At 41.9% G+C, this 144,179-nt stretch overlaps 1 protein-coding gene and 1 pseudogene across 3 annotated transcripts; one reads left to right on the top strand and one right to left on the bottom strand.

Annotated features, from left to right (window-relative positions):
- Nucleotides 1-20,593: 20,593 nt before the first annotated feature.
- LOC131906014 (peptidyl-prolyl cis-trans isomerase A-like) lies at nt 20,594-21,090 on the top strand (annotated as a pseudogene).
- Nucleotides 21,091-36,928: 15,838 nt separating this feature from the next.
- On the bottom strand, nt 36,929-120,640 carry Mitf (melanocyte inducing transcription factor). Of its 3 annotated transcripts, none has more exons than XM_059258270.1 (9): nt 120,395-120,640; nt 64,183-64,410; nt 63,077-63,160; nt 61,020-61,115; nt 54,169-54,286; nt 51,920-51,976; nt 48,063-48,138; nt 44,419-44,566; nt 36,929-40,451 (listed from the first exon to the last, which is right to left on the bottom strand). In XM_059258270.1, the coding sequence occupies exons 1-9, from the start codon at nt 120,590-120,592 to the stop codon at nt 40,050-40,052; spliced, it is 1,407 nt and encodes a 468-aa protein (XP_059114253.1). In that variant the 5' UTR covers nt 120,593-120,640; the 3' UTR covers nt 36,929-40,049. The 3 variants fall into 3 exon arrangements, with proteins under 3 accessions (XP_059114253.1, XP_059114252.1, XP_059114254.1); XM_059258269.1 differs by having other exon boundaries at nt 51,920-51,994; nt 120,395-120,637; XM_059258271.1 differs by lacking the exon at nt 120,395-120,640 and having other exon boundaries at nt 51,920-51,994; nt 63,112-63,160; nt 64,183-64,265.
- Between the last annotated feature and the right edge of the window lie 23,539 nt (nt 120,641-144,179).

The following is a 144,179-nucleotide window of genomic DNA, read 5'->3' as shown; positions in this document are numbered from 1 at the left end:
TGTTCTGATTTATGCTTTAAAATAAACATAAGTTTGAAAAAAGCAATGTGTTCTGGTCTCCAGAAAAGAAATACCAAATACTTGCTAAGAGAGAGCAGTGACTGGTTCCAGTTAATTCCTTCCTACTTGGTATGTGCACAGGACTCCAACCACCAAGAATTGGAGGTTTGGATTCTCTTTTCCCACCTCTCCATACCTGGGCCTGGTGTAACCTTCTGTGGCCAGCAGACTATGGTGGGGGTGATACTACCAATTCAGGTAAAGAACCCAGCTGCTCTGGCCTTTGGTCTTCATGTGGCCTTCATGGGCTCTGCATTCACAGTGAGCCAGATGCCCAGCTCTGAAAAAGTTAGGCCAGAATACAAAATGATGAGACACCATATGGAGAGAGACCACACTGTGAAGGGGAGAGCTGCAATTGTGGTCAAGTAACGTCTTCAAATAGCTTCTAGCCCAGACCACCCTATGAGTGACAGAACTTCCCAGATGAAATAATCAGCATTCTTGATGTGCACAGTGTGAGTGAGAACAAGTCAGCACCATGTTCAGTCACTTTCAGAGCTATTCTTTACTCAATAATAGATAACGTAAATGGAGAGAAAAGAAAAGGGCATGGGCCCAGCTTTCTCAGAATAATACTCAAAATTAAAATACCTGGTTGAACAGATAAGTATAGTTCTAAGCCCTCATCAAATCCAGCCCTTGACTGATCCATTTACAACACAACTCTCAAACCACAGGCTCACAAAACATCACGAGAAAGGGAGCAGAAAGATTCTAAGAGCCAGAGACACAGGCGGTCTGCTGGGAGGTTGTATCTCCTAGAAATGACAAGGAAGCTACACCCATGATACCTCAATGATATTGCTGCCCAAACAAGACCTGAACAGTGACAACACCAGTGGTCATGCTAATGTGGAAGGGAGAAATCTCATAGGGTCCCACCAGTACGCAAAGAACTATAGGCAACTAATGATTGCAGTGAGAGGGAGAATTAATTTTCCCAGGGTGCTTCTTACTTGATTATCCAATACCAAGTGGTCAATTCCCAAATAATAGACAAATATGCAACTGTAGCTTAAGTTTCTCTGTGTCCCACCTGGTCCGCAGCCGCTCAGACCCAAGTAAACACACAGAGGCTTATATTAATTAACACTGCTTGGCCATTAGCTCAGGCTAACTACTGACTAGCTCTTACACTTAAACTCAGCCCATTTGTGTTAATCTATATGTCATCACATATTCCATGCTTTACCTGTGTGCCATTACATGCTACTCCCTGGACAGTAGACTGGTGTCTCCTGACTCAGCCTTCCTCTTCCCGGAATTCTCCTTGTCTGCTTATCCTGCCTATACTTCTTGCCTGGCTACTGGCCAATCAGCATTTTATTAAACAAGTATACAAAAGCATTATCCCACAGTATGCAACACTAAATGAACACATCAGGTTACATTTATATATTTACACACACTCACTTAAAGGGGACAATGGTTTGAGAAGTGAGAAGGATATCAGAGGGGTCAAAGGAAGGAATGACAGGAGGAAATGATATATTTATATTTTAATAAAAAAATTGTAGCAATAGCAATAAAGATACCAACCTGATTGAAGTAGTGAATATCCATCAGCTCCAGATTAGTATTCCTCTTTAAAGAAGTTTCTAAAGAAAGATCTTCTCTTCGGGAATCCTATGGGGAAGCAAAAAAAAAAAAAAAAAATGCCAGGCCACACAGCTCAGAAGATGTGAGTCTAGAAGTAAAAATTCTGATCTAGCTCTGCCCTGAGAAGGTGCTGGGAATGTGGTGTACATTCTGGACTTCTACTGTGTCACTGGTAGAGCAAGAAAGGCTGGTAACAAAAACAATAGGTGCAGGAGAAGTTAATAAGGGTCATTTGGCTTAGATTTACAGGTTCAACGAGCCATACACACAAATACTAAAACATGAGATCTATGCATCTTGTCATATATAATCAGAGAACAATACTTGAGAATGTAAAATCATTACATTTTATGCATATTTAAATTTGTGCTTCATTAAGTGAGCACATTCATTGCCTCTTATATAATATTGTGGGATGGTCTGTATGTCAAATGTGTTGCTGATTGGTCAATAAATAAATCACTGATTGGCCAGTGGCCAGGCAGGAAGTATAGGCAAGACTAAGAGAGAGGAGAATTGAGAGAACAGGAAGCTGGATGAGAGAGACACTGCCAGCCACCACCATGACAAGCCGCATGTGAAGATGCCGGTAAGCCACGAGCCATGTGGCAAGGTATAGATTTATAGAAATGGATTAATTTAAGCTGTAAGAACAGCTAGCAAGAAGCCTGCCACGGCCATACAGTTTGTAACCAATATAAGTCTCTGTGTTTACTTGGTCGGGTCTGAGCAGCTGTGGGACTGGCGGGTGAGAGAAATTTGTCCTGACTGTGGGCCAGGCAGGAAAACTCTAGCTACACTTCATTATGTATGTTTACTAAGAATTTTAATTCGAAAATGTCCAAGTGTAAGAAATATATTTTTGCAGCCAATTTTAGCATTTACTTTTTATTTTTTGCATTTAGGTTGTTGTGAACTTCCTAATGTGGGTGCTGGAAACTGATCCCAGGTCCTGTGCAAGAGCAGCAAGTGCTCATAACCACTGAACCATCTCTCCAGGCCAAGTTTAGCATGTTTTTGCTAGTACTGTCTTTGCAAGTCACAGTAGATGGGAATTAACCTGGAGCTTTTTCTTGACAAAATAATCATGGGTATTGTCTTTAGCTTTGTTCGGACATCCAGCTAAACTGAGATTTCTGGTATTGAACAGATTAACAATTCACTCTACAAGGGTATGAAGAGGAACTGGCCGTGGATCTTTACAGGGTCCCCTTTCATGGGATACCTGCCAAGTGAATCACCTGCTGCCTAGTTGTTCAGCTGACAACCAGAGGTACCCTCAATGCAGGATGCTTCTTTACAGTGACACCTCTTAGAGGCTTTGCTGATCCATATCTGTTACAGCTGTCGTACCACCATTCAGGCATTGGAAACTGATGCTGTTACCTCATAAGCCTGAGGCAGCCCCTGGTTCTTCAGATGGAGGTAGACATCCAAGGCAGCACTACAACATAAAACAAGCTCAAAGTTCCTGGACAGGTAGAGTGCAATGCCAAGAGAGAAGTCCTCTGCTCCTAAGTTAAGGGAAGCTAGAATGAAAAGCTGAGACAGAGGAGGGTGGCAGAGGGAGAGCACAAGGCCAGTGGCAATACTTAGGGCAATGGACAGGGCAAAGGCCACTTTCAGCAGGTAGACAATTATCTAAATGGCTCTGTGACAAGAGATGCCTGTAAATTCTAATCTCTGGGCATAGGCTTGATCCAAGCCAGTGTGGTGCAGAGCTGGAGAGCCTGTTGAGAGTAAATTAACCACCTTCTGGTATAAAAGAGTTAAATTTTCACTTAAAATAAATGCCAGAGACTGGGGATCAAGCTCAGTCTCAGCCTGCATGCTGAAGACACTTGGTCCATCTCCAGCATCATCAGAAAGAATAAAGAAAAAGATGCAGAAACAACAAAATTTGAAGAAATCACAAAAGTTGACTGGCACCTAGGTTTCTATAATATATGTATAATAATACTTTTATTAAGTATAATTTGTATTTTTTCTACCAGGTTTTTATGGTACTAAGTCATCTTTTTGAGAAATCAAGACACCTTTCTGAACTGTTGAAGCCCATCAAGGGAAAATAGTTTGTAGTGGGAAATGAGAGTAACTGTCAGAACAGCTTAGCAATCCTGGAGGTATTAATAAGCTCGGCCACATGTAAAGCTAACTTAGATGCCACAGGCAGCCCTCAGACCCATGTTTACCTTCTTCTCTTTTGCATGGACACATGCGGAACAGAACACAGGAAAATACAAATAGCATTGACTCCCAGATGTGTAAAGAACTTAGCCTTTCCTCCTCTTCGGCAAAAGAAAAGAAAAGAAGAAAGAAGATGCTTTTAGCACTGTAGGAAATTAAGTACCCAAGAGAAGAAAGAAAAATGGTAGTAAATATATAAAATCTATGCAAATTAAATCAGGATGACACCATTATCATCTGTCAAACTGGCAAATTAAAAAAAATTAATTCCCAATGAAGGCAAAATAAAGACACTTTCATTCTACAAGACTAAAAGAATTTGTCACCAGCAGATACTTACTAAAGAATATATTAAGGAGTATTCTTTCAGCAGGAGGAAGATGATTCCAGATGAAAGAACACAGATGCAACAAAGGCAGGAAGAACAAAAAAAGGTAAATATGTGGATGTGTCAGGATGGATATTAAATGTACAAGACAATAATGTTATTGTCTTACTGGCTTTGGCTTTTGTAAAATGTGCAATTGAAAGCCATGCATATTATTCATTATTAGGAGGTAAACAGCATTAAATGGCTAGCAAGAAAGTTCATAAAGAGGTTAAAGAGATTAGGCTTCCATAAGTCAAAGATGAATTCATAAGCATGTGAATGCCAAAACAAGAGAAGAAAAAGTTTCACACTCCGGGAGGGAAATGCAAAAAAAAAAAAAAAAAAACTTCTCTTTAACCTTCCAAAGAAAGCAGAATGGACAGTTAGAGTACATACTATAGTAATAATTACATTTGCTGTAAATGCCCTACATGCTTTATTTTAAAGACAAAGATTCACCAACTGTATTTAAAGAAAAAGAAAAACAAAACCACAGTATTTGCTGAAATACAAAGTGCTGAAAGTAAACCGTTTTGCAAAGAGGAAAAAATGCATAAATAATCGAGAAGCTGTAAAATACCAATGCGTATTTAAACTCCAAAACATCACTGCGATTAAAGACACAAATTTAAATGGGGAATGTTTAGCTCATTATGAAAATGCAATTATCTTAAATCTGTATGTATGCAGTAACTGTATGTTAAAATACAGGAAGTAAAAATGGACAGAATTTTAAAGATAAACAGAAAACCCTGTAACGACTGTAGGAAAGCTGGTATATCCTTCTGTGTTACTAGCAGATCAAATGAACAAAAGTATAAAAATGTGGAGTATTTGAACTACACCACTGGCAGACCCTAGTTAAATCAGTATGTAGAATGCTCAGTCAAACTAGAGAACACATACGTTCTTTGCACACAAAAGAATAACCACGGCTGGGTGGTGGTGGCACATACCTTTATTCCCAGCACCCAGGAGGCAGAGAAAGGAGAGTTTGAGGCTAACCTGGTCTACAGAGCAAGTTCCAGGACAGCCAGGGCTACACAGAGAAACCCTGACTTGAAAAACCAAATAGTAATAATAGTAATAACAACAACCACCACCACAGGGAATACCAATCCATAAAGAGAACGTTCCCAAAGCTCTTAAAGGTAAGAACCACAGAGAAAAATATGTCCTCTGAGTAACAGCAATAAAATTTGAAAAATAAATGTAAGTGGAGATTCCCATACAATCATTATTTAAGGAATATATTTAGCTACCTCCACATCTACCTATGATTATACTCTTTTCAAAACCAACTTCAAAAGCTTGGGGCTGGAAATATGGCTCAACAGGTAAAGACTTGCCATAGAAGCATGTGGACCTGAGTTTGGAGCCCCAGAATCCACATAAACCTGGACACAGTTACACCTATCTGTAACCCCAATGCCCTGTGGCAAGATGGGAGTGGACACAGAAGAACCTCTTAAAGCCCAAAGGCCAGCTAGACTGAGGTACAAAATACTGAACAGGAGACCTGTCTCAAAAAAGGTAGAAGATGGCACCGAGGTTGCCTTCTGACCTTGACAAGTTCACCAAGGGAGGGGAAAAGGAAAGAGAGAGATTTTTTTTAAGTACATAAGTTGGATAAAAATTGATATTGATGAAAGACTATTCTAACAGTGTGTGGGAAAGAAGTGAAAGTGATTGGATGGATGACTCTCCTCTGTCTATATGTGTTTTCACAGGTTTTTAAAAAGTACTTCTTACTTTTTCTAAATTCAATAGGATTGCCTTTTCACTTGGAGACCATAAAATTAGTATAAGCAAATTCTCATGAACTTTCATTTTTCATTTCATTATTTTTTTATGTTCTCACCCAGTAGTTTCTGTACTCACATAAGGGTCTTAGGCAGTTTGATCTTTCTAAAAAGGTACAAATCCTTTGTTCAAGTACTTTCTTTTCTTATGTCAACTGATACTCCCAAAATCTACCAACATATCTGTGTAAGTACATATATATGAATATATACATATTTATATTTGAAAATATCTGTCAACACAAGATGAACAGTGACATAATTGTCTACATATCAGGGGCTGGTTAGATCAACTTCTAGGATGAAAGGGAAGAAGGAAGTGGCTCAGATATGCAGATAAACTCCAAGTCTTTAGTAAAAGGTCTTCGGCTACAAGTTATGTAATACGGAAGGCAGAAATATATCTTTTAATTTTAATATATTTACTCTTTCTAAATTAATTAAAAATTAACTTTTCATTAAGTAACCATAGCCAGTTATTATAAATAATTCTTGCTTCCTTAAATACCAATCAAATGAGTTGGACCAATGTAAGCTGGTCTATATACAGAGCAATGGTCTGGAGCAATACAAGATGGACAAGAGGCTAGAGACATCATCATGAATCTGAAACCCTGGACTCCTCCACATCCAATGGTGGTCATGCATCTTCTCAATGCTGACTATTCTTTTCCTTTGTGTTCCCATCCTTCAGGCTCTCAAGTTGCAAGTTACTCTAAAGAGAAAGAAGTGAAGAACTCAGGTTGCACACCTAATCCTTGACTATCAGAGGACACCAGACTTGAATCACAATCCCAAGAGAAGTAGGTATAAGGAGATATCACTGATTTCTCAAAATAAAATCAAGACGTTCTCTAGAAGGTAGAAAGTATGTTTCTGAACCTCTACTTTGTGGGTTTCCTTCTGAGTAAGGAAGTGTGGGTTCCATACATGCACATAGGTCTGTAGAATCTTTAGTACACAAGAAAACTTCCCTTCCATATTCCCTTTAGACCCTTGGTTCCATGAAAGCAACCATTGTGTCCATTGTCTCTGTCCCCTGCCCTTGTCTCTTCCCACTTCCTCTCATGTAGGCCTCAAATTCACTACGTAGTCCTTTAAGGTTAACCTTGAAATTTCTGATCCTGATTTCTGGGATTATAGGCCTGCACTAACATGCCTGGTTAATATAGTGCTAAGGATTGAATCCAGGACACTGAGCATGCCAGGCAAGCACTCTAACCACTGAGCTACATTTCCAGCCCAATTTCTCTTTCATTTCTGTATTTCCAGCACCTAATAGGAATATCTTGTACCCACAAGGCATACAATAAATAGTGGCAAAGGGGAATGTTTAAAATGTAATTCCACAGAGAAAATGAGTGAGAAACAGAGATTGGGGGTGGTGGTGGTGGGAACCTTTCAAGTACCTGTAGTTTCTTTTTAATTATAGAAAGGGATAAAGAAAATTAATCATTGCAATGAGTTATTTGGGTCTATAAAATCGCTTACTTAAGGACTTTGTGGTGTCATTGTTAGAAGGGCTATGCCTCACCCCACCCTGACCCATCCCATTGTGTGTGTATCCACAGAGACAGCCAGGCAGAAAAACCTCATTGTCCAATGGAACAGACTAGCTTCAGCGGAGAACCCCCTCCTCGGCCTGCATACGCAGCAGCTCAGCTTCTCCAGGGCCTGGGGAAATAATGACTTGTGGACAGATAAATAGTGCAGGGTTATTTGGTCATCGCGCCGGGGCGCCAACTCTTTAGAAGTCTGCACTGACAGCAGAAACATTGTTGAGGGTCTAAATAATTTGAATGCTATTAGGAGGGAGACTCTGGTACGCGGAGAGCAGCGACGACGGCAGGGTGGCAGGGAGCTGACCCTGGAACAGAATTTTGTGGGCTGAGACGATTGTCAAAGCAAACAATGGGGATATTGTCCCGCTGTTATTGTGTAACGCTGTCATTTATGGATGAAATGGAATTTCAAACCAAATAAACAGACTTGAATTTGTTAACTAATACAGTAAGCGGAGAACAGTCTGTTGTGTGAGAAGAGGCATGAGACTGTTTTCAATACTCCTGCTATTTGCTAAACAGAAATATGTTTATATTTGGCAGGAAGCCTCGCCTTTGTTTTGTTTTGTTTTATTTTATTTTTTGGCTAGCGTTTTGACAATGGCCTTCTTTCTTTAATCCTCAGCACAGATAGAAGATGTGAGTGGAATATTGTCAGTATGTATCATTAAACAGTGATGGTTATAGTTCCAGAAGTTCAAAAGGGAACTGCATTTTAGAAGCCAGGAAAAGCCTCTGTAAAAGTGACAGTGAGTTTATTCTTGTCTTTCAAACCCTGATGCCCCTCTCACCATAGACTCTGTGGCCATGTAAGGTGGTGATACTAACCACAACATACTGACTGCTTCTCCATCATCAGTCATCTGTGATGTCATGACAAAGCATTGGGTATCGGGAACATTTATTAAAAAGTACCCACTTGTCTCCAAAGTATAAGAAGTAGGCTAATTCCTCGGTGAGCATGGCCAGGCCAGTGACAGATGACTGTCATTTATGGGATTCTTGGATTGGCCTTCTACATTGGGGCAAAGGGCAAAGGACATACCTTATATGTCACTGCTGGGGACAGTGTAGTCCCACAGCAGGTAATAAGTACATATATGGGTTTTTTTTTTTAAGTCCACATTCAATTCTTCTACAGGGAAGGTCTCATTCTCTCTCAGGGCTACATTTGTCAAGATAAAACAAAGTCTGAGATCAAAGGAAGCATGGCGTTTCTTTACAGTGATGTGGCAAGGGGACACATCTGCTGCTGTCCTCATTTCAGCAGGACATGAAGAGAGAATATTCTAGAGTGAAAAGTAAGGGCTGTGGCAGCCTTTCATGGACAAGCATTCCACAAAGGTGGGATTTCTAGAAGCTGCTGTGTACGTGTGATTACTCTTGGCAGGCTGCAAGAGGACAAGCAAGCCATCTGGGACTTCTTCAAGGAAGGCTTAGGGCAGAGATTTCCTGTGTCCGTTCATCTCCAAGACCTTGTGGCATCCACTGAGGTGCAATTTTTCCGGCCAAAGTGCCTTGATCGCCCTTTCAGAGAAGTCGATGGGCAGTTATTGTCGCCCAGATAATGCATGTTCTTTCTCTCTTGCCTTGTAACTCCTCTTAGAAAAATGTAAAATAAATGAGTAAAATAAAATTTCAAATGAAAATTCTACTATCGCCCCAAAGTTCTAAATGACATAAAAACACGAGAGAGAAAACTCCATGAAAATTCATTTAAGGCAAGTAAACACATATCTTTCTAGTCTAGATTTACTTAATCCTAGGCTTGTTCTTGGGACAAAGATCTGTGGATTTCCCACAGAAATGTGGGTGATTTTGTTGACAGACATCACCACAAAGATTCCAGTACATGCCTTTATAGGTGGCATTATATGTACCTTATCCCTCCCCCCCCCCAAAAAAAAATCCTTCTGAAAATTCACAACTTTCCTATCGACTCTGCCCTTATTTACTAATGTACGAAACCTCCATCTGGGCAGGCAGCGTGAGTGACCATGGGACATTTTAAGTAGAAATTAAATAGACCTTTGGCTTTATGCCCAGGAAAAAAAAAATGTCAGTCCTTATACAGAAAAGCAGGCAAGAGATAAAAATGATTCCATTCTATCTATAATCCAATCTTCTTATGGCTTTAGTACAAGTTTCTTCTCAGCTAACAGAAGTCCCTGCAGAAGGTTTAAACAATCTCAACAATTTCATTATGTGAGCGCAGCTAAATTCAATAATGTAAAAGGGCCCAGAGAGGCTTCCCATATGCTCCATCCCATAGCCTTTCCTTCCAGGGGAAGGCAGAGAACTTGGCTCCCTAGAAACTGAATCTACTCCAATTGCCTGGAGCACAAATCTTGCTTTGTTGACATCAACCGAGCTCTCCTGAGGACACACAAAGAAGAGAGGGAGCCATTAGAATTTCTCGTGACTCTGCTCCGAGCCAAATCCAACCTCCCTGAAGTGAATGAAAATGCTTGTTACATGGCCCAAGAAGCTATTTTGTCCATTTGAAAATTAATTAGACCGTAGCGCCACGAACAATCCAAAGACGCTGCCCCAGTGTTCTTAGATGGATGACCCTGGATGCGCTCCCAATATTAACAAGTTTACCCTGCAGCAAAAACATGGCCCTTTGGCTGAGCTGGGGCTATGCTCCTAATGCTTTCCTGAATGGTAGCCAATCCCAGGCACAGCCTCAGTGGAGGGAAAGTTTGGAAGGATTGTTAAAACTTTCCCAAGCAATGGAAATAGAAGATGCTAGAAAGGAAAGCCTTTTTCTTTAAGATTTATTTGTATTTATATGTGTATGTACAGGGGGACGGGGTGGGGGGGTATGTGCATGGGAGGGTAGGTACCTGAGGAGGCCAGAGACACTAGATTCCTGAAGCTGGAGTTACAGGAGGTCATGAATCCTGTGACATGGGTGCTGAGAACTGAACTTGGGACCTGAGCAAGAGCAGTATATAGTCTTCAAGCTGAGCTCTATCTCTAGGCCCAGGAAAGCTTTTTTTTTTTTTTTTTTCTAAGTCACTAGTTAAGTTCATCATTTTCTATCAGGCTCTAGAGAAAACGGTAAAATCTATAATAACGTATGTCACTATCCATTTTGATTAGAGCTCCCCAAGGGCTCAGGTGGTTTGGCTTCTTGTACTCTTAGTGGGTTGACGGAGCTACAAGGTTCGCCAGGAAGCATCAAGCCACGTGGGTGGAAACCATTTTCCTAGGTCTGAGCCTGAGGTGATTATGCTCGTGGAGAACCTTGGGCTTGAGGGGTTGCATTCATAAAGAAGCTAATAACTACTTGGAAAATGAATCTGTGCACTGTTACTTTTAAGAAGAGGCTTACTAAGTATATATGCTGATATAACTAATGCTCGGTTAACTGCAGTGTTGAGGTGAGAGCAGAGATAATGGGACTTGGGATGTGTTAGGTGGGAAATCAAATTCCAGAAACTACCAAGAAACAGAGAAATGTCAGAAAGCGTGGCCAACTTTCCAGGAAGTGTATTTTCAGTCCACCAAGATCACTCTCCCCATTACAGTTAATTACAGAAAGACAGATTTCTGGCTCTGATTGAAGCAGTTCATTGGGGGCTGGTAATCAATTATATTCTCTCTCCCCTTGGTTCTATAGCTCAAGTTCTGGGCATCCCCTTTCCTTCAGGGGCAGCCATGGAGCTTATGCACTGTAGACAGATAAACACAAACATTAGTGAGGCTGCAGAGGACAGAGAGGAATAGGTGCTGAGTGACAGACAAGAGTTCCTACCTCTTCCCTTCCTGTCTCCCTCCTCCCCTCACTCCTTTCCTTTCTTTGCTTTTTCCTTTCAAATTGGAAACAACAAAACCCCACCATCTCCTAAGAAAAGTATATACACGGCACACACACACACACACATACACACACACCACATAAATTTGCAAAAAGACATAACACGTAACCATAACAATAAATTCCCTTCTCCCCCACCTCTCCAATAGGGATTCATATCATTTACATACAGAGTCATCTTCATATACAAGCCCTTTCTGGCTTCCCTGATATAACTAATTGGCTTTAGACAGCTCTGCCTGTCTTTTCTAATTTAGGGTTTTCTGTGCCTTTATATGATCTTAACAGAGAACAACCGTTATACCCCCCATCCCTTCCTCCCCTCAAAGAAACTTCTATAAGTTCGGGTTTTTAAAACTAACACAGTCAGAAATCACTGGGTGATGTGGAGCATGGATGTCAGAATGGGTGGCTCTGGAAAAAGGACCTGAAATGGACCCCCCCAACTTGCCCCCTTTCCACTGCGCTGTAGAAACTGATGCAGACTTACCTTGGGCTTTATAAATCTAGGTAAAAAGGGAATGCCTTCAGCTGAGGGAGAGAATTCACATGACTGCCTTTTGTGGCATCATTAAAGCTTGTCCAAGAAGGAATACATTCCAAGTGATAAGAGAGCACCACCTCTTCCCAGGTTATCTGAAACCCACAGGTCACTCTCACTTGCAAGGAGACAGGGTTCTGAGGCCCCAGCTGCTTCTTCAGTATATACTTTGGAGCTACCATTCCAGATATGTTGAGAGTCCCCCCCCCTCCTTTTTGTTTTAATAAACTCCATCTTTATGAGACTCACTCCAAGTCCTGTCCGCATGATTTTTTTTTTTTTGAGTATTGTCACCTTCTGCTCAGACAACTACTGCTTTCACCAAACACTGAACAGGCACCCAAACAAAGTCTAGCTTCTGTATTTCTTTGTAAGAGAAGGAATCACCAAAGGCATACCTGGAAGTTTTCACAGAGGGCCCAGGCAGCAGCTCTGTAACAAGCATGGGAAGTTAAACAGAAAAGCCTTGATGGATAAATAAGCAAATCTGGGTCCTCGCAGGCAAGTTTAAGTCATGAGCAGAAATCAAGAACAAATCAAGGTAAGAAGAAGAAGAAGAAGATATGTTTTATACAGCACTTTAAAGTTTGCAAAGAACACTGATACTTTACCTTGTCACTGTTGAACCTTACAACAGATTCCCAGGGAGGCAATTTGTTGTTATTGTGCCCAAACTACAAAAAAGGAAATGATCATCCAAGAGGGTTTTCCTAGAATTGTTGTTGAGGATGCACACTGAAGAAGCAGAAGCTTGAGGTGAAATATGATTCCCACTTTAATATTTTCAAATTTTAGTTGTGTGTGTGTGTGTGTGTGTGTGTGTGTGTGTGTGTGTGCATGTGCATGCATGCTCGTGCAGGCTTACATGTGCCATGATGTGTCTGTGGAGGTCAGAGACTCAGTGTTTGCGTTCCACCTTGCTGATGAAGGATCTCTCTTGTGCTTCACGGTGCACACTCCACACTAGATAGCCCATGAGCTTCTGTGCCATTCTCCTGTACCCTCCTGTCATCTCGCCACAGGACTGCTGGGATTGCAGATGTGTATCACCATATACAGCTTTTCCACATGGGTTCTGGAGCACACACCCAGGTCATCAGGCTCATGTGGCAACCAGCGTTGTTTGAGCTGTCTCTCCAGCCCCCGAGTCCCACTTTCAGTTGGCTGCGTAGAATGGGACAAGTTGACCTTGTGTCTGCCCCCATTTACTTATCTGTAAGACAGCACTACTCGGTGCTGTCGAAGCTCCCAACTGATAAAATCTTGTGTCCTAGCGCTACCCCATGCATTGTGGAATCTCTTTCATGGGTGGGAGAGAAGAGTAAATGATGGTAAAATAGCTCAGGGCTGTACATAGTAACTAGATGTTCTTTTCAAAAAAATGTGTCTCTTACTTACTGGCTCCACTAGCCAGATATTTTATTATTGTGACAAGTAGTTGAGAGAAGTGGTTTAATGGAGGGGAGACTTGTTTGTGCGCACGACTTCAGTGATTTAGGTCCCTAGTTTGCTGGCTCCATGTTTCTGAGCTGTGGTAAAGCAGAACATCATGGTGGAAAGCCACTGAAGAACCAAGCTGCTCTGCAAACAGCTTTCAGAAGGCTGAGAGAATTTCAGGATGAAGAGGCCAGGGAAAAGATCCATCACTCCAGGGCACAACCCCAGTGGCCTACTCCTCCAACCTGGCCCTTCCCTACTTCCTGTATCCCTGTCTTAGCTAGGGTTTCTATTGTTGGGAAGGGACACCATGACCATGGCAACTCCTACAAAGGAAAATATTTAATTAGGGCTGACTTACAGGTCAGAGGTTTGGTCCATTATCATCATGGAGGGACATAGTGGTGTGCAGGCAGACATGGTGCTGGAGAAGGAGCTGAGAGTGCTGTATCTTGACCCACAGGCAGCAGAAAGAAAAACTGTGTTACACTGGCCAGACTTAAATTTGTAAGACCTCAACACCCACCTCCACAATGACACACTTCCTCCCAAACAGCCACATCTACTCCAACAAGGCCACACCTCCTAATAGTGCTACTTCCTATGGTCCAAGCGTTCACATACATGAGTCTATGGGAGCCATCCTTTTCCAAAACACCACCGTCTCTCAATAATGCCGTCATACTGTGAATCCACCAATGAGTTAATCCACTGATGAAGGCAGAGGCCTGGTAAACCAATATCTTCTCAGTAGCACCACAACATGGAGCTCAATCCTTGAACACATGAGCCTTTAGAGGACATCTCATATGCAAATCACATCGATGGCTGTCCCTTTATTCAGTGGCAGCTCCACTGGGGCAGACTGCTTATCCTGTTCACCATGATGACCCTAGAACCAAGAATGGTGCCCAGCACGACACAGGGGCTCGGAATTATTCACGAATGAATGACTCTGTCAGTGAGGGAGATTCATAGTAATCTTTTTGAGGGGAACAGAAAGGAAGGGTCCAGAACAGAAGCATCAGCTTTTCCTTCTAAGCGTGCCCCCCAAACTGGCACATTAAAGAAACACTGATAACACGTCAGTGCAGGCTCTGGCATGAGACGTCTTCAAGAGCAGAGTAAAACACTCCACTGAAGCTCAGGTCAGGCAGGTGAGAAGTGGGGATTGGGTAGCAAATGCGTTTGTGGGCCAGCCCACCAGGGATACAAACTCTGTGCCATTTTCCTCTATTCTCCTCAGTCCTTGGTTGCACCCCAGCTCATCCTCAGTTTTCCAGATTTCATAGATTAGAAGCAATCCTGCACATACCTAGCAACTTAGAAGCCTCAATGAACTCAACACCTCTTGAGTTCTATCTGTTTTTCCTCAGCCCTTGTGACCTTAAATGTCCCTCAAAGAACCCCTGTAAATGGACTAAGACGTGAATTAAAGAACTAGATTGAACTGAGGAAGGAGAATGAAAGTGTCCTTTAAATACCAGTAGGCATCGCCTTGGGCATAACAAAGGAGTTAAAACATAATTAAGATCTGAAGGCTGATTACAGGAATGTGTGCGATTATTTTTATTATTTTCTCCCTTTCTATCTTTGTGATGGGATGTGATCAACCTCTGCTGTGCTCCGTTGCTTAGTAGCAGACAGTCAGAGTTTTAATTATATGCTAACATAAGCTAAGGAACAGAAAGCTGCCTTATGTCTAATACGTATACATCAAGAAAGACATGTGACAGCATCGCAATTGCTTTGGTGGCTGATAAAGCGTGCTTCCAGTAGGGTTGTCATCAAAGGATCAGGAACGGAGAGGGAGAGTATTATTAACAAGGCTGCTACTCTATTTATATGTCCTCCATTGTTTGTGAGTTCTTGTTAGAAGCTAGAAATGAATTTTTATCTGCTACTAATTTCATCAGTCCTTTTTTTTTTTAAGTCTAGGGGAATTAAAAAAATACTTTTATCAATTCCACTACCAACTCTTTCCCTCCAAATACAGTTCTTTTTATTCCATCAAATTTGCAATTTCTAAAATATTATATCTTGCAATAAAAAGAAATTAAAGAATTAGTTCATTCCTTCTTCTAGCATTCAGTAGAGATGTGTTCTGAGAGCAAACCCCAGGGGACACCTCTGTCCTCATTGAGAATATATGTTAAGGGCAAGGAAAGGTGATCGAGCAATAAACCAATGAAAAGATGAGCACAGGCTGTAATCAGGGTTGTGAGAAACATGGAGTATATTGTACAAGATTAGGGTCATTGAAAATGATAGAACATTCACAGTCACTTAATCACTTTAAGCCAGGGCTAATCTATCACAGTAGAGCCATTTCTTTCATTGACATCTCTTTGAATTAATCAATGCCCTGTTTTGTTGGTTAAATCAATTTCTTATGCTTGACCACTGCTATGTTGAATATTGATTTTTATTTTAAAAAAGTGTATTTCTGACTTTCATATGAAAGAGGGTCAGATCTAGGCTCTTCAGAATAGATAAGGAAGCTGAATGAATTGGCTGTGGCTGCATCTTTATTGTTCGATGTTTTCAATAGATGGTTTTCACCTTGTGGTCCTAGATGACAACATGGGCTTCAGTCATTCCATCTGCACAAAAGACAACGGCAGGAAGAGGGTCATACCTTCTCCTCCCAGAGACACTCTTATTTCTGCATAGCAATCATTTATTCCATGTCTATAAAGGTAGCCTTCACTCTGGATAGCCATACACACACCTGGAGAAACAGCAGAAATGTGTTACTAAAGAAAAGGGGCACACAGTTACGGAAAAGTCAGTCATGTGTATTGCCACCCAGGTAATGTGATTCCGTAACTGGTACAGAGAAAGATAAAGTATCTCTCAAGAGGTATCCATTGAGATGACCTTAAAGAATGCAAGAATGGTTAAATGTAAGAGCATTTGCTGTATAATCATGAGGACTTGAGTTTGGATCCCCATCATCTACATTAAAAAGAAAAAGAAGCAGGCATGGTTATGTGTATCTGTAATCCCAGTGTTGGAAGAAGGAGGGCAGAGAGACAGAGGATTGTTAGGACTTGACTGTTAGCCTAGGTGAAAATCAACACAGAAGCTTGGTTCATTGGGGGATCCTGTCTCAAAGGAATATAATTGAGAGGGATAGAGATCACCAGGAGACCTCATCTGGCCTCTGTATGGGAGCATGGGTATGCACATGTGCACACATGGGATGCACATCCACTACACAGATATACACATGTGTATGTGCATCTTTATACACATGAAAGAATACAAGGGAGTTTCCTCTATGCACTAGAGAAAGAGCCAGAAGTACGGTACTTATTGCAAACTGTATGCCCACAGCATGGCTCTAGCTTACCTATAATATTATGTAGGCTGCTATTAAGTTCTGTCTGGGATGATGATCTGTGGTCTTCCTAATTTTTTGTTCTCCCACCCTCAAAGCACATTATATCATGGCAATTTTTGAGTTATAAAAAAAATCAACTGTCATCTTATTTTGAACATGAGGGGCAACGATAGAGAGCATATTAAGTAGTAACTTGGTATTTGGCATTTTATTTAGGTGTACAGATATACGTGGAGTTTATAGCTAGGAAGAGGTAGCCAAACCAAATAAATGTCTCCGAGAATGGTATAAATAACATGCCAGGTTCAAACAAAAGCACTTACAAATTAGGGTATTAAATCACAACCCACATTACAATAACGTGATTTGGTTTGGTGTTCACCAGAACAGAGCTGATCGTATGGAACTAATGTGATGTTTTGTGTGAATGTCACATTAGTTATGCATTTGTTACATGATTTTCATGGGTGCCAGAATGTAATTCATTGGAATAAACAGAAGAGTCTAGTGGCATTGAGCCTAATGCTATAAAGGGGAATTTGCCTTCATTAAACCCTCTCATACAGTAATTAAGGTGACATTATATCCAGCACATTTTCTTAATGAATATCTTACACTGACATCAAATGAAAAAGGAATCAGTAATACTGTTTATTTCTGCAAATTTCATGTGAACAAAGATCACTGAAGTGCATGGTTTTGTCTAAACACATCATACAGTGGCAACATGCCCTACTGCCGAAGATGAGGCAATGTGCTTGGATACCAGAGTAAAGGCATTTCAAAGCTTTGCCTTGAGTCTCCTGACTACAGAAGGCAGGGGATGGCACAGAGGCCATTCTTTACTGTGCATCTGGAAGGAGAAACTCCAATTACATAGATGCCTTCTCTGAACTAACCAGATTTCCCATAATCTTGCATGTATCTAGCTATGAGCCTAAGACCTAGTCTGTGGGAGCCAAGAACTAGGTCTGTTTAGAAGAAGTGGAATGTGAACATCAGTTTTATCTCTATAACCCTAGACATCTAACACAACACTTGCTCTGTGTGTGTGTGTGTGTGTGTGTGTGTGTGTGTGTGGAGAGAGAGAGAGAGAGAGAGAGAGAGAGAGAGAGAGAGAGAGAGAGAGAGAGGAGATTTAATATAAACAAATGCAATTCTTATTTGCAACAAGTTCTGTTTACTAAGTTGCTCCTGGAGTGTCTCTCAATGGATTTAATCAAAAGTATGATATATAATAAAATATAAAACAACACAATCAGAGTTGCTCATGAAGAAATCAATGCCACATAGTGTTCTATTGGAAATGCCCAACTTATTCCTGAAAACTGTCACAAACACTAAATATATGTAGTCAATAAGGTTTGCAATACACGTATATAAAATGTGCAATAATAACGTTGCTTGTTTTCTTTTTCTACATCAAGAATAGAAATATGCACTAAGGAAATTAAAACCTAACCTTTTAACTAGGGGTTCTCATCTTTTTCCTAGGGTAGGTGTATGTTTCAGGGGAGACTATAGAGAGTAGATAATGGGGGACAAAAGGCACCTGGCCCTCAACATTGACCTCTCTGATCTTTGTTATATCTCATGTAAGAGAATGAAGATTGTCTTTCTTCTCTGCAAAGTCTTTCCTTGATTGGTTGTTTCTTTTGTTCTTTGATTCCAGATATTTCTAAAGGGATAGTTAGGCTCTCTAAAGCTCCATCCCAAATACATTCTATTCTCTAAATTCCCACTGTCTCTCCACGAATCTGAGGTCCTTCTGGCAGGACTTGCCTGTGTTGCACTGAACAACTTCACCACAGCCTTGGTTCTGAACATATAATATTAACATTTGGCACTGTGCATGAATCATGAAATACCAGCAAACGTTGCTTGAAACCTCTTAGCTCAGATTTTAGGCTATTTTTTTGTGCTATGAATTTCAGTGGTTTTACATAGATATAAAATTATCTGTTCTTACAGAAACATAGTACTTTAATTATAGAAAACAAAGATTTTTAATATTTTGCTACTGTTACATAAGCATCAAATTAGTAAATCTTCGGGTTGCATTATGCTAGAATGTTTGGTTTGAAAAATTGCTACTTGGGATGCTGACAAGTTTCATAACAAATGATCAGTGAAATTTGGCTTTGATTAGAACAATTTCTGAAATGGTTCTAAACATACTATATTTGTTTGTTCATTTGTTTTTGGAGATGGGATCTCTCTACATAGCCTCAGTTACCCCGGAATTTACTTTGTAGACCAGGTTGGCCTAGACCTCACAGAGATCCACCTGTTTCTGCCTCCCAAGTGCTGGGATTAAAGGCATGCACCACTATGCCTGGTTCGTACTGTATTTTTGTGAAGCAACATTCTCAGCCTTGATGATTGTAAAGTCAAAATTTCAAGCAACTAAAAAATAAGGATCATAGTCTTGGTGCTATTGCAACATCAAATATCCAGCCAAGATTTAATTCTTTTTGTAAAAGTAAACAACATTGTCTAGTTGTGGGTCTCTGTATTAATTCCCACCTATTGCAAGAAGACACTTTTCTGATGAGGGTTGAGGCACTGATCTGTGTGTTTAACAACATGTCCCCAGGAGTCACTTTGTTGCTATGTTCATTTAGCAGAATAATAGTAGTAGGTTTTCCTTAGGCCCATGACCTCTCTAGTTTCAGGTTCTTGTCCTTATTAACAGTGCCAGGAATGGCTGCTATATTGTGGAATATTAGTTGAAGATGTGTTACATTTGTTTATGCTGTGGAATATTTGTTTACTGATGCAAAGATGTGTTGCATTCTTTTATGTTGCATTTGTTTAACTCTGTAAAGCTGTGTTGCTTTGCCTATCTAAAACATCTGATTGGTCTAATAAAAAGCTGGCCAATAGCTAGGCAGGAGAGAGAAATAGGCAGGACTGCCAGGCAGAGAGAATAAATAGAAGAAGAGAGAAGAGGGAAGAGTGAGAAAGGAGGAGAGAGGATGCCATGGGCTGGCTACCCAGCCATACAGCCAAAAACAGAGTAAGAAGGAAAGAAAGGTATATAGAGTAGAGAAAGGTAAAAGCCCAGAGGCTAAAGGTAGATAGAGTGATTTAAGAAAAACTGGCTAGAAATAAGCCAAACTAAACTGGGCATTCATAAGTAAGAATAAGTCTCTATGTATTTATTTGGGAGCTGGGTGGCAGGCCCCCAAAGAGTAAAGAGTGTAAAAAAAAACAAAAACAAAAACAAAAACAAAAAAAAAACCTATACTGCTAGCTCATGGAGTAGACCTTAAACTCCAATCAAAAAGTGTTTTGTGGCAGGTGGTGGTGATGCATGCCTTTAATCCTAGCACTCGGGAGTCAGAGGCAGGCACATCTCTGTGAGTTCAAGGCCAGCCTGGGCTACAGAGTGAGTTCCAGGAAAGGTGCAAAGCTACACAGAGAAACCTTGTCTTAAAAAAACAAAAACAAACAAACAAACAAACAAAAAAAGCGTTTTGTTACTCCCTTAACACTTGTGCCACTAGTAGGTTTATCTTGCAGACAGGTCAATGCTGCAGTTCATAAAGGGTTTATAGTTAGATGAGGCTGATGATTACTTTTCTTCTTCAGTATCATATATAATACTTTTCAGCACTATAAATGCTAGTCAGTAGGGATGAAGCTTCTAGTTGGGTACTAGTTTGATTTCTCCATATCTAAAGACATAAGGATGTGTTTTCTTCAGATCTTAGCAGGATGTTATAGAAGTGACCAATATTATTAGCAATAGCATGTGATGTTTGAGGGGGTCTATGTGACCCCTTTTGCCAATGACTCAAAAAGATGCAACCAGGCTTTGCAGACACCACTGTGCCCTGTCACCACCTACTATAGCTATGGTCAACCCCACTGTGTTCTTCGACACATTGTGAGGCCCTGGGCCCTGTCTTCTTTGAGCTGTTTGCAGACAAATTTCCAGAAACAGGAGAAAACTTTCATGCTCTGAGCACTGGAGAGAAAGGATTTGTGTGTAAGGGTTTCTCCTTTCCCAGAATCATTCCAGGATTTATGTAGCAGGGTAGTGACTTCACATGCCGTAATGGCACTGGTGGCAGGTTCATCTATGGGGAGAAATTTGAAGATGAGAACTTCATCCTGAAGCATACAGGTCCTGGTACTGTGTCCACCGCAAATGCTGGACCAAACACAAATGGTTCCTTTTTTTTTTTTTTTTTTTGTCTGCACTGCTAAAATAGAGTGGCTGGATGGCAAACATGTGGTCTGTGGGAAAGTATAAGAAGGCGTGAGCATCATGGAAGCCATGGAGTGTTTGGGGTCTAGAAATGGCAAGACCACCAAGAAGGTCACCATTTCAGACAGTGGACAACTGTAATTCTTTTAACTTGCGGGCATCTTATCCACCAGACCATTCCTTCTGCGGCTCAGGGGAGCACCCCCACCCCATCTGCTCACAATACCCTGTAATCTCTGCTCTCACTGAAATTCTTTGGGTTTCCATATTTTCCTCATTCCACTCCAAGTCTAGCTGGATTGCAGAGTTAAGTTTACAATTCCGAATAAAAACTAAATAAGAAAAAAAACAAACAAACAAACATGCAAACCCATACCTGGTACTATGGTCTTATTTTATAACATATGATATCTGTCTCCCCCATTATATACTAACTCCATTTAAATTCCTTTTATGTATTTATTATTGGTGAAATTATTAAGGCCACTCCACGTAGTTAAAAGGAGATTTATTTAATGGCGTAACTTACAAGTTAAGGGATAGGTAGGTCGCGGGGTCTGGGGAAGGTGTATCACAGTCCAGCGGTCTTCTCTGGAGCTCTGCTTGGCCCACCTCCACTGTTCAGGGTCCCGGAACAGAGAGAGCGCTGGCCCATCCAGATCTCAGGTCTCCGGGCGCCTCCCTTGGCCCCGACTTGTAGGCGTGACAGTTGCCGAAGTCTCAATGGGGGTTGGAACTTCCAGATCAAAGCTGGAATGGCTACCCACTACAATTTATATATTTTAGGAATCCTCTACAGTAGTAGGTTTCCATAAGGCCTTTCTTGGCCTTTAGTGTTAATCATCCATATTCCCTCTTTAAATCTGACCTTCTCTTCTCCTCCCCATTCAATCTTTCAATTTTAGTTTCCAATTTATAACCCTGTGTTCCCCCTTGCGCATGTTTAGTAGGTGAATATGTACATGTGGGTGTGCATGCACATATATGCACACCCATGTAGAAGCAATAAGTCAACCTTGGGTTTGTTCCTCAGGAGCCATTCCTCTTGATTTCTCCTTGACCTGTAGTTTGCTGATCATGCTAGGCTGGACTGAGCTGGGAGGACCAGGGATCAACCTGTTTCTGCCCTTCCTGAACTGAGAATATAGATGTGAGCTGTCATGCCCAAAGTTTTTCAACATGTGTTCTGTGGATCCTTGTACTTACGTGGCAAGCCTTTTACAGATCCCTCTAGCCCACAACTAACATTTTTTTGGAGAATGAAGCTGAGTTCAGAAAGATCAATTATTTTCTCCAGGTTCTGCAGTGAATGAGACATCTTTTACCCACAAACTACGTTTCTTCTAGGTATGGGAACTCAAACAGTGAAGGCAAAAAAATCAACCAACATTAAAATCTGAAGCTCTCATCATGAGGGTTTCTTACCTGTGTGAAAACGCATGGACTCCAAATAGAGTCACACTTTTTTTAAGGGTTTATACTAACCAGTTTGGGGGTTTTATAGACTAATAATCTGCCAACATCTGCATAAACAACAACAGGGCCCTAGCCTGTAAATAAAAGAATGGATATTTTCTCAATTAGGAAAAATAAGTATATTATCTCAGAGTAACACACAGTCTGTTAACTCAGTGTCGTTAGTATTATGGGAAGCTCAAGGAAACTGTTCTTATATTTTTCATTTTACAGTAAATATGTGAATGCCACAATTTGGGCTATCATTATCATTCAGAACGTTATTTGAGAATAGTGTCTTAGTTGCCTTCAACAAATTCTTTCTATTCAATTTTGGCAGATGTGTGTGTATGAATGTGTATGTGAGTGTTTGCACATGGGTGAGCATACAAGCGTGTATTCAGAACAGAACAAGGCTTCAGTACCTATGGCTAATGTACACCCGAATTGACGGCTTATCCGATACTATTATTGACTACATTTAACTGAAGTAGCTTAGTCTAATGTTCCCAGCTACATACCGTGATCTAACCATCACATAACTGGGACCAAATCATTGATGGAAGTTTAGTTCTTTCGTGACAGCGGCAGCAGTAGCAAAGACAAAAGCAAGGATGCTCCAAGTCAAGTTCAGGAAACAGGACTTCGTTATGAGGCCACAAGACAGTTCATCTTCTACTCTTTACAAATGAGTGAATGAACTGTCTTACTGAACTTACACCCCAGGAAACCTGAGTGAAATAGTATTTTCCCCTGCCTCTGATATGATAGAAATTTTCTCTCCTTTCCGCTGACCAGAGCACAAACATTCCTAGCAGTCCCCACCCGAAGTCTGGTGTCCATCCCTCCCATTGTGTCCCCTTCTACTCAAACTCCAGTGGGTTTTTTTGTTTGTTTGATCGTTGGTTTGTTTTTCAATACTGGGAATTGAATCTCAGGCTTCACCCATGCCACACAAACACTTATCCACTGAGCTATGTCCCAGGCAGTTTTTAACATTTTTCTTTTGAAACAGGTCCTATGTAAATTGTCCAGGCTGTCCTTGAACTCATTCTGTATTTCTGTCTGGCCTTCAACTTGACTTCTCCTGCTGCAGTCCGCTGAGAAGTAGAGAGGACAGCCTTGCACCACCAGACATGGTCCCAACCATTCTTTTCCTGCCTTCTCTTTTTGTGTGCATATGTCAATGTATGGGTGTGGTGTGTACATATATCATGATTGTTTTCCTGTCTATTCGGAGGTCAGAAGTTGATGTCAGATGACTTCCTCAATCAATGTTATTTTCTGAGACAGAGTCTCTCACGGAACCCAGAGATGGACATTTTAGGCTAAATGTAACGGCCAGTGAATCTTTCAATAAGCCTCTTTGTGCCTCCCCTTCACTGAGATTATAGAAGACTGTTACGGGCCCAACTTTCCCGTGAGTACTGGGGATCTGAACTCGGGTCCTCATCCTTGCATAGCAGACTGTCCACTGAATTATCTACTCAGCTCTAAATACTTGTTTTCAATGCAGCTTCCTCCCTGGCTGTACCCTGTATGGGCTGTGTCCAACCTGAAGTCTAGAGGCATTCTTTTCTCCACCTTAAAATGTCTGCCTTCTAGCCTAGAACAACTTCTGTCTTGTTTCTCTGTACTTCCTTGGTCCATTTTTAAAGTTAAGATTTGACTGATAAAACCTAAGATTCATGATCTGAAATGTACACTTCAGCAGATGTTATAGATCTAATATATAATATGTATAATTTGACCACCCTAATTCCAAAACATTCTTATGTATAGCCTCTATCACTCTCCCAGCTTTTCTTCCTACTTTCTTGTCTCAACTCATACCTTGTATACTCTGAAATGTGATTCACTGTATTCTAACCCTACTTCTTGGTGTATAAGGATTAATATTCAGCAATCTCTCCCATACACCTGTTCTAGATAACCTGACAATATGTGTATGTCACCCCAGTTGTGGCCCCCAATAGCATCACCACCTTTGCCCCTCTTTGGGAAGAGTCCTCCCGTGACTACATTCTACAAATACAGACCAAGCAATCCAGAGTTCACACCTCACTCATATTCCTGGTGACTTCCCACTGCCTTAAGTCTCTCAAGACCAGACACGAGACAATGAAGGCCAAGCCCTGATGTTGATCCTGAGGAGACTCCACAAACTAGCCAGTCCTAAGCATGATTAGTTTGCCTCTCCTGTTCCTCCTGAGGAGCCATAGTAAGGGGTCCCTAGCTCCCATGTGATGCTTCCCCATGTGGTTCCTATAGAAGTGAGTGTCCTTCCTTGATACTATAGTAAACTATGCTTTCAATAACAATTCTCCACTCACGTCTTACAATGTTTCAAGTTTTCTAATAGACTATACTTTAAAACACTCTAGCCGGGCGGTGGTGGCCCATGCCTTTAATCCCAGCACTTGGGAGGCAGAGGCAGGTGGATCTCTGTAAGTTCGAGGCCAGCCTGGGCTACAGAGTGAGTTCCAGGACAGGCTCCAAAGCTACACAGAGAAACCCTGTCTCGAAAAACAAAAACAAAAACAAAAACAACAAAAAATTTTAGACTTAGATTGTAGCTCAGGGGTAGATCAGTTACTGAGCATATGCAAGGTCTTGGGTTTCATTCTTGGTACTACACACACACACACACACACACACACACACACACACACACACACAAGCTGGGTATGGTGGTGTAGGCCTATAATCCCAATACTGAAAAGGGAGTCATGAGTTCAAGTTCAACACGTTTACACAGTCAATTATGGATGAGCTTGAGCTACATAACAAGATCCTTTTCAAACAAATAAACAAACAATGACTTGATTCAACTACCACAAAACCAGGAGATATTACCATGAAATATCAGACAGTCTGGGCTCTACAGGAACACTCCTGTGTGACTTTAGGGATGTTAATTAAATTCTCAGGTCCAAATTTTTTTAAACTGACCATTCATTAATATTTTATAACATAGACCTCATTTTTATAAACAGTCTTACACCCTACTGCTGGTGGGAACGGAGCAGCCCCAACTCACTTCCCTTCACCAAGCTCTGTCCCATAACATCATTCAACAGAAAGTACAGCCACTTTCTTTAGTCTTTGGGGGGTGCTTGAGATTGAACTCAGGGACTCATACATAATAAACATTTTCGCTACCCTAGCCTTCTTGCAACTTTTTATTTTAAGATGGGGAATCATCAAATTGTCCAGTCTGGCCTGAACTTATCTTCTTGATTATTGGGGCTCATAGGCCTACCTCACCAATTCTGGCTTAGTGTTTTAATATAAAATATTTGTATTATTTACTTCAGCTTTTATAAAACTGTATATACTATGTTGTAAATCAGTGGAATGGCTATTTCTAATCTCTCTGCACATTTTGATATTCTATTAAGAATACAGCAGTCATCCAATTCACGTTAATTCAATTTCTACACATAGCACTTACCATTGACTGAGTATTAACTGAGAACTTACTATGTGTGAGGTTCTTTATTAAATCAGGGACAGGAAGATGAAAAGGAAGTGAGTGGGTGCACTGGACTGTCCTGGAACACGGGGAAGTCACTGGACCCTCCTGTATTTATAGGCTTCCTGTAGGAATGTGTTACTTAGGAAGGGTGAATTGTTCAAGTGTGGTACTCATTGGAGCTGGAGTAGAGAGACAAGCCACCTACCTGTAATTCTGACACTGGGCTAAATGACACACCTCAGTAGCAGCTCATCCCATGGGCAAGTTGATGCACAAGCAGGCAGAACCTACCACTGGGTGCTGTTTACACCAAAGAAACAGAAGCTACAAAATGAGTTTCATTTTCCAAAACAACCCTGGTCTGTAAGCTCTGGCTACCGAGGACTGGCTGTCAGTCTCTCTCTGTGTCTCGGTCTCTCTCCCTGCCCTTCTCCTTCCCTTCCCCCTCCCTCTCTCTGTCTCTGTAGTGCCTGTGGTCAGAAGCTCACTCTGTGTGCTGAGCGAGCACTCTATCACTAAACCACCAGGAGCTCCAGAACTTTCTTTGTTGAATTGTGAAGGCCCGACTCAAAGGAAGACACTTTAGTAAGGTATCAGTGGAGCCATCAAGGGCAGTGGCTTTAGGAGAGGATGAAGTGGAGATGGCATTTTTGCCACCCTGAGGTAATTTTCAATCAGAAAGATTTGGAGAAAATGGACGTAGAGAAAACACTGCAGAGGCATCATGAAGCAGCCCTATCTATCCTCAGAGGATCCTTCTTGCACACTGTGCTTCTGTACAGATAGTCAGCTTCTAGGTGCAAGAAGGCTCTGATTATAGCAAGATACCGTATACTCCAGACACCCAGAATGCAGAGGGAAATAGTCATCAGAGTCCTCGTTTACCATAGCAAATCTCGGCACTGACAGTAACGCTCTGTCCCCACTTCAGTCCTCCTGGTATAATTTCTGTATTGTACTACGTATAGACATATAACTCTCTATTGTCAACAGCTTCTCACTTCAACCTAGGTGTGATTAAAGAAAACCTTCAGCATCCAACAAAAGAAATAAATATTAAATACTATCATCAGTCTTTTATAATAATCCAAACAAACAGATAGCATCTGCCTGCCGGCTTCACCCATCACAGGCAGCTACGTGTCCCAGGATTTTTGTTCCCCACTATTACAAAGGAACAGCTACATCTCACAAGCTTTGTTTAGGAAACATATCCAGTCCATAGACAGCTTTTAAATTCTAATTCAACTATTCTTATCTGAGCTACAAAGGAAAATTTAATTTATTTTTTGCTTAAGCAGAAAAAAACTCATTAATTTCGATTACTGGCTCACAGGGGTGGCAGAAAATAGAGCAAATTATGAATTAATATCATTGACAAAAAAAGATAAAGAGGTAAAACAGAAAAAGAAGAAAAAGAAACCTTATTCTCACGTGTAAAGAGACTAGTTTGTTTGTATAATGTGGTTAAACTGTCATAACAAAATATCTCAAGTCCACATCTTACTCAGAATCACTTCTGTCTTGGTCACTTACACAGCAGTCCAGAGGCGACCAGTATGACACTTTGGCAATATTCAACTGAGGGTGCTTTTTTTTCTCCATCTCAGGAGGCTATCGTTGCTTTTAACTCACTAGGGGTAAGAAAAGGGAAGGTGCTCAGATCCCACCGTGCAGAATTTAATGGGAAGGACACACACATTGCAAGGAGGTGGGAAATATGGCACCCAACAGCACTGCTATGTGCTCAGCTCAGGTCCAGGGCAGTTCAGCATTAAATGGGACGAGAGTAACTTACTGAGGGACGATTGTTAACCCACTCTGCATACAAACTCTTAAAACTATAGTCCACATGCCAAATCTAGCTCATTACCCTGAACAGCCTGTGAGTAAGAGAGACCATTTGCAGCTTATTTGGTCCTCTGGATTCCCTACAACATAAAATGTTGTGTCTTCTAGAACATAAATCCATTCTTTTCATTTGTAGATATGTGTTCCCCAAATTATATTCCATTATTAGCAATAAAACTAACTTTATAATACTTTAATATTCACCAACAAAGCAACCTATGGAGATCTGTTCTACTATTGTGTGAGCAGCAGCGTGTATCCTGCTTTTGCCTCTTCACTTCCAAAGACTTAACAAAAAAGGTCAGTCAACTATGGCCGTCATCTGAGATGGACCAAGCTAATGGAATCTGTCTAAAGTATCTGTTATAGTTCAACAATAAAGATGCCTCCCGGAGGCACAAGGTTTGACGGTTTGATGACTAGATCTTATATTTTTGGTTGTGAGCCTAGCCTTTAACGGCTGAGCCATCTCTCCAGCCCTGATGACTAGATCTTATGGCTCTAACTTCATCAATGCGTTAGATGGTAAACAGTTAGGTGGTAGTGCCTGGCTGCAGGAAGTGGGCCACTGGAGACACATCGCTAAAGAGTACCTCTTGTGCTTGCCTCTACATTGCTGTCTGTGTGTCCCTCTGCTTCCTAGCTGCCATGAAGTGAGCACCTTTGCTCCTATACCCTCGCTGCCATGCTGCTCTGTCTTCCCACTGGCCCACAGCAAGGAGCTAGCCAACTCCTCTGGAAACAGGAGCCCAAATAAATCTTCCCTCTTTTAACTGTGCCTGCCCCCAGGCATTTTGCCACAGCAATGGAAAGAAACTTAACATTAAATAAAGAATGGCTCACAAGTCAATCAGCAACTGGGATTCCATCACCTTAATGAGATTTGTCCTGTGTTGCTGTTTATTGACTAACTGATCAGTCGGTCTATTGATTGGTGTGTGTGTGTGTGTGTGTGTGTGTGTGTGTGTGTGTGTGTGTGTGTATGACACAGAGCACATGTAGTGCTCAGGGGATACCTTGCAGGAGTCAGCTCTCTCCTATAATGTGGGTTCCAGGGACTAAATTCGGGTTATCAGACTTGGCTGCATGTACCTTTACCTGGGGGATCATCTCCTCAGCCATGTATTTCTAATTATATTCACACTTCTTTAGCCAGGTAGCTTCTACTAGCCAAAGTCCACTAGATGAACAGGACACTAGAGGAGAAAACAGTTCCTATCTAGCTGAAACCAGAGCACTAAGGCTTAGACAGTGTACAAAAAGGAGAGTATTTAGACAATTCCATGTGGTATGTTCTCCTTGTCCAAGACATAGTTCTAATAACCGGTAATGACCTAATTGATCTAATATATAACAGCATGGAAGCAGCAAGGTCAAAATGACCCTAAGGAGAGAAAGACGGCTGCTCTCCAGGACCTCTTAACACAGGACTAAGACCTTTTATGAAACCTCTGGGGCCCTCAGGACACCATTGTATCACAGCTCTGTATCATAACAACCTTAAACATGATGCTGAACCATCAACTCCTGGCAAAAGCGGGCGCACCACATTCTATTTTCAGAGGCAGAGAGAACGAGACTTAAGAGAGAACCATCAGGGGCGGGGAGCTGGTCTTGCTGCGTAAGGATGGACTGCAGTTTGGAGCCTTAGCAGCCACAGAGAAGGCAGGAGGGTGTACCATTCTGCCTGCAGTCTATCCATGCACTCAGGAGGCAGAAACGAAATCCTCTTGGTGAGTTGGCCAGCTGGATTAACTGCAATCAGGGAGCTCTGGGTTCAGTGAGAGACCATGCTTCAGTAAAATAAAGTGGAGACAATTGAGAGACACCCTAAGTGAACTTCATAGCCTCACATGTACCTGTATATATGTGCATACACATGCAAACATACATAAACATATGCACACAGAACACACACACATAGAAGACACACACACACACACACACACACACAGAGAGAGAGAGAGAGAGAGAGAGAGAGAGAGAGAGAGAGAGAGAGAGAGAGAGAGATCAAAAACAAATTTGTGTCCATTTGAAGATAAATTCAATGGCCTGTAAGTTAATTTGTATGGAACACTCATTCTCCCAAGAACTCATGTAAATGAGATGTGATGACAGACTGCATGTAAACAGCTATCTCCACAGCCCTAGCAAACAGATTCTTTTACCCTCATACTTTCATCTATTTTTAAAAAATAAGACTCCGCTCCTATTGACAATATTGTGGGAAAACTTGTCAGCCCTTGTCCCCTAATCACACATATGAATATTTTATATCCAATGACAAGAAGCCATTTGAACTTGGCTTAAGAAAACAAAAAACAAAAAAACAAAGAAAGAAAAGGCATTGACGGAAAAAAAAAAAAAACCCAAACAATGGCATGTGAAGAAAATGCAAATGGCGGGTTTCTTCCAGGAGGTGGCAAGGACCACTTCTCTGAGCATGTAAAAGAGTGTCTGAAAGGACAAGCGAGAGGGACGCTTCTTTGCTTCTCCTTGTGGCCATCAGACTTCTAGACCGAATACCGAGAGAACCAGTTAAGTCCGGGAGGTTCTACCATTGCCTCAGTCTCTGAGGTTTCACTCTGACAAACCATGGTAGAGAGGGTGTGCAGGAGAAACTTGTTTTTAAGCCATACAGGAAACTGTATTAATAACAGAAAGAGACTATGATAAGATACCGCCTGCAAAGATTATGGCCCCAGTGACCTTCTTCCTCCAAACAAGCCCTGCTTTCCACAGCTCTACCAACTCCCAAATGTCTGTTCAGATTTGGGATTATATCATTCATTAAAGTAGATCACTCATGGCCTAATAGTCTCTAGAGACATCATCATAGCCACCCAGAGGTATGCTTTACTACCCTCCTAGGCATTTCTCAATCAAACTGACAATCAGGATTAACTGTCATATGCCTCCTCGGGAGACAGGATCCACCCATTCAATGCACACATACAAAGAGCCTTTCTGTTTCCTATCCCCTGGCAATAATAAGTGGCCCAGGGTTAGGCATACTTGTCTATTTGCACTAGTGATGCCAAGAGATGAGAAAGATATCTCATACTCCTGTTGATAACCACAAAGGTGCGTTTGGGGGCCACCAGCCACTGAGTGACTTCCTGGGAGTCTCTGTAAGAAGACAGTTGTTAGTGGAGAACAGAACTGAGTAGAGGAGGGAGCAGGAGGGAGGGCTCAACCAGCTTCATGATGCTGCCATTCAGCTCACCTCCGAGGAGTCTGACCCTGCTGTTCTTGTACAAACCATCTTTTCTGGTGTAAGACAAACAGAGTTTGGTTTCTGCTACATGCAACTGGATTCATTCTGAGGAGCCAGGGAGCCCTGGAAATGACCTAGGGAAGAGTCCATGTGAATTCAGAGGCATGTCCTTGGGGAGTCCTCTGAGTATCTCACTGATGAGCTTCATTTATAAGGTCTCTATAGAGGACAATGTGTGTGTGTGTGTGTGTGTGTGTGTGTGTGTGTGTGTGTGTGTATGTGTGTGAAGGTAGAGAATATAGCCATGGTGATTTAATACTTTCTACTTTTGCATTTCCATCACCCTGTAGTTGAAGGCAGGCAAAGGCAAAACTTCCAAACAGAAACATCTGGGAGGAGCATTGTATTGGTTAAGGTATTGTCATACCTACCCAGAATCCCTTTCTCCCCTTCTGAAAGCATTATGGTGCTCTGTGTCTGGGACAACAATCTCTTATCATTTAGTTACTGCTGAATGAACCTAGCAGGGTGGACACATGACTCAGATCTAAGCAGTTAGTGTGGCCATCTGTGGGCAATGAAGAACACATCCAAAGAGCTGTGATCAGAATGAATACAGAGACTTTGGCATACTAACTGGGAAAGGGATGCTGCATCTACCCTCTACTCTGAAACTGCCAAAGGTGGCTTCGCAGATATGACCCATCTGTGAGAGAGGGGCAGAGTCAAGACAGAGACTGGCAGACCAAATGCTTTCCTTGAGCATCTGAATTGAGGCCACTGTGAAGCTGCATTTATCATTTGTACTGGTTAGATTTTTTTTTTTTTTGTCAAATTGACGTGTTAGGGGTCATCTCAAAAGAGGGGTATCAAGGAGGAAATGCCTTCCTTAGATTGGCCTGTAGGCGAGTATGTAGGGGTATTTTCTTGATTAATGACTGATGTGGGAGAAGCCAGTGCACGGTGGGTGGTGCCACCCCTGGCCAGGTGGTCTTAAGACCAGGTTGGTATAAGAAAGCAGGCTGAGTAAGCTAGTCAGTAGATTTCCTCTATGGTTGCTGCTTGAATTCCTGTCTTGAGTTCCTGCCCTGACTTCCCTCAGTGATAGACTGTAACCTGTGACAGGAAATAAATCCTTCCCTCCCCAAGTTACTTTTGATCTTGGTCTTTATTATTACAGCAATTGAAAACTAACTAAGACACCATCTGACTTCTTTGTAAAAATCTACTTTATTACTTGAGCAAAGGTCTTTCATCCACTGTTAACTTCCTAGCAAAGCACAGGGATTCAGAAAAATATTTTTTAATACACTAAATGAAAGAAATATCTGAATATCCTAATAAGGACTGGAAAAGTTACTTGAACATGTTTTCCTTGATTTTGTTTTGTTTCTTTTTTGAACTCTCACTATGCATCCGTGGCTGGCAAAGAATTTGCGATATAGACGAGGGTGGTATCAAACTCACAGAGATCTGCCTGCCTCTGTCCCCAGAAAGCTGGAATTGTCAAGGGCATGCACCACCAAACCTAAATTCCTTAAGTTTTTAAAAATTCTAGAAAAGATGTTATGTAGTACAATATACTGCATCTATACGATGATGGCTGTAGTTTTGTGAGTTGGCCAACATCCAGTTAACTAGTGAACTTTGGAGATATAATCTAGTTTATCTGGTTGCTGTGTTGGTGTTTTAAAGAAGTATCATTGGAAAATCACAATCCTCAATACTATAAATTCTTTCTATGTCCTTCTACCAAGAACAAGTGACCAAAGCCACAAACCAATTATCCCGTAGCCGAGATCTCTACCGTACGCCTCTGCTATTATTTGTATATTTAAAATGGTAAGAGAAACACACAAGAAATAATTTTGTTGTTGTTGTTGTTGTTGTTGTTGTTACCACTCCTAGAGAAGACGTTGCCTTGGGTTTGTGCTCAAGTAAAATCGCTATTCACAGAAAATGAAAACATTCATTTTTAAATTAGTATTTTTAAGCGGCAATAGTTGTTCAACCAGCATTCTGTTATATCATTGGAGATGAAGATCAAGGTGCATTTGTTCTTTTAGAAGTAATCAATGACAAGGGTTTCTACCGGCAGGATCACAAGCAAATGTTAAGCACACTTTCCTTAAGCAAACAGTAGAAATCCTCTTCACCACCACTACACAATCTCTATCCAATTCATGCAACTCACCATACTATTCTTTGGAGCCATTAACAGGTATCTCTGTCTGGCTCTCTATCTCTAGCTCCCTCTCCCCACTGGCCAACTGGGAGACATCGAATACTATTCCGGGTCTTGAAAACTCTCAAGGCACGTTAACATATTTTAGAATGTGAGAAGTCTTGCAGTTAGAGATAATCTGCTCAAATTTGCTTAACCCAGCATTTCCCAAAGTTAACTTTCTCAAGATTAACTATAGCGTTTCACACCCCTTCCATACAACCCCACCTCCAGACCCCCATCCCTCAAAGCAACTTTGGGAACAGCTTGCAGAACTAGCTCCATAAAGCAAAGTTTGGGAACTCTACTTTAGTGGTTTCTATCCCCACAGATTTTGCTGTCTGAATAATATATAAGGAGTTTTGAGTGACAATTGCACCCATTTGAATATATCTTCAACTGACTCCAAAATTAGAAGTTTAAAATGCAAATTTTCAGAAAGCAAACTGTCTTTCCCATTTAGACATGTTGCTGAAATGTATTTGATTTTGTATAGGCTCTTATCACTTACCACCATATCTGCTATAGGTTACAGGATCAAAAGACTGATAAATATTGAACACAAATATGATTAGTTATGTTTAAATTTTATGCACATAGAGATCCCTGACAATCTTAATATGATGACTACATCTTTGATTTTGTTTGTTTTTTGGTATGTGCCTCTTAGGACAATTGGGATAATGGAGATCTCTTTATTTATCCTCTGTGGAAGATGTGTATTGTGCACCTGTGTTAGTATGGGGGAAGACATGAAGCTCTTTCTATTGAGTCTCAGATATGGCAGCGGAGAATCTTCAAACATACTAGAAGTCCAACTTCACATCACATCTCTTAAATGAACTTCTTTACTTAGCTGCTTGGCTATGCATTAAATCTTGGCATACACAGAACAATAAAAACAGGGCAACTTACAAGGTATATCTCTGTTGGCCAGATTATGAAGATTAGTTTCTTAGCTGGTGTTCAAAGAAGTCATTGAATATAAGCACAATCAAAACATAAAACCCTGAAAACTATTTTAATATCAACAGGAAATGGAACAGACAGGGTGTAGTCAAGACACCACTTTCTGCTACATAACATCAGCCCACATCACAAGGGATTACTCCATTTAATTCTCTAAGGAATGTGATAGAGTCTGGCTCTGAGAAAGACTTATTATCAGAAAATAATATAATTATTCTCCTGGCCAAAGTGTACCTGCAGAGTACACAAGTTTGATGCAATTTAAAATTTAGGTCACTGGTATCGAGGATATGTTGAAATGGGATTGAATTGGTTTTCTTTTTTTCTTTTCTTTTTTAAAATAGATTCTTTTCTCACATAAAAATACATCCTGATTATAGTTTCTCCTCCTTCTACTCCCCCAAGTTCCTCCCCACCTCTTCTCCTATCCAATCCACTCCCTTTCTGCCTCTTCTGTCTCTTATTAGTATAGAACAGACTTCTAAGAGAAAACAACATAACAAAATAAAATGTAAGATAAAACAAAAATCACAGTTGGACAAGACAAACCAACAGAAGGAAAAGAGCCTAAGAGAAGGCACAAGAATCAGAGACCTGCTCATTCACACACTCAGGAGTCCCATAGAAACACTAACCTGGAAACCATAATATATACACAGAGGACCTGGTGTGGCCCTGTGCAGGACCTGTCTGTGCTACTTCAGTCTCTGTGAGTCCATATAAGCTTTGCTCAGGCTGATTTAGGGGGCCTTGAGATTCTTACTAATTCTCTAGTATATTCTGACACTAGCTCCTGGAGAAAGCAAGGTCTCTCCCCTCAAAGCAGCCTATGTCTGTCTCCTGCTGCCTTGTCCATTCACACAGTTCTCATCACTGCTAGAGGCTGAACCAAGAGCTGTGTTTGCTAAGTGTGGCAATGCCTCTCAGCTTCATACAAATCTTAGTTAGACCTCTGTTAGCATTCACTTTTCCTCCAAATGTGGTATGTATGCCACTGCCTCCACACAGAGTGATTTTAGATAACTTGGATACATTGTTCATGTTAATAAAAAAGTGATTAATATAATAGAAATAAATCTGTCATTTACTGAATATTCCCTTGTAGTGTCAAGCAAAAAAACAAATATATTAACTTGACTGGTCATAAGAACACTGTGTGCTGGATCTTACTATCTCCATTGGACAGAATGGGGACACTAGGAAGATAAATAACTTGCTCAAAATCATGTAGTAAGAAAAAGCCAAAAATTCAAAGACAAGAAGTTTTTCCACTTTTCCATTTTGTGGACACAGAATGCACAGGCTGGCTTTGAACTTGAAAGACTGCTTGATGCAGCTTTCTGAATATCTGGGAACCCAGGCATGTATTATAGTGCTCAGATGGACAACTTTTTAACTGAATTGCCTAAGTAAAATTTTAAGGAAGATAGGTCTGTGGATATAAAATACAGTCATCTAATGGCTGGGGAAGGATATAGCACAGTTGTTAGAGCACTTACCTAGTATACAAAAAGCCCAAGGTCCAATCCCTGTACCACATCAACTGGGTACAGTAGCAACTGTCTGTAATCTTAGCATTCAGAAGGTGGAGGTAGGAAGATCAGAAGTTCAAGGTCATTCTTGGCTACATAACAAGTGTGAGGCTAGCCTGAACTTCACATTCCATCTCAAAAAAATAAATAAAATAAAATAAATGCAATAAAATAAAGCCATTCAAATTGTATGCAAATGTCTGGAGAACTGGTAATGGTACTGGAATGTGTGTGTGTGTGTGTGTGTGTGTGTGTGTGTGTGTGTCTGCCTGTCTATGTGTGTATAACTCAAGATTAAGACTACATGAGCTCTCAAGATGACAGTCAACAGGCAGAAACTCAGGTCAAGTACAGCTGTCACCCCTCCAGAGGTGAACAGCCCTGACTTTCAACTTACCTGTTTCTCATTTTGCTCCGAAAATTGTCTTGATCAGGTGGGATCTTCCTAATTTTGCACATTTTTTAGACATACAGTCATATTTCTATGGAAATATAAATAATTCAAATAATTCTGAGAAGAAAGGCCTCAATTACTGTATATTACAATTTGAGGGAAAAAAAACACTTAAACTTAAGAAAGAAGCTGACAGTTGGATCCTAAGCATTACAGCAAGTTTCTGGTGTCTTCTCCTGAGGTTTAAACAGATACTTTCTTTTAAGGGCAGAAGTTTAAGGTCTGGCTGGGGAATAAAGACCCGTTCTGTCTGACACTTCCCAATTGAAATCTAACATTTATCAAATGATTCATAAGTACTGTATTTTGTAAAAAGGAGCTGGCGGGCTGGGTATATTAAGCATTCATTATTATAAATTTGTATTTTAAAAACCCAGGATCTTTTCAGTAAATATGCAAAGGTTTCTCTGACAATTTCTCTCCTTTTTAATAAAGCCACCGCTCACTGAAATATTTTACATAAACCCCTTATATCTAAAGTGAATTCCTGGCATCTGGGAGTTCAAAGTCTCCCCAAATTCAGAATGGGGGAAATGCTACATAATTACATCCCATTGGAGAGTAAGTCATAAAGTAATCAAAAATGTTTCGAACCAAAAAAGTACCACCTTGGAGTGACATTTAAACTAAACAAAGCGCTGTTAGCAATTACATTTTCCTAGTAATTTCTTCTTCATGAGATGAGAGAAAAAGTGTGCTGCCATTGCTTTGAGAAAGTATACGTCAGTCAAAACGGGCACTAACCAGACACAACTGGCCAACAAGATGTGAAAAACCAAATGCTTTAATGAGGCTATGAAGAACAACAGTTCAATTATTTCATTGGATACATTAATATCAATCATAATATACAGTGCTGTGGACATACAGAAAGGATTGCCACACCCAACAGCAGGGGCTGTTATTGACATTACAGTAGCAAGTGTCCGCAAGAGACAGTCGTTTGTTGTCGTTGTCAAGAAGTTGGGTTGCTGTTTATACTGTTATCAACTTCTCCCCAGTGCATTTTTCAAAAATATTAATAAGTGCATTCCTTTGTGCTTTGTATCTTTCAATGTCCTGTGTATTTCATTTGTTCTTATTGCTTTATTGTTTATAAACAACCAGACTGAACTGTGTCATGATCTGGGTATGACCAGATTGGTTGAGTAGTTTTTTTTTTGTTGTTGTTGTTGGTTTTTTGGCAAAGTTAGAAGGTTTGGTATTTCCATTATGTTACCCAGAGGAAGGTAGATAATTTTGGTATATTGAGCACTCCAAATGGAGGTACAACCCTGAGTCACAATTCTGCACCCAGGGGTGGGGGAGTGGCATGGATCTCTCTTTCCTTAAGAACAGTGAGCAAAAATACTGCCTCTTAGCTTAACCGGTCCCTGAAAGAATCCACATTCTCGCTGGCACAAAAGAAATAAATAAAACCACCCCCCGTGGCAGCCTCCGAATTGCTTGCCTGCCTCTCCCAGCGGCTGTGTCTTCTGACGAAGGCGCTAGGGAAGGCCGTGATGACAAGCCCACGAGGTTACAAATCAGGGGAGCGGTGCAATATGCCATACTTTCTCCCAACAAAGCTTTCTAGAAAGTCGCTCTGCCTTGGCCATAGTCATTCAGCCGTGGGTTAGTCAACCTTGTGAAACCTTGTTCAATTATTTAAAACGAAAAAAAAAAATGTCAGAATCAACTAAGAAAAACTAGAATCATAGCATTGCGATCTTCAATTTCTGCATCCAGCCCTCCCTCCCCCCGCCACAAATATGAAGAGAAAAACAGACAATGCTATGATTGTATTGGTGAACACTATGGTACAATTATCTGTTCATGCACATTTGCATTTCTATTCTAGGAAAAGTCACACACTTAAGGAGGTTGAAAGAATGGGAACTTATTTTCCCTACCCCCTTAAGTAATAAAGCTACAAGACTGGATAGCATCATCAGTGTTTCCAAGGATTTGCATTACCCAACATGCATGGGAACCGCACACTTGACAATTCTCACCAAAGCCATCCATTCATCCATCTGACAATCACTCCTCCTGGATCTCTCCATCACCCATCACCAATTCACATTTGACGTTTAAACACTTTAAAAAAAAAGAAGAAGAAGAAGAAGAAGAAGAAGAAGAAAAAAACCTTCCTGAAAAAGGTTTTCTGATGAAAGAATTTGGCACTGTCAGTAAAATATATTTCATATTAAAAATATCTGAAGGGAAATTGGAAGCTCTTAGAATGTCTACAGAGGCACCATGCTACATCTTCTCTCTTCACTCCAGATACCATCTTGAAACTTTCTTACTTTACAGATCAGTCAGTGCTGGTCCAAAAAAGACTGCGGAGATATTTAAGGCACTTCATTCTGAAAGGATATGCTTTATGCCACTCACTATCCAATCATAGGTTGCTACTGAGAAATTCCATTCAGCAGCCTGGCATGTAACACTATATATCATCTGTATAAAACATATAGACTTGATACGTGTAACTCTACAGTTATTGCATAGGGCTACGCAAGTAGGTAATGCACAGAAACTAATTTTACAATGTTGCCACTTCGTTTAAACATTGTTATCAAGTAATTTGCCAATACAGTATTTCCCTCTTTAAAAAGAATCCAGCCAGTTTACTGAAATAAATCTCAATTTAAATGACCACTGTGGGCATAGTAAATGCTATGGTTATCAGTCTTCAAGAATATAGTTATTTTCATATCCTAGAAATGCATATGTAAGTATTTTTTTCTAGAAAGCCTGGTTTTTAACCTATTAATACTATATCTTAAATGTGTTGAAAAACAGTTTCAAGTGATACTGGAATATACAAAATATTTGCAAAGCTCTCTTTGAACACAAGACTTGCGTAAAAGTAGTCTTTCATGGTGTACAAAGAATGCCGAGAACTGTCAGTGAGTTGTAAAAATATCGAAAACTCACCATTTCAAGATGCATATTCTTACAAATTAATACAAACATTGAAAAAAATGATGATAATAAAGAATCTATACCATCAAAATGACTAAAACATAATTTAAAAATAAAAATAGTAAAGCCAATTAGAAATGCGCCCAGTTCGGCTGTCTTTATCAAAAGCAAAAATGAAAAAGAAAAATGAAGCAAACTTCCGGTGCTCCTTGATATTTTTCTCAGAGAGGACATTCATTTTCATTTCAAAATAAAACACATCTTATGAAAAATTGAATCACACTTATTTATGAGGAAAACTGTAACTGCGCCCAATAAAAGCCAGAAAGGTTAGGTCCTATGTTTCATGCCTTGGTCTAATATCTCTCTTCAGTTTGGGATAGCATAAGTTACATTTTCTAACCAGACAATCCTCATGAAAATGACCGATATATTTGTGTTTATGTAATGCATCTTCTTTTGAGTAGTTTTCAGTACAAAGATAACTGCTGCTGGGAGGACCCTGTGTCTTTAAGGCAGTACCAGGGAATCAATGCATTTATGACATGGAGAGGGCTTGGATGCCTTTTCCAGTTTTTTTCATCATCATCAGCTTCGTTTTCTTCTTTTGGTTTCTTTACATTCATTGTAATTAAACTTTACATGTTAGTTTCCAAGGAGGTCACAGACAGACAAAGCTCACACCAAGTTTAGTTTTCCCCTGAATGAAAACGGACAGACACTTCTCTGAAGCAAATGTCCCCTTGCTCAGAAAGCTCACACTTCGAGAAATCAGTTCACAGATACTGCACGCTGATGGTACAATACTTTGGAGGCCTTTGTAGTTGTAAAATAGAATATACAAGTCTGGCTCACAAAATTCTAAAAATAAAATATATCCTGGGCTACTGATAAAGCATGAAAAATTCATATTAAAGGAAAATTATCAAGAAAACCTCTTCAGGTAAGTTATGGAGTCTACTGAAGAGAGGAAGCAGTTTGCGCTGAGGCAGAGCAGGGTGGGCTCGCTAACACGCATGCTCCGTTTCTTCTGCACTCATACTGCTCCTCCGGCTGCTCGTTTTAGAAGCTCCTGGGGACACCGACGACAGCAGCGGGTCGGTGACGCCAACCGGCGAGAGGGCATCGTCCATCAGGATGTCTTCCAAGTTGGAGCCCATCTTCCTGGGGATGCTATAGGCCGGGCTGCTCTCCGGCATGGTGCCAAGGTTGTTGGTGAAGGTGATGGTACCGTCCGTGAGATCCAGGGTCGTTGTACACGTCAGGTCTGCCTGGTGCTGGACAAGTTCCTGGCTGCAGTTCTCAAGAACCGGCTCTTGCTTGATGATGCGGTTCACCAGATCAGGCGAGCAGAGACCAGTGGATGGGATAAGGGAAAGTCCATGTGCTCTAGCCTGCATCTCAAGCTCCTGCAGAAAGGTCAAAGTCGGACAGTTAAGTAGGCGCATGTGCACGGCCAACTTCCACTGCACAGAAGCTGTGCAGGTGGGTGTTATACGCAGTTGTCCAAACCCATGGAATATGCGTTACCGTGAGTGTCTCTACCCAAGGCTTTGGAGGGTAAGGAGGAGCCAGCTCTAACGAAGGGGCCACTGTGGTGCCCATGTTGATGATCAGAGGGACCGCATGGTCAGGTGATGTGTGGAGCTGTCTGGGGTTTGCATTCTACTGTACGATACGGCTCCTGAGACTGCTTTTAATAACTGAAGTCTATTTTCTATTTTTAAAAAATCAGAACCTGGAGACAACTTGTTATAAATTGTTAAAGTCTGATGCTTTTAAAAAACAAATTCTGCACTTCCCGAAATAGAGGACAGGTGGCATTTGTTGTATAGAAAATATCCTTTTAGATGGTATTATGTATTTTATTATGAATTACAAATAGAATCACTCTCTTGAAGATATTAAGGATTAAAACATGGCTATGTACCCAGGTCAGACTGGCCATAGTCCAAAAAACAAAACCAAACCCACCTACAGCAAATGCTGGCAAAGGTGTAGGGAGACAGGAATCCTTACACATTGCTGGTGGGAAAGTAACTGATGGAGCTGCTGTAGCAGTCGATGTGGAGAACTAAAACAGAACTACCCCATGGCCCGCACCACACCCTCGGGCACATTCCTGAAGGACTATGTGTTGTCAGCATAACACAGAGATACTTGCGCTGCTCACAATGGTCAAGATGCAGTCAGCCTAGGTGTTCACCAGAAGATGAACTGCTAAAGAAAATGTGACACACCTACACAATAGAGCTTTATTCGGCTCTGAAGAAACACCGAAATCATTTTTGGGAAAATGAATGCACCTGGAGATCACTGAGAGAAATAAAATAAGCCAGACTGTGTTTTCTCTCAAGGATAGAATCTAGGTTTCTTAAAGTTTATATGTATGCGTAAGACACTGGGTAAAAGGGGCACTCCAGGGTAGGAAAAACAGAGCCAATGGAAGGCGACTGGGTGGAACAAGAGAGGGTAACGGGTATGGTCTACGAGTCACATGTATGAAAATGTTACAAGGAAACTCATCTTTTTGTACAAGTCAGATATGTTAATAAAGGAATAAAATGAGAACTAACAGAAATATAATACCGAGTAAATAGTAATACAAGGGCATATGAACTGCTTGGGAGATAGCTTAAGATTTTAAGGAAAATGGTGGCACTCTCTCAACAACTACCCAAATCCCAGACAGTAGCCTGATTTAGCATGAGGGTGCTACACACTTTTCAGTGCCCAGTTTTAGCGTAAGTGTGCCACAAACTTTTCAATTCCCATTTTCAGTGTGAGTGTGCGCCATCATTTTCAGTCCCCAGTTTCAGGGCAAGTGTGCTACCCACATTTCAGTCCTCAGTTTCAGCAGTTCCCACTTTCAGGGTGAGCCTGCACATACACACTTTTTGGTTGCCTCACGGCACTTCCACATAGGTTTCTGGAGAGGCTGTAGTGAGTGACAAGGACGTCATGAGCACTGACATGGAATGGGAGGCAAGGGTGGTTTACCATCTAACCCAAGGTTTCCATGAATTGTACAGTCTCTAGAAGCACTATGTATTAGTAACCACCAGAGTTAGGGGTGGGGTCCTAAAAAATCAAACAACATGCTTGTTTTTCTGTTATCTGCATTTCCTTCAAACTGTTACCAAGCTGTGAAGATGTAAGTACTCAACTGTTTGGGTGTAACAGAAACAGCAGCTATTTCCTCTGGGTTCTGGTTACTAAGACACCACTGGTGCCATGAAGTAAACACTCTCCATGTTCCACACAAGCCACCAGAGCTTGGTGAAATCTAACCCATCTCACCCTGGCAAAGGGAAACCTTTATTTTTGAATTCTGTGGGAAAGTTCTCATCTATAACATGACTGATCTCTTATAATGAGCTGTGCTTTCTTACAATGGGCTGAACCTTGCTTCTAAATCCGTACACTGAAGTCCTAACTCTAGTTCCCCAAACTGTGCGAAGATTGGCACACAGGATCTTCGGAGAGGAAGTTAAGATAAAATGAAGCCAATCCTGCTGGCAAGGTTGGTCTCTGACATCCTCCAAAACAGTGAGCAAGCTAATGCCTGCTACTTAACCTCCCCTGCTCAGTGGCCTTTTGCACAGTGGCACTAGCTGACTGACACACTATATAAGTCTGTGACTTCTCAGACCTCATTTCAAGATGCTTTCAATCCATGCTCCCCTCTTACATATTCCTAGAATGAACAGCAGGAACCCCCAATTCTTCTTCCACATGTGAATGCTGTCCTATATTTGTAACAAAATAAAGTGGAGATGGGAAGTGTGTCCTTTGAATTCATGAGAGGAAAGGGACTTTGCACATGACATGGCCTCTCAACTTGGCCCACATGTGTGGGGAAAGCTATGGTTGGTCTGTGTTAAAACTGTCGGATCTGTGAGCTCCTACTCTGGAAACAGTATGAATGAGGGACGCTTGAGTATGAGATGCCACAAGAGTGTCTGCCTGCTCCTTCAGACCAGCTCTGGAAACAAGCCTCTCCAGGCATCATGCTGAAGCCCTGGGCTATCTAAGAAAACAATTCTCCTGATAATAAGGCCCCTGCTCTTTCTTCCATGAAGATTTCTGCATGTATCACTTGGAGTCAAAATGAAGGGAAGGCCCCAGGCCTTGGCCGAACAAACCCAGGCCCTTGAAACTCTACACTGGCATGAAGAACAGGAGTGCAGCTTTTCAAAAAACAAGCAAATAAATTACCTCAGGGAGAAGCAAACATCATACTGTACTCTTTTGTTGTTTAACTAAAAGTGTTTATCAACAGATTAAAACAGTTACTTCAGTTTCCAAATGAGGTGTTAAATCTCATGCAGAGCTCTGAGGCTTTGTGGTACTGTAGAGCTTGCCTAATTAATGATTTTCCCTATGACAAGTAAAAGCGGTAAAGCCAGCCTCACTATCAGCAGGAGAAGGCTGAGACGACATTGCCATGGAATTGCCAAGGTCCATATTTCACAACATTCATATTTAATATGAATATGCAAGTTTGGAACCTGAACACAAAACAAAACTGAGCTTCTCTTTGGGAAAACTTACTATATTTTAATAATTTAACAAGGGAGTATCATAAGCTACCTTTATAAATAGGTACCTAAGCACCAGGTATGTAAATACCTAAGACCGTTTTATAGAAGAGATGCAAAGTTAAACAAATAACAAATTAGAGGAGGGAAGGCGGGAGAAAGATGTTCAAATTACATCTAGCCTCTGTTTAGCCTTCTGGATTATAAAGGCCAGCCCTAGGGGAGTGCTACCTTCTGCCTCCTGGCTCTGTGACTGAGGATCAGCATATGTGTTATCTTGAGGGGAAATGTGAAGTGTTGGGGAGTCCTGGAAGATGGGTGTTCAATGTTCATGATGTCCACAATCAAGCAGAATGCAATGCAGATTCATTTACACTGAACACCATCCAGGAATACTAACTACTGGCTGGGTGAAGCTTGTCTGATACCTAGACAGCACATCATAACCTTCTTGGCCTTAGGAAGCGTATACACGTTTCTAATGATGCTTGGGGGCCACGGTAAGATGAAAAATCCCCAACAAAACTCAGAACACTGTGGAAGACAAGACAATTAGGCTGTAACTCAGAGGACTGCTACAAAAAGCCCTGGACCTGGGTGGAGCTCAGCCTTGTGGAAAAGAGCCTGCAGGCAACTCGAATTTGCCACTCTGCACATGCCCAAGAGCGACTGTGAAAGTGGCATTAGCATTAATTTTGAAATTTTGAGTTACCAATAATGTTTTACCAGTAGGTAAATTCACAAATATTAAGACTGTGTCTCCAGCTCCTTCAGGGCTCACTACATTCTCCTTCCTCTTGTCCGGAAATTACTTTACATAGCACAGGGCAGGTACCTGTACTCTGAGCAGCAGGTGCCGGTTAGCATGTTCCAGCTTCTTCTGTCGGTTTTCAAGGTCCTTTGCACGTTGCTGTTCCCGTTGCAACTTTCGGATGTAGTCCACAGAGGCCTTTAGAATGGTTCCCTTGTTCCACCGCATGTCCCTGTGATGAGGCGAGGACAATGGACCCTTTTAGGAATTGGGGTTCAAAGAAAATCAGCAATGTCTATCTGGAATCATAATTGTACATAAGTAATGGCTAGTACTCATTAAGTGCTCACCACTGACTGGCCACTGGCCACCCATCTGGTGTGTATCATCTTACTTTCTCCAGATGTATTCCTTTTATAAGGTGGACACATTGTGCAGATGTTGAAACCAGTACAGTACAATCCCATCTAGATCACATACGTCTCACTAGGTGAAATCGGTTATTTAATTCATGTGTGCTGTGTGGGTTACCAAATCTTATTTGTAAACTGTCTTCAACAGTAGCATATATCTGAAACCAAAAAGATTTACTCACTGGGACATGATAAGAACAAGTCCTGTGAGATCCCACCACTTGTCCGTGGTGTGAAAACATCACTCTTGGATTTTTGGTTTATTTGTTTTGTTTTTCAAGACAGGATTTTTCTGTGTAGCCTTGGCTGTCCTAGGACTTGCTCTGTAGACCAGGCTGGCCTCCAACTCACAGAGATCCTTCTGCCTCTGCCTTCTGAGTAATGGGATTAAAGGCATGCGCCACCACTGCCTGGCTCACTCTTGAATTTTCATCATAATTATCATGGGCTGTCTGTCAACTAACCTTTCTCTGTACCCATTTTCTCATCTGAAAAATGATGACACTACATGTGTATGAGTAAGCAGCCTTGTAAGTGCATAAGTGGAATCAAAGGAGATGCTTTGTATGAACTTGAGAATACTAGTCAGTACTGGAACAGGGGCTGTCTCAGCACAGTAACTGCACGCCATGGTTTGATACCCAGTGAGATGCTGCCCTGGAATCCCAATCTCAACAGCTGCCAACAGGTGTGGCTTTCAGTTCATCACTGCAGCTCAGTGTACTCGTGTAAGAAAATCATCATCAGTGAAATGTGGACAAAAGCCACGCTGCTTAGATCTTTGTCAACTCAACATGAGCTAGGGTTGTCTGGGAAGAGGAAATGTCAACTGAGAAAATGCCTCCATCAGATTGGCCTGCAGACAACAAGTTTGTGGGGGCATTTCTTGATTAGTGATGGATGTGGGAGGGCCCAGACAATTGTGGGCTATGACATTCCCATGAAGGTGGTCCTCGAAAATGTAAGAAAACAGGTCGAGCAAGTTAAGTAGAGCAAGCCAGTATGCAGCGTTTCTGCATGCCTCTGCCTCAGTTCCTGCTTCCAGATTTCTCCCTAGAGTTCCTTCAGTAATGGACTATGATTGGAACAGGAAATCTGAACAAAACCCTTCCTTTCCAAGATGCTTTTGGTTCAGTGTTTTACCGCAGCAATGAAAAGAAACTAGGACAAAGTCACTCTAAAAAATCTTAGAGTTCCCCGGAAAAAACAACGAAGACTGAACTCTATTTATTATGGAAGTAATCTTTCCAGTCTTTCCTTGTAGATAGCCTTCAACACAGTGATGACAATGAGGATGATAAAAGGAAAATCTAGTTGATGTAAATAGAACCATCAACCCCATGACCTACAGCTACTAAGAGCAGATCAGAAGCATCACATGGAGTAGATGAGTGACAGGCCATTAAAACAAGCCACCTAGTAACTGATCCTTACATGGGTTGGCTGAGGAAAAAAAAAAACAAAAAACAGGCTTTCTCCAAAGAGGATAGCCACAGCTCCCAGAAGTCCCTAGGGTAGGTCTCCAGTGTCTGAACACCAAAAATGGCAATCCAGAGGTGTCCCAAGATACCCAGAGTGAACACAGGGACCAATTCTCAAGGCTAAAAATCAAAGCATCAAAAGCTGCAGCAGCCAGCAGAAACACAACTGTAATGGATGCTGCCTGATACAGGCCACAAAGGTGAAAAGTCAGAGCCAGGTTTTTCAAGCCAAGCCACTCAGTTCTCAAGAAGTATATCTATCAGTTATCCTTATGAGTCTCAATCAATTATGTTTCTTGGCTTAAAAGGATTCAAATATTGGGTTTTGGGTAATTAAAGGAATCCTTTTCCATGTACAAGTATATATGTTTCCCAAATATATAAAATCAACCAAAGTTTACTTGTTTGAGGGGAGGAGAGGGCATGTGCTGGGACACTAATCAGGCAAAGTCTGTCTCTATTTCAGTTCCAAGGCATACTCTAGAAACTTGGTTTCGGAAAACCACTATCCATGTTACAGTCTGTTTTATCTGAAGACAGTGTCTACCATGCAAGCTCCCTATCGGCTCAGGATACAAACATGTAAGCATTCTACTACAATGGAGGAGACATGCAAATCCAAGCTTACACCAGGGCCCCATAATTTCATAATCTGTTACTGAAGGGATTTGCACGCTTACAATTTAAAAAGAATATGCTAAAAAATGGAAAGCTGATAAAGAACAGGAAATGGGAATTCAATTTCAACTATCATGCAAGACTGACTATAGGAAATGAAGGTCACAGCCTTTAGGAGGATAAATTTGTGCTGCACAACTGAGAATCTGCATGCTTCCAGTTTGAAAATGCCTCTCCTTGAAGCCTGGGAAAGCAAAGTGTTAGAAGACAGAAACTGCGCACATTCATCAAAACCACCTCACAATAGGTAACGGTTTTACTTTATTTTGCTACAAATTCCCCGACAATAATGTGAATCGTGAATTTAATAAGCCTTGCATGAATAATGCTTGATTGCGTCTTTACTTTTTATTAGATAGCTAAAAGGTCATATTCAAAGGCTAATTTCATAGAATGCCTGTGGGGGCCATTAAAATATATACCTCCCCCAGCCCTTTACCTCAAATGGGCCAATTTCTAATGGATAAAAATTGTATATTTGTTGACCAGTGTGCTGACATGGCAGATAACGGGGTAGGAAAGACTTGAAAATTATCTGTTAACTGTTATCTCCCAGAGAGGAGGCGGGGGAAGACCGAAGGCTGAACTACAGATCAGCTGACTTGTAGTTCATAAGAGGATTAACCATTGCTTTTTTACCCTAAATCGGTAAAACACACAAAGAATATGCAAGTTTTCATAAAAAAAAAACAAAAAAACAATTGACCTTTTGTCTTTCCAGTATCTTTGAACATGACATTTCCAGTATCTGCACACCAGTGCCCATTTAGAGATGCTACACAGTGGAGGTTCATACACGGCACACACCTTGCCTGAACAGCTACTGGGATCTTGTATGCATGACCATTAAAGATGGCTCCTCACCCCAACCCCCATGCCCCAGGTTCAAAATTTTCTGCCGAGTTCTCAGATTCCCATACGTCCCATTCCTCACATTCAAAGCTAACTGTCTCAGCTCCGATATCCCTTTGTACAATTCAGTTCATTTCTCTAGAAATTTTAGTTTGGGGAAATAAACCAAAAGAAATGCTTAGAAAAGGAAGCAGAGGGCAAGGGGAGAGTTCTTTAATTTCTCTAAGAGCGCATTTTGCAACATGGGAGAAAAACGGAAAGGTGTGAAAATAAATGATGCAGATTAACATGCAATTGTACTCACGGATCATTTGACTTGGGAATCAAAGTACCTAGTTCTTTAATGCGGTCATTTATGTTAAATCTTCTTCTTCGTTCAACTTCAAGGAAAGAGCATGGGAAAGGGCCATTAGTAGCAGCGGCACACACACGTTCAGCACATCTCATTAAAGGCATGTGCACACTGACTGCACCAGTCAGGACGATGTAAACTCGAACCCACTTCCCCTGTGCGTATCTTACTTTTGGGTACCAGAGGTAATGAACTTCAAGAGGAAACGAGAGCCTTCAGAGTGCTCTCATTTATAAAGCTCTTAGATATGCAGTTTCCCACTCAACTCTGTAATAACCCTGAAAATCTGGGCTGCATCCTCAGCTACACGTCAAAATTGGACAGATCTGCATTGTACTTGTTTAACTAAAGAGAGAGCAAATTTTTACTGCCAAAATGTGCACAGATCTGTAATGACACAATTAAAAATACAGCAACACCAATTTACCATAAGTTGGGCAGCACACACCTGCTCTTGCACAGCAGCAGAATTACTTTTAATGGTGAAATTTGAATTTTACATAATTTTTACTGATCACAATCTATCACTCGGATTTTGGTTTCCCTTTAGCATTTAAAATAGCAAAATGTTTGTTTTTGCTCATGAGATATACAAAAACTCCTCCTCTAGCCCAGGACTGACAAAAATAAATACACAGGTTACATATGTAATTTTAGCTTCCTTAGTGGCCATGTTAAACTAGTAAAAAAAAAAATCAATTAACTCTAATATTTCAATAAATCCATTCTCTATAAGCCATCATCATTTTGGCAGGTAACAAATACTAAAAAATTAAATTAGAAGGTGCTCATTCTTTTCTTCACACTAAGCTTTTGAAATTAAAATATTTTACACTTCAGCCAATTATTTTTGTGTGGTGCCGGGGATCAATCCCAGGGCTTTGTACGTGCTAGGCAAGTGTTTTACCAACCCAGCTCCCAGGCCAGTGCAGCCCAATTTGAACTAACCATAATTCAGATGCTCAGACATTAAATGGAAAGTAACTACCATACTGGACAATACGCATCATTTTGCTACACTGTGCATCCCGAGAGCATCCCCATCCTGTAATCTGTGTGCACCAGGACCATCACTCTCAGAGGTCAATGACCTTGTAAGATAATAAAGGTTTTTAATTTTACCTAATCTAGCAAATAAATCCCAAGTAAGTTTTAAGCAGAGGGAGGGATTCTGCAAAATCCTAAGTGAGGTCATGTCAACCCTTAACCCCACCCCACCCCATCACTTCCCATTTTATCCAAGGAAAAGTCAAGTCCTTGAGGTATCCTACAAGGATGCGGTGGGCCCTGCCCTGCTGATAGCGCTTTTTGCTCCTCCTCCAGTGTGGTAGCATCTTCCTTGACAACTCATCTGTGTTCTTTCTGCTTTGTTCCCACTGACTCTGCTACTCGCACATCCAAGCCAGACATGCATTAGCCACACTCCGTGTGTTAATCCCTTTGCCTAGCACACTCTTTCTCCAGATCCCTAAAGAGCCATTTCCTCCTGTAAGTAGCAACTCAAATTTACCTATACGAGTTCCGAGGTTAGCCTATTCAAAATGACCCACTATCCCCATGCCTATGATGATACTGTATTCACTGGGCTCTGTTTCATCTTCTCAGAGAACTCTGAATCCAGTACTTTTTATTCATCTATTAATTTTCACTGTTGTATTCCAAGTACCCACACGAGCCTGGCACATAAGCAGAACAAAAGCATCTTCACAGTAGGGTCACACTAAAACATTCTGTACCTGCCTTTTTTCACTCCCCTGCACACCTCTGGGCTCTTCCATATCAACATTTGGAGATGCCACATTTACCTTTCATGTAGGAATTTCCTCTTCAGCTATTTATTATAATAGTGATACAACTTTATAAAACTTCTCTTAAAACACCCTACAGCGTATTCAGGTAAAGGTTAAAGAAACCCTTAATATTCCCCGGCATCTACATGCCTGGCACAACTATCACAGACAGGCTGGTTTCTAGATCTTGTCCTCTGTTCCCACACATCCAGTAGGCGCATCCCTCCTGTGTGCTTCCTTTCATAATGGGGCGTGATATCTATCACTAGCCCTCTTGTTCCTCTCAGTAATTAGTATGTGGCACCTGACAGCTGACTTGAATGTGCCTACTGGTAGGGAACCTGTTTGTCCATTTCACTCCTATAGACAAGTTCCTTGTATCAAACTGGCACTCAATAACTTGAAATGGCTGAAAGAATGACTGAATATATTAAGGCATTCATGTGCACATTTCAGCAAGTATTTTCATAAGCTAAGTCCTAGAAAGAGAGGGCTGAGTCAAGGTCAACAGGACCCTGAGCATTAATTCCCGGGAGTTAGACAAGACTTCAAAACTGTTTTACAGTGCTCCAGCTTGGAGCTGATCCCACTTGCAATTTACTGACAACCTGGAACAAGAAGGCCCTGGTGGGGACTTGAACACAAATACTACTTTTGACAGAATCCAACTTCATTGCCTAGGTCTCAGTTATGGGTCCTTCAGATACCACATCATTATTTTATTTCTAGGGGGTTTTAAGCAAAGGATTGTCTTTGGAGTAAAATTATATGGAATCTGGGGGAAATTTTTAAGCTGTGAGCTCAGCTCTTCTGTTTAAAAATGACAAAACCTTCTGAAACTGAACTCAAAAATGAGGAAAGCAGCAGTGATGTGCGTAGGTTCACAGGGCTGGGGCTTCACCAGGGCATTTCTCAGCACTCAGAACAGAGAAGTAAACCCTGTGTGCACAGGAGGACCACATAACGTGTTCCCAGGACAACGGATTTGAGAAAGTTAGCAACAACACAAAAACACATTGGGGAATAGCTAAGAGCAGACTCACAGTGTAGAATAAATACAGTGTGGCAGTATTGAAGAAACTAACATCAGGCCCTTAGCACAGACTGTTCAACTAAAAATAAATAAACAGCAAGCAGCAGCAAAATATGGACACTATGCCATGACGTATTAAAACATGCAAAGCAATGCTTTTCATTCTCTGTGTGTGCCCCTAACTTCATAGGGAAAAGTTGGGGAAAACAAGCAATACTTATATCTGGTGATTCGAGCACAGTGCTGCTCTTTTTTTCTTTTTTCTTCTAAATCAAAAGCAAGGTTCCTATTTATGACTCATGTTCTCAAAAATCAATTTAGGCGAAAAAGTAAATGGAGAATCCCCATGCTACTTCCCACCTCTAAACCCAATTTTATTTTCACTATATGGTCTCTGTTAACTGTGTAGCTTAGACATAAAGTTTTCCCAGGACAAGGCTTCAGAATTTAATGAAGAGTAAACCTGATACAGAAAAATATTCTACTGTTACATAATATTAGGAGAAAAAGATAAACATCATAAATTCGGGGACTACTTCACCCACTATTCCTGTCGCATGTGTTTCTTTCCTTTTCTTTTGTCTTCTGTTTTTAACTTTGAAATCTCATTGGAAAAAGTGATCCCCAAATCCCCTTTTGCTAATAAGTTTCAGTGTGAGCAGTACTTATAATTGGGTAGTTAGAGATCAAGACTCACTTTATAAATACACACACACACACACACACACACACACACACACACACACACACACCTACTACCACAAATAAAAGTAGAAATTCTATGTGAGTGTGTGTGTGTATGAATACACACATACATATAAAAATAATGTTTGATATAAAATAAAATCTCGTTGAAATATTCTCAATGCACCTTTAACAACTGCAGAAATTAACTCTCCTCTGAAATTAATGGAAGCAACTTTTTGATACATGAAGAACACTGACTTTAAGGTCAAATGCCACGGACGTAAAGAAAGCAAACTTACTCAAGTTATGATTGTCCTTTTTTTGCCTCTCTTTAGCCAATGCTCTTGCTTCAGACTCTGTGGGGAAAATACACGCTGTGCACGTGAATGAAGTCATTAGAATCTGGAACTGTTTGAGGGACATAGCAATGTCAATCATAAAGCATCTCTTCTGAACATTTGAAGCTTATCTTGTTGGACTCTAATGAAAACGACACTTTTCAAATTATAACTTCTATTTCCTCTAATGCTACATATACCAAATCTCTGCAAAGCTCAGTTTCTACAACTAGATGAAGTAAGTGCACAGCAAGCCACAGCAACCAAGTCTACATTTCAGTACTAAAAAGAATAAAAGCGATAGAAACTATTTGATGCCATATCACTTTTAAGATTTACTTATTTTCATTTTATGTGCATAAGTGTTTGCCTGTGTATATCACGTGTGTACAATGCCCAAGGAAGCCAGTAGAGAGCATCAGATCCTCTGAGACTTGAATAACAAATGGTTGTGAGCCACCATGTGGGTGCTCTTAAACAGGGAGCCATCTCTCCAGCCCTTGAGAGCATATTCTAGGATTAGGAATTATTTTCGGGACAAGTAACTTTTCAGTGCTTTTACGACTTTGTAACACGATGACATAAAAACTGAGGTGATGTTTCTGAATCTGTTCTCCGTGGCCTCTGACTAGATCATGAGAATGATGTGAAGCCAGGTTCTATCAGAATCTACTAGAAGAGAATCATGTCATGATTCTTAGGAGTCACTACGTATGCTCTACTTGTTTATCTATGGAAACATAAGTCAGGAAGGGTAGATGCATTTGGTGACAACTCCATTTAAAAAGTTGTATTTGAATAGCAACTTATGTGATATTTTGGTGTCAAGATTTTTTTTTTGCCTTGAAAGGAACAAATAAAACTATCAAATTGTGCTGTTTATTGATTCTAAGATTTACTATACCAAGTTAGTTTTCTTTCAAAAGTGACATTTGAAATAGTATGCTAAAGATGTAGCGCTTTACCACAAAATAGCAAGACTTAGAGCTTCTGAGGCAAATTTATTCACCACATTATACTGCATGTATACAGCATAAATGTAAACACCCATGCCACCCTGCATTATAACAGAGTCCAAGAGAGGCTGCACAGAATGTAGATTAATTAATATTACATCACTTAATTATATTACAGCCTTCTTGGTCTATGCAAAGCCACTCTGTGAAGTTCATACCACAATAAGTCACCCTGTGACCTGTTTTCCAGAACATACTCTGGTCATCATGAAACTCCTAATTGCATATGCATGTACACATATGTATGTAGACAGAATTAAAATTAGAATCTCCTAAATTCAGATGGCCAATCCAAATCATTCTCTCTCTTTTTCTCACATAGAAAGATAAAAAGGTTTTACTTTCCATGGCTCCTCAACGATTTTTTTTTATGGTTTTGCTCTCGGAAAGTTTTTGTTTATTAATAAATTACCTTTAAACCCCAATGAATACTTTCTTAAAAATGTTTTCCTTCTGTTAAAATTTTCTGAAATAGTGTTTGCAGTAATGCCTTTGGACAGGACAGGAATCTTTACAACAAATCCATATGCCATATTCTCACCCCGCCCCCAATTCTGCAAGAGGCAAAGAACTAAATAATAAAAAGGGATTTGGGGCAAGGACCATAAAATTCACCATGGTAGAATGCCAGTTCTAATACAGTTTCTGTCATGTTTTATTGGTCAAATGTCTTCCCTAAAGCATCAAACAAAGTGGCAAAATAGGTAATTTCACACTTGCCTCAAGAGCAAACATTCTGATGGCTCCATTTTATGATTTATTTCAACTTCTATAATAAATCTCTTGCACATGATACAGTAAAAAGAGCGGGAGGCATCTAAAGATGTGAGAAATAAATTCTTCACTGGATTCCAAATGTGGGCTTGAATGGAAAATTCAAAACAGATTCCTCCAACTCACATCTTCAGGGGCTTGGCAAGCAAAATATACAGTGGGTAGGGAGGAGGCACTTTATGGGGGTTAGTACTGACCATCACCCCCAACCCAAAGGGCATGGCAGTCATGGACAAAGGCACTCAGCAAACACTGGAAACTGGCCTTCTAACATCTTAATACTGCATGTTAAATCACTGCACAACGTCTCAGGGACCACACACCAGCGGGCCAGGAAACATTGCTATTACACTGATAATGCTGTCCAATGAGGCACAAAGCAGAGTATCATGGTAAGAAGCATACATGCTAGGTACATACCTGTGAGCTCCCTTTTTATGTTGGGGAGGTTGGCTGGACAAGAGTTGCTGATGGTCAGGCCCGGGGGTGGCAGGCCCTGGTTGCTGTACAGATCAATCAAGTTTCCAGAGACAGGTAACTAGACACAAGCAAACAAACAAAAAGCAATGAGCTGCTGAATGACTGCTGAATTTTTCCAATTAAACTCATGCCCTATTCCAGGCTTTGTATAAAGGACACTCTTTGCTATAAAGTGCTGTGTCTTAAAAACAGGAAAGTATGCACATTGACACAGAATTATACAATCTGTATATACAGGGAGAAGAAAGGATGGCCTCGCACTGAGTGCTGTCTGGTGGGCACATTCTAAGCACAGAGGCAAGTGTTACCTGCTACCAAAAGCGGCAGATGTCACATTGGCGCCGGCTATTCCTGTGAAAAAGGATTCTGTGCGCGACTTCCATCAAAGTACGTTTTGTTCCTCCCATCTTTCATGTCTCTCTACTTTTCACTCTTTCTTTTATAAAGAAAAGCAACTGGCAAATGCTTCCTTTTTGTAAAGTGATGTCTATGGCAAAAGAAAGAGCTGGCTTCCTTGAGGTTGAAATTATTCAAAGAACCACAAGAGGGAGCCCAAAGACTTTAATAAAGAATGTACATGGCTAAGGAAAGTTTTAGCCATGCTAGCTTAGAAAAGGTGTACCCATACCAGCTTAACTATGAGTGGTATTGTCTCCTCAGGTTCTCCTGGGATGTTGCAAAGTAGCAAATTCATTTTCATTTTTTGTTGACAATGATGTCCCAGTTGGACAGGGATTTCCTCATAGCTAGTTGGAGACTATGTTTTCCTGTGCCCTGGAAAACTTCCTACACATTAGCTGTGTCGTCACAGACCCTTAGCATTTCCAGATGATTTCAAAGGATTCCTTGATAACTGCATTGGCAACACTTGGCCAATTAGCCTCTCCCTTACTTGATCATATGCTCTCTGCTATACGTTAGACAAGTAATTAAAACATGGAGGGACCCATTATACAGGATGAACTACCTTTACTTGAGAAGCTTGAAAAGAGATTAGGAATTTTTTTTACCTTTTTATAATTTTATAATGTTTAAGTGCACATTTATCTTGGGTACAACATCCAGAGACAAACACAGATTTTATTTATGTTTCATTTATATCTTATACATATATACAAATTTTTTAGTTCCACAGCTTTCTTTACTGTGACCTATCTCATCCACTCAGGTATTGGATTCTACTTAAGGCATCAGGCTGACACTAAAAAAGTTTTGGATCGGGGGCCAAGAATTGCCTGAGTTGGTGAAGATGCTTGCCCAGCCTGACAACCTAAGTTCAATCCCTGGAACCCACACGACTGAAGAAGAGAACTGACTTCCAAACTGACCTCTGACCTCCACACGTGTACTCTAGTCATACTCACCAACATACACTACATGAACATATGGATGGATGGATGGATGGATGGATGGATGGATGGATGGGTGGATGGATGGAAAACCAAATTTTTTAAAAAGTGTTTTGGATCTGAGGGTTGGGAGATGGCTCAATGGAGAAAATGTTGCTGTTCAAGCATGAAGACCCAAGTTTGCAGTCCCAATGCCCACATAAAATCTAGGCATACGTCTTTCACCCCGGGCTGAAGTGGGAATGGAAAGAGAAGACTCCCCGAAGCTTACCAGCAGCCAGCCAGTCTAGAGCCTCAATGTCTCAAAAAACTAAGGTAGGGTAGCTAAGGAAGGCTTCTGATGTTGGTCTCTGGCCTCCATACAGGCCTGAGCTAAAGCCCCGGCTAAAGAGATAGGGCTGGAGGGCACTGTACATAAAGCAAGCTACTGTCTGATAGGTGTGCCAGTGAGACTGTGGTCAGCCGTCAGGCGGGACAGGCAGGGCAGGCCTAGAAGGCAGCACTTACAGATCTGCATAAACATGATATACACACCCACACCCTGCACACGTGCCAATGAACAGCATCATGCTAATTTAAAATGTCCTTGGGCCACATTTCAAGGCCCTCCAGCCAAGGCTCTGATAAAAGGTGACTCTGATTATTAGCAGTCATAGCTCTGAGTGGTTCCATTGAGAAACAGGTCACCTCAGGGTCAACTATGCTCTTTGTGTGTTTGGTTTAGTTCTTGTCCAACTTAACACAAAGTGGGAGGCATTTAGCATGTTTGCAGAGAGCACTGTAAAAGGCCAGAAAGATGAAACCGACAAAGCTACTAGAAACTGAAGGCTAAAATCATCTCCAAGGCCAAATGGTTCTGGGGATGGGGGACTTAACATCTGAACATTAATAAACCAAGTCAAGTTTTGAGGAACTTATGTCTGAGCATTAATAAACCAAGAACACAATTTAAAGATTAGAAACAATGAGCTGAAAGATTCATCCAGTGGCTCTAGAAATAGAAACCGTGTGTGCATGATGTCCTCACACGCACACTGGATAACAAACATGCACTGAGGTTATGACGAGCATGAGTTAGGAACAAAGGAAAGACAGGCGTTAGGTAAAACTGGTTCAAAAACAGGCATGGGGGCTCATATCTGTGATGCAGCCTTTGAGAAGTTAAGGAGGGAGGATCAGGAGTTCAAGGCTAGCAGGGGCTACACGAGATCCTGTTTCAAAAAAAAAACAATCAAAACCAAATAAACTAACTGAAAGCAAGCCTCTAGGCCATCAGAGATTGATGAAAAGGGGAAGGGAAGAGAGAGAAAAGAGGGAAGGGGAAGGAAGGAATGAACAGGAAAAGAGAAGAGAAAAAACACAGGAATGGAAAGGAGGGGAAGAAAAAGGAGGTGAGAAAAAAAAACAAAATTCTGTAGTTCACTTTCTGGGGTAGAAAGATTCCCCTCCTAAATGGAGTTAAGTCAAAACTGGGTCAAAATAACAGTCCTGGACTAAGAGAGGAAGAGACGAATGTTTATTTGGCTGGTCAGCATCTTTCCTGGGCTTTCTACAAAGAGCGTTCACCTGCTGGACAAGATTTCACTTCCACACACAAGGGAAGTGTGGCCCCAGAGAGTCATGGTCTGACCAGCGCACGTGAGGACAAGGTGAAGCTGCTGCTGCCTTTGCTTCTGCCCTGGTCTGAACGGAGCGCACTGGCGCCTCTCACCACCAAAATGAATATTTTCCCAAGCAAGTGATCGCTGTCAAATGTTATTGTTTTTCTCTGTGGATGGGCCCCATCTCTATCTCTGAATATCAATTGTGCAGTTAACACATGAAAACAGACTTTTATTCTTTGTTTGCGAGAGCACAAGAGGGCCTTGTGCCCTTGGAACAGTTATTTCTAGACCTCAGTTCCCTCAGGATAGCTCCCTCTCTAAGCGTTCCTTCCACTTTTTTAAAGAAGTCGTTAACTTGAAACAAAGCATCTCAAAGAATCAAATGAGCAGGAAAAAAATGCCCATACTGCTAATCATTTACATTAACCTTAACTCTGGTGGGAAAAAGTTAAAATGGAGTAGGTTGCAGTTGTTTATTTATTCGACTTAGACAACTGAACCCAAGAGGATGAAGAACCAGTGGTGGTCCCCACTATGACTGGGAGCCTGTTTGTGTTAGGCTACTTCTTGTGGATGAAATTTTAAAGTTCTCACATCAATGCAAAAATCTCAATTGATGCACCATTTTACAGACAAGGAAACTGAGGCAGAGAAGTCAAATGCCTCACTCAACAGTGTATGTAACCCAACCCAAGGGCTCGGGTTACAGCTCAGTGTAGGACAACTTGTACAGCATGCATGAGGTCTGGGGTTTGACACCTAGGATGGCAAAAAAATAAAAGCCAGCCTACATTCAGAGTCTGTTTCTAACATCTCCATAAGGTGGTCTTTCTCCTTGCAGAGAGTTATGTCAGGGCAAGACACCCTCGAGGTGACACTGTGCCTGTTCTAGCCTGTGACACAGAAGAGAAGTGAATATGGCAATACGGCCACTGAATCCTGAGGGCAGCTTCAGGACACTATCCCCTGGCTGGGTATGAATTCACCACTTCCTGTGGAAGATTGCTCTCTGGCCACTTTACGCCTCAACTGTCCAGTTCCACTTACAGAGAGGCATGGTTACCTCTTCCAGGTCATGAGCTCAAGGACAGAAACCTTCCCTTTGCAGCTCCTATACCTTGCCCAGGATGCATTATTGTTGAACTGAGAATTGAACCTAAGGCCTTATACATCCTAGGCAAGTGCTCTACCACTAGGTATGACCAGGTCCCCTGGACACATGTAGATAGATGCTGTCAACTTTGGGAAAAGTTCTCAGGAACAAGACTCAGTGTCTGCTGTGGAATAATCCTTCTGTACACTGTGAATATGTATTACTCTCGTTGGTTAATAAAGAAGCTGAATGACCTATAGCAAGGCAGGATAAAGTTAGGCAGGACAACCAAACTGAGGACGCTGGGATGAAGAGGGGTGGAGTAAGAGAGTTGTAGGCAGATGCAAAGAGAACAAGATGGGCACACCGTGCTGAGAAAGGGTACCAAGCCACGTGGCAAAGCATTGATAAGAAATATGAGTTAATTTAAGTGTAGGAGTTAGCTAGTAATACGACTGAGCTATCGACCAAGCATTTGTAATTAATATTGAGTCTATGTGTCTGTTATTTGGGAGCAGATGGATGGGATGGGAAAATTCCACCTACAAGTGTCAATGTAGATAGAGAAGGCACTGTATGTGTTCTATTCTATAGAAGTGGATAGAGTCATAATTAACTGTCTTTAGAAGAACTGGCAAGTACAGTTTAGCTGCAAGCAAGCTGGGACCAGTGCTAATGTACAATTCACTGTGAGGTGCACCATGATTGTTAAGTAAAGTTTTTCTAACAAGGAGTTTGGCACCTTGTTGAGCCTTAAGGAACATCAGCTGACCAAACCAACACTATCAAAAGTATTTGATCTTGCAACTAACAAATTACAAGTAATAATTTAGACAATAGAGTTGAATGCAGCTTCTATTTCCAAAGCTAAATGCTAATTATACTTTATCAGGTAAGAAGGAAAATGAGTTAGGGATAATGAATAGCTCCCCCTTTCTTCCAGATGTGGAAACAAAAGGACTGTAGGAAAGCATGCAAGCTCACAGAGTAAGAACACACTTTGGATTTGAACTCAGGTCTGGTCATACTTCTCCAGTTCCCAACCACTGTGTTTAACTGCTTCCTTCAAGAGCTGGTACATATCCTTTATTTGAGGTGTCCAAGAAGCAGGGTTTTTGACATTTTGTATGAATTTGAATAATGCCCAAGAGGAAGTTGGTGCACTGAGTACTGGTTTGGATCCAATGACTTCAAAGGTTCCTATCATTGCAAAACTTATTTAAAAATTGATGATATTATGAAATAAGTCATTTCACAGTCCTTTTGAGTGTGCCCAGATATGTATTTATCTACCTGGAAAAAATGGCCAATTCCTCAGCAAAATCCTTTTGAGATGACCATGCCATTGAAGCTCCACTGTGAATACGCCATGTCTTTGGATCTATTTGTAAATTCCCTAGTGGAAGCTCCATGTAGTGTCTTGTTCATGTTCATCCAGGGATTCTGGCTACTGACAAAGTGTGCATCTAATCGGACCTAAGAGCGTGAGAGGTAAGGGTTCCACGGCAGTCAAAGGACATAGGGGGAGCTTGGCACAGGCACCTTGATCAGAACTGAAGATCTTCAAAAATCACTGAGTGAGGGGCTGGAGAGTTGGCACAGTGGATGAAACACCTGCCACCTACACATAACTATATGAGTTCCTAACACCCACATGAAAAGCCATGTGTGTGGCAATCAGCTTGAAATCCCAGCAGTTGTTCAGGAGGCTGAGACAAAGGATCTCCAGGGCAAGCTGGCTAGCAAGTCCAATCAAATCAGTGAGCTCCAGGTTCAGTGAGAAACCTTGCCTCAGCAAATGAAGAAGTGAGAAATTGAGGGAGACACTCAGTGCCAACCTCAGGCCTCCATGTGTGCACACAAACCAAATGTGGGTGTACCAGGGCACACATGAACACACAGATACACAGCCACACACACCACACATGCAAAAATAATTACAAACTGAGTTGACGTGGGTTGGAAAGAGACACTAGATCTTTAAGGAGAAGTTTTGAGATTGCATTCTCACTTCACAGGGAGCTCAAAGCCTCAAAGCCAACTTGGACAAGATCAAAAAGAAATTGCTACGTACTAAAAAAACAAAAGAAAATTCAGTTAACTAAATTTTTGTGTTGCTAACTGAACAGGGGCTATCTTGTTCCTGGCTGAGGGCATTTACTAATAGAAGTTAGCATCTTTTGAAACAATGTTTACTGTGTTCAAAAAAATTCACACAGTGCAAAAGTCACCATTTTTGAGCATACAGTCTCTGTTACATATATTCATATACTCCTTGAAATGGTAGTTTCCTCTTGAAAATCAGACTCCAGTCCCACTCAATTACTGCATATACACCTGTGTATACATTATACATGTGTATCCATACAAATACATGCACGCATGCATGCACCCAGGGAGAGAGAGAACACCTGGGGATATGGATCAGTGGCAGATCACTGGCATTGCATTTGTGAGACCCTACGTTCAATTCTCAGCACTGAAATAGAGAAACACAAAATAAACAGAAACAAGGAGAACTTGCACTCCTGGACCCAGAGCTTAATCAAAGTGCTCCTGATAAACTTGAGCAAGCTTCTTAACTTCTGAAGTCAAAATTCCCTACTCGTGAATATTTTCCCATTTTTATTACTACTAAAGTTCTCAAAGAGTCTGTGTGAAAATAAACTGAGTTGAGGAAAAGGATGTGGACAGAGAACAACCTTAAGATTTTCTTGGAAAGCAAAACAAAAAGGTCACCGATACCGTATTTGCCATTTGCAAGGCTGGATCCATCAAGCCCAAGATTTCTTCATTATAACTTGATTCCAGGCTGATGATATCATCAATTACATCATCCATCTGTAGAGAAAAGAGCCACAGAAGAGAGACAGGAATGAGAAACAGGTGCAAGGCCATCCCCAGAAGGACCTTTTTGGTAATTTCTTACCTAAAGCAACAGTGATCTTTAGTTAGTCTAAGAAGTAACTGTTCTTTCCCCCCACCAAAATCAAAATATTACCTAAACCCACTGACACAAGCGGGTGATAGAAACTTCACTGAGAGCTAACGTTTCAGCCATTACTAGGCATCAAGAGCTGAGCTTGGGCATTTCCTCAGAGTATATTATTTACTTGGATAATCACCCTGAGGGGTAGGGGGTCTCTAACAGGGCAGCTGTTGTCCAGGTGAGATAATAAGCAGCAGCCTGTTCAGAGTCCCACTGCAAGCAGAGCCAGGGTGTGATTTAACCTAAGTGTCCACTGTGTTGAACTGCTTGCCATGGAAAGATGAGCCAGGAAACCCCCCTTACCCGAAGGCCACCACTTCCCTCTTCCTTTCCCACAGCCTTCTAGAAGGAAAATACAACAGGTTCTCAGCTCCTGCATTCCACAGCCCCCCCACCCCCCCACCCCACCCCACCCCCGGCCACTGGCCGGCCCTACAAGGATTGTAGAGTGACTTGTAAAGCAAGCACCTCTTGGTACAGCTGCCAGTGAGCCTGGTGCTCCCGGAGGAGAGCACCAGGACGAGGTTATCATTACAGTCTTGGAGCTGACATTCCCACTAGATCAATTTTATTGCTGAAGTACCAAAACATCAGTGAGCATCATAAACAACAGTGATTACATGTGCATTGCAGCAGTGGCGGAGTCTGTGGAAACATTTCCTTGTAAACATCTTCTGTGTGGTAGCTGCCTGATGTCTGTGTGCCTGGGTCTGAACAGGGCTGCACAGTTCACAGTGAAATCTAAGACCGGCCGGGGCACTCCTGTGTTCCTGCGCTCACTCCTCTCATTAAAGAGGTGAGGCTCCAGCATCATGAGGCTTGCGTTCAAATTTTCTTGTCCCCTCTTCCTGAATAAAGGGCAAAGCCTCCAGAAGTCTGCACAAGTCTCAGGGTGCCAATCTACCAAACGGGGACAATAATGTATACTGTCTCACTGGGGACTGATGAGATTTCAGGAATGCAGGAAACATCTAAAGATGTCTTATCAAGTAATTTTGCTGAAGAATGACCGATAGTCAAATCGGAATAGATGCCAGCATACAGTGTGTTAGTTTCCATTTCTAGGCGTACCAACTTTATTTACTTGCAATAGATGGCATTAGGACTAAGTTGGTGAATAGGAAAATAGGTTGAGGACTTATATACAACTTTTCTTTATACATTTTGACTTTAGTTTTAGGAAGGAAAATTAGTGTCCTTAATGTATCATTAAAACATTCTATGCTCTATTACATGTAATAAAGCAAAAAATATTTTGTGGCTTACATTATATTTTCTCTTGTATATCTGAATAAGCACATAAATACATAAATAAATGGTGCCATTTATTCACTAAATAGAATTTACATAATGATCTTCAGTTGCTTGGGGAAGTGCTAATTAGCTATTACTAACTTAATAAAGCTTCATAATATATGGAGCAGGAGGTTCCATTCATAAAAGCAACAAAGAGATCGACACAGCTTGGTTTCAAGAATATGTTTCAGAAGCCGGTATAATGCTACACAACAATGTGCTGGTGACTTATGCAAATTAACTAAATCACCGTGCATTTTATTCACAACAATCGGTGTATTTTACCCTCTCCTTATGACTGCAGGCAACTTAAGAGGCACACACATTTAATCTTCTTAGTTGGTCATTCATGAGTTACTATGAAGAAAATGGGTCTGTTCATAGCTTTTTCTATTTAAAAAAAAAAATATCAATGAGAGGAAAAGAGGCCCTGAAGTCATCATGAGGTGTGATCATTCACAAATATAGATTCTCATTATGAAGTGTTACATCCTCAGCCTGCAGAGTCATTCAGTACCTGCATGCACGATGCTCGAGAGTGCGCGTTCATACCTGGGCACTCGCTCTCTGCCCTGCTCTGCTCTTCAAACTTATAAAACGCCTGCAGAAACACAAGCAAAGACAGCCCATGACGTGGGTTTGCAAACGCCTTTTCAACAACACATTCACAGGAGGTTAGTGGCATGGCGACGACATGGACAGGGCTTTCAAACACGTACATTCTTCCCCAGGAACAGAACGATGGATGGGAACTTGGCTCAAAGCACATGACAGATATGGGTGGATAAAACGTGTTTGGTTTGGGCAGAGGAAAAGACTTCTTAGTCCCTCCAGAAACTCAAATCAACCAAACGTTACATAATAGTCACTTCTGAACTCACATAAACACTTAAATATATAATAAAACTCTACTAAAATGAGACACATTCTTGTAATTTAGAAATAACAGGCACCCAATCACAGCAGTACCCCCCTGATATTTTTATGCTCCAAATTTTGATGCAAAAATTAGCTTGGGGGTTTGAGTCTTGTCTCCAAACCCAGTCTTTACCAAGACGGATTTACTCGGCAACAATTCCTTACAGGACTACCTGGATGTTGCAATAAGCCTTGCTTTTCCTCAGGTGCCATACTGTTTAAATCCACCCATACATGTTCCATGTTTTTTCTTTCTCCAACTCCGTGAAAAATAAAAATAATACCCCAGACATTCACAGCAGGCAGAACTTCTGAGCCTCCTGCCCCACACCTTTTCTATTTTTGCTTTCCCTTTCCACCTCCCCTTCTCCTCTCTGCATTTTCACTGCTTCGCAAATCGGAAGGCATAGAAAGGAAGAGAACACTCATCTAAGGAAGGAGATGGGAGGTAAGGAAGCATCGGCTCCTCACCTCCACGTTCTGCTTAGAGCCCGTCAGGTCTCCTGCCCTGTGCAGTAAACCCCGTAACCTAGTGCTAGTGACAAGAGGCTGGAATGTAAATGGTCACACCAGTAAATATGGGACAGAGGCCAGTGACTATGACCAGGTGGACAAAAGACAGTCCATCGCTAAGGGGGAAGAGGAATACCCCAGAGACAGTTAATGGAGCATAAGAAACAGAGGAGAAGAGGAGACGTGAATTACCTCTTTTTCACAGTTGGAGTTAAGAGTGAGCATAGCCATGGGGCTGTTGGGTGCGCTGCTCCCCGGCACTGGTGGCATGGCATGGTCGCCAGGCTGGTTTGGACATGGCGAGCTCAGGACTTGGCTGGCATGTTTATTTGCTAAAGTGGTAGAAAGGTACTGCTTTACCTGGTGCCTCTGGGCTTGCTGTATGTGGTACTTGGTGGGGTTTTCCAGGTGGGTCTGCACCTGAGCATGGCCATGAAGGGAAGAGAAGATAGCAGTGTTATTCTGGGGTTGCAAACAGCTCTTTCTGTAGCACATACACTGTGAGACTGACCAGTCCACTAACAGAACGGATTGTCAATCTCTTGTAAGATACCGGGCACTGGGCTAAAGGATTTTGAAAGGACTGAAGTTGAGAATCTACCTTACAGGATTTAGAACTCTTAGGAGATGATAACTATCCTGACTGACTTCCATAATTAACAATACATCTCCTTCAATCCTAGTGCCCTTCTTGTCATGGCTAATGGTTAAAATTTCAAAGTATCCATGAGTCAAGAATCTCCCCCAACACACCAGAAAGGATTTAGTAAAAAATCAAAATAACAAACTTGAAAATGCACAATTCAGTTTATCTCACTTTCCTTGGCAAATAGAACAGCTTTCTGTTAAAACACATGTGCATGCATGTACCCCCCATACATACAAGCACACACACCCCCAACCCCCCAAAAACCACACACACACAAAAACCACACACATACACTCACAGGCACACACACACTCACAGGCACACACACACACACACACACACACACACACACACACACACACCAACCCCCCCTACAACCACACAAAAAAAACCCATACATATACACTCACAGATACACAAACACACATACATACACACACAAACACACACAGAAGCCTTTAACTGTGAAATGGTTACAGAAGATAATCGGAAACATTGCCTTGTTTAAATCAAGGAGTTATAGGTTAATTCCTTTTATATAAGAATATAATTATTCAGGATTCCAATCATGAACGGGCTCATGGAAAAAGCAGTCCCACCTGAAACAGCTACCTTCAGATACATAACACTTGCATGTACGTGTCTTTAAAGGCATGACTAGTTGTGAGCCAACAAGGTATCTGTTGTCCTCTTCCACAGACATCAACAGGGAATTAGAAATGCTTTTTTTTTTAATAAACAAAATCAGTGACATTCCATTTAAAGTTACTTTTCACTGACAAACACAATTTAATCTTATACACTCTCAACAAGAGCTGGTGGAGAGAATGTGGCCACCTGCTAGGGAAACAAATCCCACGGTGATTCCCTATGTCTAAAACTATACTAAATTACTTCTTAGGGCATCAGAAAAGAAACAGCATTAAAGAAGCAGATTGGTTCTTACTGCAAATAGGGTAAAAAGTGAAATAACATTAAAGAGACGAATTAGCCATTTATACCCTTGCCCTTCAGGCTCCGGGGGTGGATAAGAACGAAAGCTCACCTGGTAGTGACTGTACTCTAGCATTTCCAGCATAGCAACGTCTCAGGCGGCCCCACACCAAGGAGACAGGCCAGACTACTTATTTCTCCTCCCTCTGCTTTCTGTAATTCCCATTCGAAGAGCGACTGGCCTAGAGAAGGCACCATAAACAAGGCATCCCGAGCCACGGCCGGAAACATTATCACAGCAGCACAGCTTATAATAACCCAAGCTAATTAGTTATGCGTGTAAAAAAAAAAAAAAGCTGTTCTCTCAGTTCTCTCACAGGGGACTTTTTTTTTGTTAATTCCTACTAGTTTGGGCTTAAATATTGATATCAGTTTTCCCCCTGGCTTGACGTCATGCTTTTTTTTCATAGATATAAAAGAATCTTTTTAAAGGATGAGCTATCAAAGTCAAGCTTACTGTCAGATCAAGGCCGATTCACCATTCATCTTTCGTTCCAGTAGTATTAATGGACAATGGTGTTTCTCTTTCAGCAATAGGTTAAGAGCTGGATGCCCCCTTCAGAGGAGACATTGCCTAAAAGCTACCGTCACACATGAGACTTCCCTAACGGCCAAATAATGATGCCGTGTATGACAGCCAGGAGGTTGGCTTTTAGCATGGAAGATACTCTCCAACTTTGGCTTTATCTTGCACCCCGGTCTCAATGGACAGCTTATTCTGAACTAGGTAGATGTGAAACCTGCCTCCTGACCTCAAGTCAGCAAGCAGGGGAGCTATTCTGTGTGTGTGTGTGTGTGTGTGTGTGTGTGTGTGTGTGTGTGTGTGTGTGTGAGAGAGAGCGCGCGCGCGCGCGCGCGAGAGAGAGAGAGAGAGAGAGAGAGAGAGAGAGAGAGAGAGAGAGAATGAGACAGACAGTCAAAGACAGAGACTTGGGTTTATACTCACATAGAAAGAAAACAAACAAACAAAATCCGCCTTTCTCAGCTAACCCTCAAACTAGGAAGCACGGAGATTCTTACCGGAAACTGTGATACAACCCATGGAGCAAGAAGAGAGTAAATCATCATGACCCATAGTTGATGCATTTTTGGTCTTTCCATTTGTCCATTACATTATCTACTGTTATTATATGCTAAACATGTAAATCATAGGACATTCACCATGAGCAATCAGAATAGAGATATGATTTCTAGCTTTATGAAACAATTTACTCTCCAGGGTGAAGCAAAAGGAGAAAAGAGACAGATCTATATTTAGAAATTGGGGTAAATGTTGCTTACTATTGAAATGGGGTGACAGTATTTTAAGCATAAATATTTGCAATCCTTTCCTTTTATTCCAAACGCTGTGGCCACCGAAGTACTTTTGGCTGACCATCTCGAACCTGTCTGACGCTGCACACTGAGCTTCACAGGCATTTCCAGTTTTGTAAAAGGGTCCAGACGCGATAATGATGGGGACAATAGACGGTACCAAAATAAACACGAAATGAGGGCAGTGAGCGGAATGTGCTTATTTCACTACTCCCCTTAAAAAAGAGACTGGGCTGCACATTTAAAAATAAGCATTAATTCACTGGCAGAGCTGCTTTCTTTAATGAATCAGAATGTGATGCTTTAGTAAGGAAGGGCCTCTCTAGCCGGCACTTCCAGGGGCCTTTACTACACTCAAGTTTGGAAGTAGAGTGACATTTTCCTTTGCAACATTTCTATCAGTTCATTTGGATTTTCAAGTAAGTTAAGACGGCAGAGCTCGGGAGATGGCTCAGTGAGTCAAGTGTCTACTGCTCAAGCGTGAGGAGCTGAGTTCAATCCCCAGAAGCCACATAAAACAGCAAGGTGCCACTTGTAAGCCCAACAGCACTGCGGGCGTGAAGGCAGACAGGTCCTGGGACTCACTGGCCAGCCAGGCTATCCATATGGGCTGCAGTGAGAGTCCCTGCCTAGATAAAAATGGTGGATAGTGACTGAGGGAGGACCTCAGGAGGGGCTGAGGGAGCGGGAGAGACAGCCTGACAATGCTAAGCTGCAGACAGAGCACCAGCAGGTATTCCCAACCTAGACACCACACACAGGTGAAGGACACAGCTGTGGATAAGGTCATAGGGAACATCGAGGTCTGAGGACACTGGAAGCCACTCACTTCTAAAAGAAGCAGAAGCAGCAGATTTAGGCTGCAGCTGACCTGCTCTATGGGTACACCTATCTATACAGCTTAGTCACCCAAATTTTCAAGGGTGGCTAACACTGTTAAATTATTGAAGTGAAATATTTTAAATTAAAAACAAAAAATCAGTGTTCTTTCTTTCTTTCTTTCTTTCTTTCTTTCTTTCTTTCTTTCTTTCTTTCTTTCTTTCTTTCTTTCTTTCTTTTGTTTTTGTTTTTTTCAAGACAGGCTTTCTCTGGGTTGTTTTGGTTCCTGTCCTGGATCTCACTCTGTAGACCAGTCTGGCCTTGAACTCACAGAGATCTGCCTGGCTCTGCCTCTCGAGTGCTGGGATTAAAGGAGTTCACCACCACCGCCCAGCTCAGTGTTCTATTATTCATGTACCACAAGACAAAGCAGGTACATTGGGAGTGGACTAAGGCAGCAAACCACGGGGGTGTGTCTCTGTCTCCGTGTCTCTGGACAGGATCTTACAGGCATGCCCTGGAGGACGGCTCAGTTCAGAGAAGTTGTTCTTCTGAGAAGTTAGTGCTCAAATCTGTGTTTCCTGGAAATTCCCTGAGAGGCTGGGTGCCTGATCACGTGGTGAGAAAAGGAGCCGAGGACCGGATATCCAGGCTCAGACTCTGACAGCACCAATGACTAAGCAAGCCCTTAACTTCTCCAGACCTTCGAGTCCTCATGTACAAATGTGGATGATAAGGGATTATTACAACCTGTTTTCAGTGTCAGACAAAAGCCCATCAAATATCAGAAACAGCAGTCCCCAAAGCTTTTTGTCATGGGGGCCTTAAGCTCTTCCAAATTGCTGTGTTTCCATGAATTCTATCAATATTCACCAGCTTAGCATGAAAATGCGAAGCTTTTGAAAACAGAAGGTCACATGCTAGCATAGCAATGACGACTTCCTGAGATACTACATACTTCTATACCAGTGGGAGGAGTGTGTGTGTGTGTGGGGGGGGGTTCTTAGTATTAGTATAAAATTAGTTTTCATCTTGTGGAAACACTTTGAGGGTCCTGGAGAGTCCTGATCACACTGGGTTGCACGCCACTGTGAACAGGTCTAACCTCTGTGTACCCGGCTCTTCTCATCCTGAAGATGCTGGGGAAAGATCCTACTCTGTTCTCATTCCTTCACACCATCCTTAGGAGGCTCTATAGCCCTTAAAGTAAAAGCCCGAGTAAAGAAAATGTGGTGCAAAAATTGAGTGCTTCCGAGCATTTGAAGTCCAAATCACAAGGTAAGACTATGATATTCTAAACTTTTACCACAATACAGTATACACTGACATCATTTACATTTCATATTAGCTGTCTATATGAACATCCATGGGATCTCAATTGTCTTGGTTCTGGTTCCTCTCCTGCTGTCCTGTCTTCATTGAGATCCTGAACTGTTTGCAGAGCTGGAATGGATGCCTTCCTGACCATCACAGGGTAGCTCTGCCCCTCCCTGGTGACACTGGCAGGCTATTTACCTTCATTCAGCCATGACTGGTCAATGCAAGATTGCGGCCACAGATACCACCATGCTAGCTGACTAAAGGACTCATTGGGGCACATACATCTCATCTGACCCATCATGGCTTCTCTTCCCCTCCCCCTTTGCTATTCTGAATTTGAACAAATCCACTGAAAATTCCTACAATCCTTTCGGTTTATAGTTGATTTTATTTTTGTTTAGAAAGGCAACAAAATATTAAGGTTTTGTTTTCTCAAGTTTGGGGAGGGAATTTATTCTTGTGTTCAGCAAATTATAAAGAGCTATCAAAAGGATTGTCATTCGGTCACTTGTTATTCATCACACCCTCTATTATCATTCTACTCATACTGGTTTTTACATGGAAATTTATTAGGGTGGCCAATGTGCCACCCTTATATGCCTATGCAGTAACAAGGAAGGAGGCCATGGAAGTATACAGATAGCTTTCTGTGTTTCTCTGTAGGCAGCTGGAATCAGAGCAATGGGGTATAACTGTATACACAAAGAATGAAGAACTTTTTTTCCTTTAAAATTCTAATGTTTTTGAAAAAATCCTAGTAAGCCTGTTTTCCCTAGCTAAGGACCTATAAAACAATGTACCTATTATGAAGTGAGAGGGATGAATGCTTTGGTTTTAGGAGAAACAGCATTTAGAGACCTCATAAAAATGTATTTTGGGGACTGGAGAGATTGCTCAGTGGTTAAGAGCACTGGCTGCTCTTCTAGAGGACATGGGGTCGATTCCCAACACCCTCATGGCCACTCACAATCTTCCATAACTCCAGTCCCTGGGGATCCAATGCCCTCTTCAGCCTTCTCAGGCATTGCATGCACAGACATACATACAGGCAAAACACTCACAAATAAAAATAAGGGTTAAAATTTTAAGCATTATTATATTAACATTTTGATATTTTCATTGCTTCAGTTGTTACATGAGTGTTATTAAATACCAATATATTTTAAAATATAGAAAAATGAACTTGTGTGCATTCATTCACAAATGTCTCTCATGTGCTCAACAGTGTACCAAAATGTATTTTATAATCTATCCTGGAGTGAGTCAATTCAAATCACGTTTCATAAAGAAGCCACTTGAACGATACTACAGCAGAGCCTTCAAGGTTTCTACATACACTTCTGTTTTTCAGTTGATGGAACAGGTTAGAAAGACAGGAAGGATAAAGGGGACACGGAAAGAAGCGTCCACTCTAGGATCTGGTTTATGTTTCTCGCTGGCTGAGTAAAGAGGCTAAGCAATGGAAGGCTGCATGTCCTTGAGTACATGGGCAGCACAAATTGGACTTAATGACTTCAATAAGAAAATAAAAAGGGATGCAAAGCTGGGTTGGCGGGAAGGGTGTGGTACCCCTGGAGGAGTTAGGCGGTGAGTATGATCAAAATACGTTGGATGAATTCTTAAAGCACTAAGAAAATAAGCAGGAGGGAAAGAATTTCAGCAGGCTGATAACATCAGAGCTGCTACGAAGATTGCAAGCAGAGACAATGATCCTCTTCTGAGAGGTCCTTCCAAGAGAGCTGGAACAGCTAAGAGCCACGCTTGAGGAAAAAAAACATACGTGACTTTTGAGTTTGGCCTTATCAGCGATGACTCTCTCATCCCTAAAGCTGAACACCTCAGACACCACGTTAACAGTTCCATTATAGGAGAGATACTGCAGGAGAAACACGTAGCCCAGCTTATGTTTTCAACTCCATTTAAGAAGTTAGCTTAATCACTGAATCCAGTTGCAAATTACACCCTTTGGATGATGTAATTTCAATGGCTAAAATACCACAATACAGCTACTAAGATACACAATTGCCCCCCCCCAACACACACATGTGCATTTAAATCCACAGCCCATGCTACCTCTTTATAAATAAATCCCTGCTTTGCTTCACAGCAACTCTTTCTGAAATTGATTTGGGGTAAGAAAGTCAAGGTTCTGGTCTCCTCTGAGTAGAAAGCCTTTGGGGAAACTCCCCAGGCTACAGCCAGCAACACTGGGCTGAGTCTCTTTTGCTCCTGGCAACAGGAAGACCATTTCTGAATGAATACCCAAAACATCTCTTAAGGAGATCTGCTTTTGATAGTTTCGGCACCTTTGTTTAGGTTGTTGCCATAGAGAGATACTCATTTATCTACCTGCCATACTAGAGAACTAAATACAAGACTATGCACATGCAGATCATTGAGGGACGCTGTTGAACGCAGAGTGTGAATCCATAGGGGTGGGGTAGAATATGTCTAAAAGCAATCTGTATTCCCAACAAGCTTCCAACAAACGCGGATACAGTTGGTGCAGGGAAAACACTACATCCTGACCTGATCATAAGACTTTAATGTTTTCCCTGAAACTCTTGTTTCCATCAAAAAGTTGTATGTCCTCTATTCATCCAACAAATAACTGCTTTTGTCTCAGCTAAGAACCAGAAAACTAAGCCTTCAGAATTTGTTTAAGAAAGGGACCCAGAGAGACTGTGATGTTTAAATGCAGGTCTGAAGTTGGTAAGCACTGGCCTATCAGCAGAAGGAGCCACCCAGGCAAGGACAGAAGCCCCAGGTGTGAACAAGCCTTGCATGATGCAGCCAGAGCAAGAAGGCTTAGTTCACATTCTTTATTTGTTGTCCAATTCACCACAATCAGTGGGCCTTCTCTCCTCCATCATGACTTCTGAGCCTGTTTTGCTAGTTTCTCATATTCCTCATCTTGTCTATGAAGGCTCAAGCTTGATTGCTACTATCTACACTCAGCCCTGGGGATGCAAGCCAGTCTTGTGACTATAAAGGCCCTATCACAGACCCCTCTGACTACTGGACTCATCTCTACCTGTCTATAAAACTGTCTACACAGCAAACAGCCCACAATTAGCATGCTCACCAAGTCAGCCCATCCATTTCAATAGTGGGGATGTTGAAACATATGAAACCTGCTACTGTTACTGCTGCTGCTGCGGGTGGTGGTATGTGAGAGTGGGAGTGTGTGTGTGTGTGTGTGTGTGTGTGTGTGTGTGTGTGTGTGTGTTGTACTAGGGCTGAACCTAGACCCTTTCTCAGGCTAGACAAATATCACTGAGTTACACCTAGCCCTTTTCTGGTTTTGTTATAGACAGGATCTCAGTAAGCTGCTTTGGTTGTCCTTGAACTCACTCCATAGCCTGGTAAGCCTTGAACTTGGAGTCTTCCTGCTTCAGCTTCCTGAGCATCTGGGGTTACAGGCAAGTATGTGCCACTAAGACTTAATGGGAATTACTGTTTTTTATAGGTCAAAATAATCTTCATATTATAAACAACTTGATCAACTTTGATTACTTCCTTTCCCATGTATCATGTACACAGCTTATGAACAGTTACTGTCCATCAGTATTAGTTAAATCAAAATTTAACTAAGTTTTACCTTTCACTGGGACTAACCAAAGCCATCCTTATTTGCCATATGGATAACTAAAATATCTCTTGGCTCTTCTACCTGCTTCTGACTTTCACCTTGTACAATACATATTCAATGGACATCAAATTACCCGATCTCATCTGCTAAACCAAACGGGTGCAACTTTCAAATGAAAAAGAAGATAAATCGACACTAAAACATAATATTAGGTGTAAAATGTCCCCACAGACTCATGAATTTGAACACTCAGTCCCCAGATGATGGTGCTGCTTTGAGAGGTTGTGAAACTTTGAGGGAAGGGGGTCAGCGGAGGTGGGCCTTGAGGGTTAGAGCCGAGCCCTACTCCTTACTGTAACCATAGGCTCCATGGTAACCCATGAGGCAACAAGCCCGGCCTGCACAGAGCTATCCAGCTGCCAATTGTTCCACTCTAGGAAATGTGAGCTCAAATCAACCTCTTTCCTCCCACGTTGATTCAGCCAGGTATTTCATCACAAAGATGATAAAAATAACACACATACACATGATCTTAAGTTTAAGACACCCATTAGAGCATAAACTAGCAGGTATGGGTGGATTCATGGCCACCCTATTGATTATCATCCACTCCTGAGAGTAAGTTTTACTGGACACACTTGTCCTCTCATTTATGAATCGTCTATCACTGTTCGTGACAAGAGAGTTAAATAACGTATCTAGTGCTCCACAGAAGCTAAAATACTTACCAGCTGGCCCTTTGCAAAATCCTTGCTAATGATGGATTTCTGATAACAAAACCGTTGCTCACAGATATCTAACAAGAGACATGGGTTAGATTAATAACGAGGGAGTGACCTAGTTTAGGCATGAACTTTGGTACTGCAGTGGAGTCAGACAGCTCTCGGCTGTGGAGGCTTATCTGTGCATTGCTATGCACTCAGCAGCATCTCTGGCCTCCCCCATTACATGCCAGGAGACTCACACCTTAACCCCAAACCTAGCTGACATAACCAGTGATGTCCCCAGGAATTGTCAGAAGTCTCCCCGGGAAGGAATACAGCTGTCCCCATGGAGAACCAGGGCACAGAGATGGGTATTATGCAGTCATCGAGGTCCATATTTTATAGACCTGTGGAAGGACAGGGTAAAGTTCTTAACCTAAGTGAAAACACAATGTCAATTTCAACATGTTTATACATATGTGTGGGCAAAATTAAAACTGTTGACGAATCACTGAGAAAGCTTTAAAGTATCAACCCCTGGGTTACAATTATAGATGAGTAATGTTTTATTTATATTTGTTATTTTCTGTAATATATAAGGCACTAATTTTGTTATTTAACAACGATGAATCCCACAAAAATGAAAGCCTAGAGATCTGCTAAATAAAAAACAGATTCAGACGGAATTCTTTTTTTGAAACTTTTGCAAATGAAAAACCAAGCCAGGAAACTGTTGTTCGGCAATGAAAACTGCCTTGTTTCCTTCTTTTTTTTTTTTTTCTTGAAATATTTGATCAGATTAAACTGACTCTGTTATTTATAAAATTTCTAGTCTCACATTCAAGCACAGTTTATGTTTGTCTAATACTTGACACATTTTTCTGGTTTTGAAAAGGGCTGTGATTACGTGGTTCAATGGTGCCCTTATAATGGCCCATTGTGAAGACCAGCCAGCCTCCCCCTCCTCGGAGGAGTCACCGGGGCAGCTTCCCACGTGCCCCAACTTCTCTGTGTGCTCCAGTTTAGCACTGCCTCTGCATGGTAGACGTATTTCTGTCTTAATATTTTCTCTCAAATGAGCCCATTGTTCACAGTTTATCGGGTATTAGGACCGATTATAACCAGGCGGCCAAGCTCTGCCTCATAAGGACCCGCGCTCTTAAAAAGCTGGCAGGAGGCAAGTTTGTCACAGAGGAAAACATTGCCTTGGGCCTAAGGAAAAGGTCAGCCAGCAAGCCCCCATCAGACATGAGAGCTGAATGCTTAAAGGTCAAGTCCACGTGAGCTAAAATCTGGCAAAGAGAAGCCGCGATGTAATGACACCAACTTCAGGGTCCCTGTCATGAGACTCGGGGGTCTGTCTCCAGCGAGACCGAAAACCTGCTTTATATATTTATATGGTAGTAAAACTTCATAAACAGCAGCAGCAGCCCCGGAGTGCCACCTGATGGTGCCAGGCACTGTGCCGAGGCCTGTGAAGGCCAGAGCCACCCCACTTAACTCATCTATTCACACCACTGAGGGATGTCCCCGTTGCATAGCAGTGGGAACCTCAGCTAAACAGCCTACCCTACAGAAACCATATTCAAACTGGGGGAGCAAGGGTAGACACAGAGGCCTTAAATCAAAAAGAACTGAGTGCCTCAGGCAGTGACAACTGTCACTCAAATACACACACAGACACAGACACAGACACACACACACAAAGTAAAGGCTTGTGTGGGTGTGAGGTGACATTCTGGCTTAGAACCTGAAGGATGAGAAGCAGTGGGCTCTGGTGAGGCCCCCAAAGCAGCATCTAGAGTCTGCAGTGGGAAGCAGCTATGCTCTGTGGAGGAAAGGTAATAAAAACAGTAGTCACAAGGTCAGCGGGGCTCAAAGGGACCAAGTGAGCGCTGCCCTAAGAGCTGGTCAGGGCAGATCGTGTCCAGGTCTGTGGCCCTGGAGGAACTGGGCACTTCTCTCCTACCGTTTACAAGACTCCTCTGGAAGGATTTTAACAGACACGTGAGCTGACCTGATGGCATTTGTTTTGGTTTGGGTGTTTGATACAAGTGTTCACTCTGTAGCCCAGGCTGGCCTCCAACTCATTATGAAGTTCAGGCTAGCCTTCAACTTGAAATGATCCTCCTGCCTCAGCCTCTTAAACATTATGATCACAGACATACTCTACCACTCCAGGGATAACCTTTTAAAAGCTCACTCAGGTGTTTGTGATAACAGGAAAAATGGACTCAGGGTGGCTATGCACCAGTTACCTGGGAGATTGTCGTGTTAAGACAGCTGGCTGTGAACTACATGTGGCTACAGCTTGTCCCTGTTTCCTTTTGACTTGTAACGAATCTAGTTTGAAAACACCATCCTTACACATTCAAGGCCTTTTGGGTGCGAATAACTGAAATGTCTCATAACACTATACTACATGCTTCCCTGTTTAGGATACACAGCTAAGGCCCAATTGAAAGTGCATGATGGAGAGAGGCCGTTTACAGTGTTAAATGTGAGGGTAGGTTTCGTAGAGATCTGAGTTCAAATCATAGACAGATAGCTTATAAGGTCTGGACCTCTGGTTTCTACGTGAACATGGATGGCAGACCCTACCTACGCAATAGACACAACAGTTGTCATTGTTAGATGGAAAGTATCTGGCACACAGCAAACACTCCAGGAGGAAATGAAAATCTCTACCACAGTTTGTCTCGGGAGTTTTGCTTTGGTGTCTACACAGATGAGTCCACATATCGACCCCACTACAAGAAAATAAAAACTCCCTGACGGAGGGATGGAGTCAAGACAGGAGAGGGCTGCGTCCAACATCTTACAGGCATCATTTTCTCTGTACCTAACTCAAACACCACAAGAGAGGACGGAGGGGTGAGATTGATGGGGCAAGAAGCAAGAGTCCACAGGATGCTCAAAGGGGAAGCGTCACCACACAGAAGCCTCTTGGGAAGTCTCTCTCCTCCACTTCTCAGTGAGCAGCCTTAGTCACTAGGGTTGAACTGGGCTTAAAGAAACTAAACAACCATGAAAGGCACATGCAAACTTTTAACTTCGTCTTTTTTCCTCAGGTGAGGCCTAACATGGGGAAATATTGAAAGAATGAGTAGGGTCTGACTCTGATGAAGCAGGGCTATGACAACTTACTGGGTCCCTTACACTACTCTGGGTGCTGCTAAGTCTTCTGCATCAGTAGATACTTAGACTTCTGCACAGTATACATATGTCTATGGGTTAGATAATTTCTTCTTGTTCATTTTCTGTTTTCTTGTTCCACGAAATGTCAGCATGTATACTTAGAAGACACAGTCCATCCATTGCCCTGACATAAACATAAAAATATCTGCATGCAGCTTGCTATTACACACCTCAGCCTACATGCTTCTAAAAGAGCGTGGCCACAGGGGCCTAACTGCTCCGGGTTTGGTGACATCCCTGTAACTCCTCTGTCCTGATGAAACTCTGAGTGTCTGTTACAGAGGCATCTCATTAATAAATGAAATCAGTGGGGTTTGCCCCAATGACCTTGCTGATCAGTCAGGAGAGCATGTCTCAGCCATAAAGAAAACATTTTTAAATATGTGTAGAGAGTACATAACTGAATTCATATTGACCTTTTCTGACCAAAGGAGTTCAATTTCAGAACTTCCTCTTTCAAGAAAAATGCCTAACGATCTACATTTATGTCTTATGAAAGCTGCAATAGCCTAAAATGTAAGCTTATATATAACTGGTAGAGCTTTTGTTTTTCTTTCATTACAAACAAAACAAAACAAACCCTAGACATACACACACAAAACCACAAAACCTGATCTGTTTCCTTCTACAAAGCAGATTCTCAGAAAGATTAAAGTTTGTCTTCCAATCCCTAAAAATATATGAATGTAGGACATGGCTACTAAAAACTAGTGTACATGGTTGGCTCTGCGTGCGTGCGTGCGTGTGTGCGTGTGTGTGTGTGTGTGTGTGTGTGTGTGTGTGTGTGTATGAATGTATATGTGTGCGTGTGTTTAAAACAAACAAAGATAAAAAGAAGACATGGAGTTGGGGATTTAGTTCAGTGGTAGAGTGCTTGCTTAGCAAGTGCAAGGCCCTGGGTTCAGTCCTCAGCTCAAAAAAAAAAAAAAAAAAAACCAAAAAACTCTGCGTGCACATAGTGCACATATTTGCAAGCTCAACACCCCTACACACCGACACACACACAAAAGTCTTTAAAAAGAAAATGCAGAGTACTTCTTTGAGAACAGAGGTGGAAATTTTGAAAGTAGACCAAGAGATTAGGATTTCCTACACCGAGCAGGAATAAAATGTGAAGCAGAAGCTCTGGCCTAGTGAACATCATGGGCTATATCCCTTCTCTAGGGGCTTTTTCTGTGGATTTACCTGTTGGATCCTTCTACAGCTCTGCTGCGTGGGTACTAACATTCTCCCCACTTTCAAGACAAGAAAATCAAGATTCATTCCCAGTCACTTGACCAAACACGGCCCTGCTATGACAATCAACAGAATTCATATCTGCAATATAATTTTGCTGGTTTTGAAATATTTCGGAGAGAGTTCCCAATCATAACATGCTTTGATGATTTCTTTTCAGTCTTCATTATAAATACACTTTCTCAAGCTAACCCACTGGCTTTCCATGGTAAGCGTAGTCCTCATGCCTCATCAAAGAAGCTTCTTTTTGCAGCAGACGGAGAACATTACAGAGAGCCACACATGGCCACACTGCAGAGAACAACGTACTGGCTGTGGGGTGCACGAGCCCAGTTGGTATGTCTCAAACACACCTCCCACACACAGGGTTCTGGAACGGGGATAGGAGGAAGCAGGAGGACTCTAAGGAGCGAAAGGATCTGATGGACATCTGTTCTGGGGATAGGATCTTCTCTACCTAACAGGAGACCAGCACCAATGAGATATCAGTGATATGGCTGCCTAAAAAAAAAAAAAAAATCTTCACACCGCCACCAATTGATATGTCAGTGTGGATGAGGGAAATCTCACAAGTGTTAGATTTCAAAGCTGCCACAAATGACTGAGGTGCCTATTTAACATTTCGAAGCAGACACTGGCCTCTAGGTTCTCCCTGCATCCCTCAGTCCCTACCTGTTATAAGGCCCTCCTGGCTGGCAGACCCTCTCCCAATTGTAAATTTCTCCAGCCCAGGGGCTGGGCTGCCCTTCCATCAGCTGCCCTTCCCTATATAAGCCAGCCATTTTGGTTACCTGGCCTTATAGTCTACTCTCTTTTGGGCCTCCTGGCTGCTGCACCTGGTTCCCCTGCTCACCTCTCCCTTCCCCTCCCCCTCTCCTCACATGGCACAGCTCAGTCTGGTCATGACCACTCTGGACTCTCCCAGATGTCCCTGCCTGTAGCTGTGCTGTCCCACATATCTACAATAAACTTTATCCTCCACCACACCCAGGAGCAGTCATGTTTGCGTCCTTTCCTTTTTCTTTTTTTTCTTTTTTCCATTCATTTGATGCTGAAACCCCAGAACCAGTCATGTTCTTTTTGATAAATAAGGTGTATTTGATAATCCAGGTTTAAATATTCCTAGGGTCCACTTAGGTTCACAGTAATATTTGTCTAGCTTCTTTATCTTGGCTCACTTTGTTAAGCTACTAACTTGTAAGCTGTTCACTTAATGACAAGCTTTATTTAGCCTCCTGTATGTGTTTTCAACACTAAGCCTAAAACAAGTAAATTGGATATATTTAATAGACAGATATTCCTCAGATTCTTCAGAGATCTGCTGAATATGGCATTTAAAATGTTTAAGTTTCCCCTAATAGACAAGCCCCTTCATAGTGAGAACCCTTAAGATCCCCAAAGAAGACAGATCAGGCACAATGACTCCACCTGGATTGTGGTAACACTAACCACTGGGCAAAATTGCCCCATGCCTTGCCTGCTGCCAGAGCTCTGCTCAAACTGTGAACACTTTTGGGTTGATTGCCCTAACTGCCTCGTCAAAGTAAGGTCAGTTTTCCCAAGTTCCTCTACAGGAAAAATCTCAGACCTGGGTCTGATAGCCAAAGGCCATACTGTCTGAATGACAGCTGAAGACTAAATGTTGTCCTATATGACAGATGAAGACTTACCACATCTCCCAATGAAAGTCCCGAGACTACAGGAGCCTAGGGTGACCTGTCTAGGTAATGGATCTCTGCCATTTTAATTGATACACAGACCACTTAGATTATACTTCCAGCCATAATTCATCTTCAGCTTTCTGACAATATTGACCTAACTGCAGCTTTAACACCGGCAAGCATACCAGCTCCTTTTGCAAAGCTACAGCTGCCTTCTCTTCATATGAGACAATCAGGCCTCAGGCTTCACTTACCTAGAGCTTCCAGACTTCCAGCTGAGAAAGACAGTTTACCTTGCTATCAGACTCTCAAAAGAGATAAACTCACAAAGCAGATTTCAAAGTAACTTTTTAAACTATTCCTTTCCTTAAAGGAACTCGCTTTACAATGACTGCTCTCAGATATCAACCACCTGCGTCTTGTGGTGAATAATTATAATTGAATAAAAAAAAGTTTAAGGTTTGTGTAAGTTTTGAGGGTCTAAGAAAATGTTTTAAGATACATAAATATAAGTTACAAAGGCCTACAGATATGAAAGCTTAAGTTGTAAGAGTCTAAGAAGGTGTTTTGAGGTATGTAAATACAAGTTATAAAGGTCTAAGGAAGGAAGTGATTCAAGGTATATAAAATGCTTCAGATTTCTTTCTCTCTATGCTATTGTTCTATTAAGACTAAAAGTTCAAGGTTTTAAGGTTAATCAATGAAGTTCTGATAAGCTATTAATCTAGCTCTGGTAAAGTTCTGCTAATGTTATCATAGTCACAAGCTCCATATTTTAAATTTCTTTTGGTTGTTTTCTAAGTGTAGACTCAAAAATACTAAAATCATCTCTGTCCAGTCTATATATGCAGCACTCTGGAAAGCTGTGTTCATGCATTTAACCCCAAAACACTTTTGAGTACCCAAGCTTTTCCTATGTATGTCTCAAAGGCATGAGTCTACTGCTCTTTCTACAATGTGGATTTCAGTACAGATTACAAATGGTGGTAATGCTAACGTACCTAAAATGTTTATTTATTTAAAAAATTTCTTGTAAGCTTCAGTCAGTCAACTTGAATCCACCTGTGGCAGGTCAGAGGGACTCCAGGAAAGCACTCCTATCGTCCTATCAACCAACAGCCTAAGTTTTCCTGCCTACTGACTATTTCTGAGGGTGGGACCTCTCTCTCTCTCTCTCTCTCTCTCTCTCTCTCTCTCTCTCTCTCTCTCTCTCTCTCTCTCTCTCTTTCTCTCCCTCCCTCCCTCCCTCCCTCCCTCCTGATCTTGACTATCACTTCCCCCAGCTACCAGAACCATAGACCTAACAGTTTCAAATGTACACCCTGCATAAAAATTTCCCCCTCAAGTCCTTAACTTCACCTTCTCTCCCCAGTCTATCTGTTCCACCAGATTCCAAATCAACTACAGACAGCTCCAGTACCAGCTCCAGTTATTCCCTCAAAATCTGCATCCAGGACAGCTTTAAAGGAGCTAGCCCCAGCTGACCCGGCCTCACAGACTACTCCAACTGCTGCCTGCACAGGCCTAGCCCCAGAAGGTCCCACAGAATCTGGTCAGTGAGTGAAACTGTCTGCTCTTCCCAGACTTGTCCAGCATTCCAGCTTCCCCCAACGATGATGTTCCAATGTCAGCAGCAACTAGTCATAGAGAAGACTGTCTCACCCCTTTTCATTTATTTATTATCCACAAAATGTCTGGGATGTTAGGTGTCAAACCTGTGACAAATGGCTGAGGTGCCTAATTAACATATCAAGGCAGACACTGGTGATCAGGTTCTCCCGGCCCTCTTGGCTGGCACACCCTGCCCCCTTACCCTGAATTCTCCAGCCCAGGGACTGGGCTGCCCTTACCTATATAATCTAATCATTTGGGTTACCTGGCCTTACAGTTTACTCCCTTCTGGGCTTCCCGGATGCTGCACCTGGTTCCCTTCTATCCCCTCTCCCTTCCCCTCCCCCTCTCCTCATTTGGCACAGTTCAGTCTGGTCATGTCCACTCTGGACTCTCCCAGACGTCTCTGCCTGTGGCTATGCTTCCCACATATCTACAATAAACTTTCCCCTCCACCATACCCAGGACCAGTCATGTTCCTTCCTTCCTTCTTTCTTTCTTTCTTTCTTTCTTTCTTTCTTTCTTTCTTTCTTTCTTTCATTCTTTCATTCAACAAGGCCACTTCTTGATAAAAAGCTACAAGCAATTAATGGCTTCTAAGAGAGGAAGTATCAGTTTTCTCCATGGTGACCAGCCCTAAGCAAATATGCATATGTGTAACACTAAATGGCTCCAGGGGGCTGCATTTATACTTAAATATATATGTATTAACAATAATTAAAGGAGAAGTTGTGAATTTGAGAGGGTGTGGGGAAGATATACGAGGAGCTGGAAGGAGAGAGGAGGAGAAATAATGTAAATGCAGTACTCATGTACAAAATTCTCAACAATGCTTAATTAAGTTTACTCCATAAAATAATATTTTGCTGGGCTTACAGCTCAGAGGTAGGGAGCTTGCCTGACTTTATGAAGATCTTACTTCAGATCCTAGCATTGTACAAGACAAATACTGCTAAGTGTGCTGGCATAAATTACTTATCACACCATCTTTAAAATTCCCAGTAATCTGGAGGCTCCATGGCTGCATCCCTCCTTCATTTGGGGCACTGTCACATTGTCTGTCTAGTTCTTCATCATCTATCTGGAATTTTTTTCAGTATTATCAATCTATTATAAAAAATAAAAGTTTTTCTTGCTGCTAAAAACAAACAAACGAATGAATTAGCTTTGTCTTTCAAATCCTATCCTCACCATTAAATCCATGCTATATCAGAAAAGCAGCAGCCGCCATACCCAGGAACGGGTCAACAAAGATGGACTTAAGAGCGGAGAAGGTCAAAACAGCATGTGTGTTTTATGAGAACTGCCTCCGGACATGTAGTAATTAAAGGATGGAGGATTTTCTGCCCTTTTTTGTGGGGGAGAGGGTCAACGGGCAGCAGAATCTTCCAGGCTCAATAGGAATTTTTGTTAACCCAGTGCATCTAAGTATCATGGGTTTTTTTTTTGTTTTAAGTAAAGGTTAAAATATTGTATGCTATACTGATGTCTTTTATAAGAAGAAAAATAGGCCGCTGTGTCTCTGAAATACCAGATGCCATATTCCCCACCATAAACCACTATCAAAAAGGTTAGGGAAGAAAGGAACTTGATTTTACCCTTTCGTTAGAAAAACTGCCACACTATATAGGTTGGTAACATTAAAAAAAATAGAGCTAGACACACACACAAACACACACACACACACACACACACACACAGGAAGGAAAGGAGGGAGGGAGAGAAAGGAAGAGGAGGACAGAGAGAGAGGAAGTAGAGAGAGAGAGGTTTCAGTGTTTTAGTAACATCCCCAAATGATACTATACATCATGTGTAGCAGACACAGAGAGACTGCTGCATGAAAGAAAATAAGTGTGTCACTTCTGTCCCCAAGGAACTGACAATTGGAGGGTTAGTCCAGGGTTTGGCAGAGGCTAAGCCACATAGAACTGTGTATTTATGACAGTGGCCTCAACCTCCCGCAATTTTGCCCTTCGAGGAAGGAGCGCTGGGTGCTGATTAAAGACCTGTGTGGTTGTGAAAACTGCGTGGGGGTGAAGGGGCTGCTACTGGCCTCCAGTGGGAGAGCACAGAGGTGATGGCACATATCCCAGTGAGAAGACGGCCGCAGAATTCTCTGGCCCCCAGTCAGTTAACACCCTACTGTAGAATCTGACCCTGACACACAAAATGCCAGTCTAGCACTTCACTCTTCCTAGAGGAAGATTCTAGAAAAGGCACAGGGATGCTACAGACACCCCAGGGACAACTGAACAGCTTCTTCCTGGATCAGAGCCTGAGTTAGTCAACAGCTATCTTGTGCCTTATCCTGGCAGGCAATAGAGATACTTTTTGTACAGGAGGGGAGATGCTATCTCTATCAGACAAGAGACTAACCTCGAGACTTCCTATCAACAAGTTCTGGACAGTAACAGGAAGTGTGCGGCGAAGAAAGAAAGGGAGACAGAGAGAAATTGACTTAGCAGTTCCATACAGAAATGCGAAGCCAGGCCTAGAAATGACACAGAATAAAAGGGACAATCCGGATGGCTCTAAAAGCATTCCCAGAGGAGATGCTTGTTACTGCCACACCTTCCTTCTTCAGAAAACAACAAAAGAGCCATATTACTGCACTTGTTAAGCTGATCCTTAGTTTCTCATATTGTGTTAGCTTGTTTATAATTTTGCACACACGCCTTTACTTCCTAACTTTTTTTGAGACAGGGTTTCCTGGAATCTAGGCTAGACACAACTTACTATGTAGCTGAGGATGACTTGAACTTCTGATCTGCTTCCACCTCCCGAGTGCTGGGATTACCAAGTGTACACCACAACAGTTGGTTGATGTAGTCCTGGGGATCGAACCCAGGGTTGTCCAGCATGCTGGACAGGCACTGAGCTACATCCCCAGTCCTAATTACTTTTAACAGCTTACATTAGAATGTCACAAATACTGAAAACTGGTAAAGATACGTGATGAGGAAGAGAGAGCCTTGTGCTTTTATTATATACACTGTGGGAAATTTTCCATAGTAAAAGTTATTAAAAATAAAAAATGTAAACCATTCTCAAACATGCCCTCCCCCACAAATACACATAAACGTTGCTTTGGATATTTATAGAAAATCACTTAATCCTGACATTCTTTGCAGTTTTAAAGATTTTAGGTCTGGTTAATTTTGATGCCTGTTTGAGGCCCGTTCCACTCCTGGATTCCTCATGTAACTTTTTAAACTATAAATCACTCATAGAACAAAGAAAGCTGAGATGGTAGAAATGTCATCAATCAAAGAATATTCTTTCCACACACACAAAAAAATCGTTTCAGATGATACTTACAACAGACAGTAAGTGGCCTTAAGTGGCCTGGTACTATCAGCAAAATGACAAGTGCCTTCAACTACCAAAAGGGTTGCTTCCTTGCACAGTGTGCATGACTCAGCTGGCACTCCAGCCAGGGCACAGCCATCACTGAAGGTGTGTCCCTGACTGTTCTGGGGACAGAAGGGAGTAATGATGCAGTTATACCTGCGGCTGGATATGCCTAGAATGTTCACTGTTGATATGAAATCATTGGCACGGGCTGGAGGCTTTCTGGAAATAACAGCCATCATTAAGAAAAAGCATGTGATAAACAGTAGATGTGCTGGGCAGCAGCTTAGATGGCAAAGTGCCCGCTGTGCAAGCCTGAGGAACGGGTTCTCTCCTAGAACCCCAATCAAAGCTGGGAACAGCTTGGTGCACCTGTAACCCCAGTCCTGAGGACAGCGGAAAGACCCCTGGGGCACATTGTGTAGCCGGTCTAGGAGAAATGATCAGCTCCAGACTCAATGAGAGATTCTGTCTAAAAAATCTAGGTGGAGGCCAAATTGAGGAAGCCACCCAACATGGACCTCTGGTGTTGTAACCTGAACACCAGCCAAAGGCTGAGGAGATCGTAGGCCCCGAGGGTAAACCTACCTCCTACTATTGTTGCTAACTGTCTGTGGCCAACTGCCATCTAGGTATTCAGGTTTCTATCCACAGACCAGTGCGAGGTCAGCCTTTGTCAGAGAAACTTCTTACGGCAGCAGGCAGCAGGCAACACAGAGGCTCAATCTGGCCCAACTGCTGAGACTAAGTGAAGGACATGTGAGTGGCCCTAAATGGGACATCTCTATCATTACAACCATGGCTCCCAAGGCTCAGGGGACACCAAAGAGGCTAAAAAAAAATGTAAGAGCTGGAGGATATTGGGGCTGCTGCAAAAAGACCTCTTCTAGACACAACTGGCTCATTGCACTCATGAATCCATTACCAGTCAGGTCCATCACAATTCCATCACGGGTAAGAACGGGCTAATGGGTGCAACCCTCCATAAGGAAACCCTGGCAGCCAACGGTTGCTGGAGGAAGGGTGTCTGTCACTTTCCACGATGCTGCAGTCTTCTATAAGATGCCCATGCTCCATTAAGCAGCCTCTCTTCCTGACATACAGGCAACCTTAACTAAACTTAGTGGGAAGCATATTTAAAAAGATGTGGATGTGGTAGGAGATTTGCTAGGAAGAAGAACGGTTTTAACGGGTGAGGGTGTGGGTCAGAGAGGAAAATGGGGCTGAACCAGACAGTGGTGGCACACTCCTTTAATCCCAGCACTTGGGAGGCAGAGCTCTGTGAGTTTGAAGCCAGCCTTGTCTACAGAGTGAGTTCCAGGACAGCCAGGATTACAGAGTGAAACCCTGTCTTGAAAAACAAAAACAAACAAACAAACAAAAAGGTCATTATATGTATGTGGAAAACTGTCAAAGAATAAAATAAATAAATGTATGAATTAGAAAAAGGCTATTATACTTCTACCTTAAAATAGTTTTTCATCAGAATAAAATATATTTTCATTTCTAACTTCCAAACTTCCTGATATAAACATTGTTGTCACAATTTGAGAGTTTTTCTTTGATTGAAGACCACACCTCCTTCTACAGAAGTGGTGAAAAGTTAAGTGTTTCTTTACCAGCCTCTTTCGCAACTAGGGAATAGCACATGAGTCAAACTCCACCAGAGGTACACACCGAACCCAAGTGCCAGACTCTACGATGCAGAAAGCAGTGGGGACAGCCAGAAGTGGGGGAGACTCGGTCCTTGATGCCCGAGAGCAGCAGAGAAGGCTTCGGTGGCTGTCCTCCAGGCCACTTCTGTGACGCAGCTTGAGGAACTGATCTCAGCGGCACACTCCAAGCCCATCTTCCTACCCCCCACTTCCCACCGACCCAAGCAGTTCTGCAAGCAAACAAGTATCTCCTTTAAATGTATTTTCCTTAAAATTAACCAGAATTGCTTACTATTACTAGCTATAAAAAATTCTGCTGTAGGGTTGTGTTTGAATTCTACAAACACATACATTATTATATCTTTAGTGTGTGCTATAAATGTGCATATTTAAATACATATGTGATCATAGATTTCTGTATATACCTAATATAAAAGGCCAGTATCAGTAGTTCATTTTCATGCACTAAATTTCCTTATGCAACAAGGAGTATATGGAATGATGACTTTCTATTAAACCTTATTACAATATATACTTCTTGTGTTTAAATGGATTATCCTATACACATTAATGTAGAAATGAACTCTTTACTACTGGAAAAACCTCACAAAATGGTGTCTCTTATATTTCTTCCCAGTGGAAGCAAATGAAATAAGATTCTAAAAATATAAGCTGTGAAGGCTAGAAGTACCTTTGCATAATTTTGGTATAAACTGTGATTGATCATGTTTGATTATACCTACATATTGCACAGTAACTGAGTACAGAGCAGAGTTCTCTGTGGTGTAAAGAGACCTAATTCCTCAGTTTCAGAAACCAGTAGAGCTTTCCATGATGGGCACAGTCCGCTGCCCGCAGCTCATAATCCATGCTCACTTGCTCCAAGGCTAGATGCATATGAAGTGTCCTGAACTGACTTCTGCTTTCCATGCAAGCCCCTCCTACTCTCCTGGGCTATTTTTTTAGAGTAGGATTGATCTTGACTGTTAAAGGACTCGGTTGAGAAAAATGAGGTCTTAGGCTGAAAAGAGGAGTTTGGGCTTGGACTTGACCAAGCAGGTGACTCTCAGAGTGAGTCCAGTACTCACTGACACCACACAATGATGCCACTGGCTCAGTGCTCCAGTGCAGCACAAAGCATCACTACTGCTACTGCCTATGCAGACAAGGTAGTCCAAAGTAAGAATTTGTCTAGAGACATATAACATAGACACAGCCAGTGTCAAGTTCATCTGGGGGGAGTTTCCACTGAGTGGACCAATGAAGTAAACTCTCATGAAACATCAAACGATTCTTTGGAGATTTTTTTTTTTTTTTTTGCAGGGTCAGGGGTGGGGTGGTGGATTTTAACAGCAAGATCTGATAGGCATGCACATGTATATTTACATGGATATTGAGTGGAAGCTATATGTCTGCCTGTCTAATAAAGGACTGGGAGAAGAGTGTAACCATGGTGAACATGAGGAGGCCATAAAATCTTTTACTGAGAATATTCATTTTGGTCACATTTCAGAAGAGGAACGAATTCCCCTTCCCATTTAAAGTGCTGTAATCCCCTGAATCACAGTTAGTAAAACTCAGCATTGACTCTCTATTGTATACCCTAAAGCTGTTATAGCTTTCTGTTGTCCTGAATACAGCCAGGTTGAGTAGATACTGCCATGCAGCTATTCAGGGGTTTTGTTTTATTGCACTATTAACACGTTTGTTAGGGCTATGTAAAACCACTGGCTTAGTTTATTCACGGTGATACCTATGGAACAGTGGCTCTCCACTCTGTCCAATGAACTGTGCTATTACCCACATCTAAAGGGAGTTGATGGCACTGTCACACATGAGGTACAGTCAATCACTATACCTGATGAGGGAGCATCTCAAGGGCTGAGGGCTGAGTCACCTTCATGCCACCTCAACTGTGTACCATCATCGCTGCTCCATTACCTCAGCTGCTTCTCTAAAGCCTGGGAAAACTTACAAATGCAGGGCAAATGGGAGCTCTCAAGGAAGAACCTGTCTCCTGAAGGAAATCGTGGCGTAAGCCATAAAATGCAATACATGATGGGCTGCTTCCTTCATTGATTTAGACAGAAATGTCATTTAAACATCAGTAACTGTTCATAAACAATGTTGAAAGCTTATTTAAAAAAAAACCCTACAAACAAAGGCAAATGCTCATGCATGCAAAGTAAAAAGCCCCCCTGCTCTTTCAATTTTACTCTTTGGATTTTAGAGTTCATATGTGTTTCCTGCATTTATTTCAAGGTTAATGGAAACATAATCAGATAAAATATAATAATGTATGTAGCACACACACATTTAAAAATAAGTGTCCAGTGACACAATCTAGACTTTCCTGCGGCTTGTTTGTTTGTAAGTAATAACACAAACAATTCTATGAATGTCTCTCTTTTTAAAAGCTGCCATCTGATGTATAATGTGTACTGATTAAATATTTTAATGTTTGGGCTTGTGAGATGGCTCAGCAGGCAAAGGTACTTGTCACGAAATCTGCTCAATCCCCAGGAGCCACATGGTAGAAGGAAGAGAACTGCCTCCCACAAGATGTCTTCTGACCTCAAGTTTTACAAAGATTATTTATTCTATTTACACTGTCACCCAGAGAAAAGCCAGCTGCCCATTGAGTCACATCTTCCCAATCTAACACTACACATTTGTGACACTCTCTAACAATATATATATATATATGAAATCACCGGAGCCAGGAAGGCAGTTCAGTTGGCATGCATGAGGACCCAAGCCCCTTTCCCCAGCATCCATGTTAAATGCCAGGCATGAGAGTGCACACTTGTAAGCCTGATATTGGAGAGGCAGAGATCTGAGGCTCTCTGGACTCAAGTTGAGTTGATGATGTTCTAGTTCAATGAAAGAACCATTCTCAAAAATAAGGTGCCAGCAGATGAAGACCCCAGACATCATGCACAGTGTGTACGCACAATGTGCCCGTGTCCGTACACACACATACAAATGAATATGTTACACACAAAAAGTATAAACAAAGAAGAGTGAGGGAAAAGAGCAATTGAGAAGACAGAACTGTCTAAGATAACAGAGAAGGGAAGTCTATGAAGCAGTCGGTGGCTTCAGAAGAACATTCTTCTAGTATCTGTGCTGGGATGGACCTTGTTATTGTTTTCCTTAAAGTGCTTCCAACTTTTTTTTTAACTTTTTTGGTGCACAAAAAATAATAACTTTTCGTCCCTGAGGTGAAAACTTTTTAACTATTTCCATGTTTGCTTTGTAGTAAAGACTGGAGATAATAAGAATACCCACATTCCTTCTCCAAACCCAGTCACCCCTCTCATAAGTAATTGTCACCCAGATTTTGCTATGAAACCATCCGACTCACAGTTGTGTTCACTTAAAATACTGATTCTGTGAGATGCCTATTATTTTGTGTGGTTTTCCTTTAAAATGATATAAGTATTGACCATAGCAATGCTTGCACCAACATGTTGCTTCCATTTCACATCAGCTAGGGTTTGTCCATGATGATCCCCTGTGCAGTTCATTTACTTTCTCTCTGTTCCATGAAAGCTGTCCCTTCCTAGTGGACATCGATGATGACCAAAGGTTGTTGCAAACATAAATGATGCTGGGGTGACCATCCTTCAGTGTCCTCATTGTTCTGCCTCTGAAATGGAATTGCTAGATCCTGAGGTGTTACAAGGAAAGCTTTGCTAAATGTTGCCAAATGGTCCCTTGAGGTGTTTCACAATGAGGGTCCTCATGGCATTGTTTGAAAGGTCTGTTCTGATGTCCCTGTTCTCACCAAATATGTATCAGACCTTCTAAATTCTGCCAATCTGAATAGCATCAGGTTATAGCTTAATGTGCAATTTCCTAATTACCAATGAGGCTGAGATTTTTTTTTACAAGTTGCAAAATTGAGCATCTTTATTCTTTACCCACCCTCAAACACAATCCACTGCTTTCTTATTGATACTCAGGGGTTCTAGTCCCCTGTCTATTGTTTATGGCATCAATATTGTTTTCCTATAGACTATTCATTGTTTAAGTCAATGTTTTTAACATGACCTCCCCAGAGATCAGTTAAAAACAACAGAACTTAGTGCCTGGTAAAGGAAACCCCCATATCCTACTGCCCTCAGATTCAAAGATGGACTCTCTAAGGGCTTATTTCATATTAACCAAATTTTATCATAAATATAATCTCAATTTAAAGAAGAACTAGCCATACAAAGGAAATAAGTGTGAAACACATCTTAAGAAGTTTTGCGACTCTAATTATTGACTACTCCTTGTCCCCAAGGAGAAAAATAAATCCTAAGTGAAATTACCAGATAAAAAGACATAAAATCCACTGAAGCTTCTAATGTATTTTGCCAGATTCCTGGAAAACTATACCGCCTGCAACATGACAAGCCACAGCTCATTTTCACACATCAATTTAAGAAATTAAACTGAAATGTAATAAATGAGCCACACATACAAAAATCAATGTGATGAATTAAAAAAAAACTTACATCACTTATTTTCACATTATGTTATTTTATATTTTATTTGTTTGTTCGCATGTGCATGTACATCAGGGTGGAATGTGTGCATCATTTGCACGTATATGGGCATCCACATACACATGCATATGCCGTGTGCACACATATGCATGGAGTCCAGAGGTTGATATGAAATGCCTTTCTTGATGGCTTTATACTTCATTTATTGAGGTAGAGTCTGTTTCTGAACCCTGAACTTATTACTTCTGACCAGCATAAGTAGCCAGGCTGCCACATGATTCCGTCTCTGTCCACTGAGTGCTAGCATCACCGCTGTGCCAGCTCTGACACAGGTTCTGGAGAGCCAAACTGTCTCTCATGCTTGTGCAGGATTGCTTTACCATGGGTCAGTCTCCTTGGCCCTGGCAATGTTATTTTAATAAAACTTCTCTTAGGAGAGTCATGACTTTGTTATATTGATTAGAGAAACTTTTAAAAATAAAATAGGCGAGAAGATGATGGAAAAGGAAGTTACTGATTGGAAACTTGTGACCAGGGCAGGAGTGATATAAAAGACTGTTTTTTATTTTCAGCTTCATCAGGCAAAGCAGGAAGTCGAGCCTCTCAGTCATTTGCAACTGCAGTAGACACAAGACCTTCTTCCTGTGCTCGAGGATGGGGATGCAGAGTTCTTCAGGGATGTTTTCTTGCTGGGTGACCTGGAATAAGATCTGGTCATAACCTCAAAGCTCTTGGGACAGCAGAACCAATCCTACCAAGACCACTCACTTCTCTTATGCTTCCATCTACACTCAGCCTAGACTTGACAGCAAGTCCAGAAGGAAAAAAGAGCGGAGTGAACACCAGGAGACCTCCTCAAGCAGGACTCAGGAAGGAAAAAGGTCTGGAGGTTTGGTGTGCCTCACCAGCTCCTGCGATAAAGCCATCAAAACAAGACAAAACTCATTTGCCTCCTCCTTCCAGCACTCACGTGTACATTCACTGGTTTTCAGATTCTGCCCTGTCTGCTTTGATAAGCTCCCGTTAAGTCTGGCAGAAATATCAGATGGCTTTGTTTCGTTTTGTGGTTTTGGTTGTCATTGTTTGTTTTGTGGATGCTGTTTGACACAAGACCCTGGATGACTTAGAAGTCACCATTTAGATGACGCTGGCCTCAAACTCACAGAGATCTGCCTGCCTCTGCCTCCTGAGTGCTACAACTAAGGGTGTGTACCACCCACACCTAGCCAGAAGCATCTTATCTTAGATTCACAGAGATCTGCTTATTCTCAAGAGCAAGGATTGTTTCTGGGAAGTTCTCCTCAGACTTAGAAAAGTCAGTAGAGAAATGGGTGGTCTGGAGAAAATTTGTGTGTGTGTGTGTGTGTGTGTGTGTGTGTGTGTGTGTGTGCAAGCATGTGTGCACATATGAATAAGTACATGTGGATGTGCCTGTGTGCGTAGACTAAAGGTGAATACAGAGTTTCTTCCTCAGTTTTTTCCACCTTGTTTCTAGAGATAGGGTCTCTCACTTGGCCTGGAGCTCACAAGTAGGCTAGGCTGACTAACCAGCAAGTTCCAGATGTCCTCCGCCCCAGCACTGAGATCAGAGGCAAGAGCTGCCACAGCCATCTTCTATGTGGATTCTAGGGAACCCAACTCAGGTTCTCATTCTTACACAGCAGACATTTTATTGACCCAGCCATCTCCCTAGGCCCTAGAAAAGCCACTTTTTTGGGGAAAAGAAAGCCACTTTGGTCCAAGCTCATTAAAGCAGACGGTCTACCAGAACTTAGTGTTCAAAATGGCAACTTCAACCACTTTGATTCACTGATGTCCAATCTCTACATAAGACTGGAATTTTTATCAGTAATTTCCAAAGAGATCATATATAGGAAAGTGAGGGACACAAAGTCCAAATTCTGGGGACAACGGACTTCTTGGTTGCACTGATTCTCGACAGAGTGCAAAGGAAATGCCATGAACAAGGAAGGGTCTTTCCAACAAATGTTGTTGGGATAATAGTATACCCACAAGCAAGGAACTTTTTGATTCCCATCATACAACAGTGGCAAAATTAACTTAAACTGACTCAAGAAACCTGAAACTGTTCAGAAAACATAGGAGAAGATCTTCATGATCTGGGGTTAAGCAAAGGGTTCACCCTGCACCAAAACCAAGATTAATGGTGGAATTCATCAACAAGTTGTGCCCTATCATTGTTGACAACTCCTGCTTTTCCAAATACATGATTAAAGATAAACCGCCGAAGAGGAGAAATATACAAAAGACATGGATTTGACAGATTCAAGACAAAGGACTCTTAACAGCCTACTTTAAAAATGAGCAAATGTTTTACACAAATACTTCATCAGAATAAGATCTGCAGAGGACAAGTAGATGCCAGAGAAGGTTTTCTACATAACCAGTCATTAGAGAAATGCTAATTACAATCCCAATAAGATTATATTCCATACCCACCAATACACAAACCTATCAGATGATGGAAATGGCTGAGTACAGCAAAGCTATCAGATGTAAAGAAATGGATACTGTATATAATCTTCTATGTTGTGGCTGATAATATAAAATGAAGTGTGGTTCTTCCTTAAAAAGTTCAATAAATATCAGTTGTACTTCTTGGCTACTCCACTCCTAGGTGTTGGTTTACCCAAGAGAAATGAAAGGTGTCTCACAAATACTTGTTGACAGGAGCTTAATTTATCATGTTCCTGGACTAGAAACAGGCTCCAGTATCCTAAGAGGTGAGTGGACAACTAATGGTGGGGTACCTCTACAGAGAACTTGACAATTCGAAGGATTAAGATACTGTTATTCAACACAGGTGAATCTCAAGTTAATGAGGTGAGAGATGCCAGGCCCTTCCCCTCTGAAGTACGTATAAACTAATCAAGAAATCAAATCAGTAGATGTCTATAGATGAGAGAGAAAGGTTGATCTGGGAGGGAAACATAGGCGACAAAGAGGTACGAAGCCATGGGTATTATCTTGGTCATCGTGCTCATTTCACAGGGAAATGATGAGTCAAAAGGTACAAATTACATATTTTGGACATAGCTTATCACATGGCAATTATGCTGTTGAAAACAGTAATAATAACTAGTGAGTATCAGGAATGAGCAAATACTTCCATTCGTATGTACTATGTCATGAACAGTCAGTCACCTGCCCATGAACAGTCACCTACACATGGTTTGCTCTCCTTTTAAAGGGGAAAAAAGAGGTAAATATCATTTATAGACAGAGCTCTCTCTGTCTCTCTCTGTCTCTCTGTCTCTCTCTCTGTGTTTGTGTGTCTGTCTGTCTGTCTGTCTGTCTGCACAGGGTCATACTGACTGTATCACAGGCACTCGGGACATCCTAGGAAGGAGCAGAGACAGGGCATGTCGGCATGCTGTAACCCTCCCATGTTACTTACAGTCCGTAAGGACAGAAGCAGCTAATGGGGAAAGGTGAATGACAGTGACAACGGTGATGGTTGGAAATGTCCCTTCTTGTGTTTGAACCTTTGGACACCTGGGCTAGTGGCACTGTCTGGGAAGGTTTTAGACTCTTTGGGAAGTAGGGCCCAGCTTAGAAACATGGAGGGACTTGAGGTCAACTATAGTCTACTTCAGTTGTCTTGCCTCTTCCTGAGTCACGCCCTCCTGCTGCCACGGACCGGCCCACCCCTGCCACCATGACTTTGCCCCCCTAATGGATGGAGTAGCCCATGACAGACAGAGTGAAAGGAATCTCCCCTTCCTTGTCTCCGTGGTGGATTTTATCACAGCAACACAAACATCCTATAGATCTCAAGTCAGATAAGCACCCTTCTATGATAGGGGTGGGTGGAGAGCAAAGGGGAGAGTGAGCAGGAGGAAGAGGAAATCAAGGAAAGGTCCCCACAGAAGCAGCAGTTGGGCTGAGTTTCACTGGTAGAAAAAGCTTTGGCCAAGTAGGGGGCTGTAGAGATGGCTCAGCGTTAAGAGTCCTGTTGTTCCTGCCAAGCACCGACATGGCAGCTTACAACTATCTGTAACTCCAGTTCCAAGGGGGATCAAACACCTTTTTCTGGTCTCCATGGGCACTACCCATATGCAGTACACAGAGATACATGCAGACAAAACACACGCATAAAATAAATAAATAAATCTAAATGAAAAAAAATTAGTCAGGTAAGGAAGGAGACACATGGAACACACAGCATTTCTGTGGCTGGTGTCAGAGTGGTCGATGGTAGATGAGCAAATATGGGAAACCTAAAAATGATTACCCATATCAGTTCAGTTTTCGCATTGTTAAATGTGGGGCTATGAAAAGGTAAGGGGGAGTTAGAGAGATAGCTCAGTGGTTAAGAGGTGAAGAGCATTCACTGTTCATCCACAATTTCAGTTCAGTTCCCAGTGCCCATGTTTGGCATATCACAACTGCCTATGACTCCAACTCTGGCACCTCTGGCCTCTGCCAACTTCTGCAGGCACCTGCACTCATGTGCAAATAACCCCCTACACACAGACATACAGACACACACACGCACACCTAATTAAAATTAAAAATAAAATCTTTAAAAACTAAAAAATGTAAAAGGCAGCGAAGTGTGACTTCTAAACTCAACATCCATATTTTGCCTCTTTTGTTCACCACTGTATCCCCTGTGCCTGATGCCTTTCGTGGCATAGAGTAAGTTCTAAAATAAATATCCATGAGAAGCACAAAATTAAATATAAATCCTAGACAGTATAAACAGGGACAGAAATCAATGAGAAGTAACGAACCAACATGGTGTCAACCTGAATAGGGCAGGTTGTTCGTCCACGTGTCATTCAGCATTGGTGGTGATGCTAATGAGGGTGAGGATGGCAGTTAGAGACATCTGCTACATGCTGACTCTGTACATACATGAGCACTGTGTCACACCAGCCTTTGCCAGCCTCCTGTCATTAGCAATGTTTTTCCCCAGGTAGGAAAACAGGGGCTCTTACCAATTAGGTCGTTCTTCTTGTAAGATCATACTCTAGCATCTGGGGACAGCAGAATGAAATCCTGGGCAACCTGATCCCTCTGCCTCTTGCTCATAAGCTGCCTAAACACTTGCCAAACCAGGGTGTAGTATGAGGCCATCCGTGCCTTACAGAAAGCCATAGCCGATACGAGGAAAGATGACTGATTTGCAATTAGTTAGCAACCCAATGTTGCCCCTCCTGCCTGTTACTCATTTTGAAAAGGCCAGATGGAAAAAGAAACTCCCAATGACAAGACTGCTAACCTGGTACAAGTAATACCATCATCTTTAGCCATGATGACTCATGCTGTTTCCTCATCTAAGATCTATTTAGAGGTGTGTGTGTTGGGTATGTGTCTGTGAATGCTTGCTGGCTTTTTTACATGGGTGCTGGGATCTGAACTCAGGTCCTCCATACTTTGACAGCAAGTTCTCCTTCCATCTTTAAAAGTAGGTTGGGTTTGGTTTGGTTTTAATGATAGTTGAGATGGATGGAGGTCCAAGATCTCCCAGTCCACCCTCTGATCTATGCTCCATCATGAACACCCATTGGCAAGAAGGTTGGTCCAGTATAAAGGAACATCAAGAATCCATCAGCAAACTCACACCATGATCCCAAACTCCTTGGTTCAGTATTCTACAGCAGGCTTTCTGTAGTATGGGAACCCATCTGGAAGTTTTGAGGAGCTCCAGATAACAAGCCACTCTCAGTTCTAGAGCTGGGTCTCGCTAGCTTTATGTTTAAGAGTTGAGCATCTTAGAGATCAACTGATGTGGAAATCGCTATCTGCAACCACAAACTAGACCCAGAGAATAGAGGAAAAAACTATCCCTGGGCCACACAGCAAGTTCTCACCACATGGTTTCACAGCAACCGAAACTGAAATGCTAGGAAGGAAACTCTAGTTCTTACACTCTTGGAAGGCTTAAAAATCTCTACAAATAAAGCTAGAAATAATGAAATACAATAGAGAGTAGCATTGTTGCATTTTGGTAAAAATAAAATAAAGCAATATAATTCACCTTTATTTTCAAATTTGTACCCATTTGAGGGTTGTTTTCGTATTTTCTCTAAAAACAAAGTATACATTCAAATGTTTCAGAGGCAGTTTCTAGTAAAAGGCTTAAACTGCCAACGACAGTCAATATAACCCAGTCAAACACAAAGCCCTGTATGTGCCCAGAACCATGACAGCATTCCAGAGGCTAAGGGTGTAACTAACAACTGCACAGTAATTAAAAGTAGGATTTTTGTCTGAAGATCAAAAGAGCATTGTATACATATATTCAAAAAAGAGCCTCGGGCTGGTTTTCAAAGGGGTCTATTTTAGATCAGAATAACCTATGAGCCATTGGCTTAACCCTTGCTGTGGAGGAAGACATCGATCACCCATTCATCCAGGACAGCCCATCCTTCCTCACACATGAAAAATCAAGGGATGAAGAATGAGTGAGGGATTCAACTTCAAGATTTTCGGATCCTACAGGAAGTCTCTGCTTCCTTGGAGGCTCTGGAAATGCACTAGGGTACCAAACACACACAGTCTATGTTCTCAAGGAGCTCAAACGGACTGTAATTAAACACGAGGCTGGCTGCTGTGGCCTTGTGGGTTTATGTAAATGGAAAAACTAAGCGGGCCTGAGAGGATGAAAAAGGCACACACACACACACACACACACACACACACACACACACACACACACACACAGGGAGGGGAGGGGAGGGAGAAAGGGGAAGAGGGGAAGGAGAGAAACATGAATGCATTTCTTCCTAGTAGATATTGTGGCAGTGATGTAAACTGTCCCCATTCTACTAACGGCCATTTCTCCATTTTTATTTTCAACCAACATGGGAGACATAACGTAGACATAAGTTCCAGTTTCTACTGCTAGAAGCCACACTCATTTCTAATTTCTAACACCCAGTACACATGTATCTAGTAAGTTACATCACTACCAGCCTTTCTCTGCCTTGCCTGACTAGACAGGGCTCCCTCTCCCTCTGGACTCTCACTCAGGTACAGAATTGAAGGCAATTCCCAGCCTGGGCCACTTCCATTAGCATGGTGGACACATCACGGAATAAGAGTCACTTATCTCCTACGTCACGGGGAAGGCAGTGATGGAGGAATGGGAGGCTGCAGTCGGCATATATCATGTGTAGACGTTTAAAGCACTGGCATAGTTTTCATATGGAATTCTGAATCATGTAGGCAAGGCATTTTAAGTGCCAGTGTTCAGAATACACTACATTAATTAATTTCTTCATACATAAAAGTATGGAGCTACTGTGAGGTTGGGACCACTTAGTTATTCTGTCTCAAACATGACTTAAGACAATGGGCCATGGGGAGGAAAATAATTAAACAACGGGTGCAGACTTGATTCGGACAGAGACAATCGGAAAGAAAGCTAACCGTGGAGGCTGAGAGGAACCGTAGAGGCTGAGAGGGCAATGATCGGATCATGCATTGGAAGGCGGCTCAGAAGCATACTGGCCCAAAGACTTACACCAGAAGCTGAAAAGACCGTGCCCAAGACCATGAAACTTGTCTAAGTCATGGCAAGACAGAAAGAGTAAAATATTATCATTTAAAAAGTAATTATAATCTGTTGGTGCATGCCTACAATCTCAGCACCTGGGGAGCAAAGGCTGGAAGATCAGAAGTCCAATGGCATCTTCAGCTACCACCTATACAACAAGCTCAAGACCAGCCTGGCCTACAGTCCTCGTCTTAAAGGAGCAGGGTAAAATAAGACCTAAAACATTTGCATTAGTGAAAATACATTATTCATATTATTAAAAACTCCAAATAAAGGTAAGTACTATAGACTGTAATGTAGGGCTTAAAGTCTAAGGATATTTCCGACTTTCTAAAAATTAAATTCCAAAAAAAATAAATTAAATTCATATCACTGCAGATCTGTTTCAACAGCACCTTTTATGGAGCTCATTGAGAAGATACTGGTTGAGCTTAGTGCAAAAGCCTAAGCCTCAGATACACAAAGTTATGCTGGAGAGACTGCTCAGTGGTTAAGAACCGCTGCTGCTCTTCCAGAGGATTCGGGTTCTGTTCCCAGCACCCATTTTGTGAGGCTCACAGCCACCTAGAACTCCAGTTCTAGGGGAGCCAATGCCTTTGGCCTCTGAAGACACTTACACTCATCTTCATATCCTCTGCCTCTGCCTCTCTGTGTCTCTGTCTCTCTCTGTCTCTGTCTCTCTCTCTCTCTCTCTCTCTCTCTCTCACACACACACACACACACACACACACACACACACACACACACACAATTGTTTTTAATTAAAAATAAATCTTCAGAAGTTACGCCGAGGCAACCTTCATCCAGGGAGCTCAACGAGCCTCACACATACCTCATTCCACCCTCACAAGTTGGGGAGGGGGGTGTTTTAAATTAAAACACCTTTTTCTGGACGATTACAAATGGTTGCTTGCTTCTGGTGCTTAATAGTATCTGAACCCACCTTTCTCCCCGGATATAATTTTTCAAAAACAAACAAACAAATAACTTTCAATTTTAATAGGCAACAAATTCAGGAATTTGACACAATGCTGTCTGTAGGCTAAGGCTCTAGTTCCTCTGCAGTGGAGAAACGGCGGGAACAAGTGCTGACCCCTGACCCCTGTCTCCTGCCAGCTTTGTCAGCTCTAGCTCCAAAAGAAGGTCACTGATTTGCCAAGTGTCAGCCAGTGTCACCTCATGAGTCAAGCGGGGTTGAGAGCAGAGAACAGGATGTGGGAGGTGTTTAGTTAGCAGGGCCTGGAAGGAGACAAGGAAACTCAATGGTGCCACACATTTTATGTAAAACTAATTAATGAGGCACTCTTGAAACAAAATGGGGAGCTAGAAACACAATATAGGTAAGAACAGCAGCAGGGAAGTGTCATGATTCTAATTTCTTCACAGAAAACTTATTATCAATGCAAAAAAAAATAAATAAAGAGCCAGCAGCAGGGCGGGGCAGGTGAGCGAGCGGGCATTAGCTGAGCAGAGGAGAGGGCCAGCCTCCCACTGGCACTGAGGCCTGGCAGGAAGGACACTCCTTCCCTTGGCCCTCACCAGGGCCTGCCTTTACTTTCTGGGAAAATCCATCCCTTTGCTTCCCACTTCTCCTCTGGCAATGATCATCCTTTTTGTAAGCAAAACCCTTTGGAAGGAACCCTTATTAAACTTAAGGCATCAAGTCGGGAGACAAAAGAAAGCAGAGAGGTTTGGGAAAGGCTTTCTAAGGCGTGGGGAACTCTGGAACCCCTACTTTGCCTATGTGGCCTCAGGGAGAGGCAACATTCAGGTGTGACTTCCACTTACAGTTAGTGGCCCTGGGGCTGGAAAGATGGCTCAGCAGTAAGTAGCCACCCCTGCTCTTCAGGGGACCCAGGCTGCATTCCTGGCACCCACATGGCAACCCATAACCATCTTACCGCAGTTCCTGGGGATCCCATGGCCTCTGCAAGCCTCCACGGGAACCAGGTATGAAAAGGATGCGCAGACATACATGCAGATAAAACACCGGTATACATAAAATAAAAATTAAACTCAGGGGCACGGAAATTCATGCCTCTAAGAAGTCTCCTACTTTTCTCTCCCTTTTTTCCTGATACCGATGAGACCAGAAAGTCATGGATCCTAAAATAACAACTTGTGCAAGGGTCCCAGAGGATCCGACTCTCCTGGGAGAATTTTATCCCAGGAGGTTCCAAGAGAAGCTTCAAAAGCGGTCTTAAGAGTGTATCTCAACTGACAGCTTTCTGAAGAGCTGGTGAGAAGCAGTCTCAAGACCACGTGCCCATATCACGTCAGAGAGGAGCAACAGGTCCACACATAATAAACTCCACTTAATCCCCAAGTCTGGCTACCCCTGCCCTTGCCTCTCTGGGTCCCCCCACCCCACCCCCACCCCTGTGCTCTAGAGCTAAAGACACTTATTATTAAGATGCCTTATAATGCTCCAGATGTGCTGGTTACTGGCCTCTTGGTGGCTTGCACAAGCACAATCCTTTCCCTCCAGATGCACAAGCAACCACTGTAGAACTCACTTCTTGGCTGTTGAGTGTAACATCTTCTGACATCACAGGCACCAGCTTTGCTTTGTCTCCTGGAAGGACTCTGCCACCACATTCACATACTCAACACTTATGCCTCTTCCAGCTCCAGAGTCCCTTCACGGGCGATCTCTCCCCTTCTTAACTCTTTCTCTCCTGGCTATATACTCCCACACACCTTCTTTGTTGCCTTTGACCATTAACCGGGGCCTTTACTGGCCACTCAGCAATTTGGTGGTGGGAGATTGAGTAGGTGTTCATCTTCCCACTTATTAGAGATCCTCCAGAGAACAAGGCCTTTGTGTGGTTCCTCACCATTAGATTCCAATGTACAGACATGTGATGATGGTTTGGGGGATGAATGAATGAATGAATGAATGAATGAATGAAATATATGCCTGTTTCCAGTTCCTTTCCCCAAGCACTGAATAATTTTGAGGTTCCACTTTCCTCAGCCTGTTTGTGTGAACGGATCATGTCAAGGACCAGTTAGTTCAGTGGTCCTTTCTAATCCTCAGCCTCTTCTGCACTGTTCACTCTCCTCACCTTCTCACCACACCAGGCTCCAAGTGCTCCTCCTCCTGGTTCTTTGTCAATTCAGCAGCTCTTTTCTCTTCCCTGTGCTCTGCTGGTGGGTTCCAGAGTCCCAAGGCTCATGTCCTCTCTTGTAACACTCTCCACAACAATTTTCCTGGACTGAAGTGCTGATTACTGAGTCCCAAGCACATTGCTGGACTTAGACAGGGCCCCAGAAGCCAATGGCTTCCCCTATCGTTTCCTCAAGCTCTGCACCTCTCTTCTCAAGGTCCCCTAGAGCAGTGGTTCTCAACCTTCCTAATGCTGCAGCCCTCTAATGCAGTTCCTCATGTTGTGGTGACCCCCAACTGCAAAATCATTTTCGTTGCTACTTCATAACTGTAATTTTGCTACTGTGATGAATCCTAATTGTTAAGTCTCAAACCCTGGGACACATGGCTGAGGTGCCTATTTAACATATCAAAGTGAACCTGGCTGCCAGGTTCTCCTAGCATCTCTTAGTCCCTACCTGTTACAGGGTCCTCCTGGCTTGCAGACCGTGCACCCCTACCCTGAACTCTCCAGCCCAGGAGGCTGGGCAGCTCTTCTCTATATAATTCAGCCATTTTGACTACCCACTTGTTTTATACCTTTGCCCTCTTAGCTACTGGACCTCGTCCCCCTCTCTTCCCTCTCCCTTCCCCTCCCCATCTCCTCACATGGCTCAGGGTCATGTCCACTCTGGACTCTCCCAGATGTCCCTGCCTCTGACTATGTCTCCCTTTTATCTACAATAAACTTTCTCCACTACTGTACCCAGGAGCAATCAGGTCCTTTCCCTTTTTTTCATTCAGTAATGTAAATATCTGATATGCAGGATGTCTGATATGCGGCCCCTGTGAAAGGATCTTTCAACCCCAAAAGGAGTCATGACCCAGAGATTGAGAAACATGCCTACAGTAAGAGCAGCCTTCTTTCTGTTCTGTGTCTGTTCCTTCTTGCCACAGGGCCTTTGTCCACAGTTTCTTTGGCTTAAGATTCTCTTCTTATATTTCTTTGCTAAACTGGTCTATTTACTCTTCCCATGACAAGTGAACATGGGAGAGCCTTCACTGGCTCTGTACATGGATGCCCTATCATTAGCTCCATTATTATTATTAGCTCCTATCACTAGCTCTACTATATTCAACACCATTCTGTGTGAAATACCCACAGGAGCAGGCCTTCTCCCTTTTCTTATTGTGTAACAATGCTGCAGTCACGTTATCCCTCATTTTACTTTTTAAATTAACCACCAATTGATTCTGGAATCAATACTTCTACTGTCCGAATAATTTTGATCACCTCCCTACCAATTCTATTCCTACAAAACCAATGGTTCAGCTGCAGCAGCCCCCAGAAAAGGCTATGTAGACACTCTTCACCTACTAAAGGAGAATAAATGTGCATCAGAGAGGCAAAGCAGTCATCGCGGCATCTGATTTGACCCAAGCACTGGTCCTGTGCAATATTCTCTTGATCTTTCACCCTGCCGCCATGCTCTGCACCTACACCCCAGAACACATGCTGTCCCTCTATCCCTCTCTTCCCGCCACACGTCTTAACCTAGGCTTTTGTGGTACAACATGAGGCCCTCCAAGAACATGACTTTCACCTTGTAAGGTCGAGCTGTGGCTTCTCTATATGCTCCAAAAACAAGCGCCTTCGTGACCAGAGAAGTAACAGCCACCCATCCAGTCTTTCCTCCGTGTCCTTCAAGACTGTGCTTAAAGGCAACCAGCTCAGCCGTGAGCAGGGCTTCCTACCTTACCTGTTAGTTCACTCATTTCCTCAACTATGACACTGGCTCAGGTGTTTCTGCTCTAACTCCACCTATACAGTTCTGGGGAAAAAAATGCAGTGTTCTGCAAGAATTACGCCCTAATGGCGGTGAGGGCATATAGAAAGGAGGGAGGTTAGGGGCAGTCCCTTCAAAAGCCCCTGGACCTTTGTAAGCAGAGCACCGATAGCAACAATCAGTAATCCCTAAGGCGGCAGCAGCTGGTTAAACGTATACCGGCCTGCACAGAGGGTCTTATATTGGACTCTTCAGTCTCTTCTCCCAAACTGCACAGTTCAGACACCAAGAGCCTCCCTTTTTACTCTGCTTCCCTGAGGACTGTTCTGTGCTCACAAGGGAACACCCTGGGGCTGCTTACTCTGCCCTTATCAGTTCCCCTGAGAGCAAAGCCCCTGCAGCCCAGGCGGGATGGGGCCCAAAGGAGGAGAAGGTACTTTATGGACAAACACCCAGCTAAGACTTCCACTTTATGAACAAGCTTGCCCCTAGATGCTCCCAACATTAGCATGTTGTAACAAATACACCCAAAAGAACCTGTGTGCCACAAACATGATTTGCTTATTAATCAGACCACTTGAGGTATTACATACCGGAGCAAGAGGATGGAGCATGTCCATTCTACAGATGAGGAAGCTGAGGCTTACACTGAGATCCAGTTAAAGGGGAATTTGTCCCACATTTAAAGCTAACTAAGGACAGAGCTAGAAATTGAAGGTAGGCGGTACGATTCCAAGTATATGGTACATGGAAAATAGGGTAAAAGAGAGGGGAGAGAGATGGAAGAGTAGATATGGATACAAAAACTATAAGAGTATTCTCTTAGGCTGAGAAATAAGAGGGGGGAAATCGGCAAGATCACTCTAAAGGAAGCCTTCAAGAAAGACAGTGATCAACACAACCCAAGTCTCTCTTAACACAACAAAAACCGGCCTTTACATGTTAACTGAAGATAAAAGCAAAATGTGCATGGAATGTAACAGAAAGGAACACCCCAGCCTCTATTGTTTTCTGTCTACAGGAGTTGAAGAGTGTTCTGTGACCATGAACTGTCCTAGAGATTCAGTTTTACTGTACAGAATTAGCAAACCCGAGAATTAAATATTTAGTATGGGGCTTCAGGAGCCCCTGTACATAAAATGGTGGCAGCTAGGTTGACACCCATGTCACCTGTGAGTCACATGTTCGTGCTCAGTCTCATCTTTACAGACCCTTCAGGGAAGGCTCAGAAATTCAGTAAGTGATAGTCTGGATTAATTTTTACTATAATTAGCAAGGCACAGTTAGATAAAAATAATTTGAATGTTTCAATGAAAGTAAAAGAGACTTTCTGACTCACCTGCAGCCACTCTCAAGGAGAAACTGGTGACTTAGTCCACAAGAGAACTGATACATACACTGCCCTTCTTCATCGCAACATCTGGAATGTATATCTAATACAGGACGCAAACCTGATGCTCCAGTCAGGAGCTTTGAAAGTCTTATCATGGATGAGACTTCAGCGGTTGGAGGTGGATGCTTCTCAAAGAAAAAGGGGTGGATTCTTCACGTGTCAGAGGTGGGAGGGGAGTCTCATTCACTCAGAACTTCCCCAAGGTCACACCTGAGGTCCATGTGAGGCAGGGTGTGCCACATATTTGTGCTTGATTTCACAGCCACGGGAACAATAGTAAAGCTGTGAAGTTTGCAGGATCCACAGAAGGCAATGGCCTCCAGTTTTATCTCAAGTAGAATAATATGTTGAAAGTAGGGTAAATGGTTCAAGAGCATACAGAAAGGCCATCAAGTCACCACTACTGACAACAGAGCACTCAAGCTGACAAGCTTTGAGAATGTAAGAAAAAGAGGAACAATGGAAAATGTTAAAACTGTATTTACATTATAAAGACATGAGGGTCAGGTGGGGCAGCAGGACCTGGGAAGAAGCCAGGCAATTCCAGAACACAGGGATCAAAACACATCCAGTCTAGATGGGAGGAAGCAATTTAGCTGTGGATTACTGCGTGAGAAACATACCGTGGAAATTCTAAGCCAAATAACTTTGAAAACTCAGGAGCACAATCCACTTGTCTCCACTGTCTAGCTGGTTCCACAGTGCAAGCCCTGGGGCTTAGCCAGAGGCTGTAATTAAATATATTTTGAATCTCTACTTGAAGAAAAATAATGTTTTAGAAAGTTAAATATTAATAGAATCAGGCATGGTCACTCATATTTAATGTGAGCTCCAGGCTCAAGATGATGGCTTCTGGGCTTATAACAAAAGTTTAATTTCTGAATCAGGAACATTTTGATAGCCCAACATCTCTATTTATTTTTCTTGAAAATTTAATCCCAATTTTTAGCACGCTCCCCAGAATTTTCTTTGTGTATTATCTTGTTTGCTGTTAATCTTCCAAACAACTTTGATGACCTCAAGGTAAAGGGTGCATTATGGGGGGTGGGGGTGGGGTCAAGAAGATTGAAAACTATGGATGGCCAGGCATCTCAAAATTCACCTTTCACAAATGTTACTGTTCCGAGAACCTGACGAACCAGGTGCTTCTTAAGAATTAAATTGTCCTTGCTGCTGAAATGTAATTCAACAATAACTGACTGAAAAGTCTTTAATGGGCCTAGAAGGTTGCTCAGAGGATATAAGAACTTACTATGTAAGTATGAGAAAATGAGTTCAAAACCCTACCCCCTTGTGCAAAAAGCTGGGCATAGACAGCACACCTGTAACCTGTAATATAGAGGCAGAGATGGGAGAATGTTGGGGCTTGCTGGTGTTCTGACCAGCCATATTCCCAGGTCCTCTGACTTCCTGTTCTTAATGATGTGTGTGGAAGAAAGGATGACAAGCGACGAGGATGCAGGCAGTGTCTTCTGGTGAAGCAGTGTGTGGCATGGCTCACTTTAGAGATGTGCATCTTTTTTTTTTTTTTTTTTTTGGTTTTTCGAGACAGGGTTTCTCGATGTAGTTTTGGTGCCTGTGCTGGATCTCGTTCTGTAGATCAGGATGGCCTTGAACTCACAGAGATCCACCCAGCTCTGCCTCCCAAGTGCTGAGACTAATGGTGTGCACCACCGCCACCCGGCTGAGATGTGCATCTTCTAAAGCTCTATTAAGGAGTCGAGAGCCTGGGTGGGAGATGAGAGGATGGCTCAGCTTGTAAGGTGCTTGTTGTACAAGCATGAGGACCTGCGTTTGATTCCCAGCACCCACATAAAAAGCATGCTTCTGTGATCTCAGGGCCAGGGAAGCAGAGACAAGGGGATCCATGTGGTTGGATGGCTAGCCCACCTAGCCACTCAGTGAGCTACAGGTCAGTAAGAGATCATGTCTCAATAAAAATGGATCGTGTTTCCGAGGAACAATACCCCAGGGTGTCCATTGGTCTCCACACACAGAAACAAGTATATGTACACCCATACTGACAAGAATGCATGTGTCCTCCCCACACCAAAGAACTGAAGAACTCCGGCATTAGAAAGCGCTGCTTTCTCTTTGACACTTCCAAAGTTATGATCCAATCATTTTCCAGAGAGCAAGTCAGGCTGGCTGTGTGACCTGATCTACAACTGAAGGCAGAAAACTGAGACAGTGAAGGGAAAAAGAAGGAAATACACTTTTGTGGATGTCAGCACTCCAGTGACAAGGGAACACCCAATTTGATCATACTCACACATCAGTAGAAAGACCCTTGATGTCAGAGAGCAGGCAGCCAGGGCCAGCTGCTGTCCAGAATAATAATTAATAATAATAATAATATAATAAAATAATAATATAATAATATAATAATAATGCGACTGTTATATTCAACTAAATCCACACTTTAAGTCGATTTCCAAAGCATAATCTAACTATCATTTAAGAAAAAAGACTGTTTCCTATAAGGGAGTAGTAGCTTTTTTATGTCAGAGGAACAGGTGGAATCCCTAGGCAGTGGAAAGATACCCCGGATAAATGGATAAATCTACTAGATGTTCTTCTCTACCCACAGAAGGTACTAGGGTGAACCTGATGTAAAGTACAGACTTGACATAGCAATGATACGCCCATACGCTTGTTTACTCCCTGCTACAGATGGACCTTGTGGTTGAGTGGATGCTGACAACCGGGATGGGGAGGAGGTGTAGGGTGGAGGTCAGGGAGGAAGCTAAAGGGGAAATCTCTGTTCCTTTCACTCAGTTTTGCTACAAACCTACAACCGCTCTAATTCTTGGGTGTTGGGAAGACAGTTCAGTTGCTAGAGTATTTGCCAGGTAAGTATTAGGAACTGAGTCTGGTTCCCCAGCACCCACACAAGATACTGTGCACTGTGGTCAAGGGTCTGTAATCCCAGTGCTGGAGATGGCGGAGACAGGTAGCTTCCTTGAATTCACTGGGCAACCAGCCTAAACAACCTGAGGAGCGCTAGGACCAGTTCAGAGACCCTGAATCAAAATAGTAAGACTGAACATGATGAGGAAAGACATCAGGTGTTGACCAGCACCACCCTCCCACAACACTGAAAAGATAAGGAAGTCCAGTCAACTAGGCCTTCTGCGCAACACGCTGGTGTTTTTACCAATTTTTAAAACATAGCAGTTGCCTATGTTTCAAGTTCCTATTTGATTAAGTGCTATGCTTTTGGTTTGCCTTGATTAGAAACAAACAAACAAAAAAAAAAAAAAAACCCTCGGGGGAAAAAAAGAAAAACTGAATCATGCACTTCACATATTTGATTTGTATTTTGTTAAACACAACAGCGTCTGCATTTAGGAGGAGAATGTATGGGAGGTCTGTGCAGAATTCACAAATTCCGTGAACAAAGGGATCTGTGTGCTTTTTGCGGCTCTCAGAGGCCCCTTGGTTTCTGTAGCTTAAGACAGGAACTCTAGAGTTTCTTATGATTCTCATGTCATCTACTCCAGATTTGAAAGGTTTGTTGTATTTTTTAATCAGATTTGCATATAACAGATTTATCTGCCTGAATAGCAGCTGGTGGGGATTTTGCAGCCTCTGCTGGTCAATTCCAGAAGCACTGCTTGTCTCAATCACGTCTTTCCCTCTCTTCTCTGTTTGGGGCCTTGATGGTGGGTCACCATGGATCCTTACATCTAAAAGGACCTCAGAAAGCTCAGGAAGAAGGCCTAGTTGACTGGACTTCCTTATCTTTTCAGTGGTGTTGGAAGATTTCCAGATTTCTTTGTCAGCGACTCTTAAACTCGAACCTACTTTGGAGTGGCCTAGACGGTGTAGGGTAGGCGGAGGGAATCTGCTTTTTAGTGAGGCCCCAGGGGATGCAAGGCCTTTGGGTTCCTGAACACACTTCAGAAAGCTCTGGGATACAGACAGCATTCTAAGGGGCAGGGCTGGCAGTGAAGCCCTAAGCGCGTCAGCCTTGAGTCAGCCAGAAAGGAGAGTGTTCACAAATATTCAACGTCTCTTCAGGGCAGCCAGTCTGTCTTCTCTTTATGAATATGAGATGTCCCAAGTGTCAACAGAAAACAAACACAATGGCCCACGTTCACAATTGTTTTAGGAATTCTAGCAAGATTGTGTCAATTAATAAACCGAGAAGAAAATTTAGCTCTGAGCTTTTAAAACAAACCTAAAATGCTACTAGGAAGCTGAAATGAAATTGACAATGACCAGAAGGTTGGCTAGATATTATTTTAAATAATAAAAGGCTATAATAGATAAATTATATAATAAATAAACACACACACACACACACACACACACACACACACACACACATACACACACACACACACGATTCCCAACAGAGGAAACTAGGAAATTTAAAAAAAAAAAAAAAGGAAGAATTTTTCTTTCTTGAAGCTGTAGCATCAGGACCATTTCTGTTGTCTTGGCTTCCATGCTGGTAAGTGTGCTGGGACTTTGCAGTCTCTTGGAATTACAGGAAGAACACAAGCCTGTCCACAGTGCACTAATCCCAATATAACGGACTCATTCTTTGCTCTAAGAATAAGAAGGTACTTAACAAAATAAATTATCACGTTAGGTGAGTTATTTCTGGTTTAAAAATGGTTGAGAATTAGCATGAGAACAGAAAACTTGGATAGCTGGTGAATAAGAACTAATTTTATTGAATTATGGGGCTGTGCTGAAATTTCCTTAAAACGTTCTGAAAGTTCAGTGACAAAAGAAAGTAAACATCACACATAAAACTCCACGCAAAGTAAAGGGCAACTCAAGCCATTATCCAATGTTCATTATACGACAAACCAGGATAACTCATCTGATTCTTCAGTGTCTCCTCGACACCAAGAACCTGATGGAATGTTTGTGCATTCCCAGAGTTTCAGACATCTTCAGCAGGCTGGGTAAGTGCTATGCAAGTGTGACATGTGTAGGTTGGAAAGGAACCTGGACTGAGCGCGTGAGTAAGATGTGTGACTAACAAGTCAAGAGCTGCCTCCACACTCATGTCTGAATGGAAGGCTCTTGGCACCTCAGGGGAGGGTGTCTTTTCACTGCTCTCTCCCACAGGAGCTGTTTTTAACAGGAAACGCCAGTCAGGCATGATATGTTGACAGTGAACCTGGGTCAAAATTATGAGAAAGAAACTAATAACTAAATTGTGTCTGTATGGGCAGGTGTAATAGTGGCACGTGAAGACTGCAACTTAAGGGTGATGATAATAACTACTGTGCTCAGTGATTAATAAATACAAGTTACTGTAAAGTGTGAAGGTACATGTGGGTATGCAGATGTGTTCTTGCATTGTAAATGTTCATGTGTGTGCAGGTACATGTGTGTATGTAGGTACGCATGCACGTGTGTGTGTGTGTGTGTGTGTGTGTGTGTGTGTGTGTGTGTGTGTAGAGGCCAGAGGTAACCTTGGGTTTTGTCCTTCAGGAACCATTCACCTTGTATTTTGAGACAGGGTCTCATACTAGTCTAGATTCGCTAATTAGACTAGGCTGGCTGTCAGTAAACCCCAGAGGTCTGTCTGTCTGTCTGTACTTTTACATTATGACTACATGCTCCTTGACCAGCTTCTCATATGGGTACTGGGAACTGAACATAGGCTCTCATGCTTGCAGTCACTCTACCAAGTAAGCAGTCTCCCCTCCCTAGATATTATAGATGTATTATAACGAACAAAGCAGAGTTCTTCCTTGAGGACTCTTCTTGTACTCAACACTGTGCTAAATGTTTCAGATCTGTGCTGTCCAAACCGAAGGTCACAGCCGTACTGAGCCTTGGGACTGAGGCCAATTTAGAAGGAGCTGAGATTTCTATCTCATGTAGACCTAAATTGAAACAAATATTCAATTTAGTTACTGGAAATCTTTTTCTTTAATCCTGTGTGAGTGTGCTCAGGTGTGTGACTTTAGGTGTGTGCGTGTCGTTATGCAAGTGTAGACTAAGAGGAAAACACCATTCTTGCTTCTTATCACCCAACTTTTTCAAACAGGGGTTCTTGCTATTGACTGCCATGACCACCAGGCTGCCTGGCCCCTAGTTTCCTGGGATTCTCTCATCTCTACCTCCTACCTCCCCACAGAGCCCTGGGATTCCAGATGCATGCTATTTTGTGTAGCTTCTCATAGATTCTAGGGAGTAAAATCCACTCTTGCTCTTCACCTTTGCATGACAATACCCTTTGTCCGTTAAACCATCTCTCCGGCCCAGTTACTAGAAATCTTTTAAACAGGAGTAAAACAATTTTGGCAAATAGATATACTCCTTTGAGTGTAAAGTTTATGAGATCCAAACTCAGATCAAGTCGTTCTGAAGAAATTTAGTCTCCAAACTATAATATGTTGGAGACATGAGATATGTACCCAAATTTGAGGACAGTATGATGCTCAATATATAGACTTAATAAGGAAAAAAATGGTTAGAGCTTTGTGGCTAATTCTCATATTGACATAATAATATTCTAGATACACTGGGTAATATAAAATACATTGAAATTAATTTTGTCTATTTCTTTTCCTTCTTTCATGTGAGCACCCAAAGATCTGAAGTCAAAGCTGGGCTCACATTCCACTTGATGAGTGGTACTGTGCAGGTGGATCCTTCATTTACATCTTCAGACTCTCCAGAGCAGACTTTCCTGCCCTGGTTCACAGAGGAGGATACCAATGTCCAAGGAGGAAAGCTAATGTCCAAGGTCACTTGGTGCATTACTGGGCTCAAGCTAACACCAGATTTTCAAGAGCAGCTCTGAGTGCGAGCCACATCTCAAAGCATAATGGTGAATACACCACTTAGTGTGGGAATTTGACATCCAGGTTAGTACTACTAAAATAGTTAACTACACACGCTTTGAGGCTGCAGTCACAAGGTCTTGTTCACCCCAGAAACTCAACCTTTCGAGATTAATCTGTCTGCCATAAATATCAGCAAGCATTTAACAATACAAGATCATTACTGCAGCTTGCACCAGATGAAGGATTCCAATTAAATTCCATCAAACCACTCTGAACTGACACACTTTGACAAGCTCCTTACACCCACCCACCCCCGGGGAGCTTGCATTTTATTTTTTAAGTTTGCTCCCCCGTTCTTTCCACCCAGGCAAAAAGAGAAGGCCCTGTGAAATGCTGAATGGGGTAAATAAAAAGAATGTGCAACCAAGTTAATAGGGGACAGAGATGGACCTTCAGAATCTGTGAAAGCACAAAACCGAGAGGGCGCTTTTCCATCAGGACACAATCTCGCTTTTGTTGAGGAGCCAAGTCCCCATCCTAAAACGCGTGGGCAATACATCAGCAGGCATTATTTTAAATCAACCAGTTTTATAAAATAAGCCAAGAGTTGAAAGAGGCAGGACTAATTACCAACATTCCTTGATGAATTACTTGGCGGCGTGTGCTAAGTCAATGTACGTCTGTGTCTTGATCCCCAATTTTAGCCTGTACTTATTTCCCAGGAGGTAAAAGGAACATGTGGCTAATTAAGGCGCCAAGCTCCACAGCTAGAGTACTCAAAGGTAAGATTTCTTTGGGGGGGGGGGGGGCGGTGAAAAAGACAAAAGAAAAGGTTCATTGCCTGGTACTTATTAATCTAATTTTTACTAGTTCACTAGAAAAACAGGGCTGATCTTGTCACCTTTAGGCAGTGTGAAAAATGTTACATATTTGTAAGTTAGCCAATAAGAATTTGTTAATCCTTTCCTAACTGGCAGGAATGTCTCTGGTTTGTCGCTTCTAATTTAGTCTCAACAAAATTTTCAACCTCTAAAATTTAATTATATAAAAACCAGGGCCAATAGAGGAGATTACAACGGAGTTATGTACGCCATTGGTGAGGAAGGGAGCAATCTGAATTGTATCTTTTATTTTAGGCCTCTTTACAACTCTTTAAAATCCTTCACAACTGGGTGATTAAATTCTTTCTGTTCGTTTTTAATTGCCCAGATCCCTGAACCTTTTTATCTTGTTTCTCGGAAAACTACAAGATGTGCATGAGTCTGCTAAACCCACCCATCAGAAGCAGTGTGCTCCTCAGAAAGTAGCAGGTGAAGAGCAATTCACTGAACTCTTAGGTAAAAATGCATTAAAAGCATCCACTTCAGCTACATAAAGGCTGCATGCACCCAGTCTCCTAGGTTCTGGGTCTCATGTATGTGTGTGTATGTGTGTGGCTACACATGCACATGTTTATGGATGTGAAGGCTAGCAGTTGACATCAAGTGTCTTCCCCTGTCAATCTATGCCTTATATCTTGAAACAGGGTCTCTCCTGGACCTGGGGCTCATCAATTCAGCTGGCCTGGCTGGCCCGTGAGCTCCAGTGATCCTCCTGTCTCTGCCTCCCCAGTGTTGAGATTGTAGGCCTGGGTGCGGGGCTCAAGCTCAGGTTCCAACACTTGCAAGACAAGCACTTCATCAACTGAGCTATTATTCCATCACCCTAAAGCCCCCAATCTAGTTTAAAGGAAAACTGTAACAGAGCCTTTGATTGGCATTACATTCAAATCCAGCAACATCCCCAAGATCTCCAGGAGGAACAATTTGCCTTTGACTCACCTGGACCATCTTCTGGTGTTATCCATTTTAAACAGTGACTAAAGCAATACTCTCTCTAGACCATTCTATGTTAACTACATCCTGGTTTATGTGCTTTCTATACACCAAGTTTTATTTCATCTTCTTCTCACATAGTGATGGCATTATAAACAAGATCTGGAAAGTTGGGAGATGCTATGTGGGATGCTACAGTGTTCAAGTTTAGGCTGACACTCAAAAAAGCAATAAAAGGAGACACATTCAGGGCGAGAGCCAATATTCTAGCACTGATTGCAGCTATAACCTTGAGCAAAGCCACTGTACCAATTTGCATATTTTAACACAAATTCCAGCCACTTATTTTAGTAGGGTGAAGTTAAATTTAGATTGTGCTTACACGTGCCCACAATCTCTCCTTTTCTAAGGCATGCTTACATCTATCAGTCGTCTTTAAACCTAGCCCTTCTTCAACTGCAGAGACGAAACAGGCAACATCTGTGGAGGGGATGCCGACCTTCTCGTGCAATAATATAATCATTACTACAGCTGGCAATCACTTAAAAGCAAAGAGGAAAACAAGCAGATCTAAAGTTCTGGCTTTAAGTGCTAAAATAAGAGCAAAAATTCTGATACTGAAGGGAGGAGTTGAGGAAAGAGAAACCACCATCACCACCAACCAAAATGGAACCATAAATTCAGGGGGAAATTCCTACAGGGAGTGTATAAAAACCATTTATATCCACACAGAGCTATTATTAATTACAGAGACAGAGAGCACACATGAATTGTGGCAGGCTGAGCCACTGAGATCTTTAGAACATAAATGATCCTAGCTTTGGATTTTCAGAGGCTTTTGTAGGAAACTTCCTGTTACATGCTCTTTCACCCATAATGATAACTATCCCTAAACCAAAAATTATCATCGAGGTTAGTGTGGCTGGACAGAATTCTTATGTAGGAAAAACGCGGTCAGTTCCTACATCTCGCGTATCTTAGAGACTAGGAAAGAAAATTTAATTATTCAACAGAGAATGCCTTGACTAATCCCAAATGAAGACTGTGTAGCTTTGTATTGAGTCCAAGAGCTTCCACTGCCATTTCTCTCTGGCTTCCCCCTTCACTATCCAGCACTGTTCCTGGTGGTAGTTGAGACACCCTTGGGCTGGGAGTGGGGGTCTAGTAGAGAGCATAGGATGTGGGCTCAACAGCATGATCACAGGCCAGCAGTGATTCCCATATGCCTGTTTCCCCACCTGTGCTCGTCCTGTATATCCACAAAGCTGTTAAGAGAATAATGAACTAAAATACGGCACGTTTTCAACCTGTCACCAGACGGGCCCACAGTCAGTTCCAGAAGCCAGTGAAGTTGTCCTGCCCTTCCGCTATGTCATCAAATTAATTCCTACCAACGTCTTGAGCCACAGCCAGAAGTTCTGTGATAAACATGTGCTATCGGCTCATATATTGCCACATCATCCGAGGGGTTGAATATCTTCTCCTGAAGCTCCTAGGGTGTGTGTGTTAAAAACGTGATGCATATGTGTGCGGTGTACGTGCATGTGCATATGTGGATGTCATGTGGTATACCTCTTATATGCATGGAGGTCAGAAGAGGATGTCGGGTGTACTGTTCCATCACTCGGCATTATTCTCTTGAGACAGGGTCTCTCACTGAACCTGGAGCGAGGCTAACAGTCAGCAAGTCCAGGGATCTTCCTGTCTCTGTCCTCCCATCACCGAGAGCTACAGTCACACAGAGCCACTCCAGCTTCGCATGCGTGTCCCGGGGATTTAAACTCAGATTTAAACTCAGGTCTACACGCTTGCACTGAAAGCATTGTTACCCATCTCCCAGCCCTGGACATTCTTGCTATCCAAAAACTGATTTAGTTTCCCTTGAGAGGAAGCTATTACCCTTGTTGAGTATGTACATCTACATACAGGCCTTGTCACATTAAAGAGTTATCACAGTGCAGAGTCCATTAAACTAAACACACCCCCCGACCCTGGTGCTGGCCCTCATCTTGAGTCCCATGCCTTAATAATTTCCTTACCATACTGCCCTTACCCCAACTAGTGGGGAATTGTGATAGATGGAAGTCAACTGTGTCTTCCTTTGTCATGACAAAATGAAAAGCAGCAAGCTGGCACCTCTTCTCACATAAATCCACAAGATGACTCCAGTAACTCCAAGTGGCTTGTGGAGACAAACTAAAGACCTTCCTACTCTAAGACAAGCTGCTGTGAGGTTCCCATATCCACCATGCACTGCTGCCCCCAACCAGCCCCAATCTAAGAAGCCAAGTAGAAATCCAAGATTCTATGGAAGCCCTTGGCCAAACAGAACCCCAGGTCACATTAAAAAACAAAAAAACAAAAAGAAAATAAAACAAAACAAAAAACTGGCCTTGAGGTCATAAAAGGATTTTTTTTTTCTTGACACTACCAGGTAAAAGTGTAACTAGAGCTGATGTTTCCATGTTTTCAGAAAAATGCAAACTAATTTGTAAGGCTGGATATTTTACTGTGGATAGTTGCCTACAAATGCAAGTAGGGAGGGCCTTGTCCAGCAAACACTGTATCACTACTTACCCGTCACAAAAGCAGTGGAGACAGAGACCAAGGGAACTTGAACCAAAGAGCTCATGGCACACCTTGCCCTTTGGGGCCTGTGCTAAGTTGGATTGCGTCACTCAAGACAGCTCAGTAGAATACCTTCTTGGGCCAGCCCTGACATCAGTGACTCTTCTTTCACAGGGGTTTCCAATATGGGACATGAATGACTCCCAGGGAGTGCCAAGCAAGCTGGCACTTACGCACACCAGTGACATCCACTGGCTTGGGAGACACAGTGAGAGTCCCCACTTGGCCTAGAGAAGAGTGGGGGATTGTGTAGTCTCAAAAGTAGAGACAGTGCAGAGAGATACACACAGGGTCATGTCTACGTGCCCACCACTGCCCACCACGTCTTTAAGCGGTGCCCCCGTGAAAGGCAGTGGAGGAGCTGTAACAAGGGAAATGGCAGAAAGGTCCTCCAGGAAGCAAGGCAACTTAGACGTTTCCCAGTGGATTTCACCTCCTGCAGTGGAAATCTGTTGCAAGCTAACACGCACAGACTACAACCTCCAAAAATCACTTAGTGGGTTTTAAAAATAAGGAAAGTTCCCTTAGAGGTGACAATGAACAAGTCTGACCCTCCAGGGACATAAAGTGTCTCTTCAGGGGAGGAAGAGCTGTTTGTAGAAGGAAACTGAGTCCTTCTCCCTCTAAATAATGACACTGTCTTGAGGACATACAGTTTTATGCAAAAGTCACCAGTGAACCAATATTTATAAAACTCTCTGAAATCAAGGTGTGCAGGCCATATATGTCACACTGACTGACAGCTTAAATATATGAACATGGAATCAGTGGAGAACTCAGACACAGCAGGTCATATCTTCTGGGGATAGCTACAGATCCCAACTCAGGGACCAAGGCAAGCTGACCTGAGAGAGGCCACGTCTTTCTTTCCTTGAACATCCACTGTGATGAGATACAGCTTCATCAATACCCGCTAAATAAATCAGGAACAAAAGTTAAATACTGAGTTTGGGATGTAGCTACTACTACGCTAGTCTAACGTGCACTAGAGTCTGCAGCCAGCACTCACTAGAGTTTCTGCTTAAATGGGCAGAGTGTTGATAAGCTAACCGCCTCCTCTCCCACAAATGCCCAGGCTAACACAGTTTACAACATTCAGGGTCCTGCAAAAAGCATGTCTGTGTTTGATGGACAGCAAGCACTATTTCTAATTGGTAAACAATTTGCCCATTTCCCGAAATGATCTAGAAAAACAGAAAAATATTAAAAATTAGTTCCTTCAAACTAAATGAAATATACTAAGGCAATAAAGCATCAAATGAACTCTTTTACATCTATCAACGCCTTCTCGAAAACAATGTACAACATGAAGAAGAGCTAGCCTTTAGATTCTTAAATTAACAGAAAGCAGGGAGCGAGCGGGACAGGAGCCACAAGTTTCCCAACAGAGAAATGAACACAAACTATAAACTATTATTATGCTCCGCACTGCCCGGGTCTATGGGGACAATAATGGGGAATTCATCTAAAGAATTTGACAGTCTCAGATCGCAGGAGCAGCTGCTCCAATAGTCAGTTAAAGATAGACAGATGAGCCAAGGACAGGAGAGCCTCAGTGAGTATGTGAACACCAAGTCCTCGGTCAGGACCTTGATGTTTCTGTAGCTGTGAGACCCACCATGACTAAAGGTTGTCCCTGGTGACTCTGATTTTGTTTACATCAAGTTCAAGCCTCAGTTCTGTATGGCTTGCCTTCCATACAGAAGAAAGTGTTCCAGAAACAGTTCTTAGTAAATTTCCTTTTAATTCACAATTTGAAATACCGGGTATGTTCACAACTGTGAAAAATCTATTATGCACCCACAGTGGCACTATTTATGGTAGAGAAGCATGCTGGAGTTACCCTCCCAAATTGTTTAGGTTGTTCTTAAGAAACCAAGTCAACACTTCATTAATGCACAAATACCTACAATAAGACCCAACACTCTACATCATCCAACATGAAAATTAATATGAGGAATAAATGCAGAAATTAATGAAACCAATATAGAATACTGAGGCTACACCTCATGAGCCATGGCCAAGTACTGAGGAAGAAATTATGGGAATTTCCACTCTCTAATACAAATTCCAAGGAGTCCTAAGTTTTCAGATGTCAACAATTTTTAACCATGCTTCACAGAGTTCAGTAGTTTGAGTAAAATGCTGCCAAGGAAAGGGATTAACCTGAAAAGGCTGATTTCCCTTGTCAAAATGAGTAGTTCAACCCATCGATAGTGGGTTACTGGAGACAGGACTGCGTGCGCGCGTGTACACGTGAAGATTAAACTGTGGCCTTTCTTCTAGCATGTTCTAGCAAACACGGTGGGAAATAGAGAGACTTACTGGGCACTCTCCACCTCAGCACCTGTCTGCCTTCACTGAGAAGGGTATGCACTTAAAGCTTTAAAAATGAAATCAATATTTTAGTGAGGCTGTACTATCAGAAAAAAAATGTGTTTAATGTAATACATCACATCAGAATGCATGCAATTAGCTTATGTTCGCATCACTAATGTTTTGAAGATATATATATTCACAAAAATGGTCCAAGATCGAACAAATCAACTGTTTCTCTATAACCGTTTACTTCAGGAAACTGTGTTATATGATTTAGAAGTCACAATAGAAAAAAAGGAGAGCGCTACCATATGCATTTCTATGAAGCATTTCATAGTATTTCCGTACACTGAGCTTATGAAACTATTTTGATAAGGAGTCACCAACAGGAAACTTGCCTTAACATTTCTGTGTGAATGTCTTACAATATTACCTCAGATGAATGAAATTCTGTTTTCGTTTGGTCTTTGACTTAAAAGCATCAAAGCTTGTCTAGGCAGCTATTAGCTCCCTCAGAAGGTTAGCCTAACAAGTCCTTCTCATTTAGGGGACACACTTGACTCTCTTATACAGCCCAAGGAGAAACACTCTCAGGGTAAACAGAGATGATGACTGCTGAACACGACAGAGACATTTAACCAATGGCACTTCTGGGCGGGTCATGTCTTTTAGTTTTAATCATTTATTTTTGCTTTTACTTGGGGCATTTTTCTGGTATTCTTTAGTGTGGGAGAGACTGCAGTTCAATCCAGTGTTACCAGGATAAACAGAGTATAAGGGAAAATACATAAATTATTCAAATTATTTCATTTAGATGTTAATTGTAACAAGGCAAGAAAATAACATTTTAAACACTTAGAAATTATATAAACTTTAGATAACATTGAAATGATGTTTCCACACATTCATTTCGTGGTAATTTCTCCATGAACCCATATAACCATTCTAATAGGAAAATCTACTTCGATTTAATATACCTCAATACAGTATTAAGCATTACCTTCAAACTGGGTGTAAACCACTATGCTCAAATCCATGTCACCGCGCCTAAAATTTGCTTTTCAGTTAAAAAAAACTTGAGATTATAGTGAATAAAACCGATACACTCCTCTGCATCTTGTTATTATAAAAGTCACACTGCTTAAATAAAGTATAAACAAAATGGTAATGACTCCTGCAAACAGGAAACAACAATTAAATGGGGACTATCCATTCTACTCAGGCAGAACAGGGAGAGTCCATGTACAGTTTATTCTAAGTAAAAAGATGGGGTGGTAGAGGAATGAAAGGCATAACTGTGGCGTTACTCAGAATTTCAGTCATATTTAATTAAAATTTTAGGCTAAACCCTTTGCAACGCTTCTGCTTTAGCAAAATTTCAACTGGCTTCTCTACCCAAGAGTTCCACAATGGTGTCATTCAATTTTAAAGTCTTTGTAAATAAATACGTGCTACTTTAAAGCTGGTTTTCAAAGAATCCCTTTCCTCAGGGAAAAGATCATTGACAGAGCCTGGGTGTAGCACATCACTCCTGTTGACTTTAATAAGAAACTCTAAGTAGGGGGAGATGGATGGACTTTTTTTTCTGAGCACAAAGATATAAGTAAAAGACCAACAATGAATGTGCAGGTTGAGGAGTTCAACATTGCTTAATGACCAGGAACAATTGCCTCTTCAGAATGAATCAATTAGGTGAATGGGTAAAAAAATAAATAAATAAATAAAAAGCAAGGAAGTTTCCCTACTTCTAGATTTTCCTGAACCAGTCATATTTACGAGTTGAAATATTTATGAAACGAGGCAACTCCCCATGTGGCTTGGGAGACAATGTGGGAGATGGAGGTCTATGCTCAGAGTGGCTACAACTTCCTCTAGTAATTAGGAAGCTATGTGTCCCTGATGGAAGGACGTTAACAAGCTCCTGCAGTTTCCACTCTAGCAAGAAATCAAAGAGAAAGCAGACAGCTCACTTGAGTAAAAGGATTATGAAGTCTGGTTGTTAAGGCACAGACAGAGCGCTTGACCACAGTTTTCTTTCTGAAGAGACTTTCTAAAACAATTAGCTTCTAGGGCCAGCAGGATTTGCTAACTGGAGAGCAACGTTAAAAGTGTAGCCCTGGAAAGCATTTATGAAAACATACATACGCACAAGTTTCTAGAAGAGGCCTCTTTCAGATAAATCTTACACTTGAAACCATTTCCGAAAGCAAGGTAGAGAAATGCTCTTCATTATAGCATACACAAGATCCCATTTGGGATTGGTCATAAAGACATTGACCATTTCTGCCATTCCCAGGTTGCTACAACATTTACAATTAGTTCAAATCATTCTTTTAAAAGACAAAGCCTCATAGGAACCACTGGACATGATGTTTATAAATAAGACTCTAATACCAAGACAAGCAGAGACACAGTCCAGTGAATACGACACATAGCGTGTGGAGAAGGGACAGACTCAGTCCAAACACAAGGGCAACATTCACATACCTTGAGGACTTCCATCGGCACCTGGGTGGCAGAGGGAAGGGTGGTGGGCACGCTGACGTTTATGGCTGGTGTCTGACTCACGGGCACTCTCTGTTGCATGAACTGGGCTGCCTGCAGCTTCTGCTGCTGTTCCCTGCGCTCCTGCTCCTGCATCTGCTCACGCATGAGTTGCTGGCGTAGCAAGATGCGTGATGTCATACTGGAGGAGCTTAACGGAGGCTTGGAGGCCCCAGGATGCTCTGCAGAACTGCTGTGGGGAAACCAGAAGGCACACAGCTCTTAGTATCCTGATGAGACCCATCACCTGCATCGCGGGGTATCCTAAATGCCACCGAACTAAGAGGTGAGTCTGCCCAGACATAATCAAGGCACGGTACTCCATGTAATTGAAAATCAAGAGGTGACAGGATTCCAGTCATTAGGCGTTGAATTAAATAAGTCAGGCTGATTGCATCTAGGTATTTTTATCAAATCACTTACTTCTTTTTGACATTTTATGCCACACACCACTCATCACCACTGACTATAATGCCACCCTATGCAGCAACTAGAAGCCATCCATCTCAATGGCACCCAAGTCTCCACAGTTAAAAACAAATTACTTGATTTGCTGTTTTAAATAGCTAAGTCTAACTAGCCAACAACTCCTACATGTTATCTGAACTCCTTGAAGATGTCTAATATGGTTGCTAGTAAGAAGGCACTGTTATGGGAAAGACTTTGAAGACAAGAGATGACACAAATCATTAATGAAGAAGCATCTGGGCCAGATGTTGACATTGCACTCCACCCCTGTTTTGGGCAAGGAGGCAAAAGAGAAGCTGACTGACAACCCAACTCTTTTCCTCCTAGTTTTCTTTGTGTGTCTTCCCTTGTGACTCATCTGGGCATGTCCAAGGCACCAGTGTTCTATGTTTTCTCCATGAGGTCTACTTCTAATGGACGAGGACTCCTTCTGTTCACTATTACCTAACATGCTTAAATGCTAGTCAGGTAAGACTAAAAGAGTTCCTGTTTTCTCTAGGTGAGACTTTGGGTTGCTTATCTTGCCAAGTCTGTGATATGAACAAATAATAAACCTCTTTCTGCCTGGGTTTCTATACCCGGAAGAGCAGTATACAGCTTTTTACCCATTTATAAAAGTGGGGTATGCTCTTTAAATATCTACTGCATGCTCATATAGAAAGTCTTCTCTCCCAAGGACTGGTGTTGTGAGGGTTAAATAAAGCAATGCCCATACTCCCATCTACAATGAGCATTGCCCCGATAAATGTTTGTGCTTGCCAGTGTTATCATGCAGTATAGGAATCAAACTTAATTATAACTATTCAAATCTCTGTGCAAGCTTGTAATACAAGATTCTGGCTTCTGGGAAGAGAAAAAAAAATGAACATTTGCATCCATCATGCTTCAGGAGCAGCATCTGAACTTAACTTTCCTCTTGAGTGCAAAGCCCAGCACTGTTCACCTTCCTACCATAGACAAAAGTCCCGAGGCCCCTGGCCATCTCTGTGAACAACCTAAGGACAGAAAGGCTGCACAAGTGTCAGGTGTGCTACGGGACAGATTTGTGTCACACTCTCATGTCATCCCCCAAACACCCAGAAGTTTATTTATTATCCATACAAAAAACGGGTTCAGCAAATTATCATAATTCATAAAATTTAATGTCATGTATCTACTAAGTGCCATAAAAACAAATGAATAAAACTATATAATAGAATAATTTTTAAAATCCAGGTGAAAAATATCACTCTAGGTAATACCCAATTAAAAAACATTCATGACAAGAAAAGCATAATGATAATGTATTATTATTAACCTTTAAGAAAATTACATCCAAAAGCTAAAAGTAAATTATTCATTTTGTTTCAGAAAGTTCCTTGACATGTAATTGTCCGAAGAATTCAAAAATGGAAGAATTCACATATACAGAGGCAAGGTTTCAAAATATCCTGAGTCCCTAATTTTTCCTTCAAATAGGACCACAGTTAATTAAATCATGACATGAATTCAGCAACATAGTACCTTATTTCTTTAAAAAATGCAAACTGAACAGCAAAGTAGATATGCACACAATAAGCACAAATCATAAACTTGGATTCCAAAGTACATTTGCAGACTGATTCAGAGTAAGCCCAGAGTGCCTAGAAGGGAATGTGTAGGGTGACCACACCTGCCTGAGTGGGGATCTACTTAGGAAAAAAAAAATCAGTTTTCTTTTAACTTTTCTCCTTTAAGCTACAATAAAGCCAAAGTATTTTTTCAGTGGCAATCTATACACTAGCCACTAAAGAAAATGGCAGATGATAGGTGATCAACTTCACCGCTAGGCTAGAACAAAGCAGACTTGATCTATCAGACAATATTTCAACCGCAGGAAGGAATCACAGTGTCCTAACCCAGGCTCGCAGCTCTCCTGGGTGTCTTCAACAACCCCAAACATAAAACGTCTTTCTTGTGCCTTTTTCCCAGCATTTCCTATAGACACGCAGAGAACACTGAGCGAGCAGCATCTATATTTCGCTCATTAACATTGTATGCTCCTCCACACAATCAATTAATTCATTGCTCTGTTAATCTAAAATCATCTTTTCACTCACACAGGATCTGCCAAAAAGAGCATCCGAAGAAAATGTTATTTCCCACTTTAGAGTGAGTCTTCAAAGCTCAAATGTACTTTCCTAAGCCAAGAAAAGATGGGAGGTGGCTATTTAAAAATAAATAAGAGGTCTGACTATTCAAAGCCTGTCAGGTACCGGCAGTCTCAGAGAGAATGATCCTTTTGATAAAAACAAGAGCCAACCTTTGTGCAGGAGCAAAAGGAGCTGTGGCCTAATCGTGCTAATTAACTGCACAGACGAGTCACTGGTGCAACACCAGGGGGAAAATCCTTTCAATTAACAGTAAAGCATCCCAGAGATAAATGAAAATTATTAGTGAGCAAGCCCACTAAGGCTTCATACTTAAACCACAGTAACGACGCCATTTAAAGTGTCTTCTATAATAGTCCATCAGGAAAGAAACAATACAGACTCAGACAATAAAATGGTACAAACACAGGAACCATATGAAAGAAATGATAGTAAACATAGTTTATATTTATAGAAATAGAATAAAGCTCAGCTTAACTGACATTTTAACAAGGCTTCTAAGGGGGTAGGACAATGGAAACACTGGGATTACTTAACTATGTGCACACACCCTGTAGGGTATTTCCACCTTGTGAGACGTGACTAGCAGATTCGCAGCTGGGCTCACCATCTTTGAGTGTCCACTTCCCTTGGAAACAACTGACCCTACAATTATCACCTTGTAGACAACGACAGACACAACCAGATTTTACCCCATTCACGGAACAAGGGAGCACAGTTGGGGCCTTGATGAAAGGGTTGGTAAGGAATGGAAGTCTAGGTAAGGAATGGAAGCTTAGGGCAGGAATATTCCAAGTGGCTAGAATGGCTGCTTTTAAAAATGAGGACTTCCTGACAAAGCCACTAACGACATACCTGCAGAGGTGTCTGAATGTATTTAATTTTAATAGCTGACTGGGCTCATCCTTGGGCCCACAAACCTCAGCTCTAGCTAGATAATCCTAATTCCATGAGTATGATTCCTTTTAACCTGATTATATGAAGTTCATTTGGTTCAACAAACAGTTACTGCCAGGTGCGAGGGACACCTGGCTTCTAACCCCAGAGTGTGGCCCTGAGCACACTAATTCTTCCCAGATGCTTTCATGGGAAGTCAATAATCTAGACTGCCGGATTCTGCTCTAGTGCTGCATGGGAAGGTGTACATCTCTCTCTCAGAAAGAAAAATCCATAGGCATGGCTGCAAGTGCCTTTGCTGACAACTCCCTGACTCTGTAGCCAAACAAATTCCAAGCATGAGACTTATTCCATGCTAGTCAAGCAGGAGGCCGCAAAGTGGACTCAAGTTCTACTTCAGCCACTGCTGAGGAATGTGAGCTTTAATGGGCCGTTCAACTTCTCTGAGTGTCCCCCAAACCTACCTCTACACACTGAGTGAGTGAATGTTAGATAAAGTGCTCAACAAGACAGCTGGAATGCAGCACATGTTCAAGATGTAAACCCTTCATGTGGCCTCAGGTACCACCCCTCCTGACGAATTTACATTTTCAACTTTCAAAGCCTCCTTCTCTATGATGGTAAAGGGATACTAGTCAGGGTTCTGTCTTATCTGGCATATTCCTAAGTCCAAATATTTTATTCCACTGGCTTTACCAACCACTTAAAGATATCAAAAATTCCATGAGATCCCCAACATCTGGCCAGCATCATGTGCCAATCCCTTACCTCTAACAGTGATGCTAGGATTTCATTGTGAGACCATTTAAATCTATCTCTGATCTAGAGATAGCAATCCTGGAAATCCAGTCAGTCGAAACCCAGAAAGGCTTAGGGAACCATGGAACTTGCCAGCGTTTCTACAAATTGCTACTGCACACCTTTAATCCCAGCACTTGGGAAGCAGAGGCACATAGATCTCTATGAGTGCAAGGTCAGCCTGGTCTACATGGTGAGTTCCAGCCTAGTCAGGGAGATATAGAGGGACCCCCATCTCAGATAAACAAACAAAAACAACAGCAAGAATTTCTCCAACAGAATAAACTCCTTTCATAGTCACCCCAGGAAGTGGTCAAATGACTCCAGTGTTTTCCTCCTCGGTTCTCCTGATTATTGAAGTGTTTTAATACATTTTTCCCCCTTGCACTGTGGTAAAGACTGAAACACATAATAAATGTATTATATACATATGTCTTGGCACAATGACTGGAAAATTAGTGGTAAAATATAGAACTAAGTCATGAACTTGCCATTTCATTTTGATGTAATGAGACAAATTTTATTAAGCCTTGCTACAAGTCTAGACTAAAGGAGATAAGCCGTACAACCTTTAGGCTATCCCTGTAAAATTCTGAGAACACAGCTTGACAAGATAGAGAGAGAAGGCTATTTAACCTGTACTCTCTTGTGAGCCATAAGGTAAGAATATTAGCATTTTTCTCTGATACACACACACACACACACACACACACACACACACACGCACACACACTCCTTTGCTCTAGTCATTCAATAGAGAGAGCTCAGAGCCTACTCTCTGCTTGCAGTGGGATGCAAGGTTTTTATCAGGAAAGCATATAGCTGGGGTTAAGATACACGATGGAGACACAGAAGACCCAATAGTATTGACTCCATGTGTAGGTAATGATGTCACAGAGAGGATAAACTACCTGGGTTTCTGAATGCAAAAGCTTGGTTGCAAGAACTCTGTCTAAAGTGAAAATGTGCAATCCTATTCCTGGGAATGCTGACTGGTTTAGTAAGGCCTAGGAATCAACTAATCAACAAAAGATCTCTAATCCATTCTGATCTTGGCTGTGTTCGGAAACTAGTAGTAAAACATCCAAGATCACAATGTGTTTAACAAAAGCTCAGGGACATGACTCAGACAAGAACACTTTCTTCAGTGTCCCAGAAAAGTCCCATCCTACTGCCACCCTACAGGGAGCCAAGCAGGACCTGCCAAGTCTCTGAGAGCAGAGTCCTCAAGTGACAGGGTGGAAGGAGAAGACCAGGCAAACTGAAACCAAACAGAATCATCTACCCAGAAATTCCCAATGACTCCTCATGCTTACAGAACACTTTACCCTAAGCCAAAGGATCTCCCAGGAGCATCCACAGATGCTGCCCCCAACCAGGGACTTGGGCCATTAAGAAACTCTTCAGCTTTTCAAAGTGCCTGCAGACAACATATTAAAGTTGGCACTTAATCTAAAGCTTAAAACCTGACTTCTACAAATAAGAGAGAACATGAAATGTTTGTCTTTCGGGGGCTGGGTAACCTCACTAAGAATGATTGTTTCTAGCTCCATTCTTGAAGTGACAGCCTTGGTGTCTGACATTTGTGAGGGACCAGTTCTTCCAAGAGCTCAACCTTTCCATTCCTTGCACATGACTCAGGGTGACGTTTTCAATATACAAAGAGCAAGGAAATATCAAAATGAAATTCTATCACACTTGCTATAATACTGACAATAGTTAGGAATAAAACCTATCAAGATGGAAGGTGCCAGGGGTCACCACTGGTGTCAAACACTGAGATAGTTCTTCTCCCTTTTTAAAAATTTTCCATCAATAATTGAAATTTTTCTGATGGCCTGGTGCTATTGGGACATTGTGGAGTCCAAACTTGGGTGGTCCCCTGACTCTGGAGATTTGTGCTTTTCATTTGTACAAAAGGAAGAAAACTTTAAAAATTAAGACGCACAAGCTATATGGAATTCATACTGGACATTTTACTTAACCAATACAAGAGCCTAATTAGTAGGGAGAAAGTAGAGACAGACATTGTCCATATTCTCTAAGCTGGATCAGCAGAAACCAGACGTAAGTAAGCTCAATAAAAAAATTAGATCAAAAGTCAAAGAAACCCTTAATTCAGCTAGAACATTCCAATATACGCATTTGAGCTTGTCATTTTTATTTTTATTTGTATAACTTAGCATATTCAGCACATTACTACAATGGCATAATGGTGTAATTGATGAAGTAGGGAAGTAGGACTGTGCTGACAAGATTTAGGTTAAAGAAACTGATGAGGAGGGATAAATACCATGTTTAGAGACCTTTGCAGTTAACACAGGGGTGATGCTCTTCCAGGCACTTCAACACCAGACTGCTGAAGCTGGAGTTTTTACTGTTTCACATGTTTCTCACTTCTACAGCCTTCAAATGGGACTGCCAATCTCCTGTTAACGAGACACTGTAAACCTCTATTTTACCCTCTCATCCCCTTCCCACTTAATTCTCCTATTCTAATTTATTCTTCATCCCTTTACAACACTATACTCTATTTCCCCTTCTTTGGAAGATCATCTCTTTCATCTTGGTACTTTGTATCGACCCAGTCTCTGTGGATGTTCTGAATGATACGCACTTAATCTAAAGCTTAAAACCTGACTTCTACAAATAAGAGAGAACATGCAATGTTTGTCTTTCGGGGGCTGGGTAACCTCACTAAGAATGATTGTTTCTAGCTCCATCCATTAGTGTGAATTTCATAATTCCATTTTTCTTAACAGTGCCAGGACTAGGTTACACCTTTTTGAGTCATTAGTCAAAGTAAGATCTTATTGACATCATATTCTTATGTCATCAAATATGGAGAGGTTGAGTTGGTGCTCAACTATAAGCTTCACCCTTGTGAAGTAGGATGCATAATGCTGGAAAGTGTTATACATGCTACCTGAGAAGAAAAACAATCATCAGTCTTACCCAGCTACAGTAGAGATCTGCCTGCAAGGTAGACCCACTGGTACAATAATGCCACAATGTTATGGGAGTAACCAACCACTTTTTGCTAGGATTTAAGGCCCACTCCATGAGCTGGAACTCCTACATGACACTACTAAAGTGACCAAGAACCTGAGACTAGGTCATGGACCTAGGGGAAAACCTATTATTTTTATTCTGCTAAAAAATAGCAATAAAATGACTCCTAATGACATGCTACAATATCCATAAATCAGTGCATCATTCAACGCCCCCAAGAGAAGTTTGTTCTTGCGGTAGATGGTACTTTACCGAGAGTGGGAGACTTTGGAGCACTTGGCTTAAATGAGATGTCTTTATCACATCCCTCCCCTCTAGGCTAAAAGATCTACTCAGAAGAGGAGACAGGAAGATTTTAAGAGCCAGAGGTGGTGGACAACTCCAAGAAAAATATTTTCCAGACACAACAGGGCTGATGGCACATATGAACTCACAGAGACTATGATATCCACATAAGTTCAAACCAGACAAAAATCCCAGCATGGAGAAGGAGATGGAGGCACAAGTTCCACCGCTAATCAAGAAACTATTTGCAATTGATAGTTGCCAGGATAGTTTTTTTCAGTTGAGTGATACTGGGTATGTCAACCACACTCCAGGGAAGGCTTCATGCCCAGAAGTGGGTGGCTAATACAAAATAGACTCCACGTTTTTTATTTGTATGTGTGTGAGTTTTTGTTTGGCTGGTTTGATTTGGTATTTTTTTTTAAGAGAGAGAAAGAATATGAAGTTGTGTGGATGGGAAAGGGGTGGATCTGAGGAAGGGTAAATAATATGATCAAAAATATTATATGAAAAACTTCAATTAAAAATTTAAAAACAAAAAGAAACATTATAAACCAACATGTGAATTTTGCTATTTCCTCATTTTATCACTGTAACTTATCTCCATTTTTCACAGACACCATTCAAGATGGGCACACTCTTGATGCCTGGATCCTTTTCAGGAACTCCCCTCTGAGGCAGACCACCATAAAGGTACAAAGCAGTGGTGAAACACCACACTCAAGTGTTCTGTTCTTCAAACGAAGCTTCCACTAGAACACACGCTCCAATTTTTTAATGTGTTATTTCTCTGTATGTGTGCACAAATGCATGCATATGCATGTATATGCTCATCATGGTCATGTGGAGGTCAAAGGTGTTAGATACTGGTGGTTGTGAGCCAACTGACTTGCATTCTAGAAACTGAACTCAGGTCTTCTGGAAGAACACTCTTAACATTGGAGCCATCTCTAAGTCCCACCCTCTCCAATTCTTGCTCACTCTGTCCAACGCGGATTTTCACTCACACCCAGCTATGGGTAATAACTTTTTTTTCTATTTTTCTATTTTATATAATTAATAAAACAGTGCTTTATAAAAATGCACACAAAGTTGCTAGAGAGCATATAATTTCCAAAAATGTCCGGCAATAACTTTTTAAAGGCGTGAAATTTTTCTACATGTGCTCAGACAATTGCCCCAGTCACAGAGCATGCTCAACCACTTGTCTAGACAACACTGGTACGGGTTAAAGAATATTTAGATGTTTTAGATCACAATATTTGACAATCATGCTTAGAATGTACCTACCAAGACCCAAAGTTTATAACAGCACATTGACACCCAGATGGAAGTGTGCATTATGGTGTAAGGATTTGTGAATGGGTTGCACCCACTGCAGTAGGAAGGTGACCTCACAGGCGACTGCCAAGGCTTACTGTGCCCACCCATTATGCATGCCTATCCAGCATCCTGTGCCACTGATTTCACCTTGCAAAGCCAGTCTCCCTTCCTTTCAGCTCATGGGCGCTCATGGTAGGCCTGGCCAATCAGCCTATCTGTCCTCTGGCAAGAGGGTCAGAAAGGGGTCAGTATTCTACCACAGTACAGAGGGTTCCATTTCTGACAGGAACTGTGGAGCAAGGTAACTCTCCTTTACATCCAGTAAGTGTCTCCTGTAATGTGGCTGCACTGGCTGGAGTTCTGGGAGCCATTTTGGACCATGAAGATGACAGGGATTTAAAAGTCAAGCTGTTCTTGACCCTTTAGAACTGGGGGAGTTGGTTCCACTGACAGCAGAGACATTCACATGTTTTATTCATACTCTACACTTCCCAGCACACAGACAAGATAAATGTTTGTTCAATGAGTAAATATGGTATCACTCTTCTAACAAACACTCCACCTCACGGAATCAATGATACTAGAACCTTGGTCTTAGGGGACCTTTGGCTAAAGAATGGATATGTTTCTGTCATCCAGTGGCCAGGAACTTTGAGTCATAGGGGTCTTCTCTATTTCTTTCATTCACAGAGAAATTTCTCTGCATTTCAAGATCGAGATAGTCCTTCCCAACAATGAATCTACTCAGAGACCTCCTCCTCCCTCCGACAGGTGCACGAAGTCAACTGTGAGTTAGACTTGAAATGTCTGACAAAACACACACACACACACACACACACACACACACACACACACACACACACACAGAGTATCCAGAGTAACCACAATCGTACAAAAACTCATCACTGTTAGTTATCAGTAATTCAGAGAAAAGAGATGTGAGAAACTCAGCACAGAAGCAGAGGAAGAAGATCCAGTTTTCTTGTCATCTCAGGTGAAAATATACCAAATAAGACAAAGAAGAGAACCAGCGTGCCTGGAGTCCAGTCCTAGCTCTGTCACATGCTGGCTGTGAGACTTTGGCAGCGTGTGTACCTGCTCAGAGCTTAGATGTTTCATCTGCAAAATGGCAATGGAACAAGGATGTTCTACACGAAGGGGCAGTAAAAATGCATCAAGATAGTTAAAGTACTCTGAACAGAGCCCACAGACAATCTGGACACTTTGTAAAAGTCACAACAAATTATTTCATATCATGTGTGTGTGCACACCTGTGGTGAGTGTGCATGTGTAATGTATGTGTATGTCATGTATTTGTACATGTTCATGTGTCAGAGTATAGGCACACAAGTGCCATGGTATGAGTGTGGAGGTCAGAGAACACCTATGAGTGTCAGTCCTTACCTTCCATCTTCTTTGAGACAGGGCACTCTTGCACATGCCAGCCTAGCTGACCCATAAGCTCCCAGGGATTCTCCCATCTCCACTTCCCAAGTCGCCATAGCAACTCTGAGATTACAGACACATGCTATCAAGTGTGGCTTCACGTGGGTGGGAGGGTCTGATCACAAGTCCTCATTCCTGTGGGCAAGTTTTACCCACTGAGTCTTCTCCCAACCCAACACTGTACTTTCATCCCAGAAAAATCGTATTCTCTGAACACCTGACTAGCCTCAAAGTAGTGAGATCACTCAAGACGGGCAAGTCTCTAGAATGCTGCTTTCTGCTATGGTGCTCACTGGCTTTCATAGAGGGAAACACACAATTAATTCCCAGGCAGGCAAAAAGTTAATGGAAAACAGTTCAGTACACAAGTTTTGTCAAAGACATTTGCTAGAAAATTCATTCAGAGAGTTTAGAGGGACACATACTTCTATGTCAAATATTATAGTTAACTAGAGAAAAAAATCAAAATTAAGGATTAATTTGGCAACAGATTTAGGTCTATCCTTATGCTGCATCTGCAAAGCAAGTTTGACCTGGTTTCAACCCTCAGCTTGCCTAAAATCAGAACTAAAAACATTTGCAGGTTGTGGGTACATTCTTGCAGGGTATAATTCATGAAGAACAGGCACTGTCTTCCCAAGTATTATCTGATTTATAAGGCAGAGATTTATTTTTAAAAATTTCAGCATAATGGCATTTCAAATGCATAATTATATGTACTTTGTTCATAAAATGCTCTATCATTTTAGCGAGATGAGTAATTAGCTGTTTTAATGACACATGGGATGAAAATGTACAAGGTATATATAAAAGCAAACTTTAGCAGAAATAGAAGCCATTTTCAAAATTACCTTTTACAGGACCTCTTAAAGACCCATCAACTGCAAATGATGGACTCTTAGCCCACACTTCAATTTATGGGAATTTCATTTTTAAGAATCAAATTCTAAAAATAGTTCTGCTACACCTAGTATTTTTCCATTCTTCTTGCTGTCTTCAAGCACACCTTCACCGGCTGCGGAATAAAACGCTTCTCTGCTTTAATCAGAACCCCTCTCCTGACCCAGGAACACTCAGTAAATAATTATTAAGCTCCAGAAGTGGCTTTTGCATAAGTTAATCTGCTTGAAAGCCTGTTCGCTTGGAGACCCAGCTTTCAGTACTGTTCCCTAATCTTAGGGAGTAATAGTGAAAGTAGACGCCAGAGGGGAGGGTCTGAGCTACTTAGTCTGCCTCCATTTGGTGCTCTCTTCAAACTGCTGCTTCACCTTGTTCGACATTTCTACAACAAGGAGATTACGCTGATATCTGAATGCCATAAATCTGAATCCATAAAGAAAAAAATCCACAAAAATACAAATCAGAACATTTTACAATACAACTGCTACTATTCCATGGTCAGAGAATTCACACACACACACACACACACACACACACACACACACACATCACACCACACCACAGGGAGGGAGGGAGGGAGAGAGAGATCTCTAAAGTGTTTACATTGGGGCAGTTTGGGAAAATATGACACTAAAATGTGTCTTCCTACAGAAAATGCCTTTTTATTCAATAACAAAACTGGGCTGTGATCTATTTTACAATCATGGACCAAGCTCTGTTCTGCCTTAACCCATCTTTTAAACAGCCGGGATTTTTTTTTCCCCTGTCATCATTAATTTATGATCAAACTTCAATTTTAAATGAGAGGGCTCACATTGTGATGCCCCCTCCCCAAATGAACCGGTGCCCTTGGTCACATCCAGTCACAAGAGGTTATGGCTGCAGCTGATCAGAGCCACAGTTGCAAAGTACCAGCCCCTATTTCTAATTCCCAAGCTTTCCTTTCTCCATCCGTCCCCTCAGCCAGAGACTGAAAGGCTTCTGTTAAGTGGTCCCAGAATTATCTCCAGAAAAAAACTTCACTTACAGATACAAGCTTTCAAAGGAGCAGGGCATGAGCATCTGAACTCTGAGTGCCTCCATCTTTTTCCTTTAAGGTGTTCTGCAAGCCCTTGGCGAAGAGTGAAAGTCAAAGTTACTTCTGGCACCGGCTGTGTCACTAGGGGTGGCTCCTGATAAGGCCCTGGAAACTCCAATCCAAACACAGCTCCACGCTAGAATGGAGCCTGCTGTCTGTCTGCAATAGCAGACCTGCTTAATCCAGTACCTATGGCACCTGAGGGGCGAAACACTCCTCGCTCTGCACAGGGAGGGGGAACACTCCTCAAGCCAGGCCAGGCCAGAAATGTACACAGCAGCCAGGCAAGCTCTAGCAATGCTGACTGGACCTTCCCCAGCTTGGGCACCAGTTCAGGCTTGCAGGGGATGCAAGCTTGCAGGGGACATATGTCATCAGAGAACTTGAAAGGAAAAGGAAGTCATATACTGGTGGATTTTTAACACTTAACAGACTCACAGAAAGACGACTCCAGGATAGTTCCTGCTATTTTCAGTTAAGATATATATCACAGCCTAGCACACCTCTCTGTCAACTTTACAACTGTACATGCAGTTTAGGGTGCTGGACACTGAGCGTTTCTTACAGCTGACAAGCTATTGATGCACAGTTTTCTCTACCCTTACGTCTACCCCAAGAGAAGAAGGAGGGCTGTGCTGGCCATAGCCCAGTAGAGGGAAAGCATATGCTGCTTCTACTGGTGGCCTCCTCTTTCTGGACACAAAAATCTTGAGACCACACATCTGTGGATTTTAGACTGTCATCCAATCAATTTCGAACACATTGGTATACAAGAAGGGAAAAATGGCAATACATGTTCTCAAAGAGAAAACACTTTAAAATGCAGACATGACAACATCAATGTTATCAAATATTTATGCTACAGACTCAGCACACCAGAGCCGTCTTACTGAGCTATGAAAGATGGAGTTTCTCCCGGTACACAATTCAAAGGTCACAACAAAGACATCTGACACTGACTAGCATGTCCCCTGGGCAAGTGACTTCACCTTTCTGTGTCTCAGATATTATCTCCAAACGTAATGAATAGGAAAGCACGCTGCTTCTATACATCACCATTCCACAATGGGACGAATTACATCTTGAAAATGCCCCTCCAATAATAGGAGATATTCAGCCAGGGATTTCAGCCGAACAAAGTCTGTGTGCTCTATGTTCATTTATTCTTTCATCCACTCTTCTGTCTGATACATACTGACTGAATACCCACAATAGTTCAAGTACTGTGCAAATTCTTATGGCTTTATAGTCCAGTGGAAAACACATAGTAAATAATCATATTAGTCCACAATTACACATAGGAAAATTGTTACAAGGAGATGAAAAGAGTTTAATGAGGTCAGGTGGGCCTTCCTTAAGCAAGAATCTCTGAGAGTGGAGTTAGGGGGAAAGTAAAAGAGTCTTCCATGTAGTTGTGACAACACACGTAAAAGCCGTGACTGGGAGAGAGTTAGCGGGAGCAGTTGCTGAGCCCGGAATGACGGACAAGAATGGTGTGTGTGGAGACTGAAGTCGTGGCCAGACCAGGCCAGATCTGTCAAGCCAGTGAGAAGGCACTGATTTTGTTCCTCGGTAAGAAAGACACCACAAAGAGCTTGTCAACAGGGGACTGACGAGCTCACAGTGGGACTTTATGAACAGTCTATCTGGCTGCTATGTGGAGAACCAATGAGAAGACAGGCAATATTAGCTACTGCAGTCGTCCCAGTAGGAGGTGATGATAGCCCAGTGAGGCTCAGAAAGATGGTGCCAAATAAAAAGAAGATCATAAAAGTACACAAGTTTTCGGTAAAACTAATGGCCAGTAAAGAGAAAGAAGGAGAAAATTAAATTGCACCATATCCCTGGTTTGCATTCATCCATAAGTCACTAGGTGCTTTCTACACTGGGGACTGTGAAAAGATAACTGAGAGGCTGTGCCTCTTCTCTTACGAAGCAGCCCCACATAGGTTCTTTCTTGGTGTTCATGAATCCATTTCTAAATCCCACCATTTACTAATTCTGAGACCCTGTGCAAATTCATTGAACTTTCTGTAGCCCAGTTTCCTCGACGAAGGAGAAGGGATAATTGACTGTCTCCCTGTTGATTGGAGACGTGAATAAAACAACAGCCAACATGCTCATGATCACTGACCCATAAAAAAAAAATCAATAAAAAAATAGCCTGTGTGGTTCTGACTATGGTCAGCATCACCTATTTTGGATCAGCGCTGACCTACCTAGAGAACTAAGAGAACAGAGAAGAGTGAGAGAAGATATCGAGAAAGACACACAGGAGAGGAAAAAAGAGGTAAGACTTAGCATGTGAAGGTCTGTGAGGGGTTGAGCTTTCAGAAAGATCTAGTCACATTCTACCCTGCCTTGGACACTACCTCAAGCTGCATGAGACTACTTCCTTATGTTTAAGGGCTAACTGTGTAATTTACTAGTATTTACCCACAAAAATGAACACATGTGCTTCCCATGGGCTCCCAAATGTTGACCATGAAAACAATGGGGTCAGTTCCAGACACTTAGTATAACATGGTATCAAATGCTTCCCTGGTATATTCAGCCAACAGCATTCCCAGGCTTTTGATTTTGGTCAATCCACTGCCCCAAAAGATTTCCATTACATATATGTTTAAGTAAAATGACTGTTACAATCCACTTGTGGTGTCTTAAAAATATTTAGATGGCACCAGTTCTCTCAAGGCATCTTCTTAACACATACCCTCCTGAAATGACTAAAGGTCGAGTTGGATTTGCACACGTGCTGTCATCTACATATTGCCTACATAAATATCCTCAGTACAAAGACCTCTCACAAGTCATCACCCAGTTGTTCAGAAGATGTCTCTGGAAAGCCAGGAACCATGTCACGTGACTTGGCACTGCATCCCTACTCAGATGAGTAGACCATGGTTTGGTGGTCAGTAATTTCTTGAAATGAAACCATCTATAATGTATTGGGGGCTGCAGAGAAGGATCACTATCAGAGAGGATAGTGCTTGCTATCTGCTGAGGACATGGCTCAGTGAGTAAAATCAGCCCAACTAGGGGTGAATCATGCATACCCTTAATTACAGAACTCAGAGGGCAGAAGCAGGGGGATCTTATGAGTTCCAGGCCAACCTGATCTGCACAGTGAGTTCCATCCTGGCCAGCTAAGGTTACAAAGTGAGTTCTGACTTAGAAAAGTAAAAAGGGGCTTGCTGCCTAAAGTTGATGACCTAAATTCAATCCCTGAAGCCATATCAAAATCCTGTCTGTAATGGCAGACATCTGTAATTCTAGCACCACTCTGGGAAGATAGGAGGGTATGGACAAGGCAAGTAGCCAGAAATTGGTGGACCAGCTAGACTGGAGTTCATTGCACACACAGCATCGGAAACAACGAGGTGGAAGGTAAGAAACGGCTTCTCAAAATTGTCTTCTTATCTGCATGTTTGTATTGTGACAGACATGTGTTTCCACATACACATGCACAAACACACACACACACACACACACACACACACACACACACACACACACGGGAGGGGCAGGGGGAGAGAGATGAAATGCCATCTTTTTTATTATGTTTTAAAGGGTGCTTGATGCACAATCACTAGGACCAGAGTTTGGCTCCCAGCACCCATTTAACAAGCCCAGTGACTTCTGAACACTTGTAACTGAAGCTCCAAAGGCAGGAGAGACAGGAGCATCTCTAGGCCTTGCTGGCTTTCATCACTGAGGGGAAAACAAAAACCCCATATTTAGGGAGCAACTGTGTCTCAAAAGGAATATACAAGATGGCACTTGATGTCATTTTATGACTTCTGTGCATACACAGGCATGTGTATATGTGCACGCAAGTGCAATACACTTACACAAACACACACAAAGAAAAATAAAATTTTATTCTAATTATGTCTATGCATGCATATGTGAATGCAGGTGACCACAGAGACCAGAAGAAGGTGTTGGATCCCCTAGGCCTGTGGTTGTAGGCAGTTGAAAACCACTCAAGGTGGACGCTGGCAGACAAACTTGAATCTTTTGCAAGAATAGTATGTACCCATAATCACTAAGCCATCTTACTGTCCTACATATACATAAGTCAATCTTGTTAGCAACTTCATCAAACATACTTGTATAATCTCTATTTATATCCTAAGCTTAAAAACATTTGTACATGCATATAAGTATGCAGGTATACACACACATAAACACACACATACTTGAACTATATTTTTTAAAAAAATGAATGGAAGTATATATATATAAAACAAAGAAAGCAGAATAAAATTATCACCTACATACTAAGAATTATTCCTCCTTGATTATTCCTCCTTGTTCTAAATTGCAGTAAATCAACCAGAGTCATCAGAAACCTTAGTGACCTTTCAAAAACTGGGCCTTAACTAAAATGGAATTTAAAACAGTCAGGGATCCACATGACAGCCAGCTTTTCCTTGGGAGCTAAACTGCGATCTCTGGGGAAGGAAAAAATCCAATCACTACAAAGAGGAGATAAGAGGCTTCACTTGTTATCCTGTCTACACTGGAGCTCAAGAAAAGCAAAGCTACTGCCTTATCAAAGCTCAGGATTCTTATTTTCTTTGGAGATTAAATGATCACTGTCCCCAAAGCACACCTCTTTCTTCTGAAAGTCACAGCTCTTCTTAATGAACTCCCTAGCCAGACAACAGCAATTGAGTGTTTACTGTGTGCTATAAGCCACAGGGACCCATGACTACCGCTTACATACAATGTAGAAAGTATCTGTTTCATCTACAAATACCTGGTTGCTACTCCAGTCAATGGCTTCCATACATGTCCTCATCAAAGGTACTCAGGGCATTATCCCCTTACATAGCAAAAAAAAAAAAAAACAACAACAACAAAAAAACAAAAAAACCCAGATTCTAAAAATACCACTGTCTTCTACAGTATGTATGGCTTAGGATATCTATATCTTAGAATTCAACATGGAAATCACTAATATATAAAAAATATGATATGATAAGATATGATATAGATAGGGGTAGAAAGGTGGATCAGCAGTTAAGAGCATTGACTGCTCTTCCAAAGGACCCAGGTTTGATTCCCAGCACCTGCCTAGTGACTCACATCCATCTGTAACTTCAGTCCCAGAAGATCTGATGTCCTTCTCTGACATCATGGACACCAGGCAATCAAGTAGAGTTTGGACATACATGCAAGCAAAACATCTATCCACATACAATAAAAATAAATATAATGTAGATATGGTCATATATAATATACTCTGTACAAGTCATATCTACAGAAGGCAGGAAAAATACAGAAGAATGTAAGTTCTCTTTATTTGCTGAATAAAACTGTAAACGATCCACTACAAATTCCCTTGGACATGCTTTGAATGTGTAGTGAAAGCCTTAGGTCATCCAAGAGAGTAAAACTGTGGTAATAAAACCCACAGTGCACCTTCTACAATCCTCAGCACATCTTGGTCGCCCCTACACCAGCAAGCTTGCATGTTGGGAAAGGCCAGATCCTTCCCAGGGGCCCTCTGTCTTGAACATCTATTGATGCCCACCTTGTGTCACTGTGTGTTAGACACTGTTCCTACTGCTGTGGGAAAGACTATGCTGAAGACGGGAGACACCCTGTTCTCATGGTTCACACAAGCCACTCTATCAAAGGGAGGTGAGGAAGATCGCACAGAGCCCTCTACACACACCCCTCAAGGATTCCTCCCAGGTTGGCTCCCCCTCCCCTGCACATGAGATTTGTTGTTATTTTGTTTTGTTTTATTGAGACAGGGTCTCTCTACATAGACCTGGCTGTCCTGGAACTCACAGAAATCCGCCTGCCTCTGCCTCCATAGCACTAGGATTAAAGGCGTGCAGTTTCTGTAGGTATCTTTTCCTCAGGCATGACTTCACTGATTATCCTTCCTAAAGGAGAAACATCCACTTCTGGGTTTAATTCTCTCAGCAAGTGGTGCTGATTTCTTTCTTTGATAGCACTTGATCAAACTTGTAATCATTTTAGCAGGCAGAATCCTTTATGCTTCTTTTATTGGTGTGTGTGTGTGTGTGTGTGTGTGTGTGTGTGTGTGTGTGTGTACATATTTTATTCTCAGTACAAGTGCTGGACAAATATTTTCTGGGTTGGTTGGAGGAAGGACGGACAAATAATTGACACAGATGAAAGTCACTCAGGAAAGACGTATTGAGCATGATTTGATGAGAGCATTTAATTAATTACAAAGGAACTCACTGCCGTAAATAGGACACCCAATTGTATATTCTTTATGTAGAAGCTTTAGAAGGGCTAAGCACAACTTCTTTTTGGAGATAAAATACGTGAGTACGGCATCACAGGAGCTGGTACTGCGGTTCTATTGAAAGCATCACAGCATGACTACAGGAAATTTTTAATGACTACTTCTCTGCAGAAATAACTGCCCAGCACCACTCCATCACTTTATCTCTCCTATCTTGTTTCTATTTTTTCCCTCCTTCCAAGAGGATCTCTTGCTACCTTAATGATATAGCAGCATCCTCTGGAAGACAGGTCTGCGTCCCTGGCACCCAGAGAAGCCCTTCAAGGCTGAGAAGATGATCCAGAGGAGACTCAGGTTACTGCAGGTAAATCTGACTTACAAATATCCCATTGTTATTAAGAAATTGTGTAGAAGATATTTATGCACTCAGCTAATTAAAAACTTAATTTATAAAAAAAAAAAAAAAGTTTAGAAAATTCTGTCCTAAGCATAAAAGGCAATGCACAGACAGAGGTCTCATTGTCTGTCTGTGGGGAATTTTTAAGCAAGTAATGATGGGATAAATACTTTAAATATCAGTTTGGCTCTTTTCTTTAATCATCAACACAGCAAATTAATCCATTAGTTCCAATGCTCTCATTTTTTTATCTTAGGGTTCACTTAAAAAAAATACCTATCCTGGCATCAATGGTGACTAGGCAGTCTGCTATTAATAGATGGCAATAGGTATTTGTATTATTGTTGTATAGATATAGTCATATACAATATACTCTGTATAAGTCATCTCTACAGAAGGCAGGAAAATACCAAAGAACATAAGCTCTCTTTATTTGCTGAATAAAACTTGCTGGTACCTTTGAACTCTGTAAAGGATCCACTACAAATTGCCATGGACACGCTTTGAATGAAATGTGAAAGCCTTAGGTCATTCAAGACAGCTAATATTGTGGTCATAAAACCCACAGTACACCTTCCACAGTCCTCAGCATATCTCTGCTGCCCCTACACCATCAGTCTGCCAGTATCTGCCATGTAAGCCAAGAGGGTGACAGGGAGCTGGGGGCCCTGGGGTGATTATGCTACTTTGATAATCCCTTCATATAAAAAGTTTAGTAAGATGTCATTTATTTACCTTACAGAGTAAGGTAAATAGAAATAGGAGGCCATTGTGGAGAGGCTAGTGATTCACCATGACTTTATAACACAATCTTCTACTGAAGAACCTTAAAATATGGTTCTCTTCTATGACTCTTAACATACTTAAAAGAAAAACCATGGGCTTCTCTTTTATTGTTAGTAGCTTTAAAAATGATGGAAAAAGGCTGAGCAGGAAGGTCATGAGTTTGAGGCCAGCAAGGGTACTGAGGAAAGGGAGGGAATCAGAGGGGGATGAAAAGAGAAGAAACAAAGGGAGAGATGAGAACACAGAACCCCTCTGCCTGCCTTTTCAGGGCAATCAGGGCTAAAATAGGAAGTGTGCCTCCATCACCACCATCTAGAACAGCAGTTCCTTCTAAGCAAGAGTCCTGTGGGGTTTTAAAGTATCCTACTATTCAGCTATCAAAGTGGCTTCCCAAGCCACACTGGCTGTGGTCTTGGTTGCTGAAGAAAGTGAACACACCTCCCTCTGCCCCCAACTCCAGAGACATGCCAGGACATCAAGCAGCAAAACCGCTCCTAAGTCCTGTATGATCCACAGAAGAGTGGAAAAGAGAGAGAGAAAGAAGAAAGACAATCTGGCCAGCTAGGTGTTCTAGTCTACACACAACAGGCTGTGTGCCAAAAAATGACATTTTCATCAGTCAAAGCTTGCTGCAGGCCGCAGGAATAATCATAAGAACTCAGCTGGTTATGGCAAAGTCACTACCTAGAGGAATCAGGGAATTCCTCCAGACGAAGCTAAATCCCAAAGAGTTTTTGGTGTTACTTGGCTTGTCATATAATAGTTGTCTTCTGTTATGAAAATCATGTGTGCCTTCATAGTTTTCCCAATTGTCTTTTCCCTAAGAAGGGCTAACAATGTGGACTGATCACTCTCTGGACATACACATTCCAGGTATTTGGAGAACAGCCTCAGGAAAGGCTTTCTCTGGAATCAGATTATCTCCCTTAGCCACTTTCAAGGACTACAGGAAACACCACCCAGGTGGGCACCCAACTTCCGAGGATAACAATGATAACATCCCACCTGCAAGTCTCCTGACTTAAATTCCACAAGGAGACACCGCCCAGGGGGGCGCCCAACTTCCAAGGACTAACAATGATAGCAGCCCACAGCAAGCATCCTGACTTATGGTAAATTCCACGAGGAGACACCGCCTAGGAGAGTAAGTAGAAGTAACAGCTTTACACAATTTAGCTCCGACCCTCCCTTTATATACCGGGACTTCCAGGGCACAGGAGGGAGAAGAGGAAAGAGAGTGGAAGAACTAGATGGGTAATAACTTGAGAAGAACAAAATGAGATGGGGAAGAACTAGATTGAAGGGCTAGAAGAGAGGACTAGAGGAATGAGATGGAAGATGAGGAAGAGCCAGATGGGGAAGAACAAGATGAAGAAGAGCCAGATGAGAGAGAAGGAGATGGGAGAGGAGCTGATAGGGGAAAGAACTAGATAGATGAGAACCTACAAGGGACAGGACTAGATGAAGGAATTAAGATAGAACCTAGAGGGGACAGTAGATAAATATAGAGAAATCAGGCAAGAAAGGAGCTAGACATGAGAGCAGAATAGAAGCTGTGTAGAGAGAGAACTATCACAGAATAATAAAGTGTATGAACTAAGGAGTTTCGTGTACATAGATTCATTTCTTTTCATCAAAGACTAATTATCAGCTGGTTGTAGATTCTTCCCGGACCCTGGGAGGGGACTATCGAGGTGCTGGACCCCCATAGTCCCCGATAAAAGTTTCAGTACATGAAGGCTGTGTGGTAAGACCAGGCTGGAGTGGCAGAGCCATCAAACGTCAAGGCACAATGCATTCCTTGGGGTCCGTGGTGATGCTGTTTGTGAACACATCTCCAGCCTTGTAAGATGTATAAAAGCACAGTGCCTGGCATACACCAATGGGAATAACACTTGGGAAGCAGAAGTGATTCTGTTACTGACTTCAGTGTTCACTTTTATTCTTTTCTATCTGCTGTAAAGCAGCGTACCAGGAAATTTTAGCAACAGCCTCATCAGACTCATGTTGACTGTGTTTCTTGATTGAATTAAAAGGCCAAGTGAAATGCCTGACCCATGCCATCTAGGTTCTGTGACATCACATATGCTGCTCTTGCAATAATGCAACCACCACTGGTCACTGTACAAGACCATATCCATGCACAAAAAACTGAGCAGGGAGTACAGAGGGACTGTTTCACAGACCATGATGCTCCAGTGGACGATGGTTGGAAGCCACTGAACTGCAAAAACACCAGTTGTTACAAGATGTGTGGTCAGGAACTAAAGCAGTGGTTTCAACCATAAGCAACACATCTCTTAGCAGCCCACTGTTTCATAAACACACTAGTAGCTGTCTCTAAGCTGGACTCAAATACAGCAGCGTTTTGCCAACTAAAGAATGTGCAGTATAGTTATTCAGTGTGGACACAGAAGCAGGCCTGCCCCCAGCATGGATTTCCCTGGGCAAGTCATTTAATTCCTAGAAACAAATGTGATACTTAAATGTGGTATGGCAGGAAAAGTACTTAGCAGAGTGCCTGGAAAATAGCATTCCCTCAGTGCCGTCTAAGAAACAGGAACTCTATTTCAGAACACTGATCAACAATTCAAAGCCAGCGTAACACCAAGTATCTAAGAACTCTGAATTCAGAACAAAGAAAAATTACTATTCAGAGACAAAAGTAAAGCTGCTTTTCAAACCTGATGCCTGAAGTGGCTATATGTATCCAAAATATATGTAAGTCCAAGAAAGGGCCAGTGTCACCGGAGAGATGGATCAATGGTTAAGAACACTCAATGCTCTAGCAGAGGAACCCTGTTTGGTTCTCCGCACCCACAAAGAAGCTCACAATCATCCATAACTCCAGTTTTACAGGTTCAGTGCCCCCTTCTAGATGCTACGGACATCAAGCACAATGTAGAGCAAATACACACATGTATGCAAAACACTCATATACATAAAAATAAAATAAAACTAAAGGAAGGACTAGATGAATGTATGATTTAGTATTCCCAGTGGACAGACAAGACCTGCAATGGTGGGAGCTCTCTGTAACTTCTGCTCTCGGATAACGAGTTGCCTTCTCAATGGCTGTCTCAGCTGCAAACTAAAGTCTAACAGAAGCCTTCTGCTCTGGCTCTGTGTGTCAATTATGTTTGTGATTTTTATTTTTATTATATAAACATAAAACTAAGGGTCGAGTGGAAAATCTTATCTTTAAATAGCAAAATTAGTATGATTCAAAACTGGTCCAAACACCACTCTGGACTGTGTGTACTCGGTAGGTCACCTTACCGCGAATCTGTGTTAATAGCCACATTTCCCAAATGTTTGAGGTAGCTCAAACATTCACTCTTGTGCTAATGACATCTGCTTCAGTTATGCTGAGCAAACAGGATTTAAATTGGGAAAAATAATATTTGCACAGAAATCCTTCCTGTCTGTTGATTAAATCCAATCACTCATAATAAGCTGGATACATATTAGCTTTCTGTACCTAATTCACACTCTAGGGAGCCCTGCCTATAATCAAGGCATGTATTTATGTTGATGGTAAAAGTTAAAATAACCAATATTTTAAATTAACAGTCTGAATAATTTTAAACAGTACTGCCATGAAGAGTCATAAAGGAAAAATTGTACCTTTGCTCTAAAATATTAAACCTTACATTCCTAAACATGTAGTGCTCAGCAAAGCTGCCTGCCTCTACGGTGAACAGTTACTAAACACTGACAGTGCTCGGATATTGGAGCCATGGAAATAATAGTTACATTAATCCAAGATCATCAGGCCTCCTATATCAAAAAGATGATTTATATTTAAACAATACTAACAAAATCATGAAAAAGGTAGAAAAATAAAAATATTCTTATTAAAGCTAACTGGTTCAACAAACACGTGAGTACTTGCTAGAGCTTAGGTTCTAGTTGATATGCCTGATGTATGTCAGTATTATATCACAGATACTAGAGTCTAAAAAGAAATGTTT

This window comes from Peromyscus eremicus, chromosome 3 (genome assembly GCF_949786415.1).
Source record: "Peromyscus eremicus chromosome 3, PerEre_H2_v1, whole genome shotgun sequence".
Classification (NCBI taxonomy): Eukaryota; Metazoa; Chordata; class Mammalia; order Rodentia; family Cricetidae; genus Peromyscus; species Peromyscus eremicus.
This window is presented reverse-complemented; position numbering and strand designations above follow the sequence as displayed.

What these genes read in the sequence shown, in the direction of transcription:
- Mitf (XM_059258269.1), bottom strand. Translation starts at nt 120,592, where the DNA reads ATGACATCACGCATCTTGCTACGCCAGCAACTCATGCGTGAGCAGATG. An exon ending in ACTCCAACTGTGAAAAAGAG is followed by an intron (nt 63,161 to 64,182) that starts GTAATTCACGTC and finishes GTGTTTCTGCAG; the next exon opens with GCGTTTTATAAGTTTGAAGA. An exon ending in CCTTGCAAATGGCAAATACG is followed by an intron (nt 54,287 to 61,019) that starts GTATCGGTGACC and finishes GCTTGTGTCTAG; the next exon opens with TTACCTGTCTCTGGAAACTT.